The sequence below is a fragment of the Haliotis rufescens genome, unplaced genomic scaffold (assembly GCF_023055435.1).
Source record: "Haliotis rufescens isolate VD_foot unplaced genomic scaffold, xgHalRufe1.0.p SCAF_18, whole genome shotgun sequence".
Lineage (NCBI taxonomy): Eukaryota > Metazoa > Mollusca > Gastropoda > Lepetellida > Haliotidae > Haliotis > Haliotis rufescens.
This window is the reverse complement of record NW_025963868.1, coordinates 7,040,988-7,185,166: the sequence shown is the minus strand read 5'-3', so window position 1 is coordinate 7,185,166 and position 144,179 is coordinate 7,040,988. Positions and strand designations below refer to the sequence as shown.

Genomic DNA, 144,179 nt, shown 5'->3' with positions numbered 1-144,179 from the left:
AGAAAGGTGTTTCCATAAACTTAAATGGAGCCACCAGAAGTTTTGTCGTCGGCGGGGTGATATGATCTAAAAACAACTTGTTTGTTAGTTTGTTTGTTTGATTGATTGATTGTTTGTTTGTTAAACACCGCACTTAGCTAAAGTCAAGCTACATTGCTCTGCCTTTCTGAAAATCAACGAATATAGACTCCAGTGATTGACATCATAAACATCGACCTTCGCAATCAGGATACGATAATACGTCAAGTCAATGAGCCTGACCACCCGATCCATTTAGACGTATCCTATGATGCGTAGAGGTTGATGGTGGCCTATATCCGTACGTGGAATCCCCACAGGTCGATATAATCATATCATCATGATTGGTTGGTTTGTTGGTTTGTTGTTTAACGCCGCACTCAGCAATATTCCAGCTATATGACGGCGGTCTGTAAATAATCTAGTCTGGACCAGCCAATCCAGTGATTGATATCATGAGCATCGATCCACGCAATTGGGATCGATGACATGCATCAGCCAAGTCAGCGAGCTTGGCCACCCGATCCCTTTCGTCGCCTTTTACGACAAGCATAGTCACCTTTTACGGCAAGTAAGGGTTGCTGAAGACCTGATCTACCCAGGATCTTCACGGGTCCATATCAACATGAGATGAGATGAAGGTGATGGAGGAAGATTTGAAATCACATGTCTCGGGCGTGTCCTCTTTGATGATGATAAAAGAAATGTGATTCAGCGCCAGTGTTTTCGCCACCGCTACCGAAGTACATCAGAGACACCAGGGGTAACAATTCAAGCAAATACTTCACAAAATATATATATACACATAAGACATGAATAATATTTGTTTGTTTGTTGTTTAACGCCGTAAGCAGCAATATTCCAGCTATATGACTGAGGTCTGTAAATAATCGAGGCTGGACCAGACAATCCAGTGATTGATATCATCAGCTTCAATCCACGCAACCAAGCCAGCGAGCCTGACCACCCGATCCCGTTAGTCGCCTCTTACGACAAGCATAGTCGACATTTACGGCAAGCATGGGTTGCTAAAGAACTATTCTACCCCGGATCTTTATTGTTCGAATGCATGATGCTTGCTTATCATTGGATCACTTGTAGTTTTCTCTGATTAGTGTATTAGTTTATTAACGCAGCACAACTGTAAATAGTTAAATCTGCAACAACGACCAGTTGAGCAACGTCCAAAATTGTACAATGACATAATTTAATATCTGCTCAAAAGACTAACAAATATGGAAGTATGCTTGAAATAGGGGAAGTAGTTTGATACTAAGGAATGGGATATAGGATTAGGGGAGTAGTCTAAGCCTGATATGAAATAATCGGATATAGAATAGGCGGAGTAGTTTGAGCCTGATACTCAAGAAGTGGATGTAGGGTACAGGGAGTATTCTTAAAATAGATTATAGGTTAAGAAAAGAAAAGTGATTTAAGGGAGGCACCTTGAGTTTTCCAACCAAATATGAAACTGTAATAAAATAACTGGTACTAAAACATCTGACACACAATATTGGGGATCATTCTTAACCTGACATTTCAGAAAAGAAAATCAGGAAGAGGGATTGGAAACCTTTATAATACAAGATATGTTTGAGTCAAATTTAGGGGGGGGGGGGGGGGGGGGGGTCGTTTGAGCCTACCACACCGGCAGTATGTGTTCAGATATCTCAACAATCGTTGGGATTCCAGGCTACAAAATGTCCCCAGGAACCTGTGCTTGTCGTATTATGGGTCGGATAATAAGGCTCGGTGACATAGTTGATGGCTTGTCATTGTAAGTGGGACGTTAAGTGCTAATATCAATCAAAACTGTTTTGCCTAGTTAAATACATAGAGGTTATCACGCGAGTGTGTTTGGGGATGGTAAATATCCTGTATTAGGAATAAACATTGTATTTAGCGAGCCCTGGCGAGCTAAATACATAGTGTTTATTCCTAATACAGGATATTTACCATCCCCAAACAAACAAGCGTGATAACCTCTTTATCATATATTGTCATTCTTTAATTCTGTGCTTTAAATTTGCTTTCCCTCTCTCACAAACATTACCGAAATATTGGGAGTTTTCCTGGAATGCGCGCATTAGTATTTATTACGTCACAGGGTAAGTGATGTGTCAGTCGGACAGTGACAGTAGCTCATATAGTTCCAACTGTTTCTTATACAGTGGCGAAGCAACATATACGCAAAACAACAGTCGTTTTTAATTGCCTTTCGCGGCAATCCATCGGTCTGTTCGCTAGAGTAACTGCCCTATGTCAAAGGGAAGCTACTCTTACCCTAGTCTGAACGTCACGTCCATGGTAAGACGTTGTTGACGGTCGGTCTGTCCTGTCATAACGTTAAGAAGTGTAGTCAGATGTACACACAGCGACAAAACGAAACAAGGTAACAATTCAAACATATTTCGGCCAAATCCAACTATTTTGATTTGTGGAGAAGTTTTCAAGCCGCAGAGGTCTAAAAGCAAAGATATGACTACTGATCCCGCTTGGCTTGGCCTCGTGCCATCGCAAAATTGTTTCGAAATTTATATCACCAGAGTTGCCCAAACTTATAAAGTGCCTTAGCTACGTCACAGTTAGACACTGATTTTCAGTATAATAGACTGTTCTTTAGATAATGATAGCAATTATCCCTGTAGTTTATCCAGATTCCCGATGGCTTATTCTGACTCGATCGCCGAATGACGCCATGTTTGTTTATAAACAGTGAAAGTAGTCCCACTTGACCTTTGATATTTGCATCTCTATCCGCATATGACCCCAACGGATATCATTTTTATCCGTTGGCTTTATCCTGCCGAGAAACCTACCCATTATATAATAAAATTATTTACATTTATTTAACTCATGGGGTAGCCGTCAGCGTGGCGCTAAACAAAAACACAACCACCGAGATGACTGCTCACACTTTGTTTTTTTTCAACCACCATAGACAGCCATTAGCTTGCATGTGCCTGTGTTCGTATTCACTTTTCAACCTTGCATGGGTGCATGTAAAGCACTTTGTGTTGAGGCGGACTAAAATAGGCATCATATTTCCCCAACGTGTTTGCCGTTGGATCTGATAAACGATGGAGTTTGTGAGTTGCCACTCTCAGCTGACTGTGTATCATTAAGCCCGAGAGGGTGAAGATTGTTGCTTATCCTATCAGTCAATTAATTAGGAACAAGCGTTGACACGACTGTTGCTCATATTATAAGTCACTGGTTCAACTGACCCGGACCTCATTATTTACAGGCAGCTGTTATATAGCGAAAATATTGCCCCGTCATACCAAAAAACGATAAAATATGGTACTTGTTGTTACCCTGCCTGGCATTCGGGATAAAGGGTCTAAAACAATGACTGGTCGGCTCAAAGTCAGACTTTCTCCAGCTGGTGTAATTGATTTGACGGCTATATTTAGCGTCGTGCCATTTCAATCGGGTTCGGAACGAAGCAATGGCTGTGTATGGTCCAAGGGTATTTATCATAATGACATGAAGATAAATACGTTTTATACTCGGGGATGATTAAGAGAAGAAATTATACTTACATTGTACACATTGGATGGTTCCTGATCTTGTAATGACAATCCGAGAGTGTTTTCCCGAGCATTGCTGCTGTAGTTGTGGTTCATGTCCCTTCTGGAAACATGGACAATGTTGGATGTTAACTTAGAAACAAACTCACATTTAAATCTTCCCCAAAGGTGTGGTGTTAATAATTCATCCGTGACATATCACGTTAGGTAAATGATTTTGGTAGTTATTTTCGAACAATTATTGTATTATATTATCATATTGTATTTGGGGAAATTGAATTTCTGGTTATAATAGGTCCCAATCAACCTTTACTTGTCGTACAAGCAGGCTACGACTTGTCCTTCTCGATTATTTACAGACCACCGTCATTCACTTGTATATGTCCAGTTGCGGCGCTAGACAACCCACAAACATAAACAACTATCTTAATGCTCTCGAAATACACGAAACTACAAAAATACAATAGTTCTAACAAAACTGCGTCTTACATTGCAGGTGTTAAGCGTGATTTCTTGCTGATTCTGTGCTAATGGTAGGTGTCTGACATTGCTGACCTTGCAGACGTATGTATTCAGCAGAAACCTACAGTATTTGCACCCCGAGAATTGTCGACAATAATCCTTGCACATTTCCACTCCCATTGGCTGCCTCTGTTGGTTAAAGGCTGGTGATACCAGGACAATGGCACTGACACAAGCAAGGAGGGCGACATTAATTTGTTTTGGTGCCATAGTTTGTCTCTATGCAGCCTTGGACAGAAACACGACAGAAACACAATGCTGCTTACGGGACCCGTCAACTTCAATCCAGTTATACGTAAAATAATTCATGTAGTTGAAGTGATAAAGGTGCTAAATATATCCTTGAGGAGAAAGACAGCTTTTCATTTATTTTTTAAAAGAAGTGACAGTTTTGGAAATTATTACTGAATAGTATATTTTGTTGTCGAACTCAATCACGCACACATGTAAAGCGAAAAATCTGAGAACACAGATCACACCCTACAGAAAATATGCTCATTAGGATTTTTAAATGTAGTTGCAAATTGAAAAAAATCTGAGAACACAGATCACACCCTACAGAAAATATGCTCATTAGGATTTTTAAATGTAGTTGCAAATTGAAATAGCTGTAGTTAAAAGTGTTTATGTCAATTTAATCTTCACTCTTGCTGAAACAGATTGTATAAAGTAATCTGTTGCTTGATGAGTGAGTGAGTATGGTTTTTACGCCGTTTTCGGCAATGTTGCAGCATTATCAGGTCTGGGGACACCAGAAATGGGCTTCACACATTGTATCCATATGGAGAAAAATATAACTCGGGTCTTTAGGACGAACGCTTTAACCACTAGGTTACCCCATCGTCCCGTGTGAAATTGCATTGGTTCAGTGAAAACTTGGGTAAGATATAAACTTGATATATACTGTATGTGTAGCCTGGATATCCAGAGTGAAAACAAATTATTTGCAGGTCTTGATGTAATGTGAGATGAGATAAGCATGCCCTTGCACACTGACATAGCCTATGTCCCTTCTAGAACGTTCAATAACATGCAGGAGTAGTCTATAGCCGTTCTAGAAGATTCCACATTACACTTGACCCCAAAAGAATCTAAATATACTAACGTCCACCCATTTGCTTACATTAGATAATAGATAGTAATACATTCCTGACAACTACTTATTGTTTAAACACACTGCTATGAACATCTACTGACATAAACATTCATTGCTGATAAATGTACAAAAGTTGTTACGTACAGTGAATGATAGTAAACATTATGCATGCTTTTTATTAAGAGATATCTTTTTACAAAAATCTATTCATGTTTGCAGTCACAACGGATCACATTAAGACAACTATTGATAATGCATCAGCAAACTGTTGCTTTTGCCTGTAATATGCTTGACCTCTTAATCTAATTCCTGCACAGACAAGCTCCAGAACATTAGGCATTGATTTGTGATCAGAGTACACTTGAATAGGAAACAAGGTAGCACCCAAAGACACATTAAATTGTTCCAAAACGAACAATAAAGCAAGTGTTTCCATTTCAATCATAGAATAATTTATCTGATGTTTGGCTGATCAAAACCTGATGCATTTTCTTGCAACAGGACAGTTCCAGCACCAATGTAACTAGCATCTGCTGCTAATCTGAATTTTTTAAAATTTCTGCTTGGAGAACATAAGAATTCATTTAGTTTTCTCAAATGCAGCCTAACAATTGCTAGTCTGAAACAAATTTCACCCTTGCGCCCAGCCAAATTTAGGGTGGTTACTAGTCATAATCAGAAATCACATAAGTTCCTCTTTGTTTGGGGAACTTGTAATTAAGAAATATCTTCCACCTCTGCTTCAGTTGTCTGTACCTGACTTTGGACTATGACAATTTCCTAAATTTGTACATGTGCTTGTGACAATTCACATTTCACTAAACTTGCTGGCAACTTGGTTTCAGGCGTCAGAGATGTCATTGGCAGACGTATACGTTAGTGTCAAATCCCACCAACAAGCCTCAATGAAGTCAGTCATGCTCTCGCTGATCAGTAGACAGCATGAGTCAAACTGACATTGTTCGATTCGTCAGAAGCTTTACTCAAATAATTCAAGCATAGGCGGATTTATCCGATATTAGTTACGCTGGCTTCAAAATGAGTAGTGAACATTAGTCAAGCTGTTCTGATCGCCTGCTCTACGGAATATATTTCTTGTTGATTCCCACTACCCCCTCACTTTTGGAGAAAGTATATTGTATATATTGCAGGTAACATCACAGAAAGTCTTGAACTAAATCTGGCCCTGATTATATTGTATTGGTTATTCAAAATGTTAAATTGAGTGCCATGTAATGCCACTTTAAATAATATGTCAGTTATATCACGGTTTGTAAGATTGATTTGCAAGGGAAATGTTATGTACACAATGCCAGGAAACAACATGTGTCCAATAATCGGTCAGATGCCCGACCAAAACTGAAAGGTAAAAAAAATACGTAAACAAATGCATTTTCCCACCCAAAAATCTCATTATAGCGCATATCTGATCCATGTGATGCGATCACAGCCTGGCATCTTCGTCTGATGCTCCCAATATGTCTGGATGGTCGTCAAGGGAAGATTACTCCACTCTTCAGTGAGAGCATTGCTGGGTTCCAGTAGAGTTGTTGAAAGGACAGGGCGTCGCGAGAGGGCTATCTGCAGGTTGTCCCACATACGATCGATAGGTTTAAGGTATGGTGACAAGGCTATTGAATCCATGCGGATAATGTTCTCCTGTTCTAAGTAGACAATGACCCTGCCTTGTTGAGGTCGCGCGTTACTGTCCATGAGGATGAGGTCCGATGGCACCAGCATAGGGTCTCAAGTACTTACCCAGAATATCATCCCTGTAGCACACGTCTGTCATCGTACCCCAGGGGCCTAAGGCGCCGGGACTCGCTGTGCAGAGTTGCGTCCCTTGGGCACGCCAGAAACCTATGATTGTGGGTTCGAATCCCGGTTCGACCCGATTATGTTTCTAGGTTTGTCAGTTTGTCCCACATTAAGCTGACACGCCGCAATATAACTGGAATAATGTTAAAAGCGGCGTTAAATCCAACTCACTCACTCATCGTGCCCTACTGAAGGATATAAAGATTGGTCCTTCGAGCTCTACAGATCCCACCCCAAACCCACGATAGCGGTCTTGTTCGACTACGTTGGACCCTGAAATAGTTTTCCTTTTGTAAGTCACAGCCGGGCACGACGATCTGTGAGTGCTAGAAAGTATCTCGATTTATCAGTGAAAGTATGTCCCATTAACGTGATTTTCAGCCGGATCCACACTTGTCTGCCTGTGATGTCAGATCAGTGGGATGCGATAGCATGCCATCCTTGACCGGAGACCAGCCTCACTGAGACGAATACGCACTGAGTAGAAACGTTAATGCTACGTACTTGCGTTCCACAAGTCATTCCTCAGAATGGTGGCAGTCATGAACTGATGACGTCTTACTGCAATCAGAAGGAACCTGTCTTCCCTTGTGAGGCGTAACGCTTATGCCACCTGCACGTCGCTGGGTAGTTCATCCAAACGTATGGTATCGATTCCATGCCAGGTAATCACACTTAGGCAGATACCAAAGACATTTGCAACGTGTCGTTGTTTTGACTCAGTTTGAAGCATAATTCGTCAAGTAACGTCCCTGACGCTGAAGGGGCATAAGTGCATTCATATGTGTTGCACTACTCAGTAGCAAATGGTGTTGTGCTCTCTGTGCAACGGTTACTTTGAGTAGTACATATACCTGCAAGGTTTTGAAACTGTCCTTTTTACGAAAGAGGTAAAATAAGTTGAAGTGAATGAGTGCGCACATAAACTTTATTTGTGTTCTCTCGCAAGTGTGTGTGACGGGTGCCACCAGTGGGGTAGAATACACGCTACTGGTCGCGAGCACCTGGTGTCATCACTGTTTGAAATTGACTCATAAAGATATGCTAATGATTGTGCGGGAATCTTTCAAGCAATGGCATCTGCTTTTAGTATATATTTCTCGTGATTAACAAAAGGGTTTTGTTGTTTCCACTTAGATATTTCCGTCTGGATGCAATTACCATTACCACCAAGTACGGATAAGGTAAAAAGGTTAATATATCAATACAAAGATAAATATACATGATGTTTCGCTCCATGTTTATATTCACACAAAAATTGTGAAACATTTAGACTAAGTTTTCAACAAATCATGCTTGTCACAAGAGGCGACTAACGGGATAGGGCGGTCAGGCTCTCTGACTTGGTGGATGCACGTCATCGTTTCCCATTTGCCTAGATCGATCTTCATGATGTCAGTGATTTGATTGTCTGGTCCATACTTGATTATTTACAGACTGCCATTATATAGCTGGAATATTGCTGAGTGTGGTTTCAAAAAACAAACAAACAATCCATTAAAGAAACCAATCCAACATACTAATGTTCAAGGTATTCAACAACAGAACCGTAGTATATCTGTACGATCTTTTACAAAGTACCAGCCATTACATCATCTGAGATCATCTGTTTAACTCCAGTATATCTGTCAGGATTTGCACTAAATATCAGACATTACGTCATCTCAGGTTATCTGATCAGCTCCAGTATATTTATAAGAATTTGCACTAAATATCATATATTACGTAATCTCAGGTCGTCTGATAAGCTCCATTGTATGTCGGGTCTTGTATTAAGTGCTAGCTAATACATAATCTCATCCTTGCTGAACTGTACCAACACATATTAAGACATTCGGGGATCGGTCATCAAGCTGCAGGACCCTTCCTCTGGAATAAACTATCACTTGATGTAAGAACAGCACAGGAACTCTTTTCTGTAAATTCACAATAAAGATCTATCTGAAGAATGAGTGAATGAATATAATTTGTCACCGCCTTTAGCAATACTCCAGCAATACCGCGGACGAGACACCAGAAACAGGCTTCGCAGTAAACAAAAAAACCTTCTAAATGTCCATATGAGTGTGCATACTTGTCAGCAGTTTCCACATAGGTAAATTGCAAGTGAGTCCATGACTTTTGACAGATTAACCACTACATTGTTCTTGCGTTTGTTTCCATCACCGTACAACAATTTAGACTCTGCTCACGAGCAGGCTACTTTTTACTGAGTAATGTCAGTACTCATATAGAACTCACCGAAGTGAGCTGACTGAACCCGAAGTTGAACAAATACAAGTAAAAAAACCAGCCAAAATTTAAGTGAAAATCGGATTGCATCTTGATAACTAAATAACATCAAAATGGCTGTTTCTAACAGAAGTGCTCAACCACGTGCAGCAACACATTTCTACGTAAACATATCTCACAATAAAAGATTACCTACAAATCAAAACTAGATCTAACAGAACCTATTGTGTGCAGAAAGTAATTGTTATTAACCAGAGACCACCGTATGACTAGAAACCCTTCAACCGCAACAGCTCCCGGAGTCCTTCCACCATTATGACCCAGCCCAGACTGATTTCAGATCTCCACTGAGTGCCGCTCGTGCAATCTGTGCTTCCACCAAGCCAGGGGGCACGGGTGGCCCAGTCGTCTAAGGCGCCGATTCGTTGTGCAGAGTTGCGTCCCTTGGCACGCCAGAAACCTATTCAGGCTTTCCTCCCACATTAAGCTGACACGCCGTGATATAACTGGAATACTGTTAAAAGCGGCGTTAAACCCAACTCACTCCACTAAGCCAACAAAGCAGAGCCAACCGCCGACAGAGAGACAGACGTACAGTTTCACAGTCTCACCCCAATTCATTACACTAATGTTACATAGTAAAATCCATACATGTGCCAGCCCATACAAAGATACGAAGATACGAAGATAAGAGTTAGGAGAGACTCTGCTAAGTTGTATTCAAATAACAGCTGCGTGACACTTTTCCCTTTTTGTAAAATATCATTGCAGGGTTTGGACAGAAAAAGTACAAAAATATGATTTGACGAAATATAAGCTGTTTTCTGCATATAAAACAGGTTGATAAAATTTGAGTTATCACGTGGCAATCAGCATTATACACTCGACAATTTGAAATAGCATCAACAACATTTAGATACAGCAAACATTCCCTGTCCTCTAAAGGCCTGTTATAACCCGTCCTAATTTAATTTGGCTAGGAGCAGTGCCACATCTAAATTTAGCCAAATCGCTGCTGTAAGTTCGGGGTATAGGGTGAATGACTCATCAAGTGTATAGTACTGCTTAAAACAACAGTATACATTAAGTTTATTCGTTAAGCTTATTTGGGAAACACTTAACACCATTGCTTCTCTGTGGCAATACAATTCAACTTTTGAAACACAACAATACAAAACATAACGCAACATTTTCAATTAATGTCTATGAAACAATAACGTAATGTGTCGCTGACTGTATAATCAAAAGTAAGATGAATGATTAGCTAGAAACAATAATTATTATGGGATTTTTGTCAGAGATGAGATTTTTTTTCAGACAGTCTTGGTTTTCAGCGTGACGAGCGAACGCTTTAACCACGATGGCTACCCCATCGCTGCTAGCAACGGGTGGATGAACAGGGGTAACAACATTCTATAAGGTAATCATATGTCATAAATAAATTATAAATGCACATTGGCCGATTACTTTAAGGTAATGTTTTGGGTTTTTTTAAAACAAGCACATGTACATTCCATGTTCAGTTTTACTTGGATAACATCACACTACCTTTCAGAACAACAGAACAGTAAGAATTTATTTTGGGGGTAAACTCAGAGGAAATATGCCTCAGCACACACACATTCCACATCCCACACCCAACAACCCCCTTCACATTGTCATTACCAAGGTGATAGTGGTAGTGGTAGTGGTTGTGGTCCTTATTATGGTATAGCAATCATAATGAGAGACGCTGCTGTCTATTCAGTATCTGGGTATACTGGGGACACCGACTTCATGGGACGAGACCGTAGGCGATATGGATATATCACCGCCACAATATTCATTGTCTTGAACTCAATAGTAGCTCCGATTTCACTCTTGTTACTGGATAAATGGCACAATGTTTGTGCATTTTCATCTAACGCCATATCAAATGTCTTTGTACCTTCAAATAAAATCTGCTTATTCTTACCTTCATATGTATATGACACAACTTTATACATATATCTAGTACAGAACATTTTATGATTTGTATCAATATTAAGTGAGACAGCACCCCTCATCACTTTCCCTTTCCTGTCCCGAATAAAGAAATGTGTGAATAGTATTCCTGGCGTCCCCGTCGGGATGTTGCTGGAATTGCGGGGTAAAACCCGACTCACTCACTCACTCACTCACTCACTCACTCACTCACTCACTCACTCGTCCACCCGTCCACCCACTCACTCACTCACTCATGACGAACCTTTCTTATGACACTTCACTCGCTTTAAGCAATGTAAGACATTGTTTTTTTCAAACCGTTGTTGCCGTCATGGTAGAATGGAGATAAAAAAAGAACAAAACCTACTGTGTTTTGAAATTTGATGTAGTCCGACTGTAGATTAGTTACCTCTTAATTTTAATTTGGAACAGAGCGCTCATTGATTTGATATATATTTAGAGGATATTCAATGTGTTTTCTCAAATACCACTTTTATCTCACACTGAATTTTCTATTTATTATATACATGTTTTATTTTTATTACTTGCAATTTATATATTTTTTCGAAAACAGTGTCTGATAAATTACTATGTTCTCCCTGTCGACCCTCTAACACCGCCGTATTTACGGAAAACCCACAAGCACTGCTGTGGTGCTGGCAAGCCAAGAAGCCACACTTGGGAGTATATGACATTCGAACCAATGTTTAAATTAGTTTGGGTGGTGGGGTAGCCTAGTTGTTAAAGCGTTCGCTCGTCATGCTGAACCCAGGTTCGATCCCCCTCATGGGTACAATGTGTGAAGCCCATTTCTGGTGTCCCCTTCCGTGATATTACTTGGATAATTATTAAAAGCGGCGTCTAACCATACACACTCTGTCAAGACAAAAGGATGCAATTCATCACAGAAACCAAGAGCATCCAAATCACAACAAACGTATACTTGCCCTGTAAGAGATCACCCGTTTAATAAACATACAAACTGTGTTACACATTGTTTAATACCAAAACGCGTGCTTATGTACTCTCGGAACACGTTTCACGAACAAATATTGAAAGCTCTCAACATCCTTTGGCTTATTCAACGACATTGCGTGTGGAGATGATAGATCACTGAGAGGAGCTTATGCGCACTCGATTACCCCAGCAACCTTGTTTCCAGACAGTCGTTAGTCTAAGTTAAAGTATGTGAGTTGCGATAGCCTTAGCACTACGATAATTTTATGGAACTGACGCCTGAATTCTAAAGGTGGACCGTTGTATGGTATTAAATTCATACGTTTCAACTTTTGACTTTTTAAAAGTATTATTCTGTTAGTCTCAAATGAATTATGCCTTGGATCGTGTAGGTCTCAGCCTATTCACACTCAACAATATAATTCTAAAAACGTTATAAATGGCAAGTAATAAATATAATACTAAACTCACTCCTGTGTAAAACCAATTTTATGATACTCGTGAATAGTTGTGGTATCTGACTAGTTTTCGCTTATGTGAAGTAGTATAGGCAATGGGGGTTCTGGCTCAAATGTCAGAACACCTGTCTTTGCCCAAACCAAAGCTGCTATCAGGTTCATTTTGGTGTTAAGTTTATGTGAATGTCCAACGATCGTCATGCGACAAAGCTAAATTGTAATCAAAAGGGGTTCTGGCACCACCTTAGCCATTCCCGAACCCTATCAATGCTTCTATTTGGGTCTTACGTTTATAAGAATTATGTGATGACGATCCATGTCTGTTCTTACAAAAAGGAACGAGTGTTTTCAAGGGTAAGAACAACCAATTAAACGAATGAGAACAAAAGTGCATACGCATCGGTAAAATGCCTCCAAGAAGTGACATTCCAGAATCGGCATACACAAAGATACGATCCACGGAGACGGGGTTCCAGGAGGCCAAAAGCCTCCATAGGATTGGGCATGCATGTTACAAGATGATCCAGCAGAGACAAGAGGTACACATCCACATGAAGTATCTTTTTCGGAAACACATGCAGGATCCAAATGGTGAGATCCTTGAAATCTGCCTAGAAATAATGCAGGGTACCCCAAAACATGTTTCTACCCTAAGAAGAATACAGAATCTTAGCAGAGGCGAGAGAAGGAAACCGTTTCTACAGATTCGTCCATCTACGAGACTTCCCTAGGCAACTTCGTGAACTATATAGGCTTGTGACATTGAGATTGAACATTTTTTCGTAAAACGAATCATCTGTATCTTAGTTCCAGATGTACCACATATTGAGAATCTCACCCGAGTGCCTTTTGATATCAAATATATCAACGAGTGTTGATTTCCAATATCATTCTTGAATCGCAATACGCATAAAAAGCTTTTTGGGGCAAACTTCACATTATTGGCGTATGAATACGTTGAGCAAAATCGTGTGAACGAGAACAAACAAACTTTTTGTGTGTGCCTTCATTGATAACAAATAGTGCAAAATACAATTACTATTATCGGCACTAAAGACACAGTTCATACGGCAAAAATAATGCATGATTGCATTGTTATGCACTTTATCACCCAAAACCATTTCAAGGTAAGAACATATTAACAGCAGTAAGTAAATAACATCTGCGGAGATGTCGACATCTCTAAGTTTGTGGCAGAAGCCAGAGGAGTGTAAATCAGCATTTGAATCACTGTCTATCACGGCAATTTAGCATGTTTTTTTGAGAATAATTGACATTAATTGTAAAAGTGCCACCTGAAATGTTACTCGATCCAAACACTGATAAAATGTGGTTCCGTTTTAGTGAAGAAGTGCATGAACTGTAGGAAGCACATGTTGAGTTCAAAGCAGGCGGCATGGTAGCCCCTGACCGGTCTCACTATATCGCGAACAGCTGGCATTGTTGTCCTCCTTGTTCACTTCAGAAGAACGCGGTTCAAGTGCTCTGGATTTTGAACCTGAAAGTGAGTGAGTGTTTTGGGTTTAACGCTGCTTTTAACAGTATTCCAGTTATATCACGGCGTGTCAGCTTAATGTGGGAGGAAAGCCTGAAGAGATGCAGGTCTTAGACGTTTACTACTTTTTGTGAAACCCACGAGTACGGGTACGGTACTGACAAACCTTGAAACATAATGGGTTGAACCAAGATTCGAACCCACAATCATAATTTCTGGCGTCCCCAAGGGACTCAGCCCTGCACAGCGAATTGCGGCGCCTAGACGACTGGGCCGTCCGTGCTCCCTGATCCTGAAAGAAAGGAGAATATTTCACTGTGTTGTTCCGAGTTATATGGTAATAAATTTTGATGCTGTGTATGTTTTTCATGGCCTGATATCTGCAGAAGATGAAACGGCGGGACGTTTGCATCAAAACTTGTCTCCATTGCCGTTGTGGCTATACTCTATAACCTTGACAACATGGACGTCGCAGGTCCGTCAACATGGGACACCTCGAACTGATCGCCTAGAGCGAACACCTTTAGCGCAATACGTAGTATGAATCTGTCTTGTGCTCTACTTTATTTGTTTGTTGTTTAACACTGCACTCAGCAATATCCCAGCCATATGACTGTGGTCTGTAACGAATCTGGACCAGATGATCCAGTGATTGACATCAAGAGGATCGATCTCCGCAAATTGGATACGATGACATACATCAACCAATACACCGAGTCTGACCACCCGACCCCGTTAGCCGCCTCTTAAGATAATATATCCCGGTTATGCTGGTTGTGTCTCCATGAGTAAGTAACAAGTTCTGCTGGTAAAACATTGTGAGAGAATATCTCCTGGATATGCCTGTTGTGTCTCCATGAGTGAGTAACATGTTCCGCTTGTCCATCATTGTAGGTTCATATCTTTTGGTAATGCCACTCATGCACATAAATAAGTGATATGTGCTACTTCTTCATTATATTTAAATAGGGCTTAGGTATTTAATTTACAGTAACACTCCACTCTAAAAGTATTTCAATATTAGTGGAGGGAATCAGATCATTCTTCATTTCCGGAAGTCAGTTTTCCCCTAAAGGTATACATTGTTATCAATAATCTACACCGAATCTACCGCCTCCGAGGTCTAGTGGTAGAGCCTTAGCCCGGAGAACGGAAGGTCCCGGATTCGATCCCCGGCCGCGTCATACCATAAGATGTCAAAAGATGGTACTTGTTGTTACCCTGTCTGGCACTAAGGGGCTAAAAGAAGGACTGGTCGGCTCGGAGTCAGTGTGATTTATAGATGATATCTCAGTGACCTGGCACTATAAATCGGCATCAGTCCGGACTAGTACAAGCAGCCACAGACACGTGCATGCACACCGCTATTTAAATACAATAATGTTGGACGCGAGGTTAAACCCAATTTCACTGCACCTCTTTTACACATACAGAAAGTCGTCGCTTTATACGTGAAAGGGAGATAAATCGTGTATTGTTATTGGTACTGTTCATTACGTCCATTCACTCTCAGTCAACAAGACGAACATGAAACACCATCCCACAAACAACGCATAAGTACACTCTCCAGCAATGATATTGTGTTCAAAATGTCCTTGCTTCTGAAATACTCATCTTCCTTTTCTTCTGCATTCAACGTTTTTTTGCCAGCATGCCCAAGGGAAATGAAGGGGGCGTTGGTTTCACATGCTCTTTCTAATACATCATTAACAGCATAAATCATACAGCATAGCCACAGAATGTTGAAACACGGAGGTACTTGGTTGATACTTATGTATGGTGAAAGCATAAAGATAAAGACCTGTCCCACCTTATTCCATCGACTGTTAAACATTGCACCTGTCCATCCCATGGCTTACCTTGCGGTTACTCATCACTTCTGTATATTGTGGAATAATAGTTTTTGACAGTGACCTGTTATTAACAAATTGCATGAATCCTGATATGTGAGTGCGTGAGTGAGTATGGTTTTACGCCGCTTTTAGCAATATTCCAGCAATATCACGGCGGGGGACACCAGAAATGGGCTTCACACATTGTACCCATGTCGGGAATCAAACCCGGGTCTTCGAACGAACGAGCGAACGCTTTAACCACTAGACTACCCGACCGCCCCCTTGATATGTGATGTGATATGTGATCCATCATTGACCTGTTGAATTAATGGGACTGAGCCTGCCATCAGAACCCGTCTCAGGTATGGCTGAATAGCATTTGCGGCTGAGACGGGTCGGCATGGAATGACATGAGAGATTGTCGATTTTGTGCAACAAGTCCGTTTCATGATTTCACGACATTTCACGCCAACATGCATGTGAAAGAGGTGTCACTGTCGTGGTCCTGATACAGTGAATTGTGTATGTTGTGCTTAAATGTACGTGTTGATCACCATGTTTGATACGCTGACGGTAGGAAGTGCATGCTCGGTGTACCAGTGAGTGTATGCATTTGTATTTGTTCTAGTTTTCATGGCCTTTCGAAGAGTGCCGTGTTTTCTGTGTGTACGTTGGACAGGAAGGAAGGAGGCAGTTGCAGTGGCATATATGCGTGGTTCGGCTGGTGTGAATCATGCACATCGCCGGGGTGTCTTCTGCTTTTATACACTCTTGTAATAAACTCGCATCCCACATTGTTGTTCTCGCCAGGGAAAGATATGCGGTGAGGTAACGTTGATTTTCAGTCCCTCGCCTGCCTTATAGTAATGTTTGCTTTCTCTGAAGGCTACCTCGATCATCTTATTTATTTCTGTTTTATATTTTCACACATCTCTTAACCGAAAGAGGCTCAAAGTGCCCTATTTTTATTTTTTCGAAGCGCATTCTGAAACACAAATGATTGTTGACGAAGATGGCGATGAATGTCGGTCACAGGTTCTTGAATGTCATGGTAAATTCTATGTATGCCCCTGGAATAAGGTCGGAATAAATCGTTGTACACAGAAGAATACACAGGAAACCTTTTCCTCTTTGACAGGTAGATACAACGAGACCAACCTGTAGGAAAGAACTTGGGCGATGGGGCAGCCTAGTGGATAAGAAGGCCGCGATATAACTGGGATACTGTAAAAATCCAACTCACTCACTCACAAGTGGTTAAGACGTTCCCTCGTCACGCCGAAAACCCGGGTTCGATTTCCCACATGGGTACAATGTGAGAAATCAAAGTTTGGTGTATCCCACATTGCTGGAATATTGCTAAATGTGGCGTACAACCACACTCACAGGCTCACAAAGGAGGAAACTGGAAAAAATCTTGTGAAAACCGACACCTCTAAAATGATTAAACAGGAAACCCACCACATACATCAGACATATACACATGCACAAAAGTTAAGCGCCACCCACCATCTTTGTGATGCAAGTTTGACCCGTGAAGATTCCGGGATAGAATAGGTCTTCAGCAACCCATGCTTGCCGTAAAAGGTGACTATGCTTGTCGTAAAAGGCGACTAACGGGATCGGGTGGTCAGGCTCGCTGACTTGGTTGATGCATGTCATCGATCCCAATTGCGTGGATTGATGCTCATGATATCAATCACTGGATTGTCTGGTCCAGACTCGATTATTTATAAAGACCGCCGTCATATAGCTGGAATATTGCTAAAAGCGGCGTAAAACAACAAATCAACCAACCAACAAAGCAAATTTATCTTGTGTTCCAAAAAAATATGAGCAGAATGGAATTTTACCGTAGACCAGAAATTGAAGGATTAGAATACATGAAAAACTTTTTTGTCATGTAAATGTCATGATATCAGCAGACCATATCAGGTGTCACATAGACACTCTAGGGAGTGCAAGTAACGTCAGTAACGTGTGTATGATCCACGGACATTGAACCCAGCTTCAACCCTACGCCTCATACTCATTACAAGTCGTTGAATGCTTCTCTGAGGCAAACGGATCCATTCTTCATGAAGTGCGGCTTCAAGTCCAGCGATATTTTGAACTGGGGGATCACAATGTCTGATTTTCCGGCCCAGAATGTCCCAGAGATGCTCAATCGGATTAAGATCCAGACTACAGGAAGGCCAAGGAAGAGTGGCACCAACAGTTCGTAGCAGCATTCGACACTCGTCAGACCAATGGATCCCTCTACAGTTGGCCAAGTTCCATCGACTACGGGCACGACACCATATCAGACGATTCTGCATGTGCCTCTCAGTCAGTTGAGGACGTTTTACTGGTCTTCTGGCGTTATAACCACCCGCTCTGAGGCGACGCCTTACGGTCATCGTCGAGAGTCTCTGATGGGCAATCCACTGCAGTCTTAAATCTGTTGAAGTGTTAAAAGGATTTCGTCTGACTATCCTCTCTGTTAGAGGTCTTTCTTGGCCTATCCGACCTATGCCTGTCATTGACATCATTGGTTTGACCATGTTTGACAATCAAACGAGTGAAAACACTGTGATAACGACCCATTTGTCTTGCAATGGCCCTGCATGACATGCCAGCATTTTTCATGCCTATCACTTGCCATCTTTCAGCGATCGTTAACTTTCTCCTCACCATGGCTGATTTTCAACCTCTATTGGAAGGGGAATCAAACACAGGAGCAAAATGCAACCACGTGTCTGAAACTTGAATTTCACTATTTATAGGGTAGGGGAACTGCAGCAACACGTAAAGCACGCTTTTATTGTGGTATCTGGACAAATTTGGGTTCATGAAACTATGGAAGCCTAATTCAGTCATACATCATCATATTGCGTATTTCTGATTCCCACACGTGAAATCAAGAGACTATGAATATGGTGGCGCTTAACTCTTGTGCATGTGTATATATTTTATTGTCAATTTACTTGTTGCATGACGTTGTAGGGAACATAACTGTAGCAGCGGTAGAACATCTCACATAAAAGCCTCCGCGGAAACTGACCCCAGCCTAATGAAGGGAACTAAAAGTATCGTTATAGCAGTTTTAGCACACCAAAGTCAGACATATTGTCCTTTTTCAGTAGTATTGAATATTCCTATCGTACTTTTAAGGCAGTAAAACTCCTAAAACATAGAACAAACAGGTATGGACTCTATGGCCTCATGAGGAAAATGTCCTGACGGGCTAACAACCCTCTCACAATGAAGAGTGTGAATGGCAGTCATTTGAGATCTATATAATATAAATCTGATCAATATAATGTGAAGTATGCACACGCGGCCTGAACTCAGGGGAAAGGACTAATGTCATGTATGGACATATTCGATTTGGGAGACAATGGTCACATTCCCAAGCCCATGAGATTTATCACGCAATAAATAAGACCTACATCCCTTGCGTGTCATATAAAGTGAGCTAATACCGTGGTAACTGATATACTGTGCAAGTGGACTTAAAACGGCTTAAACCCCAGTTCAACCACTCATTCAGTTTACACATAGCGTATCTGTTTGCAATCTCGCCCCGATTATTTTTCTGGGTGTGTCAACACCATACCCATGCTCGTGCATCACGTCGGGCTTTCCTCACACATTAAACAGACACGCCGTGATATAAATGGAATACTGCTCAAAGCCGGGTTAAACACAACTCTCTCACTCAATCTAATTGCAATGATGTTCAAAACAACCACCACCGCTACTATTGCTGCTGCTGCTGCTGCTGCTGCTGCTGCTACTACTACATTTACAACCCATATCAACTTGCATTCCCAGTGTTCAGGGGAGTTAATATTCCCAGCTGTCTGTCAAAGCTAAAGATATTCCCAAGAGTCGAGCTTGCTATGGGTCACCCGTCAAGCTACTCAACATCGCGGGGCACGGGTGGCCCAGTCGTCTGAGGCGCCGCGATTCGCAGTGCATAGTCGAGTCCCCTGGGCACGCCAGCAACCTATGATTGTTCGTTTGAATCCCGGTTCGCTCTGATTATGTTTATAGGTTTGTCAGCAAAATACCCGTACCCATGGGTTTAACCGAAGTGGTAAACGTCTGACACCCACATCACTTCGGGCTTTCCTCCCACATTAAGCTGAAACGCCGCGATATAACTGGAATACTGTTAAAAGCGGCGTTAACCCCACCTCACTCATTCACTCATTACTCAACATCGCTGTCATTGCTGAACTACACCTGACCTGAAATATGTGTTCTGCGCATGGTTACGTTACGCATGTTATTCGTACATACAGATTGAGAGGAGTACAAAATGAAGCAGTTTTACCCTTACCGCCTCCCTGTGTTATATAACGGCAAAATCAATAATGAAGCGACAATCTACGAAACATACTGAAGAAATATGAAAAAAATACATTCACATGGTAACACGTATCGACATGTTTATGATACAAATGTTGGGGAGGAGTGTCCAGTGCCACACAGGGGTAGACATTAAGACGTTTATTACAAGCTAAACATGTCTTTTTCTCTGAAATATATTATCTCAAAAACATGCTTTACAAGCTTACAAACTTTACAAAGTCTTACCAGGTCGAACATAGTGGGAAGAAACTGGTGAATGTACACTGAAAACACTGAAGTCGTGTACAAGTTGTATAATTACACAGTCATCTATTTTAGTCAAGGCTACATTACAATTTCGTACACGGGAAGGCATAACGTTGCACAATGAAAGCAAGACCAGGATGTAAAAAGCCAATATATATATACACAAGGGAAGGCCATGTTAACCTAAATGCTCGTCAACGCGTAGCCAGTCACAGCTTTACAAAACTTTGACATCGCATTGAATCTATGGTCGACTAGATGTAACAGTGAGTATTTCTTCGTTTGTAATTTTTGGTCTAGCTAATATATATATGCAATGTAATGGTGACTCATAAACACATTAAACTTAGTCGAGTGGAGTCTGCCTTTAGCAGATATGTCTTATGCTAATGGAAAGGGCTTGTCGTTTGTATTTATATTCCAGAAACATATCTAGAATGGCTGAGAATGATCAAGTCATTGGAAACAACAGAAAGTGTTTCAATTAACTAAACTTTGAATAGGGAAAAAAATAAGACATAAAAAACGTGAGGCCTTCACCATGCACAGTTGGCGACCAGAGGCGAAAACTGTGAGTACTGGTATTTAGTACCTCCTGCACTTTGTCAAGTTGACTTAGAACAAGCCTCGGCATATCTATCAAGTGTCTTGCAGGCAACCAGGATGTGAAAAAGAAACAGCTTGCTCAATTGCCCTCACCACATGTTGATTGGTTGGTTGGTTTGTTGGTTTGTTGTTTAAAGCCGCCGTTTGGAGGTCTGTAAATAAACCGAGTCTGGACCAGACAATCCAGTGATTAATATCATGATCATCGATCCACGCAATTGGGATCGATGACATGCATCAACTAAGTCAGCAAGCCTGACCACCCAATCCCGTTAGTCGCCTTTTAGGACAAGCATAGTCACCTTTTACGACAAGCACGGGTTGCTGAAGACCTATTCTACCCCGGAATCTTGAAATACTATGTATACTATGCTATATATGCTAATGCTGTTCATATTACCTATTTGTATGAAATTAAAGAATAACACATGTGACAAGAAACTACATAAAATGAAATCTGTTTTTTTATTTATGTATTTGTTGTGCGTCCCATGTACATATTAAGAAAGATTAAACATTCATGGAAGCACGTGTATCAATCATATAAACGAAAGTGCAGTACATTTAATTACAATTCATAACTAACGCAGACCAGTTGATGCCTTTTACTAGAGTTACTGATTGGGCTATAGATGACAATGTATTGCATAATAACATACATTGTCTCTTTTCTGTGTCTTCATGTATTGTTTTGAGGTATGTGTACATAGTCAGGTGTCAGATACACTATGTACCCATTGGTCCTATTTACAGAGGGGTTCTTGGAATGTTTTAAACTTGAATTGTGAATTGAATTCCTCATTGTATCATATATTTAGTATCATTCGTTCAGAATGATTGATTGTCTGTTGTTTAACGCCACAATCAGCAATATTTCAGCAAAATGACGGCGGTCTCTAATTAATTGAGTCTGGACCCGACAATCAAGTGAATGACATCATGAACATCGATCCACGCAATTAGGATACGATGACATGCATCAACCAAGTCATCGAGTCTGACCTCTCGAACCCATTAGTCGCCTCTTACGTTAAGAATAGTCGCCAGAAAGCATGTGTTGCTGAAGACCTATCTTCTACCTTGATCTTCACATGTCCGTTTCAGATGGAGTATTGTAACCCTGGTCTGTGGAGATCGATCGTACCATTCTTCACAGTGTTGTTCTCCTTTGCATGTGTGTGTAAGTAAAACAAAAGCATCACATGGATTACCGCAACAGACAGTGGAAAAACAGCAACAAATCAGTGTATTTATTTAAATACAGTGAAGCTTTTTAACTGTAAGCAGCTTACTGCTTTCTCCTTCATTATGACATTGACTAGTAAACTAGTTCCTATTATGGCAAGTTTGGAAAACGTTGAGTTAATATTATAAATGTGTCGTAGTTAAACAAACAAAGTAGCAAAAATTAATTATGCAAACTTAGGACAGATTCAGAAAGTGATCTCTGGAGGTTTGGAAAGAGTGATGTGAAGTGTCTTTTCTTTTGTTTTCAACACATTTCAGGTAGAGGTATTCAAGTGCGTCTGGATCCAGGACCTAACTATGGCAATGTACAGATGTACCACAACGGTACCTGGCAGAGGGCGTGTCTTGAACAGTTCTATTACCTTGGTGGATACGCCTCACATGTCATGTGCAAGCAGCTTGGTTTCAACACGTAAGTTTCAGATTGAGTGAGTAGGCACGTCCTGCACTTAGAGCAATATTGCAGCCAAATCACGACGGGTAACAAAGTAACAGAGACAAAACCCTTTGCTTAATCATTGCTTAATTAAAGGCAGAGTCCATTATACGATACCGACTATGTCACAAGCATGTGTTTTTGAATTACTGTCAAATGGTGATGATCACTGGTTTTTAAGAAAAGCTAAGCGTAACCGGCCCAACCGGCCCAACCAGTCCATCTGTCAAAATATATGCACAAGGAAGTTAACTGTTTATCTGTTTAAACACGGAAACACATTGTACAAGCCAAAATACATCTTGTGTACCCATTTCATGGGTCTTTGGCGAGAAGAAACAATGCTTCGACCAACAAGCTTTCATGCCACCAGGGATGTGCTAAACCATCGGCGATCTATTCATCCTGCAATGATTTTGACACTTGGCATTTTGGAGTTATGTTATTATGAGTACCTGTTGGTGAATATAACCTTGTTTGCAATGTGACCCTTGTTGGAATTAGTCATATGTGCTTGCATTGATTAAACATACATTCTTCTTCCTTCAGCAAACGCAATGTAGGTATGCGTCAAACTGGAACACATCATGGACTATTTTGGTATACCTGGATTCATTGTTCACCAGTAGACACAAATCTGAATCAGTGCTATTCCGAACCTATCACTAACAGGACATCCTGCTATGATTATGACAAAGCAAGAATCGCTTGTTTATCGGGTATGTTAAACATATTTATATTGTATTAGTATATTGAAAGACTTGTTTCAGAAACTTGAAATTAGTTCTGTTTTGTCTGCTTCCTTATTGTGAAAGTTACGGTGAACTTCAATCAAATATTCAAAACGTTCTGATACACTTTGCCTGTTTTTTAAAAGGTCATATTTTGTTTATCTGGACATACATGGGGTATTCCTGACAATGTACATGTATACACGACTTTTAATAGCACCAGTAGTGTTACGAATATACAACCTACATATTCAGGTTAGTTCAAGACATCATGATTTGGGCACGTTTGCCACAACACCGTGTTATCTTCCTAGTCAACGTCATCTTTGTAATTTTAATAAAATCTATAACCCATTAATACGGAATAAATATAGAGAAGAATCCGCGACAATAAGCATAACCTGTTGGGATTTTAGTCAGTACTTTCAAATATTTGCCTTCTTTCAGATAACGAAACACGAGTTGATATTGAGAACCACAATGTCACAGTCACTGATGGATTCAATTTCAACACTAGATGTAACGTATACACACCTCAAACAAACTTGTCCTATCACTGGAACCACAACTGGAAGAATCTATTTTACTCGGGACGCTATTTTTCCGGGAAAGGTAACAGGACCGTAGCTGGTAACTGGACTTGTTCAGTGTCTTCAAACGGCAAGACACTTGGATCAGATTCCACAGTGATCAATGTTATTTGTAAGTAACGTGCATTGACTTAAACAACTTTAATGTTGAAACCGGGAAAGATTGATAGTAATTTCGAATAATTCTATGAAATGAAACGAAAGCACCATATGCAATTTACATGAAATGAAATACTTTGTGTCGTCAGTTTAATTTTCGTAATGAAGTATTATTTAGTAAAATAGTCATATTTTCATATATAATTTAATCAAAAGGACACAGTGGAAAAGATCATTGTACTGTTTGTGTTTGTAGATCCTCCCAAACGAATGCAAAGCAAGATCATCTATGCAAAAGTGGGTGATACTGTAAGTTTAAGTGAAACGGACGTTTCTTTTCCTTCACCGGAGACGTTCACTTGGCGGAGACTTGACACGAACTCGTCCTTCGTCAGATCTGTGACCCCGCCTGTCATGTCTAACATACAGCAGGCTGATGCTGGGGAGTATATCGTTATGATTCAACAGCCTGCATATTACCTAACACCATCTGCACCTGCATACAGAGGGAATTATTCGTTCGGTGTACAATTGGTAATGATACGCATTCCATGTAAGTTTGAAGTACATTATGTTTTGGTGAGAGGCGAGTAACGAGATCGGGTGGTCAGGCTCGCTGACTTGGTTGATGCACGTCATCGATCCCAATTGCTAAACAACAAGCCAACCAGCCAACCAACATCATGTTTTGTGCCACCTGGTATTAGCACTATTTGATGTTGATTTATAAACACATGTTAATAATATAGTCAGTATCGTACAATGGCTTTCACTTTATTGTGTCCTTCCAATTGCATCAACTCAATAAGCTAGTAAAAATTCAGCTGCAAACGTGATGCATGCGGTTGAATTGATATCCATGCATGATGATGATTTAATTTCCGTTCTATATTTTCGTGTTCAATACACTACCATTAGATTTTGTAGTAGTGTTTATAAAACTTAAAATTTAATTACCAGACCCGCCTTCCATTCAGTGCGAGGAGATTGTTCGGGTTATGAATGGTCAGTCTAGAACAGTAGAGTGCAAAGTTGATTCCTATCCAAGACACCACACGATGACGTGGACGCTGGCTACAACAGCTGGAACCAGAACTCAGTCAAGCCACAAAGACACCTATCACATTGTCAACGCCAGTGCTGGAGATGAAGGGAATTACACTTGTAGGGCCACCAACAACCTGACGTACCCGGATGGTCAAGTCGAGACAGGCACTGGGACATGTGTCATTAATGTGAAGGTCACATCGCCCAATGGTGGTAAGTTTAAATTAAGATTAAATATGTCTGTTTGTTGTATATAATCGAGTGTAGACCAGACCAGCCAGTGATCCATATTGTGAGCAACAATCCAAACTGTCGGGCAACGAGGACACCCTAAGCAACCAAGTCACCCCATGTGACCTTCCCATCCATTTGGTCGCCTCTTACGATGGGGACAAATTATCATACGGAATCCCCCGTGGACAATCATTAAATAATCTGAAGTTGGCTGAAGGAGGATGTATGTTTGTTAAATAAACATGATGTGGTCGTTCTCTGAGTAATAACCATACACCATGGACAAAAGCAAATCAGATTTGTATTTTATTTCATCTTTGAAAAACAGTGATACTTATATATTAATGTGTCCTATTTTGTATCGTCTATTTTAATGTCTATTCCTATTTGCACTGTGTATTGTAGGAAGAAGTGGGGATGAAGGTGCTGCAAAGAGAGCCTCTGGTCAAGAGACCACAACTAGTTCTGCTGTTTGGGGAGGCCTTGCACTTGTGGCAATCGTGGTCATAGGACTGCTTGTAGCTGTTATCGTGTTGGTCATTCGACAACCTGATAAGAAAGGTAAGATTTTGTTATAGCCAAACATTAACATGCTCAAACGCTTGTTTATGATTCACTAACGACGAATCACTTAATTTATACATTAAGGTACGTTCATCTGTATTCCAACGGTATATTTGTAACACATTTTTACTTTGTTATTACAGAAGTTCCGAATGGGTGAGTGTACCATCCCTTCTTCATGTAAGGTTTGTTTTTACAGTTTTCACATCACACAAATGGAAAACCCTGCATATGAAAACTGAAACGTATCTATAGTATCAGATACTTGTCAAAGTAGCAATAACTGGACGATAGATACATGGAGGTATTAGTGCTAATTTTCTGTAACATGTGACTGTTATAGAGACAAGCCCATTGAGATGACGACAGTGAACAGGGCAGGTGTAGCAGCCATTTCCGGTATGTTGTTGCAAATCATTGACGAACTTTGACATGTGCAGTCGAACCATGATGTTCTGGTTACTTAACATAACATTTTCATTGATTACAGGTCCTCTGTACGAGAATGCACAAGATCACAGGCGGAAGTGAACAAGCTGTTGTTCTGCCTTACTACTACTACTACTACTACTACTACTATTACTACTACTACTACTACTACTACTACTACTACTACTACTACTACTCCGACTACTACTACTACTACTACTACTACGACTACTACTACTACTACTTCTACTACTACTACTACTACGATGACGACGACGAAAACTTGGGGTATACATGTCACATATGCTAACGCCGTTTAACTGAATTACTATTTCAGTTGGCTCAAAACGGCTCAACTCACAACAACAACATTTAATTCCCATCTTGAACGGCTGCTCAATGGAGCTCTACAGGGGGAATAGGAAGATATGACAAAAACGTGGTTTTAACGGTGTACTGAAGCACTTGAAATATGCAAAAAGAATTACATAAATGTAAAAAATCAAAATCAATTGTACTGTGATTATATGCATCTGTAACCATTTCTTCCTTTCACGTTATATTATACTTTATGCAAACAATTTTCAAGAAAAGATTCTTGATAGGGTGATTATATTTTTCAAATATATATATAGTTATTGTATTATATTCAAACTAATATTACCAATGCCTTTGAATAAAATCTATAATTAACTGTGTTGCAGTGTCGTGGCGTTGTGTTGTTTAGCAAGTCTTGAAAGGTGTTCACTGAATTGTGAACTATAAACTGCGCTGTGCTTTAAACAGAAGTATGCTGTGTCACCCTGAGATGATACAAGCAGGATGAATGGGTGTGTCACATTTGCAGACACCAGCTACTGTGTTCATTAACTGAACCGAGACAGGACAGTTTAAAACTACAGATTGTATGTCGTCCCTAGACAAATAACTACAGATTGTATGTCGTCCCCAGACAAATAACTACAGATTGTATGTCGTCCCTAGACAATTAACTTCCTGGTAGCAAGTTGTGTATACATCGATAACAAGATACGTTGTTGAGCGAATTAGATGTCTCAGTTATTTCCCTAAACGATTATGTTTTAGTGGCATATAACTATATATAAGTAAAACGTATGAAGGAAAATATCGGCTCATTCAGATCCAGTGGGTATTAATCTGGGAAACAATACTTAGCACATATCTATGTGACACACAACTTAAGAACTAATCAGAAGCACCGGCTAAAGGATCCGCAACAGTAATATATGTAGGATGTTTGGTGCAACAAGAAAAACATAAGACATAAAACACTCATGCATATATATAGGTTAACAGTCAATACTACACCGAGGACTATACTCGACTTTATAGTGTTAAACGGATTAGATCAGCATCAGTGTGAATGACATAGCTAGTATAAATACAAGGTTTCTCTAAATACATTATCAACGTATCCAAACTTTAGTTTAACAAGTAGACAACTACTCATTCGCTGTCTGTAGTGATCGTTGTTGTGGTGCAAGTATGCATCCATAAATATTGTCAGTGCGTGAGTGAGTATGGTTTTACGCCGCTTTAAGCAATATACCAGCAATTTCACGGCGGTGGACTCCAGAAATGGGCTTCACACCTTGTACCCTTTTGGGGAATCAAACCCGGGACTTCGGTCTGACGAGCGAACGCTAGAACCACGCCCCAACCGCCCCTTAAATAATATATCGGACATGTGTGTGTTTCTCGGACATATTATGACAAGGTCCCCGTCAATAACATACAAAAACCTACGTTTACAATACAGTTTAGTTGCGCCCATCCTTGGTCAGGTGTATAGGGTGCCTAAAAGACATTTAGAGATGGTATTTGTTGTTTGCCTGACTGGCGGGCAAAACATGGTCTGGTCGGCTCGGAGTCAGTATATTGTGTCAGAGTGACTGAGTGGGAAACTTTTGTTAAACTGCGGCATGGCATCTCAGTGGGCTAACATTATAAAACCGACATTAGCCCGGGCTAGTACAAGAAGCCACACGCACGCACGCACGCACGCAGTCACGCTTGCACGCACTCACATCCACCCATCCGCCCAACCACCCACACACCCCATCCCCCCGCCCGCACACCCCCACACACATACGACCACCACCCCACCCCCCCACACACACACATACACACACACACACCCTACCCCCCCACACACACACATACATACACACACATACGTCACCCCCCCCCCCCCCCCCCACACACACACACACACACCACCACCACACACACACACACAACCACATGAAACAAACACACACATGTGCGGGCATAAGTTCTCGAAAACCCCATTTCACTTCACCTCACCTCACGTAAAAAGTATATTTACATCCTGAATGCTGAACGTAACAAGAAACGTTAGTCGCACTTCGTTGCATTCAGCAACGGGGAGCTTGAACAACAGTGTGAGTCTAGATATCATATCGTGCTGAATAATGGCAGCGACAGCAGGAAGGGTTAAGGTAAGAGAGTCGCGTTATATCTGCAGTATTGTTAAGTGATACTTTCGCACTTCAGGATAGTTAAGTATTTGAACATAAACATGTATCTAAAACAAATAATGTTGATAACATCTTTACCAGGACGTAGATTAGTGTTTGATGTGATTATGACAGACTCTGCTGCCATGGATATGTACATGTATAGATGATGTGCTTAGAGACTTTCATAAGACTGTCATCAGTAACTGTACAAATAGGCTGTTATAAGGACAAGTACATGTATCCTATCCCATTGATTCCCAAATCGACATGGTATCCTACTGCAAGAACATTTGTTATGAACATTTAATTTTTTTTCAGAAAATGCTCGCTGAAGTGAAGAAACGTCACATAACGATTTTTGTTGCACTGTGCATGCTTCACCTCACAACAGGAGCAGGTATTTTACTTTTTTCTCCCTCCCCCCGCCCCCCCCCCCCCCCCCCCCTCTCTCTCTCTTTCTCTCTCTCTCTGATATAAGATATGGGCTCATTGGCGAACTTGTAGCCGACCTTATTATTATGGGTTCACTTGATATTGAATCTTAATGTATCCTCTAAATACACGTAAGGAAAGGAAGGGTAAAATGGGCCAGGGGGGAACACAACACAGTGTCTAATTAGACAGTTACCGTGTCAATGAAGTCAATGATATAAAGAGTGTGTAATGGATGGAATGCAGATGCATTAATACCGTAACAACTCACTGACTGGTTCAGACAAAAAGGCACAATTCATGTAAATCTGAAATTAAAAACATATTTTCCCCTTTTAAAAAATATCCACTGTTTTTCAAATGCTGCTCAAAGAAAGTTCTCCAGGTATCTCACGGTCTTTCACACAGTGGTCAGTCAAGTGACTTTCAGAACTTTCTTCGCTTCTTAACAAATAATTCGATACGTAACTTACAACCAATGATTATACGTGTGACTTTCGAAAGACAAGTTTTTAAATAAACATATGTCACACTTAGTTTTAAGTTAGGCATGTATACAGTAGTTCCGATCTCTTCAGCTGCATCTTTCCAATATAACAAATAGATAATGTACCTCATCAATCCATTTATAGGAACTTTGAGATCTAGATACATGTACACTGATCACTATAACAGATCCATGAATGATGTTTTCAGTGGTTCTTCGTCTTGTTCCTGGACCAAACAAAGGTGTTCTGCAGATTCTACATAACAATACATGGGGAACATTATGTACGCACTACTACTTTGGCTTTGCAGAACTCAATGTTGTCTGCAGACACCTGGGATTCAATACGTAAGTGCCACATGTGACGGAGAGACTGTTCAGTGCTGTTATTCTAACTATATGTTGTATATCTTGATTGTGTACTATTACAGCTGTCTCCCCACATATAAGTGATACAGAACATAAATGTGGGACAGCGCGAATGTGATATTTCTCATTTGAGTGTGTCAGAATTTCCTTATTGCTAATTCTGTGGACATAACAAACCAAAGTGCAATGTATTGTGACCATTCCTGGTCTTCAAACTGATAAATTATTGAGCGTTGTCTTACATGGATTTACTGTATGCAAAGGATATAAACCCATATATTATATCCCTCATGTTATTTAAAGGGCATGCCTAATAACGTTTGTGTACTTTCAAATCTGGATCCTAATTGTTATCCTTTCATAACAAATACATGCGACCCGTGACGATCCGGGTTGCGAATACATGTTCAGCAACCCACGCTTGCAGTAAAAGGTGACTTTTCTTGTCTTAAGAGGCGACTAGCGGGACTTGGTTGATGCATGTCATCGTATTCCAATTGTGTAAATCGATGACCATGTTGTCAATCACTGATAGCTTCACAAACAATTTCATCCTTTTTTCAGAACCAACAACATTCTGAGAGACTTCGGTTCACTACCTGGAAGTGTTAAATATATCGCACGATTCAATTGCAATGGAAGGGAAAACAATTTCAACGACTGTCCAGATTTTAATTTGACCCGCTGTTCCTCCTCCAGCACCGTGGGAATAGCATGCCTTCGTGGTATGTATGCAACTCAATTATCACATGACCATAGTTATCACTTGGCACTGTTGTTTTGCACAGGGACAACGGTTCCTCAATATTGCTGGTGTGATAATATAATGGTGAGATAACAGAACAGTTACCATGTCCTGATACTGACACGCAGCTGTCACACAGACATGTTGCTATTCTGTGATACCAACACAAAGAACAAAGAACAATAAAGAACGAGGCCTGTTTTTACACGATAAAATATTGTTCTATCATGACATTTCTCGAGATTCGAACATACGCTCGCAACTTCAAGACGTCATAAATTGGACGACCCTATTTTTAGAAGGACGTGAGTTTTTCCCCTTAGATGTAGCTGGGCAACGCAGATGAAGGTAGTTACCAAACGATCTCATTCAAAAGGCATGATATGGCAATGAGTAATGCGGGAAAAGGTACAGATAATGTCGTAATGATTATGAGAACATTCAGGAAATACTATATCCCCCTGTTCAGAAAATGGACTTGTCCGACATTGCCGAGATCCTTTTGTATTCAGGGAGACATCAATATTCAAATACGGATAAATATTTTTAAAGCTTGTAAATTTGATTAACATCCCAAAATAGTCCCTCTCGTAGTTTATTTTCATAAACAAATGGCAGCATGATTCAAAATCAAAATCGGTTTCAATGATAAAGATTTCGTTGCACAATTTTGTATTGTATTAAGAAATAGAGATAACATTTAAAATATAAAACACAGCGTGTTCATCATCAACTAGATTAAACGAAAACTCCTTGGTATTAGTGAAGATACTTCATGGAACAGGGGTCCATTGGTTTGAATCGGTTGTTGATCTCAATTAATGGAAAATGAATAATCGCCTTTAACCAAAGTGTTTTGATGTATATGTCCAAGGCTTGTCCCTCTAAATATATCTTGACCACATATACGTGTATGACAGGCATTGGAATTGTGTAACACCGCTACTTCGGAAGCCAACATAAAGTGGGCATCCTTAAAGATGCTTAAGGATTTCCTCATCGCACTTTGCTGTTATTGCTCCACACAGATCAATATAACGCAAATATCGATTAAAGCGATCGCTCGTCACGCCGAAGACCCGGGTTTGATTCCCGACATGGGTACAATTTGTGAAGCCCATTTGTGTCGTCCCCTGCCGTGATATTGGTGGAATATTGCTAAAAGCGGCGTCAAACCTCACTCACCCACTCTCTCTCTCTATGGTTGTTTATCATTAAAACTATTGGCCTCTGGTTTGCTTAACGTCTTCTCATTTACATGACACAGACACAGAAGGTTTGATAACCCTTGGCAACGAGAAGATCAGGGACATCGAGGAGGGAGGATCGTTGTCTTGCTCAGTGTACGCAAGACAGTCTGTTGCGTATGTGTGGACCAAAAACGGAAACATACAATCTTATCAGGCTTCTAATGCAGTCACTCTAAAGCGCACTGACTCTGGGAACTGGACCTGTACTGTTTACTCAAGTACTGGAACCAAACTTCTTGGATCAGACTCAGTTATCGTTACTGTTATGTGTAAGTATGGCACTGAAACATTAAATGTGTTTGTTGTTTAACGCCGTACTCAGCAATATTCCAGCTATATGACGGCGCTCTGTAAATGATCGTGTCTGGACGAGACAATCCAGTGATTGACATCCTGAGCATCGATCCACGCAAGTGGAATACGATGACATGTATGAGTCAAGTCAGCGAGCCTCACCACCCGACTCTTGTGTTAAGCATTGTGTCTTTTACAGCATGCATGGGTTGCTGAAGACCTATTCTTAACTGGATATTAAAGACACAAGCAGAAGCACTGCCTGTGTGTGCTACAATATAACATATATGAAATGTATATTTGTCGTTTTCCACAGCAACAGGCGGGGCAAATTGTGTCAAGTTCTCATTCAAAGCAACATCATTTAATTTGTTAACGTTAACACTTAATAATGTTTCAAGGGCCTCTTTGAGGTAACAACACTTGATGATTAAATACATAATGTCACAATCAATGTGCATAATATTTTAGACCACCCCCTCAGCCTAACCACGAGAACAATGTACGCCCAACGAGGAGACACAGTGAACCTGAGCAGGTCTGACATAAGCCTCCCTCCACCACACGTCTACAGATGGCGCCAGGCAGGGCTGGACTCCGAGTTCACTGAATCGACCAAACCTCCTGTCATACCAAACATACAGCTAAATCACAAGGGGGACTTTATCCTGGATGTGACAAACACATTTCCCAGTGGACGTTCAGATTCTGGCATGGATCTTATCAAACTGTATGTTTCATGTAAGTCATATTCTATTGACCAAAACGGAATTTTTATATTCGACGTTTATAAATTAATTGACATGTGGCCTCCTATTGTAATTCAGTTTGTATAGTTGTACACGACGGTTGCATCTACTTAATTATACTCAGGCTAATACCTACTTTGTCTTACTTTAGAACACCACAACTATCCACAAAGTTGCAATATTCAACCTATCACTTAATTGCTAATTTTACTCAGGCCTTAAGTTAACTGAACAGAGTTACTCATTGACACAATGACACACTGGCTACGGTGTTTCTCTACAAGCTGTAGAATGTGAAAACAATCATATGGATACTTTTAATAGTCAAATTCGGTCAATTAAGACGACTGCATTCCGACTGAAATCGTCCAGATTACATTATTAGATTTCCGGATTATCGACTCATGTATAAAGATTATATTATTTTTTGTTTATACATGTTCGGCATTTATTGTAAAGTGTGTATTTCTGGGTTGACGTTGTCTTGACCAAGGAGGTTTCAATGAATATATTTGTAATTTCTTTAATGGACAGATAAATGGAAATCTCTTACAAACTTCAGACTGAAGGAGATATATTTGAACATGATTGACAACACTGATTTCTCTTGGGTCCTGTCATTCCCGAAGTATGCTTTCCATAAAAGGCGACTATGCTTGTCATAAGAGGCGACTAACAGGATATAGTCTTTGGTTGATGCATGTCATCGTATCCCAATTGTATGGATCGATGCTCATGTCTGGTCCTGACTTGATTATTCACCGACCGTCGTCATATAGCTGGAATTTTGTTGAGGGCGGCGTTATACAAACAAACAAATATTCCCAAAGTAAAAGCCTTTTTTACACTTTCAGATGCTCCCTCCGTCAAATGTGAAAGGGAGGTATCAGTTGTAGTGGGTCAGTCTCTCAATTTAGAGTGTGACGTTGATGCCTACCCAGACCCGCACACCCTGACATGGTCGCACATCACCGCCTACCAGAAAGAGGTGTCTAGCATGACAGAGAAGTTCCGTATTCCAGAAGCCTCCCATGCTGATGGCGGCCTCTACAAGTGCGAGGCCAGGAACAACATCACTAACCGACGTGGCGACGTTGAGGTTGGCGTCGGGGCGTGCAGCATACGGGTCACCGTCCATGACTCAAGTGAAAGTAAACTCTATAATATCTATCCACTCAAACTATATGAGAATTGTTTGAAAATAAGTGAACGTAACACATATCACTGTCAGTCACTGTTATTAATATGCCGCTTTTAGCAATATTCCAGAAATATCACGGCAGGGGGACACAAGAAATGGGCTTCACACATTGTACCCAGTCAGGAATTACTGTTATTAATAATAATACAATTGAGATAATAATTGATTGATGATTAATGACCAAGTTGTTTTTTGTCTTAAATATGAGAAAATGTTTTGGACAGTTCATGTCATCGTGTATTTTTGTATATTTACAATCACATGCTTGTTAATAAATTCTCAATTTCAGCTTCGACATTGCTAGTTGTAGCTGCCAAGTCAAATGATAAGGGAGGCAACTCTATGACGACTGTTGTATATATTGTTGGGAGTATCCTTGTGCTGATTGCTCTCTGCCTTGTCATCGTTCTCGTGGTGCTGACACTGAAGCGTCTCCCGATGAAAGGTACTTGCAGTTAGCCTGGCACATATTGATACCTAAACAATCGAAATAAACTGGATCATTGATTAAATATGATGCTCAAATAATTCTTTTCACACCAAAGCGTGTTATAGTAGACAACTTACTATGGTGGATTTATTTATCAGATGTGTTTGTGACACACCTTTAACAATTGTCTCTTTCTATTCTTTAGGGAACGGAACGGAAGAAATGTGAGTAACTTCATTTGTCGTCGTTATCTTGTACTTGTACATTGATAAACACTGTCTACGTTTCACAGTTTGTAACGAATATGAGCAATGCCCAGAGAAAAAAAAGACCATAATGCATAGAGTCCTGATTAAGGTACCATGTCTTTAATCTGTATGAAACCAGAAGCATACTTTACTTTCTCTTTTTGGGGGCACGGGTGGCCCAGTCGTCTAAGGCGCCGTGATTCGCTGTGCAGAGTTGCTTCCTTGGGCACGCAAGAAACCTAAGATTGTGGGTTTGAATCCCGGTTCGCCCCGATTATGTTTCTAGGTTTGTCAGCACCATACCCGTGCTCGTGGGTTCCAACGAAGTGGTAAACGTCTGAGACCTGCATTACTGGAATAATGTTAAAAGCGGCGTTAAACCCAACTCACTCACTCACTCAATCACAACTTTCCCTTTTTTCGCAAATTAAGGAAGAAGACAGAAACGTGCCAAGTCCCTCCAGAAGAAGGTAACCCACAATAAACATATATTCGCACGCATATGCGGCAAACTCTTTTTGCAAACTTTTTCAAATCTCAGACATGTCAATATGACAAAAGTCCTTGAGGTAAAGAGTGTAGCAGATGACTGAAGAGGCATTTTCATGCACTTGCCTTAAGTAAAACTACCTTTGATATTTTATTCGAATAGAATTGAGAAGATTTTATGTCCGCTGTAGACACATATTTTACACGTTTGAAATGTATCAAATATTATGGTCGAAGTTGCATATTGACGCTTTATTAGAGATTGGAGAACAATCTCTTAAGCAGTAGTTGTTATTGTTTTCTTCAGAGCATGCCTACGAAGGACTGTCAAGTCGCTGAGACGGAAAGAAATAACCCGGTCCACATTGCAAGGTATTGCATCTGAGACATTATATATATTTTGTTTGTTTGTCTGTTTGTTTGTTTTTTAACGCCGCGCTCAGCAATATTCCAGCTATATGACGGCGGTCTGTAAATAATCGACTCTGGACCAGACAATCCAGTGATTGATATCATGAGCATCGATCCACGCAATTGGGATACAATGACATGCACCAACCAAGTCAGCGAGCCTGACCACCCGATCCCGTTAGTCGCTTTTTACGACAAGCATAGTCGCCTTTTACGGCAAGCATGGGTTGCTGAAGACCTATTCTACCCCGGATCTTCACGGGTCACATAATATATAATGTTCTTTGAATTTTACATAATCTACATAACATGTAACATCTACGACATGTAGATAGCAAGCTGCGTGTCTCTACATGATGCCATCGTACCGACACAATTATGGATAAGCTTCCTTTTTCCTGTGTTACAGATTCCGCACAAGCCTGCCTTATCTGTTCTAAAGGGTTTCATTGCGTCGCCATTCACGTTCAAGGAATACAGGATTCAATGTCAAGTCACTCACGATGCGTTTTCTTGTGAACAGATTCTCTCACCCACTAGGAATACCTATTTTACTTACAGTTGCTTTCTTTAACATAATTTTGATTTATCCTTACCAGTTGGCTTTACCAAAAACATCCCCAATTGCGTACTCTGTTGATGTTTGCTAATTGTCTTCTTGTATATAGTATGATGTATAACAATGTTATGTGTACTTCGTGAAGCATAATTTTCTTTGTTACTATTTGCGCATGTAAACTAATATTGATAATGGAAGTAGTTTTGTAACAATATTCTTACCATAGATGTGTGACATATCAGATATAATAAATAAATAAATAAATAAATAAATAAATTCAAAATTCTCATTTTTTTTGGACCACGGTGATATTTTTACGCTACATAAACTATTAATAAATGTATTTTGGAAAATGCGAGTGAATATATGTACCATGGAGTAATTCTCAAAAGCCATGTATTTTATTCCACCCAGCAGTTATAGTGTGATATAGTGTGTTATTGTGTGAGTAACAATGAAAGGCAATTCATTTCATATTGACCAAAGCTTGATTACATAATATTACCCTTTCGATATCCTGCCAATCAAAATCAGTTGATTCCATGATAATCCCCATTCTAAATTACGGTTCAGAAATCTGGGGAGGTGAAAAATGAATCATAATGGAAAATATTCACCTTGAATTTATAAGCAAATTGTTGCCTAACACAAAGGGTAATCCACTTTCTATACTGTATGCAGAAATAAAAAGTAAACCACTTTACATCACTGATGTGTAAAATCATTTCTTTTCCAACAAAACTAATCACTGGAAAATCGTCAAACATATCCTGTATTATTTTACCAGTATATATTATATTAATATACTTCCGTGTATACCAATGTATTTTAAATGTATGGTGAAGACACATCTTGAAGATCAGATTCTATAAACTTATTAATTATGAAATTAAAACGGAATTCTACCTAGATAATTTAGCCACAACATACTACATGCCACTAATACTGTTGGCTGCATGTCACAGTTGAAAGAGGTCGCTAGACACAAAATACCATTAGTTACATCAGTTCCATTGTGTTCTTGTTATGACATTGCTGATGAGTATAATTACTTCATTTGTGAAATGTTTGTTACCTGTCACTCAAATTATATTCTGATGATACAGGAAATCCTTCAATGTTTAAACAGGTCAAATTATTTGAATGCAAAGATAACTTACCATGAAGCAGTTATCAATTTTCTGTAAATCTATTATGAATGTTTTTCAGTGATTATAGAACATGATGCCGCCATGTATGTGAATATACAGATCACTGTTAACCCTCAACGCACCATGTCTTGTGGGCTTGAGTAACATAAGGTTCAATTCAGTTCCGAAGGCAAGATTGCACTTTTTTGCACTTTGAACTAATCGTTTGTAATAACATGATTCAACTTTTTTAAAGTGAAATAAGCTGTAGCACGCTTTCTAATAAACACATGGAATTTGATCTTATTTTCTTTCTGATTCCTATTACATTTAGTTTAAGAAAAGTTACTGAGATCAGCTCCTGATGCTGTTATAAAAATAACAGTTTCAAATAAAAATCCCAGGTTCTGATAACATATTCTACAATGATATTGAAGATTTCTTGATTCTGATTGGTTACAAAGAGGTTTTCTGTTTGCTTCAGAAACCGTTTTAAAATATATTATCACTTTTCACTCAAAAATGCGCGTATGAATACATCGATAGCCTACATATCGATCCTCATAAATATGTCCGCCGATCAGCCATAAGAACTGTATTCGCTCTTCTAGATGCTGGGTCTCTAATAACGCCTGGGGCGGTCGGGTAGCCTAGTGGTTAAAGCGTTCGCTCGTTGCGCCGAAGCCCCGGGTTCGATTCCAAACATGGCTACAATGTGTGTAGCCCATTTATGGTGTCCCCCGCCGTGATATTGCTGGAATATTGCTAAAACCATACTCACTCACTCACTCTAAAAACGCCCAGTCAATGGCTCTCGCGAAATTAATAGACGGCCGAGCGTCTTATAGAGGAAATACGGTACGTTTGATGTCTGATGTTTTGGCGACGATTTTGACGTTCTAGATGAGATGATGAGATTAGGCCTCCCAGACAAAGGCATATCCTTTGCAAACAAATGATCACTTTTATGAAACTGTTAGGGATATGGCAGGAGGGGATTTGGATGTCCATCAGAAACCACTCATGATATCAATCACTGGATTGTCTGGTCCAGACTAGATTATTTACATCCTGCCGTCATACAGCTGGAATGTTGCTGTGTGTGGCGTTAAACAACAAACCAACTAATTTGAACACCTCATGTGACCTTGACAGCAGAATAGGTGTAGACTGTCACCCGAATTAAGCTCTTGAAAGTTTCCAAAGGATACACACAAAACGTATGAATATAAGATGTATTGCAAATCTATCCTGGAATAAATAACTTTCTCGTCACGATATAGTTTAAATATTGCCCATGACACGTTAACTTTCAACTTTCGCACTCACTGTTTTAACAAAGCCATTGGTAAACTTATCAATGTGGGATGGTAAAGATAGACATGTCTTCATGATGGATATTAACATGTATTTGCACACAAAGGAAGTATGCCATGGTTATGCAATTGTAACTGCCACAGCCGAGTTGTTTGAACCAGGTATAGTAAGGATTAACATTGTAATACTTCGGTTTTGGCATCCTGTTTTTCATAACGATACTGTAACACATGCAAATACAAACTTTGACAAACACCATTACTGTACCTAACATTTCTACTGTTGCCGTTTCCTAAAAATAATAATTAATAGATAAACGTCTTGTTTGTTATCAGACTTTATTATTACTTTGTTATTTAGTCTTTGATGGTGTAAGCCTGAAGTTTCAAATACTAACTGAAGGTGGAAATACAAATTGATTTGGTGTGTATTTAAGTTACAATATGTACATATTGTGTATCCCGTTATCAATATTAGGCCTCGTTCATTCAACTCGAGCTAGTGCAACTTCGGGAGCAAATGTGATTAAATAACATTTTGAATGCCTTACGCGGAAGTCTATGAGTGAGTGAGTAAGTAAGGTTTTACGCCGCTTTTAGCAATATTCCAGCAATATCACGGCGGGGGTCACCAGAAATGGGCTTCACACATTGTACCCATGTCGGGAATCGAACCCAGGTCTTCGGCGTGACGAGCGAACGCTTTAACCACTAGGCTACCCGACCGCCCCGGAAGTCTATGAGATGACATAGTACTTTTATCCAGTACTTTTGGCCATACTAAGGTCTATGGATACCGTCCACATTCCCCAACGACCATTACACTGTAAGTGTTAATACATGTACCACGATAATATTTACATTGGACCATTTCCTGCTATCTACTATTCTACTATCTATAATCTTAAGCCAAAATATATATCTCACTGTTCCCTATAGAGTTCACTCATGCGCTGGAGACATAACTTATGTTATGTCCTTTATAACACGGTCATATATAGAAATAACAGCCCGGACGCGAAAGTCGACTTCTGTGAATCCGGGTGAAAATTTAGATATAACCAGGCTAAAAGACGACAGGGCTCACTAGTCTTATACCCCCAACTTCTCCCCCAACATATTTCTAAGTTCAAAACATGAAAAACGAAATTTTGTCCAAGAAAATCCAATTACCTAAATCAAACATTGGACCGGACCCCTTCTATCAGTATGGAAACTGTTCGCTGAATTTGAAAAGAAGACAAGTCCTTGGTTTATGCCCTCAATGCCGACGGCCAAACTGGGTAACATCAAGTCCCTTCCAATTGTTTTTACGTCTTTTTGTATGGCGCGGACAGGTATCGAACCCCGGACTTTCCGTTCTATGGGTATTATCCACACCAACACGGTAGTGGTGTGAATAAGGTTAGCAGGCGTAATTAGTTTCCTCGTCTCTTCCCTGACAGTTTTACTTTTGTATCATTACTGAACACGACAACCTTCCGTTTGACTTACTGTTTTACATGACTGGCCATCAAGACACCCTCTCCATCATAGTATATGTGACGTCAACACGTTATGTGTGTGCATAGATTTGTTTGTGTTGCAGCTATACCACGGCGGTATGTAAATAATCCAGAGATTGATAGTAAGAGCAAAACACCACGCCATCTGGACATGATGACATGCTACCAGCCTCCGAGCCTGACCACCCATTCCAGGAAATCGACTCTTGCGACAAGACATGTTACAGGGGACAAGTTCTATCACGGAATCGCCACTGATTGACCATAGGATTTAGGATCAGAGAAGGTTCCGAAAATAATCGTCGCAAGAGTGAACCAAAATTGTTATCATGTATGTGATTAGCTGATTGCAAGTCATCGTATTACTTGGGGGTACGGTGGCCAAGTCGCCTAAGACGCCGCGATTTGCTCTGCAGAGTTGCTTTCCTTGGGTACGTCAGAAACATGATTATTGGTTCGAATCCCAGTTCGCCCCGATGATGTTTCTAGGTTTGTCAGCACCATGCCCGTGCTCGTTGGTTTCCCCGAAGTGGAAAACGTCTGAGACCTGTATCACTTCGGGCTTTCCTCCCACATGAAGCTGACACGCCGTGATATTACTGGAATACTGTTAAAAGCAGCGTTAAACCCAACTCACTCACTCGTCGTATTACTATGGCGGGGGCAATATCAACACACCAACCAGTAATTTGATGTATCCAACACTCGATTATTTAAGGAACGCAGTAATACAGAAGGAATATTGCTGGTTGAGACGGAAACCAACCACCGCTTGCTTTATCAGTTAAATAAATACCCTTAAATGTATAACACGACAAAGCAAAACATAAACACATTGACACTGACAGATGTTTATTTTGCAAAATCACGAAATTACAGGTTTTCCTTCAATAGAATCTATCAGGTCTCTCGCCGTAGAAATACATCATGGAACATGGTTGGGATACTACTGATGCCGTTGTTGCAGTATCTCCATTGTAGTGGCAGTATCGCGTATTAACAAATGTCACCAATGTCACCAAAACGGAACAATTAGTTCTTTCTCTAAAATATGGAGTTCAATGGGGAAAACCATAACGCAGACGGATTAGCTTCCCTAATCAATTAATCCTTATATCTCTTACAATTATTACAAAGTATGAAAGGTGAACCTACTGTCAAATCACTTCCTGGACATTTTTCTTATTATAATTAACATGTAATTTGATGCCTCTTGTGATACGATGACTGTTTACCCTCTAGAATGAATAAAAACAATTTAAAAAAAGAAATAAATGCCACAAATGTTAAACTGTTGAGTAAATGAGTGACTATTTATTGACGGCGCATTAGCAATGTTGCAGCTGTCTCCCTTCCAATGAATGAAAATAGAACAAACGTGTTGTTGAAAGTCGGTAGGAGAGATCCTTTGGGCCAGTGTCGTACTTCTATTTAATTCAGTGCTGCGGGTAACACAGAGGGACCTCACACGTGCCCCAGCGTTCATCGGGATCCGTTGTGTAACACCATAAATACCCGTAACGTGATGGGTCACGGCAGTAGTTAGCAGATCCTGTTACAGTTTGGGGAGCGTCAAAGCCTGAGATAACGAACTTGTCATCGTCTGTGTATTTGTGAGTGTGTGGCTCTTGAGAATCCCATCGCTGGCAGATCTTGCCGAAACTGGTTGTTGATTGAGTTCCAGTATATGACGCTTTTCGTTCAGATATCCACCAACAACTCGATACTCTAAAGAACAATACGAATATATTGATAAATAACTTTTTTAAGTTTAGATTTGTTTGTGCATTAGTGCTGTCATAACCTCGATGACGGTCCTCGCCTTTGTTGTTTGTATCTCCAAGGGTACGCAGACAGATAAAACGATTCCGAAATATGCGTCTGTTCACCAATAAGTGGAGGGGTGGGTAACCGGTAGGGAGAGACCACCCAATCCCGTAAGTCGCCTCTTACGACAAGCATTGGCTGCTGAAAACCTATTCTGTCCCGGATCTTCAAGGGTCGAGTCGGCATGGAATGACATTTGCGATTGTTCATTTTTGTGTAGCATGTCAGTTTCATGATTTCTCGATATTTCACGCCAACATGCATGTGAAAGAGGTGTCACTGTCGTGGTCCTGATACATCGGATTGTGTATGTTTAGCTTAAATGTGCGTGTTCTGAAATTGATCACTATGTATGATACACTGTTTGGATGAATTGCAGTAGCAGTGGCATATATGCATGGTTTCGGCTGTTGTGAATCATGCACATCACCGCGGTGTTTTCTGTTTTTGTACTCTCACTGTGTGCTCCAGTGATAAACTCGCACCTTACACTGTCCTCGCCAGGGAAACATTTGCGGTGATGTCACGTTGATTTTTCAATCTCTCGCCTGCGAAATAGTAATTCATCTGAAGGCTAACTGGATCATCTAATTATTTCCTGCTTCTCATTTTCACGAAATCCTCCACCGAAGTAGGCTCAGAGTGAGTTGCTGCCCCATTTTTACTTTTTTGAAGCACCCTCTAAAACACAAATGTTTGTTGACGGAGATGGCGATGAATGTCAGTTACAAATAGGTTTCTTGACAATATATTGTCATGAATACAGTTTTTGTACACTTCATTAGTGATTTGTGCACACTTTTATTTTCGTTTGTTTCAATGAAAAAATTACCAAACTGTCCCTAAAGATTTGCATAAACGGTAACATGTGTGTGCAAACGGTACACCTTCATCAGGTATTGTCATCTCAGCATCAAACCAGTCAGGGTAAAGGTCGAGGACGTCAAAATCGTCGCCAAATAATCTGTTAATGCTCTGATCTGTTATGTAGACTGCTCTTGTCGGGAGCCATTGTTATACGAAGGATGAAGGCTACAGATCACACAGGTGACTTCACACAAACTGTTTTTCTGTTAATTTTGAGGTATCACATGTTTATCAACTATCAATATAGATACCCGATTTCAATTCTGTTGTGACCAATCAGAAGCAATCATTTTTCAATGTCATGGTATAATTCCATGTATGCCCCCGGAATAAGTCAGAATAAATTTGTTGGTGTAGTTAGCAAATACTCCTAACACAGAAGGAGGCGGCAGGGCAGCCTTGTGGTAAAAGCGTTCGCTCGTCAAGCCGAAGACCCGGGTTTGATTCCCGACATGGGTACAATGTGTGAAGCCCATTTCTGGTGTCCCCCGCTGTGATATTGCTGGGATATTGCTAAAAGTGGCGATAAACCATACTAACTCACTCACTCACTAAGTAAGGAGATAACTGGATTGATTCTTGTGAAAACCTACACCAATAAAATGATTCATCCGTAAACCCACCACTAACATCAGAAATATCCTTGATTTTCAATTTATTTGTTACATGAAATTGAAGCGAATATAACTGTAGCAGTGGTAGAACATCTAACATCAAAGCCACCAGAGAAAATGACCCTAGTCTAATGTCCGTCGAAGACATTTATAAAAGGAACTACAATTATCGTCATAGCACATCAGCGAGTGAGTTGGGTTCAACGCCGCTTTTAACAGTATTCCAGTTATATCACCGCGTGTGAGCTTAATGTGGGAGCAGAGCCCGAAGTGATGCAGGTCTCAGACGTTTACCACTTCGATGAAACCCACGAGCACAGGTATGGTGCTGACAAACCTAAAAACATAATCGTGGCGAACCGGAATTCGAACCCACAATCATAGGTTTCTGGCGTGCCCAAGGGACGAAACTCTGCACAGCGAATCGCGGCGCCTCAGACGACTGGGCCACCCATGCCCCCTGATATTTTAAGAAAATATCCAACATCATCTTATATGTTTATCAACATATCTTGACACGCAATATGTAGCTCTAAACTGTCTTGACAAGATTCAGATTATGCGCTCTAGCCTTAATGCAAAATATCTTGCTAAAAAGGGATACCAATGTAGCATTCCATTTATAAAACACAATACATGAAAATTAGTCAGTGTTGGTGTTGGTGTTCCTGCAATGCATGGTGGAGGAAAACTGCATTCAAAAACTGTCACAGTCCCATTCTAGTGTTATTCTGTCATATCACCTACACCGTTCAAACGTGTTGAAATATTTTATCGCGATTTTCCTGGTTGATAAACGTATAAATAAACTTAAACCCCAGTTTCACTCACTCCAGTCGCACTAGCCATATACCGTATCTATTTGCAATCTCGCCCCGATTTTATTTCTAGGTCTGTCAACATCAAACCCGTCCTCGTAGGTTTCACCAACGCGGTGAACATCTGACGACTGCATCACTTCAAATTTTCGTCTCACATTAAACTGACACGCCGTGATATGACTGGAATACTGTAAACGGCGTTAAACCCAACTCACTCACTCACTCTAATTGCAATAATGTTAAACACTACCACCTCCAGTACACCTACTACTACTACTACTACTACTACTACTACTATTACTACGAGTACGAGTACGAGTACTACTGCTGTTGTTGCTGCTGCTGCTACTTCAAATACTACATTTACAACGCATATCAACTTACAGGCAACGTGCATTCCCAGCGCCCATTGGAGTTAACTTTCCCAGCTGTCTGTCAAAGCTAAATATATTCTCATGAGATGAGCTGCCATGCGCTGTCACCCCTCAAGCTACTCAACATTGCTGTCATATCTGAACTCCACCCGACCTGAACTATGTGTTCTGCACATGGTTACATTACTCGTGTCGCAGTTATTCATACATACAGATTGAAAGGAGTACAAAATGAAGCAGTTTTACCCCCACTGTTTCCCTGTGTTATATATGCAACGGCAGAATCAATAATTACGTGACAATCTACGAAACATACCTACGAAATATGAAAAAATACATTCACAAGGTTACACTTATCGACATGTTTATGATAAAATGTTGGGGAGGAGTGTCCAGTGCCACACAGGTGCTAGACATTAAGACGTTTATTACCAGCTAAATATGTATTTTTCTTCGAAATATAATTTCTCAAAAACATGCTAAATTTACAAACTCTTACCAGGTCGAACATAGTGGGTAGAAACTGGCGAATGCACACTGAAAACACTGAAGTCGTGTACGAGTTGTATAATTACACAGTCATCTATTTTTGTCAAGGCTACATTACAATATCGTTCCCGGGAAGGCATGGCGTTTTACAATGCCAGCACGACCAGGATGTAAAAAAAACAATATATATATACACAAGGGAAGGCCATGTTAACCTAAATGCTCGTCAACGCGTAATCAGTCACAGCTTTACAAAACTTTGACAACACATAGAATCTATGGTCGACTAGATGTAACAGTGAGTAATTCTTAGTTTGTAAATTTGTGTCAAGCTGATATATACATGCAATGTAATGGTGGCTCAGAAACACATAAAACTTCTTATATAGTCGAGTGGAGTCTGCCTTTAGCAGATATGTCTTTTGCTTATGGAAAGGGTTTGCCGTTTGTATTTATACACCAGAAACATATCTAGAATGTCTGGAATGATCAAATCAGTAGAAATATCAGAAATGGTCGAAATTAACTAAACTTTGGACAGAGAAAAATAAGATATTAATAACGTGAGGCCTTCACCATGCACAGTCGGCGACCAGAGGCGAAAACTGTGAGTACTGGTATTTAGTACCTCCTGCACTTTGTCAGTTTGGCTTTGAACAAGCCTCGACATATCATAAAGTTGCAATGCAAACCAGGATGTGAGAAAGAATTAGCCTCCTCAATTGCTTTCACCACATGTATGTCCAGATGGCTGGAACGTTCTGTAACGTAATACGTGTTTCCTCCTGTAGGTTTCAAGCTTTGCTGGTCTTCAAGTACCGGTGGGTCGTAATTAAAATGTATTATGTAACGTGAAACACAGTTAATATGCACCTTCGGATGAGCCTGAAACACTATATTCGATGTTCACTATATTCAATCAAAACAGAGAGAACTGTAGAGGGTTCGATACATGGTCGCGCACATGAAATACTATGTATGCCATGTTGTTCATATTACCTATTTGTATGAAATTAAAAAATAACAAATGTGAGAAGAAAATACATAAAATGAAATCTGCTTTTTTATTTATGTATATGTTGTGCGTCCCATGTACATATTAAGAAAGATTAAACCACATTCTTGTAAGCACGCGTATCAATCGTTTAAACGAAAGTGCAGTACATTTATTTACCATAAACAACTAAAACAGAACGGTTGATGCCTTTTACTAGAAATTGCTGATTTGGCTATAGATAACAGTATGTTGCATATAAACACACATGGTCTCTTTTCTGTGTCTTTATGTAGTGTTTTGAGGCATGTGTTAATAGTCAGGTGTTAAATATACTATAAACGCATTGATAGTATGTGAGGGGTTCTTGAAATGTTTCAAACTTGAATTCATTGTTTTCCTTTGTATCGTATGTTTAGTATCATCATTTCAGATTGATTGATTGTTTGTTGTTTAACGCCGCACTCAGCAATATTCCAGTTAGTCGCCTCTTACGTTAAGCCTAGTCGAAAGAAAGCATGGGTTGCTGAAGACCTATTTTCCACCTATATTATTGATCTTCACGTGTCCATTTCAGATGGAGTATTGTAGCCCTGGTCTATGGAGATCAATCGTACCATTCTTCACAGTAGTTTTCTCCTCTGCATGTGTGTGTAAGTAAAACCAAATCATCAAATGGATTACAGCAACAGACAGTAGACAAATAGCAACAGTAATTGAGGTCAAATCAGTGTATTTATTTACATACAGTGAAGCTTTTACACTGTCAGCAGCTTACTGCTTTCCCCTTCATTATGACATTGACCAGTAAACTAGTTGCTATTATGACAAGTTTGGAAAAAAGTTGAGTTAATATAATAGATGTGTCGTAGTTCAGTGCAGGATACAAGGAACAAAGTAGCAATAAGTAAATTAAGTGCACACTTATGATAGATTCAAACAGGGATCTCTGGAGGTTTGGAAAGAGCGAAGTGAAGTTTCGATTCTTTTGATCGACACATTTCAGGTGGAGGTTTTCAAGTGCGTCTGGATCCAGGACCTAACTATGGCAATGTTCAGATGTACCACAACGGTACTTGGCAGAGGGCGTGTCTTTACTACTTCCAATACTTTGGTCCAGACGTCTCACATGTCATGTGCAAGCAGCTTGGTTTCAACACGTAAGTTTCAGAATGAGTGAGAAGGCATGTCCTGCACTTTGAGCAATATTGCAGCCAAATCACGACATTAAGTATCAGGGACAAAACTCTTTGCTTAATCATAACACAAATGCTGCTAAAGGCAGACTTAATTATACGATACCGACTATGTCAAAATTATGTGTTTTTGAATCACTGTCAAATGGTGATGATACCAGGTTGTTGAGATAAACTGGGAGTACCCGGTCCCACCGGTGACCCAGTCAAAATACACCTTGTGTTCCCATTTCGGGAATAGAGCATTGGGCGAGAAGAAACAACACTTTAACCAACAAGCTTTCCTGCCACCTTGGATGTGTTAAACCATCAGCTATCTATTCATCATGCAATGATTTTGACATTTCGACATTTCGAGTTATGTTATTATGAGTACCTGTTGGTGAATATATATGCAATTTGCCCCTTGTTTGAATTAGTCATATGTGCTTGCATGGATTAAACATTGATTCTTCTTCCTTCAGCACACGCAATGTAGCTATGCGTCAAACTGGAACACAACATGGACTATTTTGGCATACACGGATTCAATGTTCACCAGTAGAAACAAATCTGAGTCAGTGCTATGTAAGAAGTATCACAAACACAACATCCTGCTATGAGTATCACATACCAAGAATCGCTTGTTTATCGGGTATGTTAAAAATATATTTATTGTATCAGTATATTGAAATACTTGTTTCAGAAACATGAAATGATGGCTATCACTCTTAGTTTAGTCTGATGGTGTCCCCCGTCGTGATAGCGCTGGAATATTGCTAAAAGCGGCGTAAAACCATACTCACTCACTCACTAGTTTAGTCTGATTCTTTATTGTGAGTGTTACAATGTTTAAAACGTTTTGATACACTTTGCCTGTTGTGTATCATGTGGTATCTTGGTATCTGGACATACATGGGGTATCCCTGACAAGGTACATGCACACATGGTTTTGGATAGCACAAGTATTGGACTGGTATATGTAACGCATATACAGCATACTATTTACATATCTAGGTTAGCTCAATACATCATGATTTGGGCACGTTTGTCATAACACCGCGTTTACCTCTTTACGCTGAAATGCTTCGTCATACTTGTTATTTTAATGAAATCTACAGCCAACTAATACATCCGGAATAATTATGGGGAAATATCCGCGACAATAAGCCTAACCTGTTGGGATTCTAGTCAGTTCTTTCAAATATTTGCCTTCTTTCAGATAACGAAACACGAGTTGATATTGTGAACCACAATATCACAGTCACTGATGGATTCAGTTTCAACGCTATATGCAACGTATACACACCTCAAACAAACTTGTCCTATCACTGGAACCACAACTGGAAGAATTTATTTTACTCGGGACGCTATTTTTCTGGGAAAGGTAACAGGACCGTAGCTGGTAACTGGACTTGTTCAGTGTCTTCAAACGGCAAGACACTTGGATCAGATTCCACAGTGATCAATGTTATTTGTAAGTAACGTGCATTGACTTAAACAACTTTACAAATAATGTGGAAACCGGGAAAGACTGATAGTAGTTTCGAATATTTCTATGAAATGAAACGAAAGCACCATATGCTATTTATATGAAATGAAATACTTTGTGTCGTCAGTTTAATTTTCGTAATGAATTAGTATTTAGTAAAAGAGTCATATGTTCATATAATTTAATCATAATCATAATAACATGAAAAGAAATACTTTGGGTCCGCAGTTTAATTTTCTTAATGAAGTATTATTAAGTAAAAGAGTCATAGTTCAAATAATTTAATCAACAGGATACGGTGGAAAAGACCATTGTACTATTTGTGTTTGTAGATCCTCCAAAACGAATGCAAAACAAGATCATCTATGCAAAAGTCGGTGACACTGTGAGTTTGAGTGAAACGGACGTTTCTTTTCCTTCTCCGGAGACGTTCACTTGGCGGAGACTTGACACGAACTCGTCCTTCGTGAGATCTGTGACCCCGCCTGTCATGTCTAACATACAACAGACTGATGCTGGGGAGTATATCGTTATGATTCAACAGCCTGCATATTACCTAACACCATCTGCACCTGCACACAGAGGGAATTATTCGTTCGGTGTACAATTGGTAAAGATACGCATTCCATGTAAGTTGTAAAGTACATCATGTTTTGGTGAGAGGCGACTAACGAGATCGGGTGGTCAGGCTCACTGACTTGGTTGATGCATGTAGATGCTCATGCATGTCGATGCTCGATGTTCATGATATAAATCACTGGATTGTCTGGTCCAGACTCGATTATTTAGAGACCGCCGTCATATAGCTGGAATATTGCTGGGCGGTGTTAAACAACAAACCAACCAACCAACATCATGTTTTGTGACTGGTGCTTCCGGTATTGCAGAATACCTTCATTTTTCGCGAACACCTGGTATCAGTACTATTTGATATTGATTAATTAACACATGTTAATAATATAGTGGGTATCGTACAATGGCTTACACTTTTTTGTGTCCTTCCAATTGCATCAACTCAATAACCAAGTAAACATTCAGCTGCAAACGTCATGCACGCGGTTGAATTGATATCCATGCATGATGATGATTTAATTTCTGTTCTATATTTTAATCTTCAATACACTACCATTATATTTTGCAGTAGTGTTTATAAAACTTAGAATTATATTCCCAGACCCGCCTTCCATTCAGTGCGAGGAGATTGTTCGGGTTGTGAATGGTCAGTCTAGAACAGTACAATGCAAAGTTGATTCCTATCCAAGACACGATGTGATGACGTGGACGCTGGCAACAACAGCTGGAACCAGAACTCAGTCAAGTCACAAGGACACCTATCACATTGTCAACGCCAGTGCTGGAGATGAAGGGAATTACACTTGTAGGGCCACCAACAACCTGACGTACCCGGATGGTCAAGTCGAGACAGGCACTGGGACATGTGTCATTAATGTAAAGGTCATTTCGCCCAGTGGTGGTAAGTTTAGCGACCAATGATTAAATATGCCTTTTTGTTGTTTAACACCGCAATTTGCAGCTCTTTGATGGCGACCTGTATATAATCGAGGTCTAGACCAGATCAGGCAGTGCTCCATATTGTGAGCAACCATCCAAACTGTCGGGCAACGAGCACACCCTAACAAACAAGTCACCCCATCGGACCTCCCCATCCATTTGGTCACCTCTTACGACCACCATCGGTTGACCACCGGGGACAATCATTAAATGATCTGAAGTTGGCTGAAGGAGGATCTATGTTTGTTTAATAAACATGATGTGGTCGTTCTCTGAGTAATAACCATACACCATGGACAAAAGCAAATCAAATTTGTATTTTAGTTCATCTTTGAAAAACAATGATAATTATATTTTAATGTGTGCTATTTTTTTATGTCCATTCCTATTTGCACTATGTATTGTAGGAACAAGCGCGGCTGAAGGTGCTGCAAAGGGAGCCTCTGGTCAAGAGACCACAACTAGTTCTGCTGTTTGGGGAGGCATGGCACTAATGGCAATCGTGGTCATAGGACTGGTTGTAGCTGTTATCGTGTTGGTCATTCGACAACCTGATAAGAAAGGTGAGATTTTGTTGTAGCAAAACATTAACATACTCAAACGCATGTTTATGATTCACTTACTTATGATGAATCACTTAACTCATGGATGAAAGTAGCATTTATTCTTATTCCAACTGTCAGAGCATATGCTGGGTAATATATGTAAACTTGTAAACACTTCTTTACTTTGTTATTACAGAAGCTCCGAATGGGTGAGTGTACCAAAAAATATCTGTTTCATGTAAGTTTTGTTTTTGTTTTCACATCACACAAATGGAAAACTCCTGCAAATAAGAACTGAAACATATCCATAGATTCAGCAAATTGTCCTAAAGCCATAACTGGCAGTTAGATACATGGATGTATTGGTGCTAATATTCTGTAACATTTGACTGTTGTAGAGACAAGCCAATTGAGATGACGACAGTGAATAGGACAGGTGTAGCAGCCATTTCCGGTATGTTGTAATCCCACCTCAGCAACATTGTTCATGTTCCCATCCCAATTTCCATATTTTCCATTTTCAACAGTAAAGGAGCATTGCAAATCATTGACGAGTCAAGTGAGTAAATTCCAACTTTCACATGTGCAGTCGAACCATGATGTTCTGGTTACTTAACATCAAAGTTTCATTGATTGCAGGTCCTCTGTACGAGAATGCACAAGATCACAGGAGGAAGTGAACAAGCTGTTATTCTGCCTTACTACTACTACTGCTACTACAGTGGGGGTATACATGTCACGTATGCTGAACTAACGTCTTAACTGATATATGCTGAGCTACCGTTGTAACTGATATATACTGAGCTACCGTTTTAACTGATATACTGTTTAAGTAGGCTCAAAACAGCTTACATTCCAGCTCACTCGCTTATTCATTTAACTCACTCCTACTTTCAACCTCGTCCCTATCAGCCCCATACCCGTGCTAATTGGTGTCACCAAAGTTTTACTTGCATCACTCCGGGCTTTCAACCCATATTAATCTGACATGCCTGATATAACTAGAATATTACTTATTCAAGGGTAAGGGCCCTGAGCTGATGAAGAGCCTTACCAGCCTGAATGTGCCAGGATAACCAAAACCATCTTTGCTGCATTTGTTATTTTAATCTGTATACTACTACTACTACTACTACTACTACTACTACTACTACTACTACTATTACTACATTTTTTAATCATACGGCTGCTCAGTGGAAGGTTCATTTAGGGATATCATTTCTGTGAAGACTAGGGTCTTGTACGAAGTCCAGGAAATGAGTTCCAAAGATGTTCACCAGCAACCTAGAATGTGTCTTGATATAGCATGCAAACCAAATAGGTTGGAGTACGCCGAAACTTGATACACGAACATGATACATGGTACTAAGAAACCATGGATCTATGATTCGAACTCATAATAGTTAGATTTCTTATTACACCGCTCAGGGACGCAACACTGTACCACGTTATGGCGCCTTAGACGTCTGGATCAAATTTGAACCAAAAGTGATGTTCATGAAACGAAATCATGCGTTTCATATAAGGTGTCTTTCATTATGACAGTAGAGTCATCAGGAGGTGCTGACACAAATGCCCCCGTTCTGATGCAATTCAGAAATGGAGTCAAACTACTTACACTCCACTTTTGGTTCATTGCCTTGGATGCCTACAGTTCACTGATGAAACAAATACTGCTGTTCAGTATGTTTTATTATCCCAAATCGTCATAAGACACCAGTTGAACACTAGACTGACCTGTAAAGCAAGTTTCGTCTAGAAATACTCAACGGCTTTGGGGTTCTGCTCCGGAAACGAGCACTTCCCTCTTTATCAGGTTAGGTCGAACTTTTCGTTTTTATTGTTTTTTTTAGATCTCAGTTGTTAAACAGGCACTAGTTCACTACTAGACTGATCTGTAAAGACAGTTTCATCTAATAATTTTCTACGGTTTAGGAGCTCTGCTCCGGAAACGGAAAAGAGACGGAGCACAGACAGACGGACGGACTGTTTCAAAAAGGGGGAATAATAATGACAAAAACATGTTTTTATCTGTGTTCTTGAAATATGCAAACGAAATTACATGAATGTAAATATTCCGGAAAAAAATACAATTTTGATGTGTATGTATGCATCTGCCAACATTTTCTTCCTTTCACGTTATATTATACTTTATGCAAACAATATCCAAGAGAAGATATTTTATCTGGTGATGATGTATTTCAAATATATATCACGTTATTGTATAATATTCAAACTACTATTGTTTTTCATTTGGCAATTGCATTCTTGAAGCAACCATGTTACCATGACAATGCATTTCAATAAAACCTCTGATTAACTGTGTTGTAGTGTCGTGGCGTTGTGTTGTTTAGCAAGTCTTGAAAGTTCGGGAGGCGGGGACCTGATATTTTAAGGATATTTCTAAGATCATCTAATATGCACATCCACATAATTATCTTGACACGCATTCTACAGCTCTAAACTGTTGTGTCGAGGTTCAGTTAATAAACTCAATAGCTGAATATGACAGTGACCCCGTACATCGGTATAATACTGATGTTACTACACGAGATTACAATCTCAAAATCAGTTCTTATTTCAACTTGATCATGATATGATATATTTCATCATTTGCTATATTCGACCCCGCTCAACTTGTATATATTTGCAGTAATCCAATGGTCCTGTGGCAGTGAAATGCAACCACGTCTGAGGTTATTTATGCGGTCTAGCCATAAATGCAAAACATTTTGCTGATAAGGGATACCAAGTTAGCAGTCCATTTTCAAAACACAATACATGAAAATTAGTCAGTGTTGGTGTTGGGGTTCTACGATACAAGGTGGAGGAAAACTGCATTCAAAAACTGTCACAGTCCCATTGTAGTGTTATTTTGTCATATCACCTGTGCCGTTCAAACCTGTTGAAATATTAGATCACGATTTTCCTTGTTGATAAACGTATAAATAAACTATATTCATGATCAATTTCCTCAAATGTTGACTTTCGATATTTACCTCTAGTTTGATATTCATAACATCTGACCTGTTTGACGTAAATGCAAATAGCTTCCTGATAAGGGATAGCATGTTACACATTAACCTTACAATACACAATACACGAATATCATTCAGTGTTTTGGGTTGGGTTCCCCGAGATACGCGTGATGGATTGTAGCGCAAAACTGCATTGAAACACTGTCACAGTCCTATTGTAGTATTGTTATGTCATACGTACTGCACATTTAAATCGGTTGAAATATTGTATCACCATTGTCCTGGTGGAGCGAGGTATAAATAAACTACATATGTGATAAGTTTTCACACATTGTGACCATTCGCTATTTGCCCATATATATATATATATATATATATATATATATATATATGATATCACGCGAGTGTGTTTGGGGATGGTAAATATCCGGTATTAGGGATAAACATTGTATTTAGCGAGCCTTGGCGAGCTAAATACACAGTGTTTATTCCTAAATAAGGATATTTACCATCCCCAAACACACAAGCGTGATAACCTCTTTGTCGCATAATGCCATTCTTTAATTCTGTGCTTGAAAATCGCTTCCCCTCTCTCACAAACATTACCTAAACATTGCGAGTTTTCCTGGAATGCGCGCATTAATATTTATTACGTCACAGGGAAAGTGATGTGTCAGTCGGACAGTGACAGTAGCCAATATAGTTCCAACTAAAATCTGTTTCTTATACAGTGGCAAAGCGACATATACGCAAAACAACAATTATTTTTACTTGCAGTTCGCGGCAATCCATCTGTCTGTCCGCTAGAGTAACTGCCCTTTGTCAAAGGGAAGCTACTCTACCCCTAGTCTTTGAGACCACGTCCAGACGTTGTTGACAGTCGGTCTGTCCAGTCAAAACGTTAAGAAGTGCAATCAGATGTACACACAGCGACAAAACGAAACAAGGTAACAATTCAAACATATTTCGGTCAAATCCAACTATTTTAATTTGTGGAAAAGGTTTCAAGTTGCAGAAGTCTACAAGCACAGATATGGCTACTGATCCCGCTTGGATAGGCCTAGTGCCCTCGCAAAATTGTTTCGAAATGTATATCTCCAAAGTGGCTAAAACTTATAAAATGCCTCCTCGATGTCACAGTTAGACACTGATTTTAAGTTTATTAGACTGTTCTTTTGATAATGATAACAATCATCTCTGTAGTTTATCCAGATTCCCGATGGTTAATTCTGACTCGATTCCCGAATGACAAGAGCGACGCCATGTTTGTTTATAAACACTGAAAGTAGTCCCTACTTGACCTTTGATATTTGCATCTCTATCCGCATATGACCCCAACGGATATCGTTTTTATCCGTTGGCTCTATCCTGCCGAGAAACCTACCCATTATATGACGGAGACAATTGTTAACTTACTTGGTGTCGTCACTGGAGTGTGTAAATACATTATGACGCTACAGTTGTAATTTATGACGTCATCATAAGTATGACGTCATATTATATTTCATTGTCAGTTACACTGAGACAGCGAAAGTATTATGTCTGAAACTGATATAAAGAGGATGTTAGACTAATGTGGACTTCATTATTTTATTATATATTACATGTACACCGAGTGAACATTTACCTCATTTTTGTATATATATATATATATATACATATATATATATATATATATATATATATATATATATGCAAAATATATTCTGAATCGGTCAGTGGTCAAGTAGTCTCTGGAAAGCCTGCGTAAATACAAAAGTAAAACTTATCATCACTTTTGCTTACTCACCATTGATGACATAAAATAACATACAACTCTATTGTGAATACTTTGATATACGAGCCACCAGCAGTATTTTTAGAGTGTTTTTGAACGAACAATCGGACATTTTGCAGAAATATATATGTACTTACTTAATGTGTGTGTAGCAGAAGACATTGAATAAATCAAAACTACACAGTGGACTATTAGTTCTATGATATATTTTATCCGACCTAAGATTGTAAAACGGCTTATGTCGACATTAGCGTAAATGACATCATTAGTACAAATTCAACGTGTTTTCAAAATATAATATACATCGTATGCAAACGTTAGTTTAACTAGTACACAACTACGATATGCATCGCTGTCTGTAGTGATCGTTGTTGCTGTTTCGGTCAGTGGTGAAGTTCACTTGAAAGTCCGCATGCATATATAATATTAAATAATTATGACATGTGTAAGCTCACCATCGATAACATACAATAACACACATGGACAATCTATTTTATTTGACCGCATCCGTGGTCTAGTGGACAGAGTGTCTTCGCTGAGAGCGGAAGATCGGCGGTTCGATACCCGGTCGCGTCATACCAAAACACGTTAAACGATGATATTTGTTGATACACCCAGGGTGGCCAGCGCCTCGTATAAGTTGAGTTCAATAAACCCCATGTCACCTCTCCTCACCTGAATAATATATTATGTCCTGAACTTGAACCATGATAAGACGCAAGGCTTTAAGGTAAGTCTCGCTTTGTTGCATTTAATATTGGGGAGCTTGAAGTACACAGAGTCCATCTTCCCCAGGCAAGCGAGTTACCTGACTTAAAAAGTCCAGTTTCCACCCTTGCCGAAATAGGCTGGAATTCATGAGCTCGATCGTAGCGCCACCAGTGGCTATTACCAGTTATGTCCCTTCTAAGCCTCACCTATGGCCCAATCAGATTCCACCTCTCACTTGCATTTGCTTCAAACAAAATGACCGCGCCAAGTGAGGACGATCTGCTCGATAATCAAGATCTATATTGTTATAAAACGGGTCTCACATCGCGAAACGCATCAAATCACGTGATCACCTTGATAACAAACATGAAAAGATTTTAAAAGTATCTTTTCACAACGAGTTGGCGTTGCACATGCTTTGCAAATCCTGCAATCGACCGAAATCTGCACGACAGTTTACGAACCGGATTTCGATTTCGTTGCGCGATTTTGTTTGGACTATGCATATAATACCAGCCTAGGTCGGTCAGCCTAGTTCGCCTTTATAGTCAGTTACCTCTCTTGCCTCGGGAAGATGACGGAGTCTGGAGTGCATAGCGTGCTGAATGACTACGTTACCCCGGAGGAGATTGCTATTTTCTTACTTCAGCATAGACAAGGAAATGTTTCCTTTAAGCATAAACATGCATCGTAAATATGTTACTTCATATGGTATTGATGACGTCTTCACCCACCTTTCCATGGCAAGGTGAGTGAGTGAGTGAGTTAGGTTTAACGCCGCTTTTAACAATATTCCAGTTATAATGCGGCGTGTCAGATTAATGTGGGAGGAAAGCCCGAAGTGATGCAGGTCTCAGACGTTTACCACTTCGGTGAAACCCCCGAGCACGGGTATGGTGCTGACAAACCTAGAAACATAATCGGGGCCCATGGCAAGGGCGTTAACAGACTATAAAAAGTCCAGTTTCCACCCTAGCCGAACAAGGCTGGAATTCACAAAAGTGAACTTTAAATTGAAAATCATAAAAGTTCTCCTATTTAAAGAACATTCCACTGTTTTCCAAATGCAGATCCTAGAACGTTTTTGCAGTATCCCAGATTACTTGCCATAATGATTCTTTCAGTGGTCACTCAAGAATAACTTCAAGAAATTTTTCGGTGGAGAAAATGTTCCTTTTGACCCTGACTTCGATTCTATCAACAGGCTGGTCAAGCCATGCCCTGTTACTAAGTTAATTTGAATCGTCAGTCCACGATGACCTCTTTCGAAGTGACCATTTTCCTACCATTTAAATACCTGTAGCACCAACTGATATTCCCCTGTGTTACGAGTCGATTCCCAAATTGAAACAATATGTTGACAAATGTTATATTTGGGATAATACTTTCTTGGTTAAGTACAGATTCTCGTACGTTTTGAGTTGAGCCCCGTCCGGGATTCGAATCCATACTCTCAGAGTAAGGCACCTAATCGCCAGCACACACAGTCACCGATCTGACCCACTCAGCCACCGAGGCTTCCACAAAATGAAAGTCCGACAACTGGTAGTTAAACAATATAACACACCGTCATCAAAATGGAATTAAAACCAACTGGGCTTTGTATGAAGTCCTTTGTACTAACAAACAAAACTCTGGTGATTTTATTGATATTTAGGACCCTATTCAACTTCTCTCCGATGAAATTAATCGAATAGCTGATGTATGTATTTCGAAGTGCTCCACGAATCTTGATATATGTAAACCATGGTTTTTCCGACGCCATCCTATAGTTCAAAATTTAAACAAATTTTAAATAATAAACGCAAAAGTATGGCGGACATGTAAGCAAAGTAAACACCAATTTTGGCGAAATTATGTCTCAAAAATAAATTCACGAAAGCCCTTGTCAAAAGTATAGGTCATGATCCAATAAGTCAAAGGTAAGGGCAATACATCTAGCATTCACCATCTTATAAATTCGGACCAATTGCTGACTCATATATCAAATATTACTGATTAACATGATGAAACATTGGCTCAACACTCTAACTATGTACCTCGATTCCAAAACTATCAAAAACAGAAAGAAAAGAAAACTATACATTTTAATTCAGATCATGGGGAAGATTATAACGAAGTGTTTTCTAGTCATGAGCTCCATACTGCCCTTGGACAAACTCATGATACTGCCACAGGAGCTGATAACATACATTATCACTTACAAACACTTACCAGAATCATCTTAAGAAACACAATTGAAGATTTTAGATGAAATTTTGACGTCAGGGAAATTTCCTCCTTTATTGAATTGCTATAGTTCCCAATACCCATACCCGCGCGAGGTCATACTGACTCTTCAAAGTTCCGACCAATATCTTTGACAATTTGCTTTTGCAAAACCATGGAATTCGTGATAAATAATCGTCTTGTTTGGTACCTTCAAACTGGCAATCTTATTACCAATATCAAATAGGGTTTCTGTAAAAAAACAAAAGTCCGCGTACCATAGATGATTTAGTTCGCTTTGAATCCTTTGTTAAAAATGCCATAATACATAAACGAATATTTTTCAACCTGGAAACACTCATATGACTCAACATGTAAACATGGTATTTTAAAAGATTTAAATGATTTTGGATTGCGAGGCCATTTGCCTCACCTTATATAAAAGTTTTTAACGGCAAATGAAGATCCGGGGTAGAATAGGTCTTCAGCAACCCATGCTTGCCGTAAAAGGCGACTAACGGGATCGGGTTGGTCCGGCTCGCTGACTTGGTTGATGTGTGTCATTGTATTCCAATTACGTGGATCGATGCTCATGATGGCAATCACTGGATTGTTTGGTCCAGACTCGATTATTTACAGACCGCCGTCATATAGCTGGGGTATTGCTGAGTGCGGCGTTAAACAACAAACAAATAAACTAACAACATCAACAGTGGTCAAGCTTCCAAAATAGGCCAAGGTTGGACATTCAGGGTGAAAAATGATTTTCACACAACCTCTGGTCTTGATGTAATGTGAGATGAGAGAGACATGCGCTGTTGTCTAGATCCCTTCAATAAAATTCTATACAATGCTGGATTGTTCTACGGCTGTTCTAGAGGATTCCAGTTGACACTTGACTCTATAAGCATCGAAATATAGTCAGTTGATAACCGATACCTTTCCATATTCGACCCCGTTATACTTGTATGTATTTGCTGTTATTCAATGCTCCTGTAACGGTGACATTAAACAATTGCTAAAGTACGTTGTGCTTTGAAGCCGTAAACGCAAAAAAACATCCTGCTGATAAGAGATAATAAGTTACACCTTGAATTTACAATACATTTAGTTGATTCAGGGATGGGTTGGGTTCCCTGCAATACGCGGTGGAGGAAAATGTGATTGAAACACTGCCACAGCCCCATTGTAGTATTTTCGTGTCATATCAAGTGCCCCATTCAAACCTGTTCAAATACTGTACCATGATTTTCCTGGCGGATAAACGTATAAATAAACAATATTCATAGTCAGTTTTTGCCGCTCGCCATTTTCCTCTAGTCTGACATTCATGTTGCTTTTGAAATAATATATATATGTTCCTACATCTCTGCTAAAGGCGATGGAATGTGGTTGACGCCCAAGTCAGTACGATGCGATAGTGAGTGTGTGAGTCAGCTTAAATCCTGCTACTCACAATGTTTTAGTTACAGATGCAGATTATAGATATTTACCTCTTTAAACAATTTATGGTGTTAACAAACCACGCATTATAAACAGGTCCAATCTTAGATTCGAACCCTTGTTCCGCAGATCCTATAGCGACGACGCACGAGATCGCTGGGCCACCCGCACCCCGATCTGAATCAGTCAGTGGTCCAGTAGTCTCTGGAAAGCCTGTGTACATACACATTTTAAAATAATGATGTCAATTCTAGTTCACCGTCGATAACATCGAATAACACACGACTTTAGTGTGAATACTTTGATAGACGTGTTGTAAGTGTGTTTTTATCGGATATTTTGTAGAGATATGAAGTTACTGACTGAAACCTGTGTCTAGCAGGAGACACACGATGGATCAATATTACTATCTGCACTAACATATATTGTATCCGATCAGATCTTGTTGAATGACAACATTTCTCTAATATATTATTAATCGTATGCAAACGTGAGTTTAACTAGTACACAACTAGTCCATGGAAAGTCTGCATACATATATAATATAAAATAATTTCAACAGTTGTAAGCTTACCATCGATAACATACAATAACACACATGGACAATCTAATTTATTTGATCGCTTTGACCACATCCGTAGTCTAGTGAACAGAGTGTCTTTGAGAGAGCGGAAGATCGGTGGTTCGATACCCGTCGCGTCACACCAAAAGACGTTAACGATGGTATGTCTTGTTACCTTCAGGCTGTCTGGAAAGTCTGCATACATATATAGTGTAAAATAAGTATGACATTTCCAAGAACACCATCGACAACATACAATAAGCCACGTTAATAGTCTTTGTTAGTTGATGGCATCCGTGGTCTAGTGGATAGGGTGTCTGCCCGGAAGTCGGAAAGTCGTTGGTCTTGTTATATAATAAGACGATGGTACTTGTTGCTACCCAGCCTGGCTGATAAAACAGTTACCTTTGGGCTCGGTGTCAGTATACTGAGTTTGTTATCCGTGTTAAACTGTGACATGGTACCTCAGTAAACCGGCATTAGTCCGGCAAGTAGAAGCAGTCACACGCACGCACGCACGCACGCACGCACACACCCACGCACACTGCATGCATAGGTTCCATAGACCCCACTCCACATCACCTCGCAGCCAGAAGTAGACCTCACCCTCACCCAGCTAAAATAGACAGAAACTACTCCTTTTTATCATCTTCTCTGATTCGTTGTCTTGCCTACAGGCACTTAAAAGTGTCTCATCATATTACCCTATTATTCTAGACATTTTAGAACTGTTCAATGATCTTTCTACTGGCCAATGTGACATCGTCTTTTGCTGGTTGCCAAGTCATGTGGGCTAAACAAGTAACTCAAAAGCCGATACTGCAGCTAAAGCAGCTCTTGACAAACCGTTAACTCCAATACTTATCCTGTATAGTGAATTTAAACCAACCATCAAGAGTTATACTCGGGATCTCATGCCAAAGAGGTGGGACACCCAGGTGGGAAGCAATAAACTTCAATAATTAAAACCAACAATCGGTCATACCTACTTGGGTTGTCAGTCAAGACATGACGAGGTCGTTTTACGACGATGTCGTATTGGCCAGAGTCGGTTTACCCACGAATATCTGCTGAAGACAGATAAGGACGAACCTCCTAAATGTATCCCTTGTGATGAAAGATTGACCGTCAAGCATATATTGCTTGACTGTGTGGACTTTGCTATCGCAGGAGATTAACATTATCAAAGGGGGCCTCTCATCTAAAATTACTTGAAAGAAATTGTTCCGTATAATAAATTTTAAAAATGTTAGTGAATAATTAAACGCTTGTTTTTAAATTTGGTGCGATGCTATTATCAACTGTCATTTTGAAGGCTCTGTCCAGGAGGTTAAATACCGTAAAATTATTGTCCCCCCGTGTGGCACGTAATCTTATCATAATTGATGTAACTATCATCAACCAGTGTCTTTAAGCCAACTCATTGCTGAGTATTTTTTAATATTGGCAAGTGATGGAAGTCCCCATGATCCCCAGCGAGGTGGCCTAGCTTTGGTTGCTGGTGGCCCATAGCCCGTGTTTTGAATCTGTATACATGATATTGTTATGCTCAAATATATTTCATTAATTGTTTTTTAAATATAACCTTGCTAACTTGGTCTCGTTGCAATATGGCTGAAATAATGGTGATGCGACGTTAAATGTTAACTCACTCACTCACATCACCTCGCCTGTATACAATAGTGTATTATCTCCTGCACGCCGACATAGATAAGAGACGAGGCTTTGACGTCAGTCTGACTTCGTTGCATTCAACAACGGGGAGCTTGAACTACAATGTGAGTCAAGAGGAGATATAGTGCTGAATATTGGCGGTAACATCAGGAAGGGCTGAGGTAAGAGAGTCACGTTATGTCTACAGTATTGTTAATTGCTACTTTCTTACTTCAGTGTTTTGAAGTAAATATTTCCTTCAAACATAACTTGTACCAAAAACTAATAATGTTGAATACATCTTTACCAGGAAGTAGCTCAGTGTTTGATCTGAAGGCCCTGCTGTCATGGATCAGCCATTTGTATGTTAAGATGTTAAGACTCCCAAGACTTGCATCAGTAACTGTACAAACAGGTTGTAATAAGGACAAGTACATGCATCATGTCCTACTTATTCCCAGACTGACATGGTGTGATAGCATTTGTTATGAATATTTAATTTGTTTTCAGAAAATGCTCGCCGTAGTTATGAAACGTCACATACCGTTTTTTGTTGCACTGTGCATGCTTCACCTCACTACAGGAGCAGGTATTATACTTCTCTCTCTGATATAACATATGACCTCATTGGCGAACTTGTAGCCGATATTATTATTGTTATGGGTTCACCTGATATTGAATCTAAATATATCCTCTAAATACACAGCGAGGAAAGTAAGGGTAAAATAGGCCAGGGGGAACACAACACGGTGTATAATTAAAGTCAATGAAGTCAATGATACAGAAAGTGTGTAATGGATGCAATGCAGATGCATTAATACAGTAACAACTTATGGACAGGTTCTGAAAAAGGCACAATTCAGGAAAGTTTTTAATTAAAAACAAATTTCCCCTTTTAATAAATATCCACTGTTTTTCAAATGCTGCTCAAAGAAAGTTCTCAAGGTATCTCACGGTCTTTCACCCAGTGGTCATTCAAGTGACTTTCAGAACTTTCTTCGCTTCTTAACAAATGATACGATATGTAACTGACAACCAATGATTATACGTGTGACTTTCCAAAGACAAGTTATTAAATAAACATATGTCACACTAAGTTTTAAGTTGTGCATGTATACAGTAGTTCCGATCTCTTCAGCTGCATCTTTCCAATATAACAAATAAATAATGTACCTCATCAATCCATTTATAGGAACCTTGAGATCTAGATACATGTACACTGATCACTATAACATATCCATGAATGATGTTTTCAGTGGTTCTTCGTCTTGTTCCTGGACCAAACAAAGGTGTTCTGCAGATTCTACATAACAATACATGGGGAACATTATGTACGAACTACTACTTTGACTATAGAGAGGTCAATGTTGTCTGCAGACACCTGGGATTCAATACGTAAGTGCCACATGTGACGGAGAGACTGTTCAGGGCTGTTATCCTAACTATATGTTGTATATCTTGATTGTGTACTATTACAGCTGTCTCCCATCATATAAGTGATACAGAACATAAATGTGGGACAGCGAGAATGTGATATTTCTCATTTGAGTATCAGAATTTCTATATTCCTAACATTGTGGACAAACGGCTTATGTCCAATGCATTTTGAGCATTCCTGGTCTTCAAATTGAGAAATTATTGAGCGTTGTCTTACACGGATTTACTGTATACGATTGATATAAACCCATATAGTATATCCCTTATGCCATTTAAAGGGCATGTAACCATTTCAGACCAAAACTATACAAACAAGGATTTGACCTTAAGATAACATTAATAGAGAAAATCACCATGGCAAATTATCGCCTCACAAATGATCGAATCTTTTCAGCACCTTCAATACTCAGAGAGATTTTGGTTCACTACCTGGAAGTGTTAAATATTGGGCACAATTCAATTGCAATGGAAAGGAAAACAGTTTCAACAACTGCCCAAATTTTAATTTGACCCGCTGTTCTTCCCCAAGCACCTTGGGAATGGCATGCCTAAGTGGTATGTATCAAACTATTTTATCAGACGATCATAGTTATCACTTTGCACTGTTATTTTGCACAGGGACTGAAAGTTCATCAGTAGTGTTGGTGTTAAGATATAACTGTGCGATAGCACAAAAAATATACCACATCCTGATAGTGACACTGACAACTGTCACATAGGACATGTGTATGTTTTGTGAATCGCAAAAAAAAAAAACAGAAAAGAAAGAGGCCTGCTTTTGCACGATAAAATACTATTCTATCATGACATCATTTCTCGAGATTCGAACATACGCTCGCAACTTTTAAGACGTCGTAAATTGGACGACTCTATTTGTAAAGGGACGTGAGTTGTCCACCTTAGATGTAGCTGGGCAACGCAGATGATGGCAATCAAAATCGGGCGAGATATGACAATCTATAATGCGAGAAAAGGTACAGATAGTAGTCGTAGGAATTTTGAGAACATTCAGGAAATACCTAATCCCCCTGTTCAGAAAATGGACTTGTCCGACATTGCCGAAATCCTTTTGTATTCAGGGAGAATCAATATTCAAATAGTCCCCCTAGTTGTTTTATCTTATAAACAAAATGGCAGCATGGTTCAAAATCAAAATCAGTTTCAATGATAAGGAAATCGTTGCACAAGTTTGTATCGATTAAGACAGAGATAACATTTAATATATGAAACACACTGTGTTCAACGCAAACTCCTTGGTATTAGCGAATATACTCAGTGAAGCAGGAGTCCACTGGTTTGAATCGGTTGCCGACCGATCTCAATTATTTGGAAAATGAATAATAGCCTTTAACCAAAGTGTTTGGATGTATATGTCCAAGGCTTGTTTCTCTAAATATATGTCGACCACATATACATGTATGACAGGCATTGGAATTGTGTAACACCGCTACTTGAAAGCGAACATAAAGTGGACACCCTTATAAATGCTTAAAGATTTCCTCACCAAACTTAACTGTTATTTCTCCACACAGATCAATGTAACGCAAAACATGTGTCGTCAGAGTCGGATATACAAACAGACACACCAATGCTCTCTTGGTGCTCTGTGTGTGTTTTTTTATCATTGAAACTATTGCCCTCTTTTTCTTCTTCTCATTTACATGACACAGGCACCGAGAGTTTGATAACCCTTGGCAACGAGAAGATCAGGGACATCGAGGAGGGAGGATCGTTGTCTTGCTCAGTGTACACACGACAGTCTCCTTATGCGTATGTGTGGACCAAAAACGGAAACATACAATTTAACCAGGCTTCTAGGGCAATCACTCTGAAGCGCACTGACTCTGGGAACTTGACCTGTAAAGTTTACTCACGTACTGGAACCAAACTTCTTGGATCAGACTCAGTTATCGTTACTGTTCTGTGTAAGTATGGCACTGAAACATAAAATTTGTTTGTTGTTTAACGCCGTACTCAGCAATATTCCAGCTATTTGACGGCGCTCTGAACATGATCGAGTCTGGACAAGACAATCCAGTGATTGACATCCTCAGAATCTATCCACGAAAGTGGGACACGATGACATGTATCAGCCAAGCCAGCGAGTCTGACCATCCGACTTTCACGTGAAGTATAGTTGCCTTTTGCAGCATGCGTGGGTTGCTGAAGGCCTATTCTCACCCGGATCCTAAAGACACAAGCAGAAGCACTGCCTGTGTATGTTGTACTGTAACTGCAATATAAACAGGCATACGAGGGGTCATGAAGTGCAAAAGAGTACCGATATAATAACCGAATACCAATAAACGAGCTTACAAAACAAATATTTATATCATAACCAAATTACAAAAGACGTTTTTATTCAAACGGAAGTACGAGATGTATGATATTTGTCGTTTTCCACAGCAACAGGCGGGGCACATTGTGTCAAGCTCTCTGTTACTGTTAACACTTAATGACGTTTCAAGGGCATCTTTCAGTTAACAAAACTTGATGATTAAATACATCATGTCACTATAAAAGTGCATAATATTTTAGACCACCCTCACAGCCTCACCACGAGAACAATGTACGCCCAACGAGGAGACACAGTGAACCTGAGCAGGTCTGACATAAGCCTCCCTCCACCACACGTCTACAGATGGCGCCAGACAGGGCTGGACTCCGAGTTCACTGAATCCACCAAACCTCCTGTCATACAAAAAATACAGCTCAATCACAAGGGGGACTATATCCTGGATGTGACAAACAGATTTCCCAGTGGAAGTTCAGACGCTGGCATTGATCTTATCAAACTGTATGTTTCATGTAAGTCACATTCTTTTGACCAAAACGGTTTTTATCATTTCGACGTTTATAAATTGACTTGTGGCCTCCTATTGTAATTCAGTTTGTATAGTTGTACACGATGGTTGCATCTGCTAAATTATATTCAGACTAATGCCTACTTTCTCTTACTTACACCACAACTATCCACAAAGTTGCAATATTCAACCTATCACTTAATTGCTAATTTTACTCAGGCCTTATCACATTAACTGAACTCACTGACAAACTGGCTACAGTGTTCCTCCATCAGCTGTAGAATGTGACAAAATTCATGTGGATACTTTTCATAGTCACACCGCGTCAATCAAGAAAACTGCACTCCCCCTGAAATCGTCCAGATTATATTATTAGATTTCCGGATTATCGACTCATGAATAAAGATTCTATTGTTATTTGTTTATACATGTTCGGCATTTATTGTAAGGTGTGTTTATGTCTGGGTTAACGTTTTCTGGACCAAGGTGGTTTCAATGAATGTATTTGTGACTTCTTTAATGGACAGATAAATAAAAATCTCCACAAAAAACCTCAGACTAAAGGAGATGTATTTGAACATGATTGACAACACTGGTTTCTCTTGGGTCCTGTCATTCTTGCTTGCCGTCAGAGGCGACTAACGGGATTGGGTGGTCAGGCTCACTGACTTGGTCGATGCATGTCATCGTATCCCAATCGGATCGATGCTTATGACGTCAATCACTGGATTGTCTGGTCCAGACTCGATTATTTACAGACCGCCGTCATATAGCTGGAATTGCTGAGTGCGGCGTACAACAACAAAGAAACATTCCTAAAATAAATGCCTATTTTACACTTCCAGATGCTCCCTCCGTCAAATGTGACAGGGAGGTATCAGTTGTAGTGGGTCAGTCTCTCAATTTAGAGTGTGACGTTGATGCCTACCCAGACCCGCACACCCTGACATGGTCGCACATCACCGCCTACCAGAAAGAGGTGGCCAGCATGACTGAGAAGTTCCGTGTTCCAGAAGCCTCCCATGCTGATGGCGGCCTCTACAAGTGCGAGGCCAGGAACAACATCACTAACCGACGTGGTGACGTTGAGGTTGGCGTCGGGGCGTGCACCATACGGGTCACCGTTCATTACTCTAGTGAAGGTAAACTCTATAATATCCATCTTTCCACTCCAACAATATGAGAATTGTTTGAAAATCAGTGAACGTAACGCATATTACTGTCAGTGAGTAAGTATGGTTTTACGCCGCTTTTAGCAATATTCCAGAAATATCACGGCGGGGGACACAAAAGTGGGCTTCAAACAGTGTACCCATGTCGGGAATTACTGTTATTAATAATGATACGATTGAGATAATAATTGATTGATGATTAATGACCAAGTTGTTTTGTGTCTTAAATATGAGAAAATGTTTTGGACAGTTCATGTCATCGTGTATTTTTGTATATTTACAATCACATGCTCGTTTATATATTCTTCAATTTCAGCTTCGACATTGCTAGTTGTCGCTGCCAAGTCAAATGATAAGGGAGGCAACTCTATGACGACTGTTGTATATGTTGTTGGGAGTATTCTTGTGCTGATTGCACTCTGCCTTGTCATCGTTCTCGTGGTGCTGACACTCAAGCGTCTCCCGATAAAAGGTACTTGCAGTTAGTCTGGCACATATTAATACATAAACAATCGAAATAAACAGGCCATTTATTAAATATGATGCTGAAATAATTCTTTTCGCAACAAAGTGTGTTATAGTAGACAACTCAGTATGGTGGATTTATTTATCAGATGTGTTTGTAACGCAGCTTAAACATTTGTCTCTTTCTGTCTTTTTAGGGAATGGAACAGAAGAAGAGTAAGTTAATTTATTTGTCGTTGTTATTGTGTACATGTACATTGAAAAAAACTGTCTACGTGTCACAGTTTGAAACGAATATGAGCAATTCCCAGAGAAAAAAAAGACCATTATGCATATAGTCCTGATTAAAGTCTTTAATTTGTATGAAAACAAAAGCATAATTTACTTTCTCTTTTTGGGCGCACGGGTGGCCAAGTCGTCTTAGGCGCCGTGATTCGCTGTTCAGGGCTGCTTCCTTGGGCACGCCAGAAACCTATGATTGTGGCTTTGAATCCCGGTTCGCCCCGATTATGTTTCTAGGTTTGTCAGCACCAAACCCGTGCTCGTGGGTTTCAGCGAAGTGGTAAACGTCTGAGACCTGCATCACTTCGGGCTTTCCTACCACATTAAGCTGACATGCCGTGATATAACTGGAATAATGTTAAAAGCGGCGTTAACCCCAACTCACTCACTCATTCACAACTTTCCTTTTTTTCGCAAATTAAGGAAGAAGACAGAAACGTGCCCAGACCCTCCAGAAGAAGGTAACCCACAATAAACATATATTCGCAAGCATATGCGGCAAACTCTTTTTGCAAAGTTTTTAAAATCTCGAAAATGTCAATATGACAAAAGTCCTTGGGGTAAAGAGTGTAGCAGATGACTGATCATGAAGAGGCATTTTCATGAACTTGCCCTAGGTAAAACTACTTTGGATATTATAGTAGAATAGAATTGAGAAGATTTTATGTCCGCTGTAGACAAATATTTTACACGTTTGAAATGTATCAAATATTTGGGTCGAATGTGCATATTGACGTACGGCTTTATTAGCTTAGAGATTTGAGAACAATCTCTTAAGCAGTAGTTGTTATTGTTTTCTTCAGAGCATGCCTACGAAGGACTGTCAATTCGCTGAGACGGAAAGAAATAACCCGGTCCACATTGCAAGGTATTGCATCTGAGACATTATATATATTTTGTTTGTTTGTTTGTTTGTTGTTTAACGCCGCACTCAGCAATATTAAAGCCATATGACCGCGATCTGTAAATAATCGAGTCTGGACCAGACAATCCAGTGATTGATATCATGAGCATCGATCCACGCAATTGGGATACGATGACATGCATCAACCAAGTCAGCAAGCCTGACCACCCGATCCCGTTAGTCGCTTTTTTCGACAAGCATAGTCGCCTTTTACGGCAAGTATGGGTTGCTGAAGACCTATTTTACCCCGGATCTTCACGGGTCACATAATATATAATGTTCTTTGAATTTTACATAATCTACATAACATGTAAGATCTACGACATGTAGATAGCAAGCTGCGTGTCTCTACATGATGCCATCGTACCGACACAATTATGGATAAGTTTCCTTTTTTCTGTGTTACAGATTCCGCACAAGCCTGCCTCATCTGTTCTAAACGGTTTCATTGCGTCGCCATTCACGTTCAAAGAATACAGGATTCAATGTCAAGCAACTCACGATGTGTTTTCTTGTGAACAGATTGTCTCACTAGGAATACGATTTTACTTGCAGCTGCTTTCTTTAACATAATTTTGATTAACCCTTACCAGTTGGCTTTACAAGAAACATCACCAACTTGCATACTCTGTTGATGTTTGCTTATGGTCTTCTTGTATATAGTATGATGTATAACAATGTTATGTGTACTTCGTGAAGCATAAGTTTCTTTGTTTCTAACTCATATTGAAAATGGGAGTCGTTTAGTAACAATATTTTTACCATAGATGTGTGACATATCAGATATAATAAATAAATAAATAAATAAATAAATAAATAAATAAATAAATAAATAAATAAATAAATTCTCATAATTTGTGGACCACGGTGATATTTTTACGCTACATAAACTATTAATAAAAGTATTTTAGAAAATGAGAGTGAATATATGTACCATGGAGTAATTCTCAAAAGCCATGTAATTAATTCCACCCAGTGGTTATAGTGTGATATAGTGTGTTATTGTGTGAGAAACCATGAAAGGCAATGCATTTCATATTGACCAAAGCTTGATTACATAATATTACCCTTTCGATAACCTGCCAATCAAAATTAGTTGATGCCATGATAATCCTCATTCTAAATTACGGTTCAGAAATCTGGGGAGGTGAAAAATGAATCATAATGGAAAATATTCACCTTGAATTTATAAGCAAATTGTTGCCTAACACAAAGGGTAATCCACTTTATATACTGTATACAGAAAAAAGAAGTAAACCACTTTATATCACTGATGTGGAAAATGATTGCCTTTCCAACAAAACTAATCGCTGGAAAATCGTCAAACATATCCTGTATTACTTTACCCGTATATATTATACTAATATATTTCCATGTATACCAATGTATTTAAATGTATGGTGAAGACACATCTTGACGATCAGATTATAAACTTATTAATTATGAAATTAAAACGGAATTCTACCTAGATAATTTAGCCCCAACATACTAAATGCCAGTAATACTGTTGGCTGCATGTCACAGTGGAGAGAGGTCGCTAGACACAAAATACCATTAGTTACATCAGTTCCATGCTTGCCGTAAAAGGCGACTATGTTTGTCGTAAAAGGCAACTGACGGGATCGGGTGGTCAGGCTCGCTGACTTGGTTGATGCATGTCATCGATCCCAATTGCTTGGATCGATGCTCATGATATCAATCACTTGATTGTCTGGTCCAGACTCGATTACTTACAGACCGCCGTCATATTGCTGGAATATTGGTGAGTGCGGCGTAAAACAACAAACCAAGCCAAAAAACATCAGTTCCATTGTGTTCTTGTAATGACATTGCTGATGAGTATAATTACTTCACTTTTGAAATGTTTGTTACCTGTCACTCAAAATATATTCTGATGATGCAGGAAATCCTTCAATGTTTAAATTGGTCAAATTATTTGAATGCAAAGACAAACTTATCATGAAGCAGTTATCAATTTTCTGTAAATCTATTATGAATGTTTTTCAGTGATTATAGAACATGATGCCGCCATGTATGTGAATATACAGATAGTTCACTGTTAACCCTCAACGCACCATGTCTTGTGGGCTTGAGTAACATAAGGTTCAATTCAGTTCCGAAAGCAAGATTGCACATTTTTTTTCAAATGTGAACTAATCGTTTGTAATAACATGATTCAACTTTTTTAAAGTGAAATAAGCTGTAGCACGCTTTCTAATAAACACATGGAATTTGATCTTATTTTCTTCCTGATTCCTATGGCATTTAGTATAAGAAAAGGTACTGAGATCAGCTCCTGATGCTGTTATAAAAATAACAGTATCTAATGTAAATCCAAGGTTCTGACAACATATTATACAATGATATTGAAGATTTCTTGATTCTGATTGCTTACAAAGTGGTGTTATGTTTGCTTCAGAAACCACATTAAAATATATTATTACTTTTCACTGAAAAAATGTGCGTATCAATACATCGATAGCCTACATATCGATCCTCATAAATATGTCCGCCGATAACCCATAAGAACTGTACTAACTCTTCTAGATGCTGGGTCTCTAATAACGACTGGGGCGGTCGGGTAGCCTAGTGGTTAAAGCGTTCGTTCGTTACGCCGAAGCCCCGGGTTCGATTCCCGACATGGGTACAATGTGTGAAGCCCATTTATGGTGTCCCCCGCCGTGATATTGCTGGAATATTGCTAAAACCATACTCACTCACTCTAATAACGCCCAGTCAACGGCTCTCGCGAAATTGATAGACGGCCGAGCGTCTTATAGAGGAAATACGGTACGCTTGATGTCTGATGTTTTGGCGACGATTTTGACGTTCTAGATGAGATGATGAGATTAGCTTCCAAGACAAAGGCATATCCTTTGCACACAAATGATAACGTTTATGAAACTGTTAGGGATATGGCAGGAGGGGATTTGAATGTCCATCAGAAACCACTCATGATATCAATCACTGGATTGTCTGGTCCAGACTTGATTATTTACATACCACCGTCATATAGCTGGAATGTTGCTGAGTGTGGCGTTAAACAACAAACCAACTAATTTGAACACCTCATGTGACCTTGACAGCAGAATAGGTGTAGACTGTCACCCGAATTAATCTCTTGAAAGTTCCAAAAGGATACACACAAAATATATCTATATACGATGTATAACAGATCTATCCAGGCATAAAAAAATTCTCGTCACGATATAGTTGAAATACTGCCCATGACACGTTAACTTTCAACTTTCGCACTCACTTTGTTTCAACAAAGCCATTGGTAAACTTTTCAATGTAGGATGGTAAAGATAAACATGTCTTCATGAAGGATATTAACATGTAGTTGCACACACAGGAGGTATACCATGGTTATGTAATTGTAACTGCCACAGTCGAGCTGTGTGAACCAGCCTTAGTAAGGATTAACATTGTAATACTTCGGGTTTGGCATACTGTTTTTCATAACGATACTGTTTACTGTAACACATGCAAATACATGCTTTGACAAAGACCATTACTGTACCTAACATTTCTACCGTTGCCGTTTCCTAAACATAATAATTAATAGATAAACGTCTTGTTTGTTATCGGACTTTATTATTACTTTGTTATTTAGTCTTTGATGGTGTAAGCCTGAAGTTTCAAATACTAACTGAAGGTCGAAATACAAATTGATTTGGTGTGTATTTAAGTTACAATATGTACATAATCATTCAGATTTTGGAATTGTGTTGTGTAGCCCGGTATCAATATTAGGCCTTGTACATTCAACTCGAGCTAGAGCAAAATCGGGAGCAAGTGTACACAAGGTCTACCTACTGAATCAAGATTAAATAACATTTCGTATGCCTTACGCGGAAGTCTGTGAGATGGCATATGTAGTACTTTTAGTTAGTACTTTTAGTCAGTTTAAGGTCTATGGATACCGTCCACATTCCCCAACGAACATTACACTGGGAGTGTTAATACCTGTACGACAATAATATTTTCATTGGACCATTTCCTGCTATCTACTATTCTACTATCTATAATCTTAAGCCCAAATATATATCTAACTGTTCCATATAGAGTTCACTCATGCGCCGGAGGCATAACTTATGTTATGTCACTTATAAAACGGCCATATATAGAAATTCCAGCCTGGACGCGAAAGTCTACTTTTGTGAATACGTGTGACAATTTAGATAAAACCAGGCTAAAAAGCGCAGGGCTCACTAGTGTTATACCCCCAACTTCGACTCCAACATATTTCTAAGTTCAAAACATGAAAAACGAAATATTGTCCAAAAATATCCAATTATTTAAATCAAACATTGGACCGGACCCCTTCTATCAGTATGGAAACTGTTCGTTGAATTTGAAAAGGAGTCAAGTCCTTGGTTTATGCCCTCAATGCCGACGGCCAAACTGAGTAACACCAAGTACCTTGCAATTGTTTTAACGTCTTTTGGTATGGCGCGGGCAGGTATTAAACCCCGGAATTTCCGTTTTGTGGGTATAATCCACAACAACACGGTAGTGGTGTGAATAAGGTTAGCAGCCGTAATTAGTTCCGTCGTCTCTTCCCTGACAGTTTTACTATTGTATCATTACTGAACACGACAACCTTCCTTTTGACTTACTGTTTTTCTTGACTGGCCATCCAGCAAAGACATTCTCTCCATCATAGTATATGTGACGTCATCACGTTATGTGTGTGCATAGATTTGTTTCTGTTCCAGCTATACCACGGCGGTATGTAAATAATCCAGAGATTGATAGTAAGAGCAAAGTACCACGCTGTCTGGACACGATGACAAGCTACCAGCCTCCGAGCCTGACAACCAATTCCAGGAAGTCGACTCTTGCGACAAGACATGTTGCAGGGGACAAGTTCTATCACGGAATCGCCACTGATTGACCATAGAAATTATGATCAGAGAAGGTTCCGAAAATAATCGTCGCAAGAATGAGCCACAATTGTTATCATGTATGTGATTTCGCTGATTGCAAGTCATCGTATTACTAGGGGCAACGGGTGGCCAAGTCGTTAAAGACGCCGCGATTTGCTGTGCAGAGTTGCTTCCCTTTGGTACGCCAGAAACATGATTAATGGTTCGAATCCCGGTTCGCCCCGATTATGTTTCTAGGTTTGTCAGCACCATGCCTGTGCTCGTGGGTTTCAGAGAAGTGGTAAACGTCTGAGACCTGCATCACTTCGGGCTTTCCTCCCACATTAAATTACAGGTAGGTGTGTTGATATTGCCCCCGCCATGGTAAAACGATGAGTGAGTGAGTTGGGTTTAACGCCGCTTTTAACAGTATTCCAGGTATATCACGGCGTGTCAGCTTAATGTGTGAGGAAAGCGAATCGCGGCGCCTCAGACGACCCGTGACAACCTCATAGCACAACAAAGTGATTTTGTTCCCTTTCAGAAGTATTGAATATTCAAATCTTGATTTTAAGGCAGTAACATTCCTAAAACAAGCGCAGGTGTTGACTGTGTGGCCTCATGAAGAAAATGTCCTGATGGGCATGCAACCCTCTTACAATAAAGAGTTTGACTGACAGGCTTTTGAAAGATATATAGTGTTAATCTGACTTATATTCTGTGAAGTATGCACATGAAACCTTAACTAATGGGTAAAGGACTAATATGGCGTATAGACATATTCCATCTGGGAGCTGCAATGGTCACATACCCAAGCCCATGGGATTCATCACTTCGTAAATGTAAGACCTACATCCCTGGCGTGTCATATAAGCTAAGCTAATGCCGTGGTAACTGATATACCGTCCAAGTTGACTTATAACGGCTTAAACCCCAGTTTCATTCACTCCAGTCGCACTGAACATACCGTATCTACTTGCAATCTCGCCCCGATTTGATTTCTAGGTCTGTCAACATCAAACCCGTCCTCGTGGGTTTCACCAACGCGGTGAACATCTGACTACTGCATCACTTCAGGTTTTCGTCCCACATTAAGCTGGCACGCCGTGATACGACTGGAATACTGTTAGCGGCGTTAAACACAACTCACTCAATCACTCTAATTGCAATGATGTTAAAAACGACCACCTCCACTACTACTACTACTACTACTACTACTACTACTACTTCTACTACTACTACTACTACGAGTACTACTGCTGTTGTTGTTGCTGCTACTTCAAATACCACATTTACTACATATCAACTTACAGACAACGTGCATTCCCAGCGCCCATTGGAGTTAACTTTCCCAGCTGTCTGTCAAAGCTAAAAATATTCTCAGGAGATGAGCTGCCATGCGCTGTCACCCGTCAAGCTACTCAACATCACTGTCATATCTGAACTCCACCTGACCTGAAACATGTGTTCTGCACATGGTTACATTACTCGTGTCGCAGTTATTCGTATATACAGATTGAAAGGAGTACAAAATGAATCAGTTTTACCCCCACCGTTTCCCTGTGTTATATATGCAACGGCAGAATCAATAATTAAGTGACAATCTACGAAACATACTGAAGAAATATGACAAAATACATTCACAAGGTTACACTTATCGACATGTTTATGATACAAATGTTGGGGAGGAGTGTCCAGTGCCACACAGGTACTAGACATTAAGACCTTTATTACTAGCTAAATATGTCTTTTTCTTCGAAATATAATTTCTCAAAAACATGCTAAATTTACAAAGTCTTACCAGGTCGAACAAAGTGGGTAGAAACTGGTGAATGTACACTAAAAACACTGAAGTCGTGTACGAGTTGTATGATTACACATTCATCTATTTTAGTGAAGGCTACGTTCCCGGGAAGGCATGGCGTTATACAATGCCAGCACGACCAGGATGTAAAAAGCCAATATATATACACAAGGAAGGGCCATGTTAACCTAAATGCTCGTCAACGCGTAGCCAGTCACAGCTTTACAAAACTTTGACAACGCATTGAATCTATGGTCGACTAGATGTAACAGTGAGTATTTCTTCGTTTGTAAATGTTTGTCAAGCTGATATATATGTGCAATGTAATGGTGGCTCAGAAACACATAAAACTTCTTATATAGTCGAGTGGAGTCTGCCTTTAGCAGATATGTCTTTTGCTTATGGAAAGGGTTTGCCGTTTGTATTTATACACCAGAAACATATCTAGAATGTCTGGAATGATCAAATCAGTAGAAATATCAGAAATGGTCGAAATTAACTAAACTTTGGACAGAGAAAAATAAGATATTAATAACGTGAGGCCTTCACCATGCACAGTCGGCGACCAGAGGCGAAAACTGTGAGTACTGGTATTTAGTACCTCCTGCACTTTGTCAGTTTGGCTTTGAACAAGCCTCGACATATCATAAAGTTGCAATGCAAACCAGGATGTGAGAAAGAATTAGCCTCCTCAATTGCTTTCACCACATGTATGTCCAGATGGCTGGAACGTTCTGTAACGTAATACGTGTTTCCTCCTGTAGGTTTCAAGCTTTGCTGGTCTTCAAGTACCGGTGGGTCGTAATTAAAATGTATTATGTAACGTGAAACAAAGTTAATATGCACCTTCGGATGAGCCTGAAACACTATATTCAATGTTCACTATATTCAATCAAAACAGAGAGAACTGTAGAGGGTTCGATACATGGTCGCGCACATGAAATACTATGCATGCCATGTTGTTCATATTACCTATTTGTATGAAATTAAAAAATAACAAATGTGAGAAGAAAATACATAAAATGAAATCTGCTTTTTTATTTATGTATATGTTGTGCGTCCCATGTACATATTAAGAAAGATTAAACCACATTCTTGTAAGCACGCGTATCAATCGTTTAAACGAAAGTGCAGTACATTTATTTACCATAAACAACTAAAACAGAACGGTTGATGCCTTTTACTAGAAATTGCTGATTTGGCTATAGATAACAGTATGTTGCATATAAACACATATGGTCTCTTTTCTGTGTCTTTATGTAGTGTTTTGAGGCATGTGTTAATAGTCAGGTGTTAAATATACTATAAACGCATTGATAGTATGTGAGGGGTTCTTGAAATGTTTCAAACTTGAATTCATTGTTTTCCTTTGTATCGTATGTTTAGTATCATCATTTCAGATTGATTGATTGTTTGTTGTTTAACGCCGCACTCAGCAATATTCCAGTTAGTCGCCTCTTACGTTAAGCCTAGTCGAAAGAAAGCATGGGTTGCTGAAGACATATTTTCCACCTATATTATTGATCTTCACGTGTCCATTTCAGATGGAGTATTGTAGCCCTAGTCTATGGAGATCAATCGTACCATTCTTCACAGTAGTTTTCTCCTCTGCATGTGTGTGTAAGTAAAACCAAATCATCAAATGGATTACAGCAACAGACAGTAGACAAATAGCAACAGTAATTGAGGTCAAATCAGTGTATTTATTTACATACAGTGAAGCTTTTACACTGTCAGCAGCTTACCGCTTTCCCCTTCATTATGACATTGACCAGTAAACTAGTTGCTATTATGACAAGTTTGGAAAAAAGTTGAGTTAATATAATAGATGTGTCGTAGTTCAGTGCAGGATACAAGGAACAAAGTAGCAATAAGTAAATTAAGTGCACACTTATGATAGATTCAAACAGGGATCTCTGGAGGTTTGGAAAGAGCGAAGTGAAGTTTCGATTCTTTTGATCGACACATTTCAGGTGGAGGTTTTCAAGTGCGTCTGGATCCAGGACCTAACTATGGCAATGTTCAGATGTACCACAACGGTACTTGGCAGAGGGCGTGTCTTTACTACTTCCAATACTTTGGTCCAGACGTCTCACATGTCATGTGCAAGCAGCTTGGTTTCAACACGTAAGTTTCAGAATGAGTGAGAAGGCACGTCCTGCACTTTGAGCAATATTGCAGCCAAATCACGACATTAAGAATCAGGGACAAAACTCTTTGCTTAATCATAACACAAATGCTGCTAAAGGCAGACTTAATTATACGATACCGACTATGTCAAAATTATGTGTTTTTGAATCACTGTCAAATGGTGATGATACCAGGTTGTTGAGATAAACTGGGAGTACCCGGTCCCACCGGTGACCCAGTCAAAATACACCTTGTGTTTCCATTTCGGGAATAGAGCATTTGGCGAGAAGAAACAACACTTTAACCAACAAGCTTTCCTGCCACCATGGATGTGTTACACCATCAGCTATCTATTCATCATGCAATGATTTTGACATTTCGACATTTCGAGTTATGTTATTATGAGTACCTGTTGGTGAATATATATGCAATTTGCCCCTTGTTTGAATTAGTCATATGTGCTTGCATGGATTAAACATTGATTCTTCTTCCTTCAGCACACGCAATGTAGCTATGCGTCAAACTGGAACACAACATGGACTATTTTGGCATACACGGATTCAATGTTCACCAGTAGAAACAAATCTGAGTCAGTGCTATGTAAGAAGTATCACAAACACAACATCCTGCTATGAGTATCACATACCAAGAATCGCTTGTTTATCGGGTATGTTAAAAATATATTTATTGTATCAGTATATTGAAATACTTGTTTCAGAAACATGAAATGATGGCTATCACTCTTAGTTTAGTCTGATGGTGTCCCCCGTCGTGATAGTGCTGGAATATTGCTAAAAGCGGCGTAAAACCATACTCACTCACTCACTAGTTTAGTCTGATTCTTTATTGTGAGCGTTACAATGTTTACAACGTTTTGATACACTTTGCCTGTTGTGTATCATGTGGTATCTTGATATCTGGACATACATGGGGTATCCCTGACAAGGTACATGCACACATGGTTTTGGATAGCACAAGTATTGGACTGGTATATGTAACGCATATACAGCACACTATTTACATATCTAGGTTAGCTCAATACATCATGATTTGGGCACGTTTGTCATAACACCGCGTTAACCTCTTTGCGCTGACATGCTTCGTCATACTTGTTATTTTAATGAAATCTACAGCCAACAAATACATCCGGAACAATTATGGGGAAATATCCGCGACAATAAGCCTAACCTGTTGGGATTCTAGGCAGTTCTTTCAAATATTTGCCTTCTTTCAGATAACGAAACACGAGTTGATATTGTGAACCACAATATCACAGTCGCTGATGGACTCAGTTTCAACACTGAATGCAACGTATACACACCTCAAACAAGCTTGACCTATCACTGGAACCACAACTGGAAGAATCTATTTTACTCGGGACGCTATTTTTCCGGGAAAGGTAACAGGACCGTAGCTGGTAACTGGACTTGTTCAGTGTCTTCAAACGGCAAGACACTTGGATCAGATTCCACAGTGATCAATGTTATTTGTAAGTAACGTGAATTGACTTTAACAACTATACAAATAATGTGGAAACCGGGAAATATTGATAGTAATTTCGAATTATTCTATGAAATCAAACGAAAGAACCATATGCTATTTCCATGAAATGAAATACTTTGTGTCGTCAGTTTAATTTTCGTAATGAATTAGTATTTAGTAAAGGAGTCATATTTCATATAATTTAATCATAAGGATACAGTGGAAAAGATAATTGTACTGTTTGTGTTTGTAGATCCTCCAAAACGAATGCAAAGCAAGATCATCTATGCAAAAGTCGGTGATACTGTGAGCTTGAGTGAAACGGACGTTTCTTTTCCTTCACCGGAGACGTTCACTTGGCGGAGACTTGACACGAACTCGTCCTTCGTCAGATCTGTGACACCGCCTGTCATGTCTAACATACAGCAAACTGATGCTGGGGAGTATATCGTTATGATTCAACAGCCTGCATATTACCTAACACAATCTGCACCTGCATACAGAGGGAATTATTCGTTCGGTGTACAATTGGTAAAGATACGCATTCCATGTAAGTACATCATGTGTTGGTAAGAGGCGACTAACGGGATCGGGTGGTCAGGCTCGCTGATTTGGTTGATGCACGTCATCGATCCCAATTGCGTGGATCGATGCTCATGATATTAATCACTGGATTGTCTGGTCCAGACTCGATTATTTACAGACCGCCGTCATATAGCTGGAATATTGTTGAGTGCGGCACAAAATAACAAACCAACCAAACAACATCATGTTTTGTGACTGGTGCTTCCGGCCGTTGTTGCAGAATACCTTCATTTTTCGCGAGCGCCTGGTATCAGCACTTTGATATTGACTTATAAACACATGTTAATAATGTAGTCGGTATCGTACAATGGCTTACACTTTATTCTGTCCTTCCAATTGCATCAACTCAATAAGCAAGTAAACATTCAGCTGCAGACGTGATGCATGTGGTTGAATTGATAGCCATGCATGGTGTTGATTTAATTTCCGTTCTATATTTTCGTCTTCAATACACTACTATTGCATTTTTCTAATAGTGTTTATAAAACTTAAAATTATATTCCCAGACCCGCCTTCCATTCAGTGCGAGGAGATTGTTCGGGTTGTGAATGGTCAGTCCAGAACAGTACAGTGCAAAGTTGATTCCTATCCAAGACACCATGTGATGACGTGGACGCTGGCTACAGCAGCTGGAACCAGAACTCAGTCAAGCGACAAGGACACCTATCACATTGTCAACGCCAGTGCTGGAGATGAAGGGAATTACACTTACACCAACAACCTGACATACCCGGATGGTCAAGTCGAGACAGGCACTGGGACATGTGTCATTAAAGTGAAGGTCACATCGCCCAGTGGTGGTAAGTTTAGCGACCAATCATTTAATATGCCTTTTTGTTGTTTAACACCGCAATTTGCATCTCTATGATGGCGACCTGTATATAATCGAGTCTAGACCAGATCAGGCAGTAATCCATATTGTGAGCAACCATCCAAACTGTCGGGCAACGAGCACACCCTATCAAACAATTCACTCATCGGACCTACCCATCCATTTGGTCGCCTCTTACGACCACCACAGGTTGATGTGGACATATTATCATCCGGAATCCACCGGGGACAATCATTAAGTGATCTGAAGTTGGCTGAAGGAGGATCTATGTTTGTTTAATAAACATGATGTGGTCGTTCTCTGAGTAATAATCATACACCATGGACAAAAGCAAATCAAATTTGTATTTTAGTTCATCTTTGAAAAACAATGATAATTATATTTTAATGTGTGCTATTTTTTAATGTCCATTCCTATTTGCACTATGGATTGTAGGAAGAAGCGCGGCTGAAGGTGCTGCAAAGGGAGCCTCTGGTCAAGAGACCACAACTAGTTCTGCTGTTTGGGGAGGCATGGCACTAATGGCAATCGTGGTCATAGGACTGCTTGTAGCTGTTATCGTGTTGGTCATTCGACAACCTGAGAAGAAAGGTGAGATTTTGTTGTAGCCAAACATTAACATTCTCAAACGCATGTTTATGATTCACTTACTAATGATGAATCACTTAACTCATGGATGAAAGTAGCATTTATTCTTATTCCAACTGTCAGAGCATATGCTGGGTAATATATGTAAATTTGTAACACTTCTTTACTTTGTTATTACAGAAGTTCCGAATGGGTGAGTGTACCAAAAAATATCTTTTTCATGTAAGTTTTGTTTTTAATGTTTTCACATCACACAAATGGAAAACTCCTGAAAATAAGAACTGAAACATATCCATAGATTCAGCAAATTGTCCTAATAGCCATAACCGGCAGTTAGATACATGGATGTATTGGTGCTAATATTCTGTAACATTTGACTGTTGTAGAGACAAGCCAATTGAGATGACGACAGTGAATAGGACAGGTGTAGCAGCCATTTCCGGTATGTTGTAATCCCACCTCAGCAATATTTTTCATGTTCCCATCCCAATTTCCATATTTTCCATTTTCAACGGTAAAGGAGCATTGCAAATCATTGACGAATCAAGTGAGTAAATTCCAACTTTCACATGTGCAGTCGAACCATGATGTTCTGGTTACTTAACATCAAAGTTTCATTGATTGCAGGTCCTCTGTACGAGAATGCACAAGATCACAGGAGGAAGTGAACAAGCTGTTATTCTGCCTTACTACTACTACTGCTACTACAGTGGGGGTATACATGTCACGTATGCTGAACTAACGTCTTAACTGTTATATGCTGAGCTACCGTTTTAACTGATATATACTGAGCTACCGTTTTAACTGATATACTGTTTAAGTAGGCTCAGGACGGATTAAATTCCAGCTCACTCGCTTATTCATTTCACTCACTCCTACTTTCAACCTCGTCACTATCAGCACCATACCCATGCTAATTGGTGTCACCAAAGTTTTACTTGCATCACTTCGGGCTTTCAACCAACATTAATCTGACATGCCTGATATAACTAGAGTATTACTTATTCAAGGGCAAGGGCCCTGAGCTAATGATGAGCCTAACCAGCCTGAATGTGCCAGGATCACCAAAACCATCTTTGCTGCATTTGTTATTTTAATCTGTATACTACTACTTCTACTACTACTACTACTACTACTACTACTACTACTACTACTACTACTACTACTACTACTACATGTTTTAATCATACGGCTGCTCAGTGGAAGGTTCATTTAGGGATATCATTTCTGTGAAGACTAGGGTCTTGAAAGGAGTCCAGGAAATGAGTTCCAAAGATGTTCAGCAGCAACCTAGAATGTGTCTTGATATAGAATGTCTCTGTTCGTTTCAAAATCATTGCCTGCAATGGTGTGTACATAATCAAAGATCCTTCAAACAGACCGGTAAACTGTAGCATGCAAGCCAAATAGGTTAGAGTAAGTCGAAACTTGATACAAGAACATGATACATGGTACTAAGAAACCATGGATCTATGATTCGAACTCATCATAGTTAGATTTCTTATTACACCGCTCAGGGACGCAACACTGTAGCACGTTATGGCGCCTTAGACGTCTGGATCAAATTTGAACCAAAAGTGATGTTCATGAAACGAAATCATGCGTTTCATATAAGGTGTCTTTCATTATGACAGTAGAGTCATCAGGAGGTGCTGACACAAATGCCCCCGTTCTGATGCAATTCAGAAATGGAGTCAAACTACTTACACTCCACTTTTGGTTCATTGCCTTGGATGCCTACAGTTCACTGATGAAACAAATACTGCTGTTCAGTATGTTTTATTATCCCCAATCGTCATAAGACACCAGTTGACCACTAGACTGACCTGTAAATCAAGTTTCGTCTAGAAATACTCAACGACTTTGGGGTTCTGCTCCGGAAACGAGCATTTCCCTCTTATTCAGTTTAGGTCCAACTTCTCGTTTTTATTGGGTTTTTTTAGATCTCAGTTGTTAAACAAGCACTTTTCACTACTAGACTGATCTGTAAAGCCAGTTTCATCTAATCATATTCTACGGTTTAGGAGCTCTGCTCCGGAAACGGAAAAGAGACGGAGCACAGACAGACGGACGGACTGTTTCAAAAAGGGGGAATAATAATGACAAAAACATGTTTTTATCTGTGTTCTTGAAATATGCAAACGAAATTACATTAATGTAAATATTCCGGAAATTTATTTTTTTTGATGTGTTTATATGCATCTGCAACCATTTTCTTCTTTTCACGTTATATTATACTTTATGCAAACAATATCCAAGAGAAGATATTTTATCTGGTGATGATGTATTTCAAATATATATCACGTTATTGTATAATATTCAAACTACTATTGTTTTTCATTTGGCAATTGCATTCTTGAAGCCACCATGTTACCATGACAATGCATTTCAATAAAACCTCTGATTAACTGTGTTGTAGTGTCGTGGCGTTGTGTTGTTTAGCAAGTCTTGAAAGTTCGGGAGGCGGGGACCTGATATTTTAAGGATATATCTAAGATCATCTAATATGCACATCCACATAATTATCTTGACACGCATTCTACAGCTCTAAACTGTCGTGTCGAGGTTCAGTTAATAAACTCAATAGCTGAATGTGACAGTGACCCAGTACATCGGTATAATACTGATGTAACTACACGAGATTACAATCTCAAAATTAGTTCTTATTTCAACTTGATCATGATATGATATATTTCATCATTTGCTATATTCGACCCCGCTCAACTTGCATATATTTGCAGTAATTCAATGGTCCTGTGGCAGTGAAATGCAACCACGTCTGAGGTTATTTATGCGGTCTAGCCATAAATGCAAAATATTTTGCTGATAAGGGATACCAAGTTAGCATTCCATTTACAAAACACAATACATGAAAATTAGTCAGTGTTTGTGTTGGGGTTCTAAGATACACGGTGGAGGAAAACTGCATTCAAAAACTGTCACAGTCCCATTGTAGTGTTATTTTGTCATATCACCTGTGCCGTTCAAACCTGTTGAAATATTAGATCACGATTTTCCTTGTTGATAAACGTATAAATAAACTAAATTCATGATCAATTTCCTCAAATGTTGACTTTCGATATTTACCTCTAGTTTGATATTCATAACATCTGACCTGTTTGACGTAAATGCAAATAGCTTCCTGATAAGGGATAGCATGTTACACATTAACCCTTACAATACACAATACACGAATACCATTCAGTGTTTTGGGTTGGGTTCCCCGAGATACGCGTGATGGATTGTGGCGCAAAACTGCATTGAAACACTGTCACAGCTCTATTGTAGTATTGTTATGCCATACGTACTGCACATTTAAATCGGTTGAAATATTGTATCACCATTGTCCTGGTGGAGCGAGGTATAAATAAACTACATATGTGATAAGTTTTCACACATTGTGACCATTCGCTATTTGCCCATATATATATATATATATATATATATATATATATATATATATATATATGGGCAAATAGCGAATGGTCACAATATATATATATATATATGACGATTTAAATATATATATATATATATATATATATATATATATATATATATATGACGATTTAAATATATATATATATATGATATCACGCGAGTGTGTTTGGGGATGGTAAATATCCGGCATTAGGGATAAACATTGTATTTAGCGAGCCTTGGCGAGCTAAATACACAGTGTTTATTCCTAAATAAGGATATTTACCATCCCCAAACACAGAAGCGTGATAACCTCTTTGTCACATAATGCCATTCTTTAATTCTGTGCTTGAAAATCGCTTCCCCTCTCTCACAAACAGTACCTAAACATTGCGAGTTTTCCTGGAATGCGCGCATTAATATTTATTACGTCACAGGGAAAGTGATGTGTCAGTCGGACAGTGACAGTAGCCAATATAGTTCCAACTAAAATCTGTTTCTAATACAGTGGCGAAGCGACATATACGCAAAACAACAATTATTTTTACTTGCAGTTCGCGGCAATCCATCTGTCTGTCCGCTATAGTAACTGTCCTTTGTCAAAGGGAAGCTACTCTACCCCTAGTCTTTGAGACCACGTCCAGACGTTGTTGACAGTCGGTCTGTCCAGTCAAAACGTTAAGAAGTGCAATCAGATGTACACACAGCGACAAAACGAAACAAGGTAACAATTCAAACATATTTCGGTCAAATCCAACTATTTTAATTTGTGGAAAAGGTTTCAAGCTGCAGAGGTCTACAAGCACAGATATGGCTACTGATCCCGCTTGGCTAGGCCTAGTGCCCTCGCAAAATTGTTTCGAAATGTATATCTCCAAAGTGGCTAAAACTTATAAAATGCCTCCTCGATGTCACAGTTAGACACTGATTTTAAGTTTATTAGACTGTTCTTTTGATAATGATAACAATCATCTCTGTAGTTTATCCAGATTCCCGATGGTTAATTCTGACTCGATTCCCGAATGACAAGAGCGACGCCATGTTTGTTTATAAACACTGAAAGTAGTCCCTACTTGACCTTTGATATTTGCATCTCTATCCGCATATGACCCCAACGGATATCGTTTTTATCCGTTGGCTCTATCCTGCCGAGAAACCTACCCATTATATGACGGAGACAATTGTTAACTTACTTGGTGTCGTCACTGGAGTGTGTAAATACATTATGACGCTACAGTTGTAATTTATGACGTCATCATAAGTATGACGTCATATTATATGTCATTGTCAGTTACACTGAGACAGCGAAAGTTTATGTCTGAAACTGATATAAAGAGGATGTTAGACTAAAGTGGACTTCATTATTTTATTATATATTACATGTACACCGAGTGAACATTTACCTCATTTTTGTATATATATATATATATATATATATATATATATGCAAAATATATTCTGAATCGGTCAGTGGTCAAGTAGTCTCTGGAAAGCCTGCGTAAATACAAAAGTAAAACTTATCATCACTTTTGCTTACTCACCATTGATGACATAAAATAACATACAACTCTATTGTGAATACTTTGATATACGAGCCACCAGCAGTATTTTTAGAGTGTTTTTGAACGAACAATCGGACATTTTGCAGAAATATATATGTACTTACTTAATGTGTGTGTAGCAGAAGACATTGAATAAATCAAAACTACAAAGTGGACTATTAGTTCTATGATATATTTTATCCGACCTAAGATTGTAAAACGGCTTATGTCGACATTAGCGTAAATGACATCATAAGTACAAATTCAACGTGTTTTCAAAATATAATATACATCGTATGCAAACGTTAGTTTAACTATTACACAACTACGATATGCATCGCTGTCTGTAGTGATCGTTGTCTCTGTTTCGGTCAGTGGTGAAGTTCACTTGAAAGTCCGCATGCATATATAATATTAAATAATTATGACATGTGTAAGCTCACCATCGATAACATACAATAACACACATGGACAATCTATTTTATTTGACCGCATCCGTGGTCTAGTGGACAGAGTGTCTTCGCTGAGAGCGGAAGATCGGCGGTTCGATACCCGGTCGCGTCATACCAAAACACGTTAAACGATGATATTTGTTGATACACCCAGGGTGGCCAGCGCCTCGTATAAGTTGAGTTCAATAAACCCCATGTCACCTCTCCTCACCTGAATAATATATTATGTCCTGAACTTGAACCATGATAAGACGCAAGGCTTTAAGGTAAGTCTCGCTTTGTTGCATGGCAAGGTGAGTGAGTGAGTGAGTTAGGTTTAACGCCGCTTTTAACAGTATTCCAGTTATAATGCGGCGTGTCAGATTAATGTGGGAGGAAAGCCCGAAGTGATGCAGGTCTCAGACGTTTACCACTTCGGTGAAACCCACGAGCACGGGTATGGTGCTGACAAACCTAGAAACATAATCGGGGCCCGTGGCAAGGGCGTTAACAGACTATAAAAAGTCCAGTTTCCACCCTAGCCGAACAAGGCTGGAATTCACAAAAGTGAACTTTAAATTGAAAATCATAAAAGTTCTCCTATTTAAAGAACATTCCACTGTTTTCCAAATGCAGATCCTAGAACGTTTTTGCAGTATCCCAGATTACTTGCCATAATGATTCTTTCAGTGGTCACTCAAGAATAACTTCAAGCATTTTTTCGGTGGAGAAAATGTTCCTTTTGACCCTGACTTCGATTCTCTCAACAGGCTGGTCAAGCCACGATTTGAATCGTCAGTCCACGATGACCTCTTTCGAAGTGACCATTTTCCTACCATTTAAATACCTGTAGCACCAACTGATATTCCCCTGTGTTACGTGTCGATTTCCAAATTGAAACAATATGTTGACAAATGTTATATTTGGGATAATACTTTCTTGGTTAAGTACAGATTCTCGTACGTTTTGAGTTGAGCCCCGTCCGGGATTCGAATCCATACTCTCAGAGTAAGGCACCTAATCGCCAGCACACACAGTCACCGATCTGATCCACTCAGCCACCGAGGCTTCCACAAAATGAAAGTCCGACAACTGGTAGTTAAACAATATAACACACCGTCATCAAAATGGAATTAAAACCAACTGGGCTTTGTATGAAGTCCTTTGTACTAACAAACAAAACTCTGGTGATTTTATTGATATTTAGGACCCTATTCAACTTCTCTCCGATGAAATTAATCCAATAGCTGATGTATGTATTTCGAAGTGCTCCACGAATCTTGATATATGTAAACCATGTTTTTTCCGACGCCATCCTATAGTTCAAAATTTAAACAAATTTTAAATAATAAACGCAAAAGTATGGCGTACATGTAAGCAAAGTAAACACCAATTTTGGCGAAATTATGTCTCAAAAATAAATTCACGAAAGCCCTTGTCAAAAGTATAGAACATGATCCAATAAGCCAAAGGTAAGGGCAATACATCTAGCATTCACCATCTTATAAATTTGGACCAATTGCTGACTCATATATCAAATATTACTGATTAACATGATGAAACATTGGCTCAACACTCTACCTATGTACCTCGATTCCAAAACTACCAAAAACAGAAAGAAAAGAAAACTATACATTTTTATTCAGATCATGGGGAGGATTATAATGAAATGTTTTCTAGTCATGAACTCCATACTGCCATTGGACAAACTCATGATACTACCACAGGAGCTGATAACATACATTATCACTTACAAACACTTACCAGAATCATCTTAAGAAACACAATTGAATATTTTAGATGAAATTTTGACGTCAGGGAAATTTCCTCCTTCATGGAATTGCTTTAGTTGTCCCAATACCGTTACCCGGGCAAGTCATACTGACCCTTCAAAGTTCCAACCAATATCATTGACAAGATGCGTTTGCAAAACCATGGAATTCGAACAGGTACATGTAATAAATAATCGACTTGTTTGGTACCTTCAAACTAGCAATCTTATTACCGTAAAAAACAGAAGTGCGCGTACCATAGATGATTTAGTTCGCTTTGAATCGTTTGTTAAAAATGCTATAATACATAAACCAATATTTTTCGACCTGGAAACACGGATATGACTCAACATGTAATCATGGTATTTTACATGATTTTGGATTGCGGGGCCATTTGCCTCACCTTATGTAAAAGGTTTTAACGGCACATGAAGATCCGGGGTAGAATAGGTCTTCAGCAACCCATGCTAGCCGTAAAAGGCGACTAACGGGATCGGGTTGGTCAGGCTCGCTGACTTGGTTGATATGTGTCATCGTATTGAAATTGCGTGGGTCGATGCTCATGTTATCAATCCCTGGATTGTTTGGTCCAGACTCGATTATTTACAGACCGCCGTCATATAGCTGGGGTATTGCTGAGTGCGGCGTTAAACAACAAACAAATAAACAACATCAACAGTGGTCAAGTTTCCAAAATAGGCCAAGGTTGGACATTCAGGGTGAAAAATGATTTTCACACAACCTCTGGTCTTGATGTAATGTGAGATGAGAGAGACATGCGCTGTTGTGCAGATCCCTTCAAGAAAATTCTCTACCATGCTGGATTGTTCTACGGCTGTTCTAGAGGATTCCAGTTGACACTTGACTCTAAACGCATCGAAATATAGTCAGTTGATAACCGATACCTTTCCATATTCGACCCCGTTATACTTGTATGTATTTGCTGTTATTCAATGCTCCTGTAACGGTGACATTAAACAATTGCTAAAGTACGTTGCGCTTTGAAGCCGTAAACGCAAAAACATCCTGCTGATAAGAGATACCAAGTTACACCTTGAATTTACAATACATTCATATGATTCAGTGATGGGTTGGGTTCCCTGCAATACGCGGTGGAGGAAAACGTCATTGAAACACTGCCACAGCCCCATTGTAGTGTTTTCGTGTCATATCAAGTGCCCCATTGAAACCTGTTCAAATACTGTACCATGATTTTCCTGGCGGATAAATGTATAAATAAACAATATTCATAGTCAGTTTTTGCCGCTCACCATTTTCCTCTAGTCTGACATTCATGTTGCTTTTGAAATAATATATATATGTTCCGACATCTCTGCTAAAGGCGATGGAATGTTGTTGACGCCAGTACGATGCGATAGTGAGTGTGTGAGTCAGGTTAAATCCTGCTACTCACAATGTTTTAGTTACAGATGCAGATCATAGATATTTACCTCTTTAAACAATTTATGGTGTTAACAAACCACGCAATATAAACAGGTCCAATCTTAGATTCGAACCTGGGTTCCGCAAACCTATAGCGACGACGCCCGAGATCGCTGGGCCACCCGCACCCCGATCTGAATCAGTCAGTGGTCAAGTAGTCTCTGGAAAGCCTGTGTACACACACATTTTAAATTAATGATGTCATTTCTAGTTCACCGTCGATAACATCGAATAACACACGACTTTAGTGTGAATACTTTGATAGACGTGTTGTAAGTGTGTTTTTATCGGATATTTTGTAGAGATATAAAGTTACTGACTGAAGCCTGTGTCTAGCAGGAGACACACGATGGATCAATATTACACAGAGAACTATCTGCACTAACATATATTGTATCTGATCAGATCTTGTTGAATGACAACATTTCTCTAAATATATTATTAATCGTATGCAAACGTTAGTTTAACTAGTACACAACTAGTCCATGGAAAGTCTGCATACATATATAATATAAAATAATTTCAACAGTTGTGAGCTTACCATCGATAACATACAATAACACACATGGACAATCTAATTTATTTGATCGCCTAGACCGCATCCGTAGTCTAGTGAACAGAGTGTCTTTGAGAGAGCGGAAGATCGGTGGTTCGATACCCGTCGCGTCATACCAAAAGACGTTAACGATGGTATTTCCTGTTACCTTCAGGCTGTCTGGAAAGTCTGCATACATATATAGTATAAAATAAGTATGACATTTCCAAGGCCACCATCGACAACATACAATAAGCCACGTTAATAGTCTTTGTTAGTTGACGGCATCCGTGGTCTAGTGGATAGGGTGTCTGCCCGGAAGTCGGAAAGCCGTTGGTCTTGTTATACAATAAGACGATGGTACTTGTTGCTACCCTGCCTGGCGGATAAAACAGTTACTTGTGGGCTCGAAGTCAGTATACTGTGTTTGAGTTCGGTATCCGTGTTAAACTGTGACATGGTACCTCAGTAAACCGGCATTAGTCCGGGCAAATAGAAGCAGTCGCACGCACGCACGCACGCACGCACGCACGCACGCACACTGCGTGCATAGGTTCAATAAACCCAATTTCACATCACCTCGCAGCCAGAAATAGACCTCACCCTAACCCAGCTAAAAAAGTCAGAAACTACTCCTTTTTTATCATCTTCTCTGATTCCTTGTCTTGCCTACAGGCACTTAAAAGTGTCTCATCATATCACCCTATTATTTTAGAACTCTATAATGATCTTTCTACTGGCCAATGTGACATCGTCTTTTGCTGGTTACAAAGTCATGTAGGCATAACAGGTAACTCAAAAGCCGATGCTGCAGCTAAAGCACCTCTTGACAAACCGTTATCTCCACTTCTTATCCCGTACAGTGATTTCAAACCAACCATCAAATCTTATACTCGGGATCTCACACAAAGGAGGTGGGACACCCAAGTAGGAAGCAACAAAAAATTCACGAATTAAAACCAACAATCGGTCATACCTACTTGGGTTGTCAGTCAAGACATGACGAGGTCGGTTTACGACGATGTCGTATTGGCCAAAGTCTGTTTACCCACGAATATCTGCTGAAGACAGATAAGGACGAACCTCCTAAATGTATCCCTTGTGATGAAAGATTGACCGTCAAGCATATATTGCTTGACTGTGTGGACTTTGCTATCGCAGGGGATTCACATTATCAAAGGGGGCATCTCATCTTAAATTACTTGAAAGAAATTGGTCCGTATAATAAATTTTTAAAATGTAAGTGAATAATTAAACGCTTGTTTTTAAATTTGGTGCGATGCTATTATCAACTGTCATTTTGAAGGCTCTGTCCAGGAGGTTAAATACCGTAAAATAATTCCCCCCGTGTGGCACGTAATCTTATCATAATTGATGTAACTATCATAAACCAGTGTTTTTAAGCCAACTCATTGCTGAGTATTTTTTAATATTGGCAAGTGATGGAAGTCCCCATGATCCCCAGCGAGGTGGCCTAGCTTTGGTTGCTGGTGGCCCATAGCCCGTGTTTTGAAACTGTATACATGATATTGTTATGCTCAAATATATTTCATAAATTGTTTTTTAAATATAACCTTGCTAACTTGGTCTCGTTGCAATATGGCTGAAATAATGGTGATGCGACGTTAAATGTTAACTCACTCACTCACATCACCTCGCCTGTATACAATAGTATATTATCTCCTGCACGCCGACATAGATAAGAGACGAGGCTTTGACGTCAGTCTGACTTCGTTGCATTCAACAACGGGGAGCTTGAACTACAATGTGAGTCAAGAGGAGATATAGTGCTGAATATTGGCGGTAACATCAGGAAGGGCTGAGGTAAGAGAGTCACGTTATGTCTACAGTATTGTTAATTGCTACTTTCTTACTTCAGTGTATTGAAGTAAATATTTCCTTTAAACATAACTTGTATTTAAAACTAATAATGTTGAATACATCTTTACCAGGAAGTAGCTCAGTGTTTGATCTGAAGGCCCTGCTGTCATGGATCAGCCATTTGTATATAAAGATGTTAAGACTCCCAAAAGACTTGCATCAGTAACTGTACATACAGGTTGTAATAAGGACAAGTACATGCATCATATCCTACTTATTCCCAGATTGACATGGTGTCATAGCATTTTTTATGAATATTTAATTTGTTTTCAGAATATGCTCACCGTAGTTATGAAACGTCACATACCGTTTTTTGTTGCACTGTGCATGCTTCACCTCACTACAGGAGCAGGTATTATACTTCTCTATTTGATATAACATATGACCTCATTGGCGAACTTGTAGCCGATATTATTATTGTTATGGGTTCACCTGATATTGAATCTAAATATATCCTTGAAATACACAGCGAGGAAAGTAAGGGTAAAATAGGCCAGGGGGAACACAACACGGTGTATAATTAAAGTCAATGAAGTCAATGATACAGAAAGTGTGTAATGGATGGAATGCAGATGCATTAATACAGTAACAACTTATGGACAGGTTCTGATAAAAAGGCACAATTCGGGAAAGTTTTTAATTAAAAACAAATTTCCCCTTTTAAAAAATATCCACTGTTTTTCAAATGCTGCTCAAAGAAAGTTCTCAAGGTATCTCACGGTCTTTCACCCAGTGGTCAGTCAAGTGACTTTCAGAACTTTCTTCGCTTCTTAACAAATAATACGATACGTAACTGACAACCAATGATTATATGTGTGACTTTCAAAAGACCTATTACAAGTTTTTAAGTAAACATATTTCACACTTAGTTTTAAGTTGTGCATGTATACAGCAGTTCCGATCTCTTCAGCTGCATCTTTCCAATATAACAAATAAATAATGTACCTCACTAATCCATTTATAGGAACTTTGAGATCTAGATACATGTACACTGATCACTATAACATATTGATGTATAATGTTTTCAGTTGTTCTTCGCCTTGTTCCTGGACCAAACAAAGGTGTTCTGCAGATTCTACATAACAATACATGGGGAACATTATGTACGCACTACTACTTTGACAGTAGAGAGGCCAGTGTTGTCTGCAGACACCTGGGATTCAATACGTAAGTGCCACATGTGATGGAGAGACTGTTCAGTGCTGTTACCCTAACTATATGTTGTATATCTTGATTGTGTACTATTACAGATGTCTCCGTACATATATGTTGGACAGCGAGAATGTGATATTTTTCATTTTAGTGTCAGAACATGAATAATTCTGTGGACATAACAAACCAAAGTTCAATGTATTTTGATCATTCCTGGTCTTCAAACGGATACATTATTGAGCGTTGTCTTACATGGATTTACTGTATACAAGGACATAAATCTATATATTATATCCCTCATGTTATTTGAAGGGCATGCCTAATAACGTTTTTGTACTTTCACACATATACACGTTCAAATCTAGATCCTAATTGTTATCCTTTCATACCAAATACATGCGATCCGTGACGATCCAGGTTGCGAATACATGTTCAGCAACCCATGGTTGCTGTAAAAGGTGACTTTACTTGTCGTAAGAGGCGACTAGCGGGACTTGGTTGATGCATGTCATCGTATTCCAATTGTGTAGATCGATGACCATGATGTCAATCACTGATAGCTTCAAAAACGATTTCATCCTTTTTCAGCACCTACAACTTTCAGAGAGACTTCGGTTTACTACCCGGAAGTGTTAAATATCAGGCACGATTCAATTGCAATGGAAGAGAAAACAATTTCAACGACTGTCCAGATTTTAATTTGACCCGCTGTTCCTCCTCAAGCACCGTGGGAATAGCATGCCTTCGTGGTATGTATGCAACTCAATTATCACATGACCATAGTTATCACTTGGCACTGTTGTTTTCCACAGGGACAAAGGTTCCTCAATATTGCTGGTGTGATGATATAATGGTGAGACAACAGAACAGTTACCGTATCCTGATACTGAAACGCAGCTGTCACACGGACATGTTGCTATTCTGTGATACTAACACAAAGAACAAAGAACAATAAAGAACGAGGCCTGTTCTATCATGACTTCATTTCTCGAGATTCGAACATACGCTCGCAACTTCAAGACGTCATAAATTGGACGACCCTATTTTTAGAAGGACGTGAGTTTTTCCCCTTAGATGTAGCTGGGCAACGCAGATGAAGGTAGTTACCAAACGATCTCATTCAAAAGGCATGATATGGCAATGAGTAATGCGGGAAAAGGTACAGATAATGTCGTAATGATTATGAGAACATTCAGGAAATACTATATCCCCCTGTTCAGAAAATGGACTTGTCCGACATTGCCGAGATCCTTTTGTATTCCGGGAGACATCAATATTCAAATACGGATAAATATTTTTAAAGCTTGTAAATTTGATTAACATCCCAAAATAGTCCCTCTCATAGTTTATTTTCATAAACAAATGGCAGCATGATTCAAAATCAAAATCGGTTTCAATGATAAAGATTTCGTTGCACAATTTTGTATTGTATTAAGAAATAGAGATAACATTTAAAATATAAAACACAGCGTGTTCATCATCAACTAAATTAAACGAAAACTCCTTGGTATTAGTGAAGATACTTCATGGAACAGGGGTCCATTGGTTTGAATCGGTTGTCGATCTCAATTAATGGAAAATGAATAATCGCCTTTAACCAAAGTGTTTTGATGTATATGTCCAAGGCTTGTCCCTCTAAATATATCTTGACCACATATACATATATGACAGGCATTGGAATTGTGTAACATCGCTACTTCGGAAGCCAACATAAAGTGGGCATCCTTAAAGATGCTTAAGGATTTCCTCATCGCACTTTGCTGTTATTGCTCCACACAGATCAATATAACGCAAATATCGATTAAAGCGATCGCTCGTCACGCCGAAGACCCGGGTTTGATTCCCGACATGGGTACAATTTGTGAAGCCCATTTGTGTCGTCCCCTGCCGTGATATTGGTGGAATATTACTAAAAGCGGCGTCAAACCTCACTCACTCACTCACTCTCTCTCTCTATGGTTGTTTATCATTAAAACTATTGCCCTCTGGTTTGCTTAACGTCTTCTCATTTACATGACACAGACACAGAAGGTTTGATAACCCTTGGCAACGAGAAGATCAGGGACATCGAGGAGGGAGGATCGTTGTATTGCTCAGCGTACGCAAGACAGTCTGTTGCGTATGTGTGGACCAAAAACGGAAACATAGAATCTTATCAGGCTTCTAATGCAATCACTCTAAAGCGCACTGACTCTGGGAACTGGACCTGTACTGTTTACTCACGTACTGGAACCAAACTTCTTGGATCCGACTCAGTTATCGTTACTGTTATGTGTAAGTATGGCACTGAAACATAACATTTGTTTGATGTTTAATGCCGTACTCAGCAATATTACAGCTATATGACGGGGCTCTGTAAATAATCGAGTCTGGACGAGAAAATCCAGTGATTGACATCCTGAGCATCGATCCGCGCAAGTGGGATACGATGACATGCATCAGTCAAGTCAGCGAGTCTGACCACCCGACTTTCACGTGAAGTATAGTTGCCTTTTGCAGCATGCGTGGGTTGCTGAAGACCTAGTCTTACCTGGATCCTGAAGACACAAGCAGAAGCACTGCCTGTGTATGTTGTACTGTAACTGCAATATAAACAGACATACGAGGGGTCATGAATTGCCATAGAGTACCGATATAATAACCGAATACCAATAAACGAGCTTACAAAACAAATATTTATATCATAACCAAATTACAAAAGACGTTTTCATTCAAACGGAAGTACGAAATGTATAATATTTGTCGTTTTCCACAACAACAGGCGGGGCACATTGTGTCAAGCTCTCGTTTAAAACAACAAAATTTGTAAATGTTAACACTTAATGACGTTTCAAAGGCATCCTTGAGTTGACAAAACTTGATGATAAAATACATCATGTCACAATCAATGTGCATAATATTTTAGACCACCCCCTCAGCCTAACCACGAGAACAATTTACGCCCAACGAGGAGACACAGGGAACCTCAGCAGGTCTGACATAAGCCTCCCTCCACCACACGTCTACAGATGGCGCCAGGCAGGCCTGGACTCCGAGTTCACTGAATCCACCAAACCTCCTGTCATACCAAACATACAGCTCAATCACAAGGGGGACTATATCCTGGATGTGACAAACACATTCCCCAGTGGACGTTCAGACTCTGGCATGGATCTTATCAAACTGTATGTTTCATGTAAGTCATATTCTATTGACCAAAACGGTTTTATTAATTCGACGTTTATAAATTAATTGACATGTGGCCACCTATTGTAATTCAGTTTGTATAGTTGTACACATGGTTGCATCTACTTAATTATACTCAGGCTAATGCCTACTTTGTCTTACTTTAGAACACCACAACTATCCACAAAGTTGCAATATTCAACCTATCACTTAATTACTAATTTTACTCAGGCCTTATCACATTAACTGAACAGAGTTACTCAATGATGCAATGACACACTGGCTACAGTGTTTCTCCACAAGCTGTAGAATGTGACAAAAATCATATGGATACTTTTAATAGTCAAATTCGGTCAATCAAGACGACTGCATTCCGACTGAAATCGTCCAGATTACATTATTAGATTTCGAGAATATCGACTCATGAATAAAGATTATATTACTTTTTGTTTATACATGTTTGGCATTTATTGTAAGGTGTGTATTCCTGGGTTAACGTTGTCTTGATCAAGGAGGTTTCAATGAATATATTTGTAATTTCTATAATGGACAGATAAATGGAAATCTCTCACAAACTTCAGACTGAAGGAGATATATTTTAACATGATTGACAACACTGATTTCTCTTAGGTCCTGTCATTCCCGAAGTATGCTTTCCATAAAAAGCGACTATGCTTATCATAAGAGGCAACTAACGGGATCGGGTGGTCAGGTTTGCTGACTTGGTTGATACATGTCATCGTATCCCAATTGCATGGATCGATGCTCATGTGTCGTCCAGCCTCGATTATTCACCGACCGCCGTCATATAGCTGGAATTTTGATGAGTGAGGCGTAAAACAACAAACAAACATTCCCAAAGTAAATGCCTATTTGCACTTTCAGATGCTCCCTCCGTCAAATGTGAAAGGGAGGTATCAGTTGTAGTGGGTCAGTCTCTCAAGTTAGAGTGTGACGTTGATGCCTACCCACACCCGCACACCCTGACATGGTCGCACATCACCGCCTACCAGAAAGAGGTGTCTAGCATGACAGAGAAGTTCCGTATTCCAGAAGCCTCCCATTCAGATGGCGGCCTCTACAAGTGCGAGGCCAGGAACAACATCACTAACCGACGTGGTGACGTTGAGGTTGGCGTCGGGGCGTGCACCATACGGGTAACCGTCCATGACTCAAGTGAAGGTAAACTCTACAATATCCATCTACCCACTCCTATCATATGAGAATTGTTTGAAAATCAATGAATGTAACGCATATCAGTGTCAGTCACTGTTATTAATAGTGAGTGAGTGAGTATGGTTTTACGCCGCTTTTAACAATATTCCAGAAATATCACGGCAGGGGACACAAGAAATGGGCTTCACACATTGTACCCATGTCGGGAATTACTGTTATTAATATTAATACAATTGAGATAATAACTGATTGATGATTAATGACCAAGTTGTTTTGTGTCTTAAATATGAGAAAATGTTTTGGACAGTTCATGTCATCGTGTATGTTTGTATGTTTACAATCACATGCTTGTTAATAAATTCTCAATTTCAGCTTCGACATTGCCAGTTGTCGCTGCCAAGTCATATGACAAGGGAGGCAACTCTATGACGACTGTTGTATATGTTGTTGGGAGTATCCTTGTGCTGATTGCTCTCTGCCTTGTCATCGTTCTCGTGGTGCTGACACTGAAGCGTCTCCCGATGAAAGGTACTTGCAGTTAGCCTGGCACATATTGATAAAAAAATAATCGAAATTAACGGGACCATTTATGAAATGTGACACTCAAATAATTCTTTTCGCACCAAAGTGTGTTTTAGAAGACAACTATGGTGGATTCATTTATCAGATGTGTTTGTGACTCAGTTTAAACATGTGTCTCTTTCTGTCCTTTTAGGGAATGGAACAGAAGTGTAAGTAAATTTATTTGTCGTTGTTACCGTGTACATGTACATTGAAAAACACTGTCTACGTGTCACAGTTTGAAACGAATATAAGCAATGCCCAGAGAAAAAACAAACCATAATGCATAGAGTCCTGATTAAAGTACCATGTCTTTAATTTGTATTAAACCAGAAGCATAATTTACTTTCTCTTTTTGGGGGCACGGGTGGCCCAGTCATCTAAGGCGCCGTGATTCGCTGTGCAGAGTTGCTTCCTTGGGCACGCCAGAAACCTATGATTGTGGGTTTGAAACCCGGTTTCCCCCCGATTATGTTTCTAGGTTTGTCAGCACCAAACCCGTGCTCGTGGGTTTCAGCGAAGTGGTAAACGTCTGAGACCTGCATCACTTCGCGCTTTCCTCCCACATTAAGCTGACACGCCGTGATATAACTGGAATACTGTCCAAAGCGGCGTTAAATCCAACTCACTCACTCACTCACTCACTCACAACTTTCTCTTTTTTCGCAAATTAAGGAAGAAGACAGAAACGTGCCCGGACCCTCCAGAAGAAGGTAACCCACAATAAACATATATTCGCACGCATATGCGGCAAACTCTTTTTGCAAAGTTTTTAAAATCTCAAACATGTCAATATGACAAAAGTCCTTGAGGTAAAGAGTGTAGCAGATGACTGAAGAGGCATTTTCATGCACTTGCCCTAGGTAAAACTACCTTGGATATTATAGTAGAATAGAATTGAGAAGATTTTATGTCCGCTGTAGACAAATATTTTACACGTTTGAAATGTATCAAATATTTGGGTCGAATGTGCATATTGACGACAGCTTTATTAGCTTAGAGATTTGAGAACAATCTCTTAGCAGTAGTTGTTATTGTTTTCTTCAGAGCATGCCTACGAAGGACTGTCAATTCGCTGAGACGGAAAGAAATAACCCGGTCCACATTGCAAGGTATTGCATCTGAGACATTATATATATTGTGTTTGTTTGTTTGTTGTTTAACGCCGCACTCAGCAATATTACAGCCATATGACGGCGGTCTGTAAATAATCGTGTCTGGACCAGACAATTCAGTGATTGATATCATGAGCATCGATCCATGCAATTGGGATACGATGACATGCATCAACCAAGTCAGCGAGCCTGACCACCCGATCCCGTTTGTCGCTTTTTACGACAAGCATAGTCGCCTTTTACGGCAAGTATTGGTTGCTGAAGACCTATTCTACCCCGGATCTTAACGGGTCACATAATATATAATGTTCTTTGAATTTTACATAATCTACGTCATGTAGATAGCAAGCTGCGTGTTTCTACATGATGCCATCGTACCGACACACTTATGGATAAGTTTCCATTTTTCTGTGTTACAGATTTCGCACAAGCCTGCCTTATTTGTTTTAAACGGTTTCATTGCGTCGCCACTCACGTTCAAAGAATACAGGATTCAATGTCAAGTCACTCACGATGCGTTTTCTTGTGAACAGATTGTCTCACCCACTAGGAATATAATTTTACTTACAGTTGCTTTCTTAAACATAATTTTGAGTAACCCTTACCAGTTGGCTTTACCAGAAACATCCCCAACTTGCATACTCTGTTGATGTTTGCTTATGGTCTTCTTGTATATAGTATGATGTATAACAATGTTATGTGTACTTTGTGAAGCATAATTTTCTTTGTTACTAACTCATATTGTAAACTCATGTAAACTCATATTGATAATGGGAGTACTTTAGTAACAATATTCTTACCATGGATGTGTGACATATCAGATTTGAATAAATAAAAACATAAATAAATATTGATAGATGTACAATTCTCAAATTTTATGGACCACAGTGAGAATTTTACTCTATGTATACTATTGAAATACATATTTTAGGAAATGCGAATGAATATATGTACCATAGTGTAATTCTCAAAAGCCATGTATTTTATTCCACCCAGTGGTTATAGTGTGATATAGTGTGTTATTGTGTGAGAAACTATGAAAGGCAATGCATTTTATGTTTACCAAAGCTTGATTACATAATATTACCCTTTCGATAACCTGCCAATCAAAATTAGCTGATGCCAAGATAATCCCAATTCTAACTTACGGTTCAGAAATCTGGGGAGGTGAAAAATGAATCATAATGGAATATATTCACCTTGAATTTATAAGCAAATTGTTACCTAACACAAAGGGTAATCTACTTTATATACTGTATGCAGAAATAAGAATAAACCACTTTACATCACTGATGTGTAAAATGATTGCTTTTCCAACAAAACTAATCACTTGAAAATCGTCAAACATATCCTGTATTATTTTACCTGTATATATTATATTAATATAATTCCGTGTATACCAATGTATTTTTAATGTATGGTGAAGACACATCTTGAAGATCATATTCTATAAACTTATTAATTATGAAATTAAAACGGAATTCTACCTAATTTATAATAATTTAGCCACAACATACTACATGCCACTAATACTGTTGGCTGCATGTCACAGTTGAAAGAGGTCGCTAGACACAAAATACCATTAGTTACATCAGTTCCATTGTGTTCTTGTAATGACATTGCTGATGAGTATAATTACTTCATTTGTGAAATGTTTGTTACCTGTCACTCAAATTATATTCTGACGATACAAGAAATCGTTCAATGTTTAAACTGGTCAAATTATTTGAATGCAAAGTTAACTTACCATGAAGCAGTTATCAATTTTCTGTAAATCTATTATGAATGTTTTTCAGTGATTTTAGAACGTGATGCCGCCATGTATGTGAATATACAGATCACTGTTAACCCTCAACGCACCATGTCTCGTGGGCTTGAGTAACATAAGGTTCAATTCAGATCCAAAGGCAAATTGCAAAATTTTTTTCTAATGTGAACTAATCGTTTGTAATAACATGATTCAACTTTTCTAATAAACACATGGAATTTGATCTTCTTTTTTTCTGATTCCTATGGCATTTAGTTTAAGAAAAGGTACTGAGATCAGCTCCTGATGTTGTTATAAAAATAACAGTTTCAAATGTAAATCCAAGGTTCTGATAACATATTCTACAATGATATTGAAGATTTCTTGATTCTGATTGGTTACAAAGTGGTGTTCTGTTTGCTTCAGAAATCGCTTCAAAATATATTCACACTTTTCACTCAATAATTGTGCGTATGAATACATCGATAGCCTACATATCGATCCTCATAAATATGTCCGCCGATCACCCATAAGAACTGTATTTGCTCTTATAGATGCTGGGTCACTAATAACGCCTGGGGCGGTCGGGTAGCCTAGTGGTTAAAGCATTCGCTCTTCACCCCGAAGACCCGGGTTAGATTCCCAAATGGCTACAATGTGTGAAGCCAATTTATGGTGTCCCCCTGCCGTGGTATTGCTGGAATATTGCTAAAACCATACTCACTCACTCACTCTAGTCAACGGCTCTCGCGAAATTAATAGACGGCCGAGCGTCTTATAGAGGAAATACGGTACGCTTGATGTCTGATGTTTTGGCGACGAATTTGACGTTCTAGATGAGAGGATGAGATTAGGCCTCCAAGACAAAGGCATATCCTTTGCATACAAATGATAACGTTTATGAAACTGTTAGGGATATGGCAGGAGGGGATTTGAATGTCCATCAGAAAGCACTCATGATATCAAGCACTGGAGTGCCTGGTCCAGACTTGATTATTTACAGACAGCCGTCATACAGCTGGAATGTTGCTGAGTGCGGCGTTAAACAACAAACCAACTGATTTGAACACCTCATGTGACCATGTGCAGAATAGGTGTAGACTGTCACCCGAAATAAGCTCTTGAAAGTTCCCAAAGGATACACACAAAATGTATGAATATACGATGTATAACAAATCTATCCTGGCATAAAAAACGTTCTCGTCACGATATATTTGAAATACTGCCCATGATACGTTAACTTTCAACTTTCGCACTCACTTTGTTTCAACAAAGCCATTGGTAAACTTCTCAATGTAGGATGGTATAGATAATCATGTCTTCATGATGGATATTAACATGTAGTTGCACACACAGGAAGTATGCCATGGTTATGCAATTGAAACTGCCACAGCCGAGCTGTGTGAACCAGCCACAGTAAGGATTAACATTGTAATACTTCGGGTTAGGCATCCTGTTTTTCATAACGATACTGTTACACATGCAAAGACCATTACTGTACCTAACATTTCTACCGTTGCCGTTTCCTAAACATAATAATTAATAGATAAACGTCTTGTTTGTTATCAGACTTTATTATTACTTTGTTATTTAGTCTTTGATGGTGTAAGCCTGAAGTTTCAAATACTAACTGAGGGTCGAAATACAAATTGATTTGGTGTGTATTTAAGTTACAATATGTACATAATCTTTCAGATTTTGGAATTGTGTTGTGTATCCCGGTATCAATATTAGGCCTTGTACATTCAACTCGAGCTAGTGCAACATCGGGAGCAAATGTACACAAGGTCTACCTACTGAATCAAGATTAAATAACATTTCGTATGCCTTACGCCGAAGTCTGTGAGATGGCATATGTAGTACTTTTAGCCAGTACTTTTAGCCAGTATTTGTAGCCAGTACTTTTAGCTATACTAAGGTCGATGGATAACGTCCACATTCCCAAAAGGCAATTACACTGGAAGTGTTAATACCTGTACCACGATAATATTTACATGGGACCATTTCCTGCTATCTACTATTCTACTATCAATAATCTTAAGCCCAAATATATTTCTTACTGTTCCCTATAGAGCTCACTCATGCGCCGGAGGCATAACTTATGTTATGTTACTTATAAAACGGTCATATATAGAAATAACAGCCTGGACGCGAAAGTCGACTTCTGTGAATCCGGGTGAAAATTTAGATATAACCAGGCTACAAAGCGGCAGGGCTCACTAGTCTTATACCCCCAACTTCGACTCCAACATATGTCTAAGTTCAAAACATGAAAAACGAAATATTGTCCAAGAAAATCCAATTATCTAAATCAAACATTGGACCGGACCCCTTCTATCAGCATGGAATTTGAAAAGAAGTCCAGTCCTTGGTTTATACCCTCAATACCGATGGCCAAACTGGTCCCTTCCAATTGTTTTAACGTCTTTTGGTATGGCGCGGGCAGGTATCGAACCCCGGACTTTCCGTTTTTGTGGGTATTATCCGCAACAACACGGTAGTGGTGTGAATAAGGTTAGCAGGCTTAATCAGTTTCCTCATCTCTTCCCTGACAGTTTTACTATTGTATCATTACTGAACACGACAACCTTCCGTTTGACTTACTGTTTTACATGACTGGCCATCAAGACTCTCTCTCCATCATAGTATATGCGACGTCATCACGTTATGTGTGTGCATAGATTTGTTTGTGTTCCAACTATACCACGGCGGTATATAAATAATCCAGAGATTGATAGCAAGAGCAAAGCGTCACGCCATCTGGACACGATGACATGCTACCAGCCTCCGAGCCTGACCACCAATTCCAGGAAGTCGACTCTTGTGACAAGACATGTTGCAGGGGACAAGTTCTATCACGGAATCGCCACTGATTGACCAAAGGATTTAGGATCAGAGAAGGTTCCGGAAATAATCGTCGCAAGAGTGAACCAAAATTGTGATCATGTATGTGATTTAGCTGTTTGCAAGTCATCGTATTACTGGGGGCCACGGGTGGCCCAGTCGTCTAAGACGCCGCGATTTGCTGTGCAGAGTTGCTTCTCTTGAGTAAGCCAGAAAGCTATGATTGTGGGTTCGAATCCCAGTTCGACCCGATTATCTTTCTAGGTTTGTCAGCACCATACCCGTGCTCGTTGGTTTCGCCGAAGTGGTAAACGTCTGTGACCTGCATCACTTCGGGCTTTCCTCCCACATTAAGCTGACACGCCGTGATATTACTGGAATACTGTCAAAAGCGGCGTTAAACCCAACTCATTGACTCACCGTATTACCATGGCGGGGGCAATATCAACACACCTACCAGTAATTGAATGTATCCAACACTCGATTATTTAAGGAACGCAGTAATACAGAAGGAATATTGCTGGCTGAGACGGAAACCGGCCACCAGGTTGAGTGATTGACGTTCTCCACCTTGTTCAGTGCCATCAACATCACACCCTAATCTGAGACAGGACCAATCAAATCCGTTTGCTCATCAGTTAAATAAATACCCTTTAATGTAGAACACGACACAGCAAAAGATAAACACATTGACACTGACAGATGTTTATTTTGCAAAATCACGAAATTACAGGTTTTCCTTCAATAGAACCTATCAGGTCTCTCGCCGTAGAAATACATCATTGAACATGGTTGGGATACTACTGATGCCGTTGTTGTTGTTGCAGTATCTCCATTGTAGTGGCAGTATCGCGTATTAACAAATGCCACCAATGTCACCAAAACGGAACAATTAGTTCTTTCTCTAAAAAATGGAGTTTGTTGGAGAAAACCATAACGCAGGCGGGTTAGCTTCCTTAATCAAATAATCCTTATATCTCTTACAATTATTAAAAAGTATGAAAGGTGAACCTTCTGTCATATCACTTCCTGTACATTTTTCTCATTATAATTAACATGTAATTTGATGCCTCTTGTGATACGATGACTATGTACCCTCTGGAATGAATAAAAACAATTTTTTTTAAAATAAAAAAATGTCACCAAGTTAAACTGTTGAGTAAGTGAGTGGCTATTGATTGACGGCGCATTAGCAATGTTGCAGCTGTCTCCCTTCCAATGAATGAAAATAGGACAAACGTGTTGTTGAAAGTCGGTAGGAGAGATCCTTTGGGCCAGTGTCGTACTTCTATTCAATTCAGTGCTACGGGTTACACAGAGGGACCTCACACGTTTCCCACCGATCATCGGAATCCGTGGTGTAACACCACAAATACCCGTCACGTGATGGGTCACGGCAGTAGTTAGCAGATCCTGTTACATTTTGGGGAGCGTCAAAGCCTGAGATAACGAACTTGTCATCGTCTGTGTACTCGTGAGTGTGGGGCTCTTGAGAATCCCATCGCTGGCAGATCTTGCCGGAACTGGTTGTTGATTGAGTTCCAGTATATGACACTTGTCGTTCAGATATCCACCAACAACTCGATACTGCAAAGAACAATACGAATATATTGATAAATAACATTTTAGTTAAGATTTTTTTGTGCATTAGTGCTGTCATAACCTTGATGACAGTCCTCGCCTTTGTTGTTTGTATCTCCAAGGGTACGCAGACAGATGGGTAAAGGAATAATAATTTATGACGTACAGACATATTCGATCTGGGAGCTGCAATGGCCACATACCCAAGCCCATAATATTCATCACGTCGTAAATGTAAGACCTACATTACTTAAGCTAAGATAATGCCGTGGTAACTGATATAATGTTTAAGTTGATTTAAAACAGCTTAAACCCGAGCTCACTCACTCATTCAGTTTCACTAACTAAACCTACCTTATCTATTTGCCATCTCGCCCCGATTATTTTTCAAGGTGTGTCAGCACCATACCCATGCTCGTGCATCACGTCGGGCCTTCCTCCCACAATTAGCAGACACGCCGTGATATAACTGGAATACTGCTCAAAGCGGGGTTTAACACAACTCACTCACTCACTCATTCTAGATGCAATGATGTTAAAAATTACCACCTCCACTACTACTACTACTACTGCTACTACTACTACTAGTACTACTGCTGTTGTTGTTGCTGCTGCTACTTCTAATACTACATTTACAACGCATATCAACTTACAGTCAACTTGCATTCCAAGCGTCCATTGGAGTTAACTTTCCCAGCTGTCTGTCAAAGCTTAAGATATTCTCAGGAGATGAGCTACCATGCGCTGTCACTCGTCAAGCTACTCAACATTGCTGTCATTTCTGATCTCCACCCGACCTGAACTATGTGTTCTGCACATGGTTACGTTACGCATGTCCCAGTTATTCGTACATACAGATTGAAAGGAGTACAAAATGAATCAGTTTTACCCTTACCGCTTCCCTGTGTTATATAACGGCAAAATCCATAATTAAGCGACAATCTACGAAACATACTGAAGAAATATGAACAAAATACATTCAAGAGGTTACACTTATCGACATGTTTATGATCAAAATGTTGGGGGGAATGTCCAGTGCCACACAGGAACTAGACGTTAAGACGTTTATTACAAGCTAAATATGTCTTTTCTTCGAAATATATTTTCTCAAAAACATGCAAAGCCTTTACAAAGTCTTACCAGGTCGAACATAGTGGGTAGAAACTGGTGAATGAACACTGATCACACTGAAGTCGTGTACGAGTTGTATAATTACACAGTCATCTATTTTAGTCAAGGCTACGTTACAATATCTTTTACGGGAAGGTATGACGTTATACAATGCCACCACGACCAGGATGTAAAAAAACAATATATATATATACACAAGGGAAGGCCATGTTAACCTAAATGCTCGTCAACGCGTAGCCAGTCACAGCTTTACAAAACTTTGACAACGCATTGAATCTATGGTCGACTAGATGTAACAGTGAGTATTTCTTAGTTTGTAAATTTTTGTCAAGCTGATTAATATAATATTAATATATATGCAATGTAATGGTGGCTCATAAACACATAAAAAAATTATATAGTCGAGTGGAGTCTGCCTTTAGCAGATATGACTTTTGCTTATGGAAAGGGTTTGTCGTTTGTATTTGTATACCAGAAACATATCTAGAATGTCTGGAATAATCAAATCAGTAGAAATATCAGAAATGGTCGAAATTAACTAAACTTTGTATAGAGAAAAAATGAGATATAAAAACGTGAGGCCTTCACCATGCACAGTCGGCGACCAGAGGCGAAAACTGAGTACTGGTATTTAGTACCTCCTGCGCATTGTGAAGGTAACTTTGAACAAGCCTCTACATATCAGTCAAGTGTCTATGTGAAAAAGTTGAAGTGCAACCAGGATGTGAGAAAGAATTAGCCTCCTCAGTTGCTTTCACCACATGAATGTCCCTATGGCCTGAACGTTCTGTAACGTAACACGTGTTTCCTCCTTTAGGTTTCAAGCTCTGCTGGTCTTCAAGTACCGGTGGGTTATAATTAAAATGTGTTATGTAACGTGAAATATGTAACGTGAAGTAAATATGCACCTTCGGATGAGCCTGAATTCAATGTTCACTATATTCAATCAAAACAGAGAGAACTGTAAACGGTTCGATTCATGGTCGCGCACATGAAATACTATGTATACTATGCTATGTATGCTAATGTTTTTCATATTACCTATTTGTATGAAATTAAACAATAACTAATATGAGAAGAAACTATATAAAATGAAATCTGTATTTTATTTATGTATTTATTGTGCGTCCCATGTACATATTAAGAAAGATTAAACAACATTCATGTAAGCACGCGTATCCATAGTTTAAACGAATGTGCAGTACATTTAGTTACAATAAACAACTAACACAGAACGGTTTATGCCTTTTACTAGAAGTTACTGATTGGGCCCTAGATGACAGTGTATTGCATAATAACATACATTGTCTCTTTTCTGTGTCTTAATGTATTGATTTGAGGCATGTGTTAATAGTCAGGTGTCAGATAACCCTATTCCGATTGATCCTATTTATAGAGGGGTTCTTGGAACGTGTTAAACTTGAATTCTGTATTTCTCCATTGTATCATATGTTAATATCATTCTTTCAGAATGATTGATTGTTTGTTGTTTAACGCCGCACTCAGCAATATTCCAGCTAAATGGCGGCGGTCTGTCTGGACCCGACCCGACATTCAAGTTACTGACATAATGCTCATCGATCTATGCAATTGGGATACGATGACATGCATCAACCAAGTCAGCGAGTCTGACCACCCGATCCCGTTAGTTGCCTCAGTCGCCAAGGAGCATGGGTTCCTAAGGACCTGTTGTCTACCTTGATCTTCACGTGTCCATTTCAGATGGAGTATTGTAACCCTGGTCTGTGGAGATCAATCGTACCATTCTTCACAGTGCTGTTCTCCTCTGCATGTGTGTGTAAGTAAATCCAAAATCCATATCATCAAATGGATTACACCAACGGACAGTGGAAAAACAGCAACAGTACTTTAGGCCAGATCAGTGTATTTATTTACATACAGTGAAGCTTTTACACTGATAGCAGCTTACTGCTTCCCCCTCCATTATGACATTGACTAGTAAACTTGTTGCTATTGTGACAATTCTGGAAAACGTTGAGTTAATATTTTAGATGTGTCGTAGTTCACATGCAGGATACAAGGAACAAAGTAGCAATAATTAATTATTAAGTGCACACTTATGACAGATTCAGAAAGTGATCTCTGGAGGTTTGGAAAGAGTGATGTGAAGTTTTTTTCTTTGTTTTCAACACATTTCAGGTGGAGGTATTCAAGTACGTCTGGATCCAGGACCTAACTATGGCAATGTTGAGATGTACCACAACGGTACCTGGCAGAGGGCGTGTCTTGAAAGCTTCAATTACTTTGGTCGAAACGTCTCACATGTCTTGTGCAAGCAGCTTGGTTTCAACACGTAAGTTTCAGAGTGAGTGAGTAGGCACGTCCTGCACTTACAGCAATATTGCAGCCAAATCACGACGGGTAACAAAATAACACTGACAAAACTCTTTGCTTAATCATAACACATTTCTGCTAAAGGCAGAGTCCATTATACGATACCGACTATGTCACAAGATGTCTTTTTGAATCACTGTCAAATGGTGATGATACCTGTTTTTATAGAAAAGCTAGGCGTCACAGGCCAAACCGGACAACCAGCCCATCTGTCAAAATATATGCACAAGGACGTTAACTGTTCATCTGTACAAACACGGGAACAGATGGTACATGTCAAAATACACATTGTGTAGCCATTTCACGGGTCTTTGGCAAGAAGAAACAATGCTTGAACCAACAAGCTTTCCTGCCACCATGGATGTGCTAAACCATCGGCCATCTATTCATCATGCAATGGTTTTGACATTTCGGCATTTTCGAGTTATGTTATTATGAGTACCTGTTGGTGAATATATACCTTGTTTGCATTTTGCCCCTTGTTGGAATTAGTCATATGTGCTTGCATGGATTAAACATTAATTCTTCTTCCTTCAGCACACGCAATGTAGCTATGCCTCAAACTGGAAAACATCATGGACTATTTTGGCATACCGGGAGTAATTGTTCACGGGGAGAAAGACATCTGAGTCAGTGCCATGTAGGAATTATCACTAACAGGACATCCTGCTATGGTTATAACATACCAAGAATCGCTTGTTTATCGGGTACGTTAAAAATATATATATTGTATCCGTATACTAGTATTGAATGACTTGTTTCAGAAACATGAAATGATGACTATTCATATTTTTAAGTTTAGTCTGCTTCTCTATTGTGAGCGTTATAATACAGTGAACTCGAATCAAATATTCAAAACCTTCTGATACACTTTGACTGTTCTTTAACAGGTCATATTTTGGTATCTGGACATACATATGGTATTCCTGTCAATGTACATGCAAACACGATTTTGGACAGCACAAGTTTTTTTATTTGCTTGCTGTTTAACGCCGCACTCAGCAATATTCCAGCTATATGACGGCGGTCTGTAAATAATCGAGTCTGGACGAGATAATCCTGTGTTTGACATCATGAGCATCGATCCAGGCAATTGGGATACAATGACATGCATCAACCAAGTCAGCGAGCCTGACAACCCGATCCCATTAGTCGCCTTTTGCGCAAGCATAGTCACCTGTTACGGCAAGCACGGGTTATTGAAGACCTATTCTATCCCGGATCTTCACGGGTCGGATAGCAAAAGTAGTGGACTGGTATATGTAACACATACACAGCATACTATTTGCATATCCAGGTTAATTCAATACATCATGATTTGGGCACGTTTGTTATTTCAATATAATCGATAACCCACTAATACCCCCTGAACAGTTATGGAGGAAATATCCGCGACAATAAGCCTGGCATTTAATGTCTGGATTCTTGTCAGTACTTTCAAATTATTTGCCTTCTTTCAGATAACGAAACACGAGTTGATATTGCGAACCATAATATCACAGTCGCTGATGGACTCAGATTCTCCACTTCCTGCTACGTATACACACCTCACACAGGCTTTTCCTATCACTGGAACCACAACTGGAAGAATGTATCTTACCCGAGACGCCATTTTCATGGGAAGGCTAACAGGACTGAAGCTGGTAACTTGACTTGTTCAGTGTCTTTAAACGGCAAGACACTTGGATCAGATTCCACAGTGATCAATGTTATTTGTGAGTAACGTGCATTGACTTTAACAACTTTACAAATAATGTGGAAACCGGGAAAGATTGAATTATTCCATGAAATCAAACGAAAGAACCATGTGCTAATTACATGAAAAGATATACTTTGTGTCGTCAGTTCAATTTTCTTTATGAAGTATTATTTAGTAATATTTCATATAACTTAATAATGAGGATACAGTGGAAAAGATCATTGTACTGTTTGTAATTGTAGATCCTCTAAAACGAATGCAAAGCAAGATCATCTATGCAAAAGTGGGTGATACTGTGAGTTTGAGTGAAACGGACGTTTCTCTTCCTCCACCGGAGACGTTCACTTGGCGGAGTCTTGACACGAACTCGTCCTTCGTGAGATCTGTGACCCCGCCTGTCATGTCTAACATACAGCAGGCTGATGCTGGGGAGTATATCGTTATGATTCAACAGCCTGCATATCACCTTACACCACATGCACCTGCATACAGAGGGAATTATTCGTTCGGTGTACAATTGGTAAAGATACGCGTTCCATGTAAGTTGTAAAGTACATCAAGTTTTTGTGAGAGGCGGCTAACGAGATCGGGTGGTCAGGCTTGCTGACTTGGTTGATGCGATTGCGAGGATCGATGCTCATGATATTAATCACTGGCTTGTCTGATCCAGACTAGATTATTTAGAGACCGCCATCATATAGCTGGAATATTGCTGAATGCGGCGTTAAACAACCAACCAACCAACCAGCATCATGTTTTGTGACTGGTGCTTCCGGTGCTTCCTTCATTTTTCGCGAGCGCCTGGTATCAGCACTTTGATATTGACTTATAAACACATGTTAATAATATAGTCGGTATCGTACAATGGCTTACACTTTATTGTGCATCAACTCAATAAGCAAGTACACATTCAGCTGCAGACGTGATGCATGTGGTTGAATTGATATCCATGCATGATGTTGATTTAATTTCCGTTCTTTATTTTCGACTTCAGAACACTACTATTGCATTTTTGTAATGGTGTTTCTAAAACTTAAAATTATATTCCCAGACCCGCCTTCCATTCAGTGCGAGGAGATTGTTCGGGTTGCGAATGGTCAGTCAAGAACAGTACAGTGCAAAGTTGATTCCTATCCAAGACACCATATGATGACGTGGACGCTGGCTACAACGGCTGGAACCAGAACTCAGTCAAGCCACAGGGACACCTATCACATTGTCAACGCCAGTGCTGGAGATGAAGGGAATTACACTTGTAGGGCCACCAACAACCTGACGTACCCGGATGGTCAAGTCGAGACAGGCACTGGGACATGTGTCATTAAAGTGAAGGTCACGTCGCCCAGTGGTGGTAAGTTTAGCGACCAATCATTAAATGTGTTTGTTTGCTGTGTAACACCGCAAAATTCAGCTCTATGACGGCGACCTGTATATAATCGAGTCTCGATCAGACAACCCAGTGCTCCATATTGTGAGTAATCATCCACGCTGTCGGACTACGAGGACACCCTAGCCACCAAGTCACCCCATCTGACCTCCGCATCCATTTCGTCACTACCAGGACCAACATAGGTTGCCGGGACCTATTCTAACCGGGAATTCCCTGGGGACAATCATTAAAAAATCTGAAGTTGGTTGTTGGGTTGGAAGAAGGATCTATGTTTTTTTAATAAACATGAAATGGACGGTATCTGAGTAACAATCATATACCATTGATAAAAGTACATCAGAATTGTATTTTAGTTCATCTTTTAAAAACAATGATAATTATATTTGTGCTATTTTTAATGTCTATTCCTATTTGCACTATGTATTGTAGGAAGAAGCGCGGCTGAAAGTGCTGCAAAGGGAGCCCCTGATCAAGAGACCACAACTAGTTCTGCTGTTTGGGGAGGCCTTGCACTTGTGGCAATCGTGGTCATAGGACTGCTTGTAGCTGTTATCGTGTTGGTCATTCGACACCCTTATACGAAAGGTGAGATTTTGTTATAGCCAAACATAAACATACTCAAACGCTTGTTTATGATTCACGAACAAACGAGGAATCACTAAATTCATAGATTGAGGTTGCATTAAAATGTGTTCCAACTGTCAGAAGATATAGTGAGTAATATGGGTATTTTGTAACAAATTCTTCACTTTGTTATTACAGAAGTTCCAAATGGGTGAGTATTCCAAAATTTCCTTTTTAATGTAAGTTTTGTTTTTACAGTTTTCACATCACACAAATGGAAAACCCTTGCATATACAAACTGAAACATATCCATAGATTCAGCAAATTGTGAAAATAGGCATAACTGGAAGTAAGATACACGGAGGCATTGGTGTTAATATTCTGTAACATGTGACTGTTGTAGAGACAAGCCAATTGAGATGACGACCGTGAACAGGGCAGGTGTAGCAGCCATTTCCGGTATGTTGTAGTCCCACCTCAGCAACAGACCCGTGAAGATCCGGTGTAGAATAGATCTTCAGCAACCCATGCTTCCCGTAAAAGGCGACTAACGGGACAGGGTGGTAAGGCTCGCTGACTTGGTTGATGCACGTCATCGTATCCCATTTGTGCGGATCTATGTTCATGATGTCAACCACTGGATTGTCAGGTCCAGACTCGATCATTTACAGATCGTCGTCATATAGCTGGAATGTTGCTGAGTGCGATGTTACACAACCAACAAACAAAGAAACCTGAGGAACATAGTTCATGTTCCATCCAAATATCCATTTATTCCATTTTCCACAGTAAAGGAGCAACGTATTGATTGATTGTTTCACAGGTCATTGCAAATCATTGACGAATCAATTGAGTAAATTCCAACTTTGACATGTGCAGTCGAACCATGATGTTCTGGTTACTTAACATAACATTTTCATTGATTGCAGGTCCTCTGTACGAAAATGCACAAGATCACAGGTTGAAGTGAACAAGCTGTTGTTCTGCCTTACTACTACTACTACTCCAACTCCTACTACTACTACTACTACTACTACTACTACTAGTAGTAGTATTGTCCCGTGAAGATTCCGTGTTAGAATTTGTCTTCACCAACCCATGCTAACGACTAACGGGATCGGGTGGTCAGGCTCGCTGACTTGGTTGATGCATGTCATCGTATCCCAATTGTGTGGATCGCAAAATTACTACTACTACTACTACTACTACTACTACTACTAGTAGTAGTATTGTCCCGTGAAGATTCCGTGTTAGAATTTGTCTTCACCAACCCATGCTAACGACTAACGGGATCGGGTGGTCAGGCTCGCTGACTTGGTTGATGCATGTCATCGTATCCCAATTGTGTGGATCGCAAAATTGCTAGTGCGTCGTTAAACAACAAATAGACAGACATGCAAACACACAATACTATCCCGATCATCATAAGACACCAGTTCACCACTAGACTGATCTGTACAGCAAGTTTCATCTAGAAATATTCAATGGCTTTGGGGTTCTTCCCCGGAAACCAGGACTACCCTCGTTTTCAGTATAATTCCAACTTGTCACAAAAAAACGAAAAGAAAGTTCCCAAGTCATCAAAAGGCATCAATTCACCACTGGACTGATTTGTATAGCAAGCTTCAACAAGCAATATTCAACGGTTTAGGAGTTCTGCTCCGGAAACGGAAAAGGGACGAAGCACAGACAGACGGACGGACTGTTTCAAAACGGGGGAATTATAATGACAAAAAACATGGTTTTATCTGTGTACTTGAAATATACAAACGAATTACAAAAATGTAAATATTCGGGATAAAAATATGTTTTGATGTGTTAATATGCATATGTAACCATTTTCTACCTTTCACGTTATATTATACTTTATGCAAACAATATCCAAGAGATGATGTTTTATCTGGTGATGATTTATTTCAAATATATATCACGTTATTGTATTATGTTCAAACTAATATTGTTTAGCAATTGCCTTGACAATGCTTTTCAATAAAGCCTATAATTAACTGTGTTCTAGTGTCGTGTCGTTGTGTTTTTTACCAAGTCTTGCATATAATGGGCGGGGGGTGGGGGTGGGGGCTGGGGGTGGTTGTTATATAGGCGACGCCTCGTCTCGTCAGTCAGTCGGTCAGTCATCATTTAAGTGGTGCCATTCTTGTCTCGATTTCCGTGGAAGCAATTTGGACCTAATATTTTAAGAATGAGTGAGTGGGAGATTTTGGTTTAACGCGGCTCTTAACAGTATTCTAGAATAGTTATATCACGGCGTGTCAGCTTAATATAGGAGCAGAGCCCAAGGTGATGCAGGTTTCAGACGTTTACCACTTCGGCGAAATCCACCAGCACGGGTATGGTGCTGACAAACCTAGAAACATAATCAAAGATTTCTGGCGTGCCCAAGGGACGCAACACTGCACAACGAATCGCGGCGCCTCAGACGACTTGGCCACTCGTGCCCCCTGATATTTTAAGAAAATATCCAACATCATCTAATATGCCCATCAACATATCTTCGACCCCGCTAAACTCGTATATATTCAATGTTCCTATGGCTGTGATATACAGCCGTGTCAAAGGTTACTTATGTGCTCTAGCCATAAATGCAAAATATCTTGCTAAAAAGGGATACCAAGTTAGCATTCAATTTACAAAATACAATACATGAAAATTAGTCAGTGTTGGTGTTGGGGTTACCAACACCTACCTTAAGAAACACAATTGAATACTTTAGATGAAATTTTTACGTCAGGGAATTTTTTTCTCATTCATGGAATTGCTATAGTTGTCCCAATACCCCTGACTGGGCGAGGTCGTAATGACCCTTCAAATTTCCGACAAAAATCATTGACAAGCTGCGTTTGCCAAACCAACGAACACGTGATAAATAATCGACTTGTTTGACACTTTCAAACTAGCGATCTTATTACTAATATCAAATATGGTTTCCGGAAAAAATCAGAAGTGCACGTACCATAGATTAATTAAGTCGCTTTGAATCGTTCGTTAAAACTGCCATAGTACATAAACAATATTTTTCGACCTGGAAACACGCATGTGACTCAACATGTAAACGTGTTTTTTTAAAAGAGTTACATGATTTTGGATTGCCAGGCCATTTGCCTCATTTTATATAAAAGGTTTTAACGACCTGTAAAGATCCGGGGTAGAATTAGTCTTCAGCAACCCATGCTAGCCGTAAAAGGCCACTATCCTTGCAGTAAGAGGCGACTAACGGGATCGGGATGGTCAGGCTCGCTGACTTGGTTGATGTGTGTCATCGTATTCCAATTGCGTGGGTCGTTACTCATGATATCAATTACTGGATTGTTTTGTCAACACTCGATTATTTACAGACCGCTGTCATTTAGCTGGAATATTGCCGAGAGCGGTAAACAACAAACAAACTAACAACATCAACAGAGGTCAAGCTTCCAAAACAGGCCAAGGTTGGACATTCATGGTGAAAAATGATTTTCACACAACCTCTGGTCTTGATGTAATGTGAGATGAGAGAGGCATGCGCTGTTGTCTAGAAACCTTCACGAAAATTCTATACCATGCTAGATTAGTCTATGGCGTTAACACTTGACTCTAAAAGCATCGAAATATAGTCAGTTAATAACCGATACCTTTCCACATTCGACCCCGTTATACTTGTATGTATTTGTTGTTATTCAATGCTCCTGTAATGGTGACATTAAACAATTGCTAAAGTACGTTGTGCTTTGAAGCCGTAAATGCAAAAACATCCTGCTGTTAAGAGATACCAAGTTACACCTTGAATTTACAATACATTCATATGAATCAGTTAAGAGGTTACCTGCGATAGGCGGTGGAGGAAAACTTTATTTAAACACTGCCTCAGGCCCATTGTAGTATTTTCGTGTCATATCAAGTGCCCCATTTAAACCTGTTCAAATACTGTACCAGGATTTTCCGGGCGGATATACGTATAAATAAACAATAATTATAGTCAGTTTTTGCCGCTCGCCATTTTCCTCTAGTCTGACATTCATGTTGCTATTGAAATAATATATATATGTTCCGACATCTCTGCTAAAGGCGATCGAATGTGGTTGAGGCCCATGTCAGAACGATGCGATAGTGAGTGAGTGAGTCAGGTTTACTCCTCCTGCTACTCACAATGTTTCAGTTACAGACAGCGTTCTTTGTTTTGCCCATATTGATGCAGATCATAGATAGTTAATTACCTCTTGATGTTGCCAAACAACGCATTATGAACAGGCCCCAACTAAGATTCGAACCTATGCTCCGCAGATCCTATCACGACGACGTCCGAGATCGCTGGGCCACCCGCACCCCGATCTGAATCAGTCAGTGGTCAAGTAGTCTCTGGAAAGCCTGTGTACACACACATATAAAAATACTTATGTCATTTCTAGTTCACCGTCGATATCGATTAACACACGACTTTAGTGTGAATACTTTGAGAGACGTGTTGTAAGTGTTTTTTTTTTATTGGATATTTTGTAGAGATATGAAGTTACTGACTAAAACCTGTGTCTAGCAGGAGACACACGATGGATCAATATTACACAGAGAACTATCTGCACTAACATATATTGTATCCGACTAGATCTTGCTGAACGCTCAACGTTTCTCTAAATATAATATTAATCGTATGCAAACGTTAAATAATTACGACATTTGTAAGCTCACTATAGATAACATACAATAACACACATGGACTATGTAATTTATTTCATCGCCTTGACCGCATCCGTAGTCTAGTGAACAGAGTGTCTGCGTGGAGAGTGGAAGATCGGTGGTTCGATACCCGGTCGCGTCATCCCAAAAGACGTTAACGATGGTATTTCTTGTTACCTTCAGGCTGTCTGGAAAGTCTGCATACATATATAGTATAAAATAAGTATGACATTTCCAAGGTCACCATCGACAACATACAATAAGCCACGTTAATAGTCTATTTTAGTTGATGGCATCCATGGTCTAGTGGATAGGGTGTCTGCCCGAAAGTCGGAACGTCGTTGGTCTTGTTATACAATAAGACGATGGTACTTGTTGCTACCCTGCCTGGCGGATAAAACAGTAACTTGTGGGCTCGGAGTCAGTATACTGTGTCTGAGTTCGGTATCCGTGTTAAACTGTGACATGGTACCTCAGTAAACCGGCATTAGTCCGGGCTAGTAGAAGCAGTCACACGCACACACGCACACACGCACGCACGCACACTGCATGCATAGGTTCCATAAACCCAATTTCACATCACCTCGCAGCCAGAAATAGACCTTACCCTAACCCAGCTAAAAAAGTCAGAAACTACTCCTTTTTTATCATCTTCTCTGATTCGTTGTCTTGCCTACAGGCACTAAACATTGTCTCATCATATCACCCTATTATTCTAGACATTTTAGAACTCTATAATGATCTTTCTACTGGCCAATGTGACATCGTCTTTTGCTGGTTACCAAGTCATGTAGGCACAACAGATAACTCAAAAGCCGATGCTGCAGCTAAAGCAGCTCTTGACAAACCGTTATCTCCACTACTGATCCCGTACAGTGATTTCAAACCAACCATCAAATCTTATACTCGGGATCTCATGCAAAAGAGGTAGGACACCCAGGTAGGAAGCAATAAACTTCACAAATTAAAAACAACAATCGGTCATACCTACTTGGGTTGTAAGTCAAGACATGACGAAGTCGTTTTACTATGAAGTCGTATTGGCCACAGTCGGTTTACACACGAATATCTGCTGAAGACAGGATAAGGACGAACCTCCTAAATGTATCCCTTGTAATGAAAGGTTCGCCGTCAAACATATGTTCCTTGACTGTGTGGACCTTGCTGTCGCAGGGGATTCACATTATGAAAGCGTAAATCTGAAAGATCTCTTCTCCCTTGTCAGCGGGCATCTCATCTTAAATTACTTGAAAGACATTGGTCTGTATAATAAATTTTAAATATGTAAGTATGTGAATAATTAAACGCTTGTTTTTAAATTTAGTGCGATGCTATTATCAACTGACATTTTGAAGGTTCTGTCCAGGAGATTAAATACCGTGAAATTATTGTCCCCCTGTGTGGCACGTAATCTTATCATAATTGATGTAACTATCATCAACCAGTGTTTTTAAGCCAACTCATTACTGAGTATTTAATTTTGATATTGGCTAGTATTATGCACAACAACCAGTAGCTAAAGTGATGACGTAAATCCTGCTCGGGTATCATGCAGGATGCAGAGGTACTGTAAGTCCCCATGATCCCCAGCGAGGTAGCCTAGCTTTGGTTACTGGTGGCCTATAGCCCGTGTTTTAAAATGTATACATGATACTGTTATGCTCAAATATATTTCATTAATTGTTTTTAAATACTACCCTGCAAAAATGACTTAATTGTGTATATATTAACTTGGTCTCGTTGCAATATGGCTGAAATAATGGTGATGCGACGTTAAATTTTAACTCACTCACTCACTCACATCACCTCGCCTGTATACAATAGTATATTATCTCCTGCACGCCGACATAGATAAGAGACGAGGCTTTGACGTTAGTCTGACTTCGTTGCATTCAACAACGGGGAGCTTGAACTACAATGCGAGTCTAGAGAGCATATCGTGCAGAATATTGGCGGTAACATCAGGAAGGGCTGAGGTAAGAGAGTCACGTTATGTCTACAGTATTGTTAATTGCTACTTTCTTACTTCAGTATTTTGAGGTAAATATTTCCTTTAAACATAAACGTGTATCAATAACTAATAATGTTGAATACATCTTTACCAGGAAGTAGCTCAGTGTTTGATCTGACTATGGCAGGCCCTGCTGTCACGGATCAGCCATTTGTATATAAAGATGTTAAGACTCCCAAGACTTGCATCAGTTACTGTACAACACGTCGTAATAAGGACAAGTACATGCATCATATCCTACTTATTCCCAGATTGACATGGTGTCATAGCATTTTTTATGAATATTTAATTTGTTTTCAGAATATGCTCGCCGTAGTTATGAAACGTCACATACCGTTTTTTGTTGCACTGTGCATGCTTCACCTCACGACAGGAGCAGGTATTATACTTCTCTCTTTGATATAACATATGACCTCATTGGCGAACTTGTAGCGGATATTATTATTGTTATGGGTTCACCTGATATTGAATCTAAATATATCCTCTAAATACACAGCGAGGAAAGGAGGGGTAGAATAGGCCAGGGGAAACACAACACGGTGTATAATTAAAGTCAATGAAGTCAATGATACAGAAAGTGTGTGATGGATGGAATGCAGATGCATTAATACCGTAACAACTCACTGACAGGTTCTGAAAAAAGGCACAATTCAGGAAAGTTTTAAATTAAAAACAAATTCCCCCCTTTCAAAAAAGATCCACTGTTTTTCAAATGCTTCTCAAAGAAAGTTCTTAAAGTATCACACGGTCTTTCAACCAGTGGTCAGTCAAGTGACTTTCAGAACTTTCTTCTCTTCTTAACAAATAATACGATACGTAACTAACAACCAATGATTATACGTGTGACTTTCCAAAGACAAGTTTTTAAATAAACATATTTTACACTAAGTTTTAAGTTGTGCATGTATACAGCAGTTCCGATCTCTTCAGCTGCATCTTTCCAATATAACAAATAAATAATGTACCTCATCAATCCATTTATAGGAACTTTGTGATCTAGATACATATACATTGATCATTATAACATATTGATGTATAATGTTTTCAGTTGTTCTTCGTCTTGTTCCTGGACCAAACAAAGGTGTTCTGCAGATTCTACATAACAATACATGGGGAACATTATGTACGAGCTACTTTGGCCCTGCAGAAGTCAATGTTGTCTGCAGACACCTGGGACTCAATACGTAAGTGCACATGTGATGGAGAGACTGTTCAGTGCTGTTCTCCTAACTATATGTTGTATATCTTGATTGTGTACTATTGCAGATGTCTCCGTACATATATGTGGGACAGCGAGAATGTTATATTTCTCATTTGAGTGTCAGAATTTCTTATCGCTAAGTCTGTGGACATAACAAACAAAAATTCAATGCATTTTGACCATTCCTGGTCTTCAAACTGATAAATTATTGAGCGTTGGCTTACATGGAGTTACTGTATGCAAAGGATATAAACCCATATATTATATCCCTCATGTTATGTAAAGGGCATGCCTAATAACGTTTTTGTACTTTCAAACATATACATGTTCAAATCTGGATCCAAATTGTTAACATTTCATACCAAAAAACATGCGACCCATGACGATCCGGGTTGCGAATACATGTTCAGCAACCCATGCTTGCTGTGAAAGGTGACTTTACTTGTCGTAAGAGGCGACTAGCGGGACTTGGTTGATGCATGTCATCGTATTCCAATTGTGTAGATCGATGACCATGATGTCAATCACTGATCTCTTCACAAACGATTTCATCCTTTTTTCAGCACCTACAACTTTCGGAGAAACCTCATTTCACTACCCGGAAGTGTTAAATATATGGCACTGTTGTCTTGCACAGGGACAAAGGTCCCTCAATATTGCTAGTGTGATGATATAATGGTGAGATAACCGAATAGTTACTATATCCTGATACTGACACGCAGCTGTCAAACGGACATGTTGCTATTTTGTGATACCAACACAAAGAACAAAGAACAATAAAGAACGAGGCCTGTTCTATCATGACTTCATTTCTCGAGATTCGAACATACGCTCGCAACTTCAAGACGTCATAAATTGGACGACACTATTTCTAGAAGGACGTGAGTTTACCCCTTAGATGTAGCTGGGCAACGCAGGTGAAGGTAATGACCAAACGATCTCATTCAAAAGGCATGATATGGCAATTGCCGAGATCCTTTTTGTATTCAGGGAGACATCAGTATTCAAATACGGATAAATATTTTTAAAGCTTGAAATTTGACTAACATCCCAAAATAGTCCCCCTCGTAGTTTATTTTCATAAACAAATGGCAGCATGATTCAAAATCAAAATCGGTTTCAATGATAAAGATTTCGTTGCACAATTTTGTATTGTATTCATAAATAGAGATAACATTTAAAATATAAAACACAGCGTGTTCATCATCAACTAGATTAAACGAAAACTCCTGGGTACTAGTGAAGATACTTCATGGAACAGGGGTCCATTGGTTTGAATCGGTTGTCGATCTCAATTAATGGAAAATGAATAATCGCCTTTAACCAAAGTGTTTTGATGTATATGTCCAAGGCTTGTCCCTCTAAATATATCTTGACCACATATACATGTATGACAGGCATTAATATTGTGTAACACCGCTACTTCGGAAGCCAACATAAAGTGGGCATCCTTAAAGATGCTTAAGGATTTCCTCACCGCACTTTGCTGTTATTGCTCCACACAGATCAATATAACGCAAATATCGATTAAAGCGATCGCTCGTCAGATCCGAAGACCCGGGTTTGATTCCCGACATGGGTACTATTTGTGAAGCCCATTTGTGTCGTCCCCTGCCGTGATATTGGTGGAATATTGCTAAAAGCGGCGTCAAACCTCACTCACTCACTCCCTCTCTATGGTTGTTTATCATTAAAACTATTGCCCTTTGGTTTGCTTAACGTCTTCTCATTTACATGACACAGACACAGAAGGTTTGATAACCCTTGGCAACGAGAAGATCAGGGACATCGAGGAGGGCGGATCGTTGTCTTGCACAGTGTACACAAGACAGTCTGTTGCGTATGTGTGGACCAAAAACGGAAACATACAATTTAACCAGGCTTCTAGGGCAATCACTCTGAAGCACACTGACTCTGGGAACTTGACCTGTACAGTTTACTCAAGTACTGGAACCAAACTTCTTGGATCAGACTCAGTTATCGTTACTGTTATGTGTAAGTATGGCACTGAAACATTAAATGTGTTTGTTGTTTAACGCCGTACTCAGCAATATTACAGCTATATGACGGCGCTCTGTAAATGATCGAGTCTGGACCAGACAATCCAGTGATTGACATCCTGAGCATCGATCCACGCAAGTGGAATACGATGACATGTATGAGTCAAGTCAGCGAGCCTGACCACCCGACTCTTGTGTTAAGCATTGTGTCTTTTACAGCATGCATAGGTCGCTGAAGACCTATTCTTAACTGGATATTAAAGACTCAAGCAGAAGCACTGCCTGTGTGTGCTACATTAAACATATACGAAATGTATATTTGTCGTTTTCCACAGCAACAGGCGGGGCAAATTGTGTTAAGTTCTCATTTAAAGCAACATCATTTAATTTGTTAACGTTAACACTTAATAATGTTTCAAGGGCCTCTTTGAGTTAAGAAAACTTGATGATTAAATACATAATGTCACAATCAATGTGCATAATATTTTAGACCACCCCCTCAGCCTAACCACGAGAACAATGTACGCCCAACGAGGAGACACAGTGAACCTGAGCAGGTCTGACATAAGTCTCCCTCCACCACACGTCTACAGATGGCGCCAGGCAGGGCTGGACTCCGAGTTCACTGAATCCAACAAACCTCCTGTCATACCAAACATACAGCTCAATCACACGGGGGACTATATCCTGGATGTGACAAACAAATTTCCCAGTGGACGTTCAGACTCTGGCATGGATCTTATCAAACTGTATGTTTCATGTAAGTCATATTCTATTGACCAAAACGTTTTTTTTATTATTTCGACGTTTATAAATTGAAATCGTCCAGATTACATTATTAGATTCCCGGATTATCGACTCATGAATAAAGATTATATTATTTTTTGTTTATACATGTTCGGCATTTATTGTAAAGTGTGTATTTCTGGGTTAACTTTGTCTTGACCAAGGAGGTTTCAATGAATATATTTGTAATTTCTTTAATGGACAGATAAATGGAAATCTCTCACAAACTTCAGACTGAAGGAGATATATTTGAACATGATTGACAACACTGGTTTCACTGAAGTCCTGTCATTCCCAAAGTATGCTTTCCATAAAAGGCGACGATGCTTGTCATAAGAGGCGACTAACGGGATCGGGTGGTCAGGTTTGCTGACTTGGTTGATGCATGTCATCGTATCCCAATTGCATGGATCGATGCTCATGTCTGGTCCAGACTCGATTATTCACCGACCGCCGTCATATAGCTGGAATTTTGTTGAGGGCGGCGTTATACAAACAAACAAACAAACATTCCCAAAGTAAAAGCCTTTTTTACACTTTCAGATGCACCCTCCGTCAAATGTGAAAGGGAGGTATCAGTTGTAGTGGGTCAGTCTCTCAATTTAGAGTGTGACGTTGATGGCTTCCCAGAACCGCACACCCTGACATGGTCGCACATCACCGCCTACCAGAAAGAGGTGTCCAGCATGACAGAGAAGTTCCGTATTCCAGAAGCCTCCCATTCAGATGGCGGCCTCTACAAGTGCGAGGCCAGGAACAACATCACTAACCGACGTGGAGACGTTGAGGTTGGCGTCGGGGCGTGCACCATACGGGTCACCGTCCATGACTACAGTGAAGGTAAACTCTATAATATCTATCCACTCAAACTATGTGAGAATTGTTTGAAAATAAGTGAACGTAACACATATCACTGTCAGTCACTGTTATTAATATGCCGCCCACAAGAAATGGGCTTCACACATTGTACCCATGTCAGGAATGACTGTTATTAATAATAATACAATTACGATTATAATTGATTGATGATTATTGACCAAGTTGTTTTGTGTCTTAAATATGAGAAAATGTTTTGGACAGTTCATGTCATGGTGTATTTTTGTATATTTATTATCACATGCGCGTTATTAAATTCTCAATTTCAGCTTCGACATTGCCAGTTGTAGCTACCAAGTCATATGACAAGGGAGGCAACTCTATGACGACTGTTGTATATGTTGTTGGGAGTATCCTTGTGCTGATTGCTCTCTGCCTTGTCATCGTTCTCGTGGTGCTGACACTGAAGCGTCTCCCGATGAAAGGTACTTGCAGTTAGCCTGGCACATATTGATACATAAACAATCGAAATAAACGGGACCATTTATTAAATATGATGCTGAAATAATTCTTTTCGCAACAAAGTGTGTTATAGTAGACAACTCACTATGGTGGATTTATTTATCAGATGTGTTTGTGACGCAGCTTAAACATTTGTCTCTTTCTGTCCTTTTAGGGAATGGAACAGCGGAAATGTAAGTAACTTCATTTGTCGTCGTTATCTTGTACATGTACATTGATAAACACTGTCTCTGTTTCACAGTTTGTAACGGATATGAACAATTCCCAGAGAAAAAAACCCATAATGCAAAGAGGCCTGATTAAAGTAAGATGTCTTTAATTTGTAAGAAACCAAAAGCATACTTTACTTTCTCTTTTTAGGGGCACGGGTGGCCAAGTCGTCTTGGGCGCCGTGATTTGCTTTGCAGAGTTGTTTCCTTGGGCGCGCCAGAAGCCTATGATTGTGGGTTTGAATCCCGGTTCGCCCAAATTATGTTTCTAGGTTTGTCAGCACCATACCCGTGCTCGTGGGTTTCAGCGAAGTGGTAAACGTCCGAGACCTGCATCACTTCGGGCTTTCCTACCACATTAAGCTGACATGCCGCGATATAAATGGAATAATGTTAAAAGCGGCGTTAACCCCATCTCACTCACTCACTCACAACTTTCCCTTTTTTCGCAAATTAAGGAAGAAGTCAGAAACGTGCCCGGACCCTCCAGAAGAAGGTAACCAACAATAAACATATATTCGCACGCATATGCGGCAAACTCTTTTTGCAAACTTTTTCAAATCTCAAACATGTCAATATGACAAAAGTCCTTGGGGTAAAGAGTGTAGCAGATGGCTGAAGAGGCATTTTCATGCACTTGCCTTAAGTAAAACTACCTTTGATATTTTATTAGAATAGAATTGAGAAGATTTTATGTCCGCTGTAAACAGATATTTTACACGTTTGAAATGTATCAATTTTTTGGGTCGAATGTGCATATTGACGTACAGCTTTATTGGAGATTGGAGAACAATCTCTTTAGCAGTAGTTGTTATTGTTTTCTTCAGAGCATGCCTACGAAGGACTGTCAAGTCGCTGAGACGGAAAGAAATAACCCGGTCCACATTGCGAGGTATTGCATCTGAGACATTATGTATATTTTGTTTGTTTGTTTGTTTGTTGTTTAACGCCGCACTCAGCAATATTAAAGCCATATGACCGCGATCTATAAATAATCGAGTCTGGACCAGACAATCGAGTGATTGATATCATGAGCATCGATCCACGGAATTGGGATACGATTACATGCATCAACCAAGTCAGCAAGTCTGACCACCCGATCCCGTTAGTCGCTTTTTACGACAAGCATAGTCGCCTTTTACGGCAATTGTGGGTTGCTGAAGACCTTTTTTTACCCCGGATCTTCACGGGTCACATAATATATAATGTTCTTGCATTTTACATAATCTACATAAAATACGACATGTAGATAGCAAACTGCGTGTCTCTACATGATGCCATCGTACAGACACAATTATGGATAAGTTTCCTTTTTCCTGTGTTACAGATTCCGCACAAGCCTGCCTTATCGGTTTCATTGCGTCGCCATTCACGTTCAAAGAATACAGGATTCAATGTCAAGCAACTCACGATGCGTTTTCTTGTGAACAGATTGTCTCACCCACTAGGAATATAATTTTACTTGCAGCTGCTTTCTTTAACATAATTTTGATTAACCCTTACCAGTTGGCTTTACCAGAAACATCCTCAACTTGCTTTCTCTGTTGATGTTTGCTTATGGTCTTCTTGTATATAGTATGATGTATAACAATGTTATGTGTACTTCATAAAGCATAATTTACTATTTGCGCATGTAAACTCATATTGATAATGGGAGTCGTTTAGAAACAATATTCTTACCATAGATGTGTGACATATCAGATTTGAATAAATAAATACATAAATAAATATCGATAAATGTAACATTCTCATATTATATGGACCACAGTGAGATTTTTTCTCTATGTATACTATTAAAATAAGAATTTTTTGAAATGCGAATGAATATATGTACCATGGAGTAATTCTCAAAAGCCATGTATTTTATTCCACCCAGTGGTTATAGTGTGATATAGTGTGTTATTGTGTGAGAAACCATGAAAGGCAATGCATTTCATATTGACCAAAGCTTGATTACATAATATTACCCTTTCGATAACCAGCCAATCAAAGTTAGTTGATTCCATGATAATCCCTATTCTAAATTACATGTAGGGTTCAGAAATCTGGGGAGGTGAAACATGAATCATAATGGAAAATATTCACCTTGAATTTATAAGCAAATTGTTGCCTAACACGAAGGGTAATCCACTTTATATACTGTATGCAGAAATAAAAAGTAAACCACTTTACATCACTGATGTGTAAAATGATTGCTTTTCCAACAAAACTAATCACTTGAAAATCGTCAAACATATCCTGTATTATTTTACCTGTATATATTATATTAATATATTTCCATGTATACCAATGTATTTAAATGTATGCTGAAGACACATCTTGAAGATCAGATTCTATAAACTTATTAATTATGAAATTAAAACGGAATTCTACCTAGATAATTTAGCCCCAACATACTACATGCCACTAATACTGTTGGCTGCATGTCACAGTTGAAAGAGGTCGCTAGACACAAAATACCATTAGTTACATCAGTTCCATTGTGTTCTTGTAATGACATTGCTGATGAGTATAATTACTTCACTTGTGAAATGTTTGTTACCTGTCACTCAAATTATATTCTGATGATACAGGAAATCCTTCAATGTTTAAACTGGGAAAATTATTTGAATGCAAAGATAAACTTACCATGAAGCAGTTATCAATTTTCTGTAAATATATTATGAATGTTTTTCAGTGATTATAGAACATGATGCCGCCATGTATGTGAATATACAGATCACTGTTAACCCTCAACGCACCATGTCTTGTGGGCTTGAGTAACATAAGGTTCAATTCGGTTCAGAAGGCAAGATTGCACTTTTATTTTCTAATGTGAACTAATCGTTTGTAATAACATGATTCAACTTTTTTTAAAGTGAAATAAGCTGTAGCACGCTTTCTAATAAACACATGGAATTTGATCTTATTTTCTTTCTGATTCCTATGGCATTTAGTTTAAGAAAAGGTACTGAGATCAGCTCCTGATGCTGTTATAAAAATAACAGTTTCAAATGTAAATCCAAGGTTCTGATAACATATTCTACAATGATATTGAAGATTTCTTGATTCTGATTGGTTACAAAGAGGTTTTCTGTTTGCTTCAGAAACCGTTTTAAAATATATTATCACTTTTCACTGAAAAATGCGCGTATGAATACAGCGATATCCAACATATCGATCCTCATAAATATGTCCGCCGATCAGCCATAAGAACTGTATTCACTCTTCTAGATGCTGGGTCTCTAATAACGCCTGGGGCGGTCGGGTAGCCTAGTGGTTAAAGCGTTCGCTCGTTACGCGGAAGCCCCGGGTTCGATTCCCAACATGGCTACAATGTGTGAAGCCCATTTATGGTGTCCCCCGCCCTGATATTGCTGGAATATTGCTAAAACCATACTCACTCACTCTTATAACGCCCAGTCAACGGCTCTCGCGAAATTAATAGACGGCCGAGCGTCTTATAGAGGAAATACGGTACGCTTGATGTCTGATGTTTTGGCGACGATTTTGACGTTCTAGATGAGATGATGAGATTAGCTTCCAAGACAAAGGCATATCCTTTGCATACAAATGATAACGTTTATGAAACTGTTAGGGATATGGCAGGAGGGGATTTGAATGTCCATCAGAAACCACTCATGATATCAATCACTGGATTGTCTGGTCCAGACTTGATTATTTACATACCGCCGTCATATAGATGGAATGTTGCTGAGTGTGGCGTTAAACAACAAACCAACTAATTTGAACACCTCATGTGACCTTGACAGCAGAATAGGTGTAGACTGTCACCCGAAATAAGCTCTTGAAAGTTCCCAAAGGATACACACAAAATATATCTATATACGATGTATAACAAATCTATCCTGGCATAAAAAAATTCTCGTCACGATATAGTTGAAATACTGCCCATGACACGTTAACTTTCAACTTTCGTACTCACTATGTTTCAACAAAGCCATTAGTAAACTTCTCAGTGTAGGATGGTAAAGATAAACATGTCTTCATGATGGATATTAACATGTAGTTGCACACACAGGAGGTATGCCATGGTTATGTAAATGTAACTGCCAAAGCCGAGCTGTGTGAACCAGCCATAGTAAGGATTAACATTGTAATACTTCGGGTTTGGCATCCTGTTTTTCATAACGATACTGTAACACATGCAAATACAAACTTTGACAAACACCATTACTGTACCTAACATTTCTACCGTTGCCGTTTCCTAAACATAATAATCAATAGATACACGTCTTGTTTGTTATCAGACTTTATTATTACTTTGTTATTTAGTCTTTGATGGTGTAAGCCTGAAGTTTCAAATACTAACTGAAGGTCGAAATACAAATTGATTTGGTGTGTATTTAAGTTACAATATGTACATAATCATTCAGATTTTAGAATTGTGTTGTGTATCCCGGTATCAATATTAGGCCTTGTACATTCAACTCGAGCTAGAGCAAATTCGGGAGCAGGTGTACACAAGGTCTACCTACTGAATCAAGATTAAATAACATTTCGTATGCCTTACGCGGAAGTCTGTGAGATGGCATATGTAGTATTTTTATACAGTACTTTTATCCAGTACTTTTAGCCATACTAAGGACTATGGATACCGTCCCAAACGACCATTACACTATTTACATAATATTTACATTGGACCATTTCCTGCTATCTACTATTCTACTATCTATAATCTTAAGCCCAAATATATATCTAACTGTAACCTATAGAGCTCACTCATGCGCTGGAGGCATAACTTATGTTATGTTACTTATAAAACGGTCATAAACAGAAACAACAGCCTGGACGCGAAAGTCTACTTCTGTGAATCCATGTGAAAATTTAGATACAACCAGGCTAAAAAGCGGCAGTGTTCACTAGTCTTTTACCACTAACTTCGACTCCAACAAATTTCTAAGTTCAAAACATGAAAAACGAAATATTGTCCAAAAAAATCCAATTATCTAAATCAAACATTCTACCGGACCTCTTCTATCATTATGAAAACTGTTCGCTGAATTTGAAAAGAAGACCAGTCCTTGGTTTATTCCCAACAGGTATCGAACCCCGGACTTTCAATTCTGTGGGTATTATCCACAACAACATGGTAGTGGTGTGAATAAGGTTAGCAGGCGTAATTAGTTTCCTCGTCTCTTCCCTGACAGTTTTACTATTGTATCATTACTGAACACGACAACCTTCCGTTTGACTTACTGTTTTACATGACGGGCCATCAAGACACTCTCTCCATCATAGTATACGTGACGTCATCACGTTATGTGTGTGCATAGATTTGTTTGTGTTCCAGCTATACCACGGCGGTATGTAAATAATCCAGAGATTGATAGTAAGAGCAAAGTACCACGCTGTCTGGACACGATGACATGCTACCAGCCTCCGAGCCTGACCACCAATTCCAGCAAGTCGACTCTTGTGACAAGACATGTTGCAGGGGACAAGTTCTATCACGGAATCGCCACTGATTGACCATAGGATTTAGTATCAGAGAAGGTTCATAAAAATAATCGTCGCAACCAAAATTGTGATTATGTATGTGATTTAGGTACTTGCAAGTCATCGTATTACTGGGGGCCACGGGTGGCCCAGTCGTCTAAGACGCCGCGATTTGCTGTGCAGAGTTGCTTCTCTTGAGTAAGCCAACTCATTCACTCATCGTGAATTGCGGGGGCAATATCAACACACCAACCAGTAATTTGATGTATCCAACACTCGATTATTTAAGGAACGCAGTAATACAGAAGGAATATTGCTGGCTGAGACGGAAACCGGCCACCAGGTTGAGAGATTGACGTTGACCAACTTGTTCAGTGCCATCAACATCACACCCTATTCTGAGACAGGACCAAACAAATCCGTTTGCTCTATCAGTTAAATAAATACCCTTAAATGTATAACACGACAAAGCAAAACATAAACACACTGACACTGACAGATGTTTATTTTGCAAAAACACGAAATTACAGGTTTTCCTTCAATAGAACCTATCAGGTCTCTCGCTGTAGAAATCCATCATTGAACATGGTTGGGATACTACTGATGCCGTTGTTGTTGTTGCAGTATCTCCATTGTAGTGACAGTATCGCGTATTAACAAATGTCACCAATGTCACCAAAACGGAACAATTAGTTCTTTCTCTAAAAAATGGAGTTTATTGGAGAAAACCATAACGCAGGCGGATTAGCTTCCTGAATCAATTAATCCTTATATCTCTTACAATTATTACAAAGTATGAAAGGTGAACCTACTGTCATATCACTTCCTGTACATTTTCCTCATTATAATTAACATGTAATTTGATGCCTCTTGTGATACGATGACTATGTACCCTCTGGAATGAATAAAAACAATTTTTTTAAAAATAAAAAAATGTCACCAATGTTAAACTGTTGAGTAAGTGAGTGGCTATTGATTGACGGCGCATTAGCAATGTTGCAGCTGTCTCCCTTCCAATGAATGAAAATAGGACAAACGTGTTGTTGAAAGTCGGTAGGAGAGATCCTTTGGGCCAGTGTCGTACTTCTATTCAATTCAGTGCTACGGGTTACACAGAGGGACCTCACACGTTTCCCACCGATCATCGGAATCCGTGGTGTAACACCACAAATACCCGTCACGTGATGGGTCACGGCAGTAGTTAGCAGATCCTGTTACATTTTGAGGAGCGTCAAAGCCTGAGATAACGAACTTGTCATCGTCTGTGTACTCGTGAGTGTGGGGCTCTTGAGAATCCCATCGCTGGCAGATCTTGCCGGAACTGGTCGTTGATTGAGTTCCAGTATATGCCGCTTGTCGTTGAGATATCCACCAACAACTCGATACTGCAAAGAACAATACGAATATATTGATAAATAACTATTTTAAGTTTAGATTTTTGTGTGCATTAGTGCTGAGATAACCTCGATGACAATCCTCGCCATTGTTGTTTGTATCTCCAAGGTTACGCAAACAGATAAAACGGTTCCGAAATATGCGTCAGTTCACCAATCAGTGAAGGGGTGGGTAACATGTAGGGGAGACGGTCATGACTGTTAACCGTCTAGCGCATCATAAGGCAGCTTGGGTAGTATACTCCCCAGGGAGCTGAGAATGAAAGTCGAGAGCTCTGATCATTCAGCAGGGGTAATAACTCATGTACTGCTATGAACGTGCATCAGTGGGTGTTTTAGGAATGTCCATTTATCATCAAAAGGGCTGCAAACCTGGACTACAAGGTAGCATGGCAACGAGACAAAGAAATGTGTGCAAAGGTGTACAATACAGTTGTATGACGAAGGGCTTCCACGCCAATCAAACCACGCCCTCCCTTTATAGTTGGTAAATGGTGGCACGTAGTCCTGTGCATAGCGCAGAGGTCACAAATCAGGTCTCGCTAGGATGAGATGGCAATGTGGTGGTTAATCTTCTTGTGCCTAACAGGTAGCTTGTGTTGTAATCTCCCCAGGGAGCTGAGAACGATTCTTGAGCGCACAGTGATCCAGTGACCGGGGTAATAATAGCGCTTTTAGCATGCCCCTGAGTGGTGTGGAAATATGCGCAATATAAATAGCCTATTATTATTATCATTATTATTATTATTTACAGATTAAAATAAAACATGCTGCAAAGAGGGTTTGGGTGATCCTGGCACAGCCAGGCTTGATAGGCTCATCATCAAGGCTCTTGCCCCCTCTACACGCAGCCCAGACAGCGAATTACACTTCTCCCAGGAAGCGCTGCCTGGTCAAACACACCAAGAACTGTTCGGAGAATATGAACACTGCAGCCTTCTGCATTACCCAGATTGTCAGAAGGGATGTATTCCTGGTAGAAAACCCGGGTATTATTATTACAAATGCAAATAGTATATATCGGAAAAAGGAATTAGAGAAATATGCAGATGCAATATAGGACAGACATGAACAGAGGAAATGGATACGTGAAGAGGAAATAGCTCACATTTCTAAGTCCAGCATTGTTCCAGACATTTTCAAACAGACATTGAAGTAGTTTATACCCTTACTGTTTGCACACTTCATTTTGACCTTCGTCCAGGACCCGTCTGTCTCGCAGAAACTCATCACCTCCTGCTCTGGAGTGATGTTCAGCAAACCCTTCTTGCACTTGTAGTTTGCGACGGCATATAGACCTGTTGAACTGTAGACAACGTCTGTGTCGTCACAAGGAGTCGGTGAACCACAGTCGACATCAAACTTGGACGTCAGATTGGCTGTAAAGTATATATACACCTGTTTCACGAAGGCGCGGTAAGCGTTTCAGGTGAGACGTTGACTGGTCACAACGAGTGAGTGAGTGAGTGAGTGAGTTGGGTTTAACGCCGCTTTTAGTGAGTGAGTGAGTTGGGTTTAACGCCGCTTTTAACAGTGTTCCAGTTATATCGCGGCGTGTCAGCTTAATGTGGGAGGAAAGCCCGAAGTGATGCAGGTCTCAGACGTTTACCACTTCGGTGAAACCCACGAGCACGGGTAAACGCCGCTTTTAACAGCATTCTAGTTATATCACGGCGTGTCAGCCTAACTACATACCCCAGGGATAGGCTTTTACTGTATGAAACGTATTCTGCTTGTTGTTACTGATGTCTTAAGTATTTGTTCAATCTCGGTTGTGTTCACAAGCAAAGAAATAGGCAACATTGTACTTTCCGACATTTTGAGTGAGTGAGTGAGTATGGTTTTACGCCGCTTTTAGCAATATTCCAGCAATATCACGGCGGGGGACACCAAAAATGGGCTTCACACATTGTACCCATGTCGGGAATCGAACCCGGGTCTTCGGCGTGACGAGCGAACGCTTTAACCACTAGGCTACCCGACCGGCCGAAAGCCCGGACTGATGCTTGACGTTCACCACTTCGGTGAAACCCACGAGCACGGGTATGGTGCTGACAAACCTAGAAACATAATCGGGGCGAACCGGGATTCGAACCCACAATTTTAGGTTTCTGGCGTTCCCAAGGGACGCAACTCTGCCCAGCGAATCGCGGCGCCTTAGACGACTGGGCCACCGTGCCCCCCACTGGGATATAACTGCAATTAATGGAGTAAAAAACAACCCTGATATGAAGGAGTGTAATATTCATTGTGACACCAGTAGTTCAATCAGTTAACATGCCTTCTTTGTGTTTTTTATCTACACGTGACAGGCTGTTCATGTTTACATGTATAAATAAGACGCTATTTTTAAAAAAAGGTATAACACGCCTAGATGTTTAGATGACAAGGTGACCAAATTCAATAACACATACGGTGGCTGGGGAAAGAAAGGTACTAAATTCACCCGATTTCTCCCTTCGGAGACAACGTGGAATCTTCATTACTTCAACGACGGGCTCAGCTATCCAATGACGTGTGACAGGTGCATGTTCCACGATCGCTCCGGATTCCAAAGGGCCGCTTTGATATTGGTGTATCAGTCAAAAGGGATCATATCACTATGTAGTTGGTTGGTTTGTTGTCTAACGCCGAACGCAGCAATATTCCAGCTATATGACGACGGTCTGTAAAATAATCGAGTCTGGACCAGACAATCCAGTGATTGATATCATGAGCATCGATCCACGCAATTGGGATCGATGACATGCATTAACAAAGTCAGCGAGCCTGACCACCCGATCCCGTTAGTCGCCTTTTACGACAAGCATAGTCACCTTTTACGACAAGCATGGGTTGCATGTCACTTTGTAATGCGTTACTGATGTTGTATAAGTTAAGAAGACAGTAAATAACAAATGTAAGTAAAAATTAATTAAACAAAGGATTACCTATTGTGGTCTCCAGGTATCCAAGACGACGCTCTTTGTTTTCATTGAGATAAAAGAGACTCCCTGGAACAAAATGGTTTGGTTTGTTGTTTTACGCCGCACTCAGCAACATTCCAGTTATATGACGGCGGTCGGTAAATAATCGAGTCTAGACCAGACAGTCCAGTGATTGATTGATAAATCCATGCCATTGGGATCGATGACATGCGTCAACCAAGTCATCGAGCCTGACCACCCGATCCCGTAAGTCGCCTCTTACGACAAGCATAGTAGCCTTTTACGGCAAACATGGGTTGCTGAAGACCTATTCTACCCCGGATCTTCACGGGTCGGAACAAAATGGACCACAGACATATGATATGACATGAAATAGTACATATTGGCTGGGACGAGTCCACATTTACTACCCATCTCCCTATTACCCGAGGACCCGCTGTAGATATCTAGAGATAGGTACAAACTGTCCGATTTGGAAAAGTTTGACCGTAGCCCTGGCAAAATATATTTAGATATACATGTCAAACAATCTCGTCATGCATATACTGAAGTTTTAAGCAAGAAGTTTTATCTTTCTTCAGACATATAAAAGTCAGAAGGAATGGGTTGTTTAACGCCGCACTCAGCAATATTCCGGCTATATGACGGCGATCTGTGAATAGTCGAGTCTTGACCAGAAAATCCAGAGATTGATATCATGAGCATCGATCCACGCATTTGGGATCTATAACATGCATCAACCAAGTCAGCGAGCCTGACCACCCAATCCCGTTAGTCGCCTTTTACGACAAGCATAGTCACCTTTTACGGCAAGTATGGGTTGCTGAAGACCTATTCTATCCCGGAATCTTCACGGGTCCGATACTATGAGCATCTGAAGACGCTAGCTCCCAACCTAAGTCATTTGTGTTCGTCGATGTGGCATTATGAAGCTTACTGTATTGGCTTGAGATGTGTGTGCAGTTGTATATATTTTTTGATAATTATGCCAATGGCAATGTGGTCGTTCTTGGTGATAATATTGTTGTAATAAAATAAGAAGAACATGGTAACATCCATTTCTATATTTGGAATTTGAAAAGTATCTCGACCTCTCGGGACAGTGTGAAGTGAGGTGAGTTGAGGTAAGGAGGATTTTGTCCCCTTAATGCCGTGAGTGAATGCATGCACGTGTGTGTCGCTGCTTGCGCTAGTTCGGACTGATGCCGATTTTGTGGTGCTGAGATACCATGCCTCACTTTAACATGTATTCCCCACTGAGACACAGTATACTCCGAACCAACCAGCACCAGGCAGGATAACAACAAGCACCATCATTTAACGTCGTTTGGTATAACGCGGTCGTGGATCGAACCCACGACCTTCCGCTCTCTTCCACTAGACCATGGATACGGTCTTATGCTATACGAGACAAGACCAGTTACCGATTGTCTTTTCGATGTCCTGAACACGCTTCTCCATCTTTTCTTGTTGTGATGGCTTGCCTTCTGAAAATAGAATGTGGGATGTAGTAAAACAACAATCCTAACGATTGCTGCCCTGTTGTTCTACCGTTTTTGCGTCGTCATGGCCCAGGCATTATCTTTCAACATGACAACACCCGGCCTCAAATTGCTCGACTTGTTCAAGATTCTCTTCAACAAAACAACGAGAATGTCATCCCTTGGTCGGCTCGCTCTCCTGATCTCTCACCAGTCGAGCACATGTGGGATGAGATGGATCGGCGCTTTCGACGTCAACCACATGTTCCACAGACACTCCAGGAACATCGAAACATGCTCCAGCAGATATGGACAGATATCCCACAGGACTTTGTGTGACGCCTGGTCCATTCCATGAGACGAAGATGTGTTGCTTGCATCACAAGCAGAGGTGGACACACACGCTTTTGATTTGTAAATTGACATTTTGGCATGTTCATGTTTTTTTTTACGAAATCACGCATTTTCTGAAGTCAGTATGTCAAATTAAACCATTTGAACACTTACAGGATTCTTTTATCTGTTTTAAACCGAAATTGTTTCAGATTTGGTAAAAAACATAACTTTGCATTAAATCTTATTCAATGTCACAGGAACTTTTGTTTTTCAGTATATTAAATCTCTCAATCAAAATGTTCATGAAAAGGCAAGTGAACAGAATTAAAATTATTACTTACTAATAAGGGATGTAAAGTATTTTGAAGGTAGAAAACGTGGGGCAGCCTTGGTCTCAAATGCCCCAACTGCATTCTCAGCCATGAGTACCCAGAAACAGATCACGCAAACATTGCAAGCGGCCATGCTGAATGATGAGTAGTATTTTCTATCCGTTCATTCCTGTATATATATAAAACGTATGCACAATTCGCTCACAATGAAGTGTGTTAGAAGTAAATTGATGTCTTCTTATCTTGCCTACCGATGTGTTACTTCTTACAAAGGCTATGGTTAAACTTTCATGATTAAAGCTTCGAATTGCCTTTATCAGGAAAGCTATACATTGTGCACATTCCACATACTATCTGAGTAGGTAATTCACCTTGAAGGAAAGTCGAGTTCTTTGTACCTTTCACGGCTTCACTGCGTGATGACTTAATGGTTTATACGTTAGATGACAATCTATTCACACTGGCGACGTTAAACCAAATACACCCATTCTTACTGGCATAGGCTTTATTGGGTGTTTTTGTTTGAGACAGACTTTTGTATTACATTTGTTTTATGTTATTTTGGGGACCGACAACAATATTTTCGCCCGAACATCCAGCATGTCTATAATAGTACCTTGGGACGACTTATTGCTTTTATTGGACAAAAATACTCTAAAAACAGCGAGGATCCCCCGACAACCAAATGGTCAGCCCAATATCACAGAGACAAGGATCCGTGAAGATCCCCGGTAGAATAGGTCTTCAGCAACCCATGCTTGCCGTAAAAGGCGAATATGCTCGTCGTAAAAGGCGACTTACGGGATCGGGGGGTCAGGCCTGCTGACTTGTTTGATGCATATGATCGTATCCCAATTGCATGGATCGATGCTCATGATGTCAATCACTTGATTGTCTGGTCCAGACTCGATTATTTACAGACCGCCATCATATAGCTGGAATATTGCCCAGTCGTCTAAGGCGCCGCGATTCGCTGTGCAGAGCTACGTCCCTTGGGCACGCCAGAAACCTATGATTGTGGGTTCGAATCCCGGTTCGCCCTGATTTCTAGCACCATTGTCAGCACGCCGTGATGTTACCATAATACTGTTAAACGAGGCGTTAAACCCAACTCACTCACTCACTTTTTACAATTTATTTCTGTGCGAATTGATTTGTGAGTTGACCTTGGGGGTTTTGGGGGTCTGACGGAATTTGTTTTACTAGTATTTGCTGAGAAGTTTTAATTTGTACACAATCTACTTTTTTGATTGCAAAATTTTCCAGTTTTCATTCTATCCTCATGGCTTTTCACGGGATTATTGTGAAATCATAAATGAAAACATGGACCTTAAGGTTGAAACATTTATTTAGTCTCCAAACGTAGGAGTAAGTCAGAGTTTGGAAGAAATAAGAAATGTAAGCTGTTGTTAAGTCGCCTTCATTACAAGCCTTCAATGTGAACAGGTGAAATTAAGAAACGGGTTGTGGAACATTTGGTCGAGGAGAAACGTTTAGGCGAATCCGTTTTGGCATTGTTTATGGATGAAAAGTCAGAAAGTTTGGATTTGAAGATCCTTGCATTAGAGAGAGAAATGAAAATATCAATCAGAAATAATTCTTCTCACTACTTAGATTCGACAGAAAAGGACAGATCAGTCCCTCATTTTCGAGAACAGGAGGTTGACAATTTGGTTTCGAAGAGTACAGCAAATTTGAAATAGCTTCAAGAGCATTGGGTAATGTTGACCCTAATGGGAAAGGTAAAGCAGTTTATTCAGCACCACCAATGGCGGTTAATTCAAACTATGATGACGTAAACAAATGCTATTTTAGAGGACCACATGTATGCATTGGTCCCTGAGATATACAGGCTAAGGGTTTGACAATCAAACAAAATGGGTGATGATACTGATGTGGACTATGCTAGGAAAGTGTTTGATAGGTGGTGTTTGTCGAAGGATGTTGGCCATGACTTTAACAAGCTGAGGGAACTGATTTTATTTGAAGATTTTGAAGTACCGTGCACATTACGACTTATTTGGGTGAATAGAGTGAGTGAGTGAGTTGGGTTTAACGCCGCTTTTAACATTATGTTGATGTGTGTTGATGGCACTGAACAAGGTGGTGAACGTCAATCTCTCAACCTGGTGGCTGGTTTCCGTCTCAGCCAGCAATATTCCTTCTGTATTACTGCGTTCCTTAAATAATCGAGTGTTGGATACATCAAATTACTGGATGGTGTGTTGATATTGCCCCCGCTATAGTAATACGATTGCCTATAGGATTTGAGTGAGTGAGTGAGTGAGTGAGTGACTTGGGTTTAACGCCGCTTTTGACAGTGTCCCAGTTATGTCACGGCGTGTCAGCTTAATGTGGGAGGAAAGCCCGAAGTGATGCAGGTACAAGACGTTTACCACTTCGCTGAAACCCACGAGCACGGATATGGTGCTGACAAACCTAGAAACATAATCGGGGCGAACCGGGATTCGAACCCACAATCATAGGTTTATGGCGTGCCCAAGGGACGCAACTCTGCACAGCGAATCGCGGCGCCTTAGACGATTGGGCCACCCGTGCCCCCAGGGGAACAGAAGGTAGATGGTTACATCAGACTGAAACCTTAAGTTTGGTGAAGATTGTGCGGTCACACACAAGAGTACTTTCAGGCACTATGGTGACTCTCCCAGGAATGGCAAGGGTTACTTCAGGTCAGTAGGGTAATTAAGGGAAGGACAGGTCAGCTTTTTCATGTCAGATTGGTTTGAATCCTAGCAAGTCTATCAGTCTATTCCCTAAGAAATCATAAACCCCACTTGGTTTGAAAAAGAAAAGATTTGTAAATGGGTGCATGATGTAGATATTGCAACAAATATATTTCAGATTGTCATATACTCACTCCCAAACCACTCCCCGTTCTTTTGTGAATGTCCAGTTCCAGCCTATCTTATGGCATTAAGACCGAGGATGAATATGTTAGTCAGAGTCAGCTACCAAAGTAGGTTGTGGTTCGGGAGGCGTGCTTGTCGATTATTTCCAAAGATTTTGTGTCAGGTGATTAATCTATACTGTGATGCTCACTCTAAAACTGCCCTCGGTCTTTTGTGATGTCCAGTCCCAGCCTATCTTTTGGCATTAAGACCGAGGATGAATATGTTAGTCATAGTCAGCTACCAAAGTAGGTTGTGGTTCGGGAGGAGTGCTTGTTTATTTCAAAGGGTTTTGTGTCACTTGAAGGTGATTAATCTATACTGTGATGCTCACTCTAAAACTGCCCTCGGTCTTTTGTGATGTCTAGTCCCAGCCCATTTGTCATGTCATTTACACCGACGATGAATATATTTGTCAAGGTCAGCTACTAAAGCCTAGACCCGTGGAATCCGGGGTAGAATAGGTCTTCAGCAACCTATGCTTGCCGTAAAAGGCGACTATGCTTGTCGTAAAAGGCCTAGGCGACTAACGGGATCGGGTGGTCAGGCTCGCTGACTTGGTCGATGCATGTCATCGATCCCGATTGCGTGGATCGATGCTCATGATATCAATCACTGGATTGTCTGGTCCAGACTCGATTATTTACTGACCGCCGTCATATAGGTGGAATAGTGCTGAGTGCGGCGTTAAACAACAAACCGACCACCCAACCAACTAAAGTCTGTTGTTTGGGAGGAGAATTTGCCGATTACTTAAGAGTGAGTAAGTGAGTATGGTTTAACGCCGCTTTTAGGAATATTCCAGCAATATCACGGCGGGGGACACAACAAATGGGCTTCACACATTGTACCCATGTCGGGAATCGAACCCGGGTCTTCGGCGTGACGAGACAACGCTTTAACCACTAGGCTAACCGACCGCCCCCCGATTTCTTAAGAAGGCTTCTGTGGTACTTAAGGTGATTAATCAACATTGCGACGCATACCTATTCCAAGGGACGTAGTTGCACGTTTAAGGATGTCCTGCCATTTTCGGAAGTCAGACGTTTTAGCAGAGGGCATTAGTTGAGTTCCTGGCGCTCCTCTCCCGTTTGTTGATTTGTATTCAAATTTAGTTTGAGATTTGGTGAAAGCTGGTGTCAACGAAACTCTCACAGAGTCAGGTGTTGACTTGCTTGTTTGTAATGACTCAGCAGGGTCCAGTGTTTTGGCTATTTGTGTTAGCACAAATTCCAGGGACCTTTCCTGAATGTGCTGTGACTCGTTATATGGCTGTCAAGATAGCCCATGAAGAGTCAGACAAACAGTATGCCACTTATGACCTTATTGGTACTTTAGTGGATCATTCTCCCCAGGATACCGTTTCTTCAACTTTGAGTACTTCTGTATTGAATGTCTGAAGCCGATTTCTGGTGTCCCCCACCACAATATTGCTGGAATATGGCTAATAGCGGCATAAAACCATACTCACTCACTCACTTCTGTTTCGAGTACTACTGCTCATGTTCATTTTATTGCACCAGATTGTTGTTGTTCTGAGATTCAACCAACAAGCAATGACTTTGGCTCACAATACTCCTATGGCTGGTCAGTTAAATTAACAAAACTTGTGAAATGATTTTGTTTTGGAAGATTTGCCATGCATTTCAATGGGTTGGACAACCTAATCAGATAACTCCCGCCCCTTTGAAACCCATACCAGCATCTGAAGATCCCTTCAGTCGATTGATTATTGTGTTGACCACTTGCTAAAAGCATTATGTGCGCTTCAACCAGATACTAATAAGAACTTTTTAGGGAAATTACAGCGCAAAGGCTTATATCAAGTTTGTTACTATGCTTGGCTTTCACGGAAGACCTTCAGTCTGATCAAGGACCGAATATTATGTCAGGGGTGATTCTGAAGGCCATGTAGGAATTAGACAGGTCATGTCTAGTGCTTTTCACTCTCAGTGCATTAGAGAGATGTCGACATACTTTTAGAAATATAATCAGAATTTCCTGCATTGAAATTGAGAAGGAGTTGGATGAAGACAATCATTTGTTAACGATTGTTGTTATGGAAGCAGTTCATGAGTGTTTAGGATTTAGTCCCTTCGATTTAGAGATTGGTCAACGCCAGAGGACCACTTAAGCCTTCGTAAGAACAGTGGCGTTAGGAGTAATCAGATTTGACAATGACTATGTCTCTGCCAGGAAAGGTTTAAAGTTATCGCAGGGCAGCGTGAAAACCAACTTTGACAAAAAACTATAGATTGAAATTTCAGACCAGGCGATATGCCTCTTGTGTTTTACTCGTACGAATGTCCTTACCTGATAACAAGAAACTGACCATATGCTTTGACTCCATGCTGCTCTTAACAAAAACGGTTGAGTCATTTTAGTATAATATGATCAAAGAATATTATGATGGATCTGAAAATTTTCCATCAAACTTTATTGCGATTTCGTCTTTTGAATCAGATGATTGGAGTTCTGAGTTTACAAGGAACATGAAGTATGATGACGTGAGTGAGAGGCTTACAATTTCTGAATTGTTCACCATCTTCATGAAAAGTTCATCTTACTCCGAGTCAACAGAGGCAGTTGTCAGATCTGAGATGTTTCAATATGAACCCAGTCGTACTGGCGTAGTTATAAATTGCCTGTGTCACAGCATCCATATCGCATGAATCCTCTCAAGTACGAGGTATTACGAGTTATGTCCCTTCTACATCCCTCCTATTGACCAATCAGATTTCACTTTTCGCATCACCTGCATTTGTTTCAAACAAAATTGCGGCGCTCAGACAAGACCATCTTATCGATAATCAAACTCGTTTTTGTAATATAAAGGATCTTACTTCTCAAAGTGAATCCGATCACGTGAGCCTAGTTGACGCCTTGTTGGAGGTACCCATGCTTTGTAATCCTGCAATCGACAGAAATCTTAACGGCAGTTTACAACCCGGATATATATTGTATAATGCGATTTTGATTGGACTAAGCAAAGACTCGTTCGTCCATCCAAAATATAACTTCATAATTCCAGCCTAGTTCGGCAAAGGTGGAAACTGGCCTTTTATAGTCAGTTAACTCTCTTGCCTCGGGAAGATGGAAACCAAAAGAAATTCATTTTCATCTGCTTGTCCCTGTTTGTTACATCCAAATCTTGAAACAGTTGATGTCAAGTAAACAGGACAAATTGTGTGTGGCATTCCTATACAAGAGAGGTAAGATGATCACAGGAACTCTTGTACGAATGTCTCCTATACATTACTATTCAAGGAGAAAGGTGTAGCTGTTGGTCCTTGGTTCACTGCGTTATGACCGTTTGATTTTATGGCGGCCCTGGGATAGTCAACTAAAAATGCTTGAAAAATAACATGTCCTCGCGTATTACAAAAAAAAACAAAAATCGTTCACTGGACCTCCCGGATCTTCGGGAAAATAATCTTGTGACATATTTTGTCTCGACATTTCAGAGTAAAATGTTATGTCACAAACAAAGGTACAACAATAATCGATGGCAATTAATTTGGGTTTGGTAAGTATAACAATGCCAGTATGAATGTGATTGTTATCTAACGTTTACACCTTACAGCCATCACGCAATGAACATGAAAAGAAC

General features: G+C 39.7%; 7 protein-coding genes and 2 long non-coding RNA genes across 15 annotated transcripts; 8 read left to right on the top strand and 1 right to left on the bottom strand.

The window, feature by feature from the left end:
• The first annotated feature begins 20,679 nt into the window (after positions 1 to 20,679).
• LOC124149712 (titin-like) lies at positions 20,680 to 27,211 on the top strand. 2 transcript variants are annotated; one of them, XM_046521454.2, is made up of 11 exons: positions 20,680 to 20,800; positions 22,245 to 22,320; positions 22,647 to 22,800; positions 23,374 to 23,543; positions 24,003 to 24,257; positions 24,501 to 24,797; positions 25,205 to 25,504; positions 25,931 to 26,086; positions 26,233 to 26,245; positions 26,433 to 26,488; positions 26,580 to 27,211. In XM_046521454.2, the coding sequence occupies exons 2-11, from the start codon at positions 22,245 to 22,247 to the stop codon at positions 26,618 to 26,620; spliced, it is 1,518 nt and encodes a 505-aa protein (XP_046377410.2). In that variant the 5' UTR covers positions 20,680 to 20,800; the 3' UTR covers positions 26,621 to 27,211. The 2 variants fall into 2 exon arrangements, with proteins under 2 accessions (XP_046377410.2, XP_048254097.1); XM_048398140.1 differs by lacking the exon at positions 26,233 to 26,245.
• Positions 27,212 to 28,844: 1,633 nt separating this feature from the next.
• Positions 28,845 to 38,117, top strand: LOC124149715 (peroxidasin homolog). The gene is made up of 12 exons (XM_046521459.2): positions 28,845 to 29,001; positions 29,341 to 29,419; positions 30,151 to 30,289; positions 30,875 to 31,035; positions 32,323 to 32,574; positions 33,071 to 33,340; positions 34,203 to 34,499; positions 34,839 to 34,994; positions 35,185 to 35,203; positions 35,660 to 35,697; positions 36,024 to 36,088; positions 36,537 to 38,117. Exons 1-11 carry the CDS (start codon positions 28,975 to 28,977, stop codon positions 36,053 to 36,055), a joined length of 1,470 nt encoding a protein of 489 aa, XP_046377415.2. The 5' UTR covers positions 28,845 to 28,974; the 3' UTR covers positions 36,056 to 36,088; positions 36,537 to 38,117.
• Positions 38,118 to 45,820: 7,703 nt separating this feature from the next.
• LOC124128704 lies at positions 45,821 to 114,652 on the top strand. 6 transcript variants are annotated; one of them, XM_048398144.1, is made up of 12 exons: positions 107,735 to 107,828; positions 108,348 to 108,377; positions 109,253 to 109,328; positions 109,691 to 109,844; positions 110,423 to 110,592; positions 111,346 to 111,600; positions 111,827 to 112,123; positions 112,636 to 112,935; positions 113,404 to 113,559; positions 113,737 to 113,749; positions 113,942 to 113,997; positions 114,468 to 114,652. In XM_048398144.1, exons 3-12 carry the CDS (start codon positions 109,253 to 109,255, stop codon positions 114,506 to 114,508), a joined length of 1,518 nt encoding a protein of 505 aa, XP_048254101.1. In that variant the 5' UTR covers positions 107,735 to 107,828; positions 108,348 to 108,377; the 3' UTR covers positions 114,509 to 114,652. The 6 variants fall into 6 exon arrangements, with proteins under 6 accessions (XP_048254098.1, XP_048254100.1, XP_048254099.1 ...); XM_048398141.1 differs by lacking the exons at positions 107,735 to 107,828; positions 108,348 to 108,377; positions 109,253 to 109,328; ... (7 more) ...; positions 113,942 to 113,997; positions 114,468 to 114,652 and adding exons at positions 45,821 to 45,927; positions 47,201 to 47,276; positions 47,630 to 47,783; ... (6 more) ...; positions 51,746 to 51,801; positions 51,987 to 53,672; XM_048398143.1 differs by lacking the exons at positions 107,735 to 107,828; positions 108,348 to 108,377 and adding an exon at positions 45,840 to 45,927.
• LOC124128700 (hemicentin-2-like) lies at positions 62,737 to 70,543 on the top strand. The gene is made up of 12 exons (XM_048398147.1): positions 62,737 to 62,861; positions 63,190 to 63,268; positions 63,936 to 64,074; positions 64,511 to 64,671; positions 65,787 to 66,041; positions 66,655 to 66,924; positions 67,766 to 68,062; positions 68,409 to 68,564; positions 68,755 to 68,773; positions 69,263 to 69,300; positions 69,643 to 69,707; positions 70,152 to 70,543. The coding sequence occupies exons 2-11, from the start codon at positions 63,193 to 63,195 to the stop codon at positions 69,672 to 69,674; spliced, it is 1,443 nt and encodes a 480-aa protein (XP_048254104.1). The 5' UTR covers positions 62,737 to 62,861; positions 63,190 to 63,192; the 3' UTR covers positions 69,675 to 69,707; positions 70,152 to 70,543.
• LOC124149713 lies at positions 86,164 to 102,218 on the top strand. Its single transcript, XM_048398148.1, has 13 exons — positions 86,164 to 86,179; positions 92,877 to 93,001; positions 93,332 to 93,410; positions 94,087 to 94,225; positions 94,799 to 94,959; positions 96,233 to 96,484; positions 97,116 to 97,385; positions 98,261 to 98,557; positions 98,924 to 99,079; positions 99,267 to 99,282; positions 99,788 to 99,825; positions 100,160 to 100,224; positions 100,647 to 102,218. Exons 3-12 carry the CDS (start codon positions 93,335 to 93,337, stop codon positions 100,189 to 100,191), a joined length of 1,437 nt encoding a protein of 478 aa, XP_048254105.1. The 5' UTR covers positions 86,164 to 86,179; positions 92,877 to 93,001; positions 93,332 to 93,334; the 3' UTR covers positions 100,192 to 100,224; positions 100,647 to 102,218.
• Positions 114,653 to 120,061: 5,409 nt separating the features above from the next.
• On the top strand, positions 120,062 to 122,024 carry LOC125381511. The gene is made up of 4 exons (XR_007221830.1): positions 120,062 to 120,182; positions 120,518 to 120,596; positions 121,266 to 121,401; positions 121,982 to 122,024. It is a non-coding gene; the product is annotated as an uncharacterized LOC125381511 (long non-coding RNA).
• A 1,142-nt stretch (positions 122,025 to 123,166) lies between these two features.
• Positions 123,167 to 125,766, top strand: LOC124149717 (hemicentin-2-like). The gene is made up of 5 exons (XM_046521461.2): positions 123,167 to 123,413; positions 123,909 to 124,178; positions 124,748 to 125,044; positions 125,350 to 125,505; positions 125,697 to 125,766. The coding sequence occupies exons 1-5, from the start codon at positions 123,410 to 123,412 to the stop codon at positions 125,717 to 125,719; spliced, it is 750 nt and encodes a 249-aa protein (XP_046377417.2). The 5' UTR covers positions 123,167 to 123,409; the 3' UTR covers positions 125,720 to 125,766.
• Positions 125,767 to 126,206: 440 nt separating this feature from the next.
• LOC125381473 lies at positions 126,207 to 128,654 on the top strand. The gene is made up of 3 exons (XR_007221789.1): positions 126,207 to 126,247; positions 126,579 to 126,643; positions 127,079 to 128,654. It is a non-coding gene; the product is annotated as an uncharacterized LOC125381473 (long non-coding RNA).
• Positions 128,655 to 131,677: 3,023 nt separating this feature from the next.
• On the bottom strand, positions 131,678 to 137,794 carry LOC124128699 (hepatocyte growth factor-like). The gene is made up of 5 exons (XM_046492141.2): positions 137,670 to 137,794; positions 136,936 to 136,998; positions 135,515 to 135,577; positions 133,757 to 133,963; positions 131,678 to 132,575 (listed from the first exon to the last, which is right to left on the bottom strand). The coding sequence occupies exons 1-5, from the start codon at positions 137,791 to 137,793 to the stop codon at positions 132,292 to 132,294; spliced, it is 741 nt and encodes a 246-aa protein (XP_046348097.2). The 5' UTR covers position 137,794; the 3' UTR covers positions 131,678 to 132,291.
• Between the last annotated feature and the right edge of the window lie 6,385 nt (positions 137,795 to 144,179).

Excerpts from the sequence above, each read along its gene's own strand:
- LOC124149712 (XM_046521454.2), top strand. The coding sequence starts at position 22,245 with ATGGAGTATTGTAACCCTGGTCTGTGGAGATCGATCGTACCATTCTTC. Across the intron at positions 23,544-24,002 it reads AAGAATCGCTTGTTTATCGG|ATAACGAAACACGAGTTGAT; the intron begins GTATGTTAAACA and ends GCCTTCTTTCAG. Across the intron at positions 26,489-26,579 it reads AGGTGTAGCAGCCATTTCCG|GTCCTCTGTACGAGAATGCA; the intron begins GTATGTTGTTGC and ends CATTGATTACAG.
- LOC124149715 (XM_046521459.2), top strand. The coding sequence starts at position 28,975 with ATGGCAGCGACAGCAGGAAGGGTTAAG. Across the intron at positions 33,341-34,202 it reads TATCAAACTGTATGTTTCAT|ATGCTCCCTCCGTCAAATGT; the intron begins GTAAGTCATATT and ends TTACACTTTCAG. Across the intron at positions 35,698-36,023 it reads CCAAGTCCCTCCAGAAGAAG|AGCATGCCTACGAAGGACTG; the intron begins GTAACCCACAAT and ends TGTTTTCTTCAG.
- LOC124128700 (XM_048398147.1), top strand. The coding sequence starts at position 63,193 with ATGCTCGCCGTAGTTATGAAACGTCACATACCGTTTTTTGTTGCACTG. Across the intron at positions 63,269-63,935 it reads TCACCTCACTACAGGAGCAG|TGGTTCTTCGTCTTGTTCCT; the intron begins GTATTATACTTC and ends TGATGTTTTCAG. Across the intron at positions 69,301-69,642 it reads CCCAGACCCTCCAGAAGAAG|AGCATGCCTACGAAGGACTG; the intron begins GTAACCCACAAT and ends TGTTTTCTTCAG.
- LOC124149713 (XM_048398148.1), top strand. The coding sequence starts at position 93,335 with ATGCTCACCGTAGTTATGAAACGTCACATACCGTTTTTTGTTGCACTG. Across the intron at positions 98,558-98,923 it reads CGTCCATGACTCAAGTGAAG|CTTCGACATTGCCAGTTGTC; the intron begins GTAAACTCTACA and ends TCTCAATTTCAG. Across the intron at positions 99,826-100,159 it reads CCCGGACCCTCCAGAAGAAG|AGCATGCCTACGAAGGACTG; the intron begins GTAACCCACAAT and ends TGTTTTCTTCAG.
- LOC124128704 (XM_048398143.1), top strand. The coding sequence starts at position 109,253 with ATGGAGTATTGTAACCCTGGTCTGTGGAGATCAATCGTACCATTCTTC. Across the intron at positions 109,845-110,422 it reads AAGCAGCTTGGTTTCAACAC|CACACGCAATGTAGCTATGC; the intron begins GTAAGTTTCAGA and ends TTCTTCCTTCAG. Across the intron at positions 111,601-111,826 it reads CACAGTGATCAATGTTATTT|ATCCTCTAAAACGAATGCAA; the intron begins GTGAGTAACGTG and ends TTGTAATTGTAG.
- LOC124149717 (XM_046521461.2), top strand. Across the intron at positions 124,179-124,747 it reads TATCAAACTGTATGTTTCAT|ATGCACCCTCCGTCAAATGT; the intron begins GTAAGTCATATT and ends TTACACTTTCAG. Across the intron at positions 125,045-125,349 it reads CGTCCATGACTACAGTGAAG|CTTCGACATTGCCAGTTGTA; the intron begins GTAAACTCTATA and ends TCTCAATTTCAG.
- LOC124128699 (XM_046492141.2), bottom strand. The coding sequence starts at position 137,793 with ATGGCCGCTTGCAATGTTTGCGTGATCTGTTTCTGGGTACTCATGGCT. Across the intron at positions 136,999-137,669 it reads ATACTTTACATCCCTTATTA|AAGGCAAGCCATCACAACAA; the intron begins GTAAGTAATAAT and ends TTCTATTTTCAG. Across the intron at positions 135,578-136,935 it reads GGACATCGAAAAGACAATCG|GGAGTCTCTTTTATCTCAAT; the intron begins GTAACTGGTCTT and ends ATTTTGTTCCAG.